The sequence below is a fragment of the Marmota monax genome, unplaced genomic scaffold, assembly GCF_021218885.2.
Source record: "Marmota monax isolate L192 unplaced genomic scaffold, Marmota_monax_Labrador192_F-V1.1 WCK01_AAM20220418_F8-fsc00292, whole genome shotgun sequence".
Classification (NCBI taxonomy): domain Eukaryota; kingdom Metazoa; phylum Chordata; class Mammalia; order Rodentia; family Sciuridae; genus Marmota; species Marmota monax.
The window spans coordinates 1,290,193-1,409,336 of record NW_026692864.1 but is presented as its reverse complement, the minus strand read 5'-3'; the positions used below and the strand labels follow the sequence as shown (position 1 = coordinate 1,409,336).

Sequence of the window (119,144 nt, the reverse complement as noted above, 5' to 3'; positions counted from 1 at the left end):
GAATCTCATTCTTCAAATCTGTGAGGCAAAGAACCTACCAATCGATCCTGCCTTCTCAGTGTCAGACTCATAAACTCAAGTGATTTTTCTTTCTTCAGCCTCCCCAGTAGCTGGGACTACAGGCATGTCCTGCCATAGCTGGTTTAAGATATGGAATTTTTTAAAATATTTATTTCTTTTAGTTACACACAATGCCTTTATTTTTATTTATTTATTTTAATGTGGTGCTGAGGATCGAACCCAGGGCCTCGCTCATGCCAGGCAAGTGCTCTACCGCTGAGCCACAACCCCAGCCCTAAGATATATGGAATTTTAAAACAACATTGTTTACAATAACATCAAAAAGGCTCAGATGGGCTGGGGCTGTCGCTCAGTGGCAGAGTGCTTTTAGCACTTGTGAGGCACTGGATTTGATCCTTAGCACCACATAAAAATAAACAAATAAAGCATGCTGGCCATCTACAATCATCCCCCTCCCCCAAAAAAAAGCCCAGACATCCAGGAATAAATCCAAGAAAAAATGTGCATGACTCTACACTGAAAACTATAAAACATCTTTGAGAAATTAAAAAACCCAAAGTACATGGAACTATATACAATGGTCATGAGCTGGATGATTCCTTACAATGAAAATATCACCTCTACCCAAATTCAACCATAGACTTAATGTGATCTTAATAGAAGCCCAACAAGTGTCTTGTAGAAATCAACAAGCTGGAGTGTGACCAAAGGCAGCCCTGACGGAGCCACCCGGTGGTGGGCCGCCTCGCAGGTGCCCCAGGATCAAGCAGGAGGGGGTCGACCCCTAGAGGCCCACCTGGGCGCTGGACCTCCAGCTCAGCAATGGGCACCGGCCTAGCGCGCACGACTTCTCCCTGGGGAGGCAGCTCCCCAGCAGGACTACCCGACCCTGGGTCCCCAGGGACTGCTGGGCAACCGGGACTGTCACCCTGCCTTCCCCCAGGATTCCATCCCCATGGGGACCCACGGCTCCACTACCGAGAGCTCCTGCCCCGTTCCGCCTGCCAGAGGGACCCAAGCCCAGGAGGGGAAAGGTCTGGGCCCCGGAAAGGGACCGCCACTCCCACTTGCCATCATGCCAGTTCTCACCTGAAGGCCCACCTGCGAACCCCAACAGGTGAGAAACCTTACCATGTGACTGGGATGGCTGCGAGTGTCCGCCCTGATGAACTGACCAGCACTACCGCCAACACACGGGCACCGCCCGTTCCAGGGCCAGAAGTGCGACCCGGCCTTTCCCAGGTCGGGCCACCTGGCCTTACACATGGAGAGGCACATCCAATAGTGGATACATCCCAAATAGTGGATACGACCCACACCGCCAGGGAGAATTCAGTTATTATTATTATTATTTTTAACCTTTCACACCGTCTTCCCACGGGGGAGGAGCCCAGCTGGCCAGCCCTAGAATCATGGTCAAGTTCCCAAGGGGTCAGCTTGTGAAGGGACGATCATCAGTAGAAAGGAGGAGTGAAAAAGACAAAGGACAGACGGCGTCTGTGACTGGATCTTCTGTCATTCCAATTCTCAGTCCAACTTGAACATGCCTACACTTACAAAATGCCAAGGGGTGACTGGACGTTTGGATATCAGGGTATAGATTAGGTCCCAGAGTTGTTGGGGGGTGGGGGGAGGGAAGATCAGAATTCCCTTGAACTGTGTTTCCATGCAATATTAAGCATAAAGATCACCTTGTATTCTCTTTGCCTTCTAAAAGCCATTATTATGATGTTGGTAGAAGGGAAGAAATTCAGGTACAGAAAATGTGTTTTTTAATAGCCTATGCATGGTGCTTGGTGAGTCTTGGTACTAAAGGTACCAAATGAGGAAGCCAAAGTTCTTAAACTGCTGCATACTTTGACAAGGAAAATCTATTTTTGTCTTCCGATCTATATGTTTGACCTAAGTCAGGTGAATACGCCTGGTTTACTTCTTTTACATTTTTTATGCAGACAGTCTGTTGTGCACTGTGGTTTCAGATGTGCAATAATTTGTACAATGGTTTATTCCCAAGTATGCCTTAAGCAGAACAAATGTGCTTTTTCCTATATAGTTTCTTGCCTTAATAAATATGTAATATAAATAAATAAAAAAATAGAAATCAACAAGCTGATTCTAAATGCATGTGAAAATACTAAAGGCCAAGCATACGGAGGCAGTGCTGGAGAAACACGGAAAGCTGGGGCCTCCACTGCCAGATGTTTCCATAGCTACAAGTTAAAGCACCAGGCTAGACTGGACAAAGGCACAGAGTCCAGCAAGATGAATAAAATGGAATGTCCTTAACAGAACCATCTAAAAGAATCACTGAAGAAAGTTTTCCAAACAGAAAGGACGTGGTAAAAGAAGGGAATGTGGGGCATCAGGAATGAAGAAGAACAATGGAGAGAGTCAAAATTTAAGTTTTGTAACTTACATTGATGGCTAAAGGGAAAATTGAAACATTGTTTGAAGTGGTTTTAAATTGACTTCAAGAAAACATTTAAGACAATTGTATTATGGAGGAAGGTCAAGGAACCTAAATAGAGCTAAAGTTTATATACTCACTCAGACTGGTAAAATGTGAGAAGCAGCGTGCTTTAACGGGTTCCAAATGTACAATGCAATATTCTTGAGGAAAATAATATCTAGAGCAACCTCCTAAAACGCTGTACAAGAGACCTTCTCAAGAACACTATAGATAAACCAAAAATGGAATGCTAAAAAAGAAAGCAACTTGCAGGAAGCTAAAGGTAAAGGGTAGTGAGAAAAAAACAGCAAGCCAGGCAAAAAGTGGGGTGGAAGAAGGGCTTCAGTGTGAAATCAACCTGTGCATGTGGGACCTCCCAGGAGGTAGGTGATGCTGTCAGAGAAAATATTACATGAGCAGTAAGCAAGGTCCAAATCATAGGTGGCCTTGAAGGAGAGACAGCAGAACTTGGACCTGTTCTCTAGGCCCTGAGGACAAAGTTCAGATTGTGAGTGCCCTCTGAGAATTTTACTTTTCAAAATTAGTAGTTACCAACCATTTTCCTCCTACTCTTCCCTTTTCCCCAAAGTCAACAACTTTCAAATCTTCCAACTGAGCCTTTTGGTATTTACTGAATCTTCTAAATCACATTACATACCATGCTTGCATTGGCTCTTTTTATGTTTAAGATTTAAGGCCCCAATAATGATGTTTCGCATAGAAGATGCAGATTTAGCTCCCTACCCTGCCTCTCACCCCACACACCCATGCACATTTCCTACCTCTGAACTTTCATATAATTTTGGTTGGTCTAGAATTCAGTGTTCGCATTATTATACTTCACTAAATGCCATCCACAACGGGACCCTGTAGTTAACTAAAATTGCTTTCCTTTTCTTGTGCCACTTTGCCCCCGCTGACATTGGAACTTGCTGTGTTTGGGGATTTGCTTTGTTTTCTATACAGTCATCAGTCATTCATCCCAGATTTTCTTTCAGTTGTCTAAATATCCACTCAAACAGCTCATTCACACCAAGGACTTTATGAGTTTCATTATTTTTCGGAAGAAATTTGTCCCTGAGCTTCTGACCTTATGCAGGAGTTGTCCTCGTTGCCTGGCCCATGTTTTCACTGTCACCCTGTGTTGAATCTCCTTTCTGTACCCACGTCCTGTCCTCTTCCTACTTTACATTCTCACTTTGTTTAAGCAAGTCCTCTGGCAACTTCCTTTTGAAAAGGAGTAGAGTGCAGAAAAGTTTTGGAGACGTTAATTCTGGAAACGCCTGCTCCGCTATTGCCTTGACAGTTTGGCTAGCTGTAGAATTCTAGGTTGGAACGATTTTTTCATGGTTTCCAAGCCTTTGCTCCATTGTTTTCTAACCTCCGAGTTGAAAACCCCAAAGTCGTTCTTGAACCTTTATCATGAATCCTAATAATTTCTCTCTGGGTAGCAGGGAACCCATTCACTCTAGACACTCATATCTTTCAATTCTACAAAAAAATTATTAAAGAATTAATCTTAGGGCCAAGCATGATGGCCCCCACCTGTAATCTCAATGACTCATTAGACTGAGGCAAGAGGATCACAGGTTTAGGCTAAAGCCAGGCATGGTTTTGCACGCCTGTAACCCCAGTGACTCTGGAGGTAGACGCAAGAGGATCACAAGTTTGAGAGTAGCCTCAGTAACATAACAAGGCCCAAAGCAACTTGGTGAGACCTTGTTTCAAAATAAAAACTAAAAAGCGTTGGGGTTATAGCTCAATGATAAAATACGCCTGGGTTCAAGCACAAGTATCATAAATTTTTTTTTTTTCTGGAACTTCTATTATTTGGGCATCAGGCCTCCTCTATGTATCCTTACAGATGTGCACCATCCAAATAGCTTATTCTTTTCTACTTTTCTCCATCCATTCATCATTTTTATCTTCCTTTCTGAAAACTTTGAGTAACCATATATTCCCTTAATATGTGCCACTCCATTAACATTCCACATCTTCAACTGGGCTAATTGTCCTCCAGATCAAGATCTAACTTTCCAGAGGAAAATACCTTTGGTCTTTTGCCAGATGCTACCGTTTGGATATGGTTTGTCCTCCTAAAGTTCATGGACTGGCGGCTTGGTCCCCTATTTAATGGTATTGAGAAGAGTGAATCTTTGAGAGTCAAGGCCTAGTGGTTGATGACTTGATCTTGGGGGCACCGCCCTTGGGAAGGGATTAATGTAGGTCTTGCTCCTGAGACAGTGGGTTATTATAACAGCAGCCTGGCACCTCCTCTCGGGTCCTTGCTTCCTGAATCACCATGAAATCTCTTCCTCTCATGCTCCCACCATTGTGATGCCATCTGCCATGAGGCCCTCACCTGAGCCAAAGCAGGCTCAGCAGCTTGCTCTTGAATCTCCAGAACCAGGAGCTAACCCTTTTTACTTTGAGTTATCAAGCCTCAGGTATTTTTATAGCAACACAGAACAGACTAAGACACAGGGTTGGGAGGGGCAATCTAGTGGGCAAATAGGGTACAAAAAGGAATCTTGTTAAATAGATTTCTCCCAATCTTCACCCCTTCATCCTGTTTCCAGAGGTGCAGGGTGTCAACTCCTGTTTGGAAGCTTCTATAGCATAACTTGGTGTGGTTTTGCTCTTCACTAATAGTTTAGTACTCAGCTAACTAGAGATGTTAAATCAGTTACCATTTACCCTTCTGTTTTAATTTCTAGAACCTGTTGTTGTGCTCCACAATCTTGTCTTCTTCAAGCTTCCCAGCTTATGCCTCCCTCACCCCTATACTGGGGATTGAACCCCAGGGTGTTTACCACATCCCTAGCTCTTATTATTTTTGAAACAGGGTCTTTCTAAGTTGTTGAGGCTGGCCTCAAACTTGCAATTCTCCTACCTCAGCCCCCTGACTAGCTCTTTACACCATCCAAAGAGCTTGGCTTGTGTTTTTAAAACTCTGTACATTATCATTTTAGTGGTATTTCAGGAGGGAACATAATTAAATACACGAATTTAACCTGTCCTTGTTACATAAAGACCTAAGAAGAATGTTTAGTCAGGTGTTTTATTTTCATATTCTTTTAAATGTTCAATATACGCCTTTTTTGTAGTAGTACATGTTAATTATATGGTGGGGTTCATTCTGGTGTATTCATGCATATATAAAAACATAATTTGAGCCAGGCATGGTGGCACACTCCTGTAATCCCAGCAGTTTGGGAGGCTGAGGCAGAAGGATCACAAGTTTGAGGCCAGCCTCAGCAATTATGAGGTACTAAGCAACTCAGTGAGACCCTGTCTCTAAAGATACAAAATAGAACAGGGAATGTGGCTCAGTAACGGTTGAGTACCCTTGAGTTTAATCCCCAGTATCAAAAAAAAAAAAAAAAAGAGAGAAAAAAATAAATTTTTTTTTGCCTTATGCCTTTGTGTTCAGTGTGGCTGGATTTTTTTATTTATTTTTAATTGCTTTTATTTTTTAAATACATGACAGCAGAATGCATCGCAATTCTTATTACACACAGAACACAATTTTTCATATCTGTTTGTATATAAAGTGTGTACACACCAATTCATGTCTTCATACATGTACTTTGGATAATGATGTCCATCACATTCCACCATCATTGCTAACGCCCTGCCCCCTTCCTTCCCGTCCCACCCCTCTGCCCTATCTAGAGCTCATCTATTCCTCCCATGCTCCCTCTCCCTACCCCACTATAAGTCAGCATCCTTATATCAGAGAAAACATTTGCCATTTGTTTTTTTGGGATTGGCTAACTTCACTTAGCATTGTCTTCTCCAATGTCAGCCATTGGAGAAGAGACGAACTCTTTAAAATGGGTCCACTGTGCTGAATCCCACATGCTTCCTCTTTTAAAAAGCAGTTAACTTGCAGCCCTGCCTAGCTTCAGTCGACAGACTATGTTACTACCTGTTATCTGCATGAGAAATGTAGGCCCCCAAATGCCAATAATAAGAAGAGGGGGGGGGGTCTTTTGTGACCTACCTTACACAGATCAGATACCAGAACTCAGGGAGATGGGGATAATCTGTAAGAACAGGTTCCAATTAGAACCAGTCAGCGTGGGTCAAAGTGACCTAGAGTTGTCATGCACAATGGGGACTTGAAAGTCTGATGTCATCCTGCTGTCAGTCAAAAGTTGAGAGGTAGGCCTGGGCTGGACTCCCTGGAAACTTCCCTAGAACCCAAATAAAACTGGAGGACAGGAGAGCATGTTCTCTTTCTCTTCTCTGAGAGGACCAACTCTGTCCTTTGAGAGTGTCCCCTTTTCCCCTTTCCCATCTCTTTTAATGAACTCATGCCTATTACTCTGAGCAACACATCTGAGGTATTCCTGACTTGATGGCAGGGATCAGGGTTTGAAGGAGGGTCTTGGCATTGTCCCCAGCACCGTAACAGTTTCATTTGTAGTTGGGGTTGCTAGCAGTCTTCCACACAGGAAAGCTCTTCACTGCTAACTCACCGAGTGTCTCAAACTCTCGGATGGGGCTTCTCCATGTATCTGTACTCAAGACTGAGAAACTGCCGTCAGTGGTTTGGCACACTGAACAAGAAGCCAAAGAGAGAGGCGGTCAGTTCTGCGTTTTGCATGAACCACACAGGTGGCCAGCTGAGTAAAAGGTGACTTTAGAAGGACAAGCTGGAAATCAGGGAGGTGAGTTAGAAGACAGCTGCCGTCCAAGTGGGCTCGAGGCTCTGGGAGTTGGGTGGAGAGATTAAGGTGACGTACGTATTCAACTTGGATTTCAAACTAATGAAAAAAATCACCGTGAGTAATTTTAATATAACTTCATAGATAGAAAAAGAATAAGTCAAAAAAGTATAAATTACTGATTTATTTGGAAACAGTGAATGAGTTATGATATAGGCAATGTTATAGCATCACAATTGAGATGAAAGAATAGTTTTGTTTCATACTTTTAACACTTTTGTTTCCTATTGTTATCAAGACCAATTATAATTATGCAAATTTTGACTATTTCTCTGTGCAAATACAAACAGGCAAATCAATTATCTATTGTCAAAGTAAATTTCCATTTACAGCAAAATAAATGGAAATTAAGTCGCCATTTTTAAGAAGTGTAGGGGGGAAATCTTCCCATTAATAGGTCTATAGAAAAAAACATATAAAAGGAACTTTTTAAATCCTGAAAGACATTAGGCTGTAATTGTGTGACTCACAAGTGCTAATCCACTTTCTGATTGATTCTGAACATCCTGGCTCATAGTCAAAAGGCGCCATCAACTGTACTTTGTTTTGGAAGCTCAGTTTCCACTCAACTTCAATGCAGGGCATAAATTTGCCTTGTTATAAATTCCTGACATACAACAGAAGCAATTTTCATCATCACTTTTTGTTCATAAAAATCATTAATCGTCTAAAAATGATTTTGATTGAAACGACAGAAGCTTCTGATGCACAATGAGAACTTGTAATAAATTTTGATTGGGGACTTGATTGAAATTCATGCCATTTCAGATACTGAGAAGTAATTTGATTTTAGTGAAACTGTGTTTGTGCAGAGCTGCTTCCACGTGATTGTTTCAGAACACAGAGTACTTGAAGTTTTGAACTTTCTGGGCTTTCTGTTTGTTTTTCGCTCTTATGGAAGCTGGGGCAGGGGGTGCCGGGAATTGAAGCTAGGTCCTCCAGTATGCCAGGCAAGTGCGCTACCCCGAGCTGCGTCTTCAGATTAATCTCTTGGTTTTGTAAAACCATAACCCATACTCCATCACAAGTGAAAACTGCTCAGGCTGGCCTCCAACCTGGGATCCTCCTGCCTTAGCCTCCTGATTAGCAGGGATTACAGGCTTGCACCCTGTGTCAGGCATCCATGTGTATTTCTAACAGATAAGAACTCTTTTAAAGAATAATTACAATGCTATTATCACACCTTCAAAAAAAAAGTTAACTCCTTAGATTCACTCCTATGGTTTGGATCTGAGGTGTCCTCCAAATTAACACAGGAATATTCAGAGTCGAGATGATTGGGACCTGATCAGCCCATCCTAGTTTGAATGTGCTAACTGGGTGGTAACTGCAGGCAGTGGGGCGGGGCTGGAGGAGGGAGTCACTGGGGGCTGCCCTGGGAGGGTGCATCTTCTCTGCAGCCCCTTCCCCGCTCTGCTTCCTGCTGCAGGGAGAGAAGCAGTTTCCCTCTGCCAACTCCTCCTTCCCCATGTTCTGCCTCACCTAGGCCCGGAGTAGTGGAGTCAGCTGACCATGGACTGAACCTCTGAAACTGTAAGCCAAAATAAACTGTTCCTCCTCTAAGTGGTTCTTGTTGTGTATTTTGGTCACAGTGATAGAAACCTGACTGACACAGTCCCCCCAAAGGCCCATGTTTGAAAGCTTATTCCTCACCCATGGCTCCATGGGAAGGCGGTGGGACCTTCAAGAGACAGAGTCTAGTGGGAGGTCTTCCAGTCATTGGGAGGTGTGGCTTAGAAGAGGAAATCGGACCCCCAGCCCCTTCCTCTTTCTCTGCTTTGAGCCCTGGCCATGAGGTGAGCCGCTTTGCTCCACCACATGCTTCTGCCATGGTGGGCTGCCAGGTCACAAAACCTAAAGCACTGGGGTCATGACTGAAGTCATGACCATGGACTGAAACCTCCAAGACTGTGGACCAAAATAAACTTTCCACTCTTTGTAAATTGGTCAACTCAGGTGTTTTGTTATAGGAATAGAAAGGTAACTAACACATTCACCAGATACCCAATTTATATGCAAAGTTCCCTTAAAATAGGATTTTAAGATGATAAATCATCAGTGAAACCAACATTAAATTGAAAACCATTGTAAGAGATTGACTTTCAGCCCAAGGAACTCACAGACCCACTCCCCAGTGAAACCAATGAACAGACAGCCATTTAAAGTATCAGAAAATGACCCTAGGGTACTCAGCAAACAAAGAAGTATCTGTGCAAGAAAATCTATTAAACTATGATAAGAGTCTGTGGTATGTGAACCAAACACCAACCTTGAACCGCCCTCTCTCTCCTTGCTCCCAGCTCTGTGCGATGAAAACTCTGCTCCAGATTGGTACAACCAAAGACAAGAGGCCTCCTCTCCCCTCTCCCCAGGTCCCAGTCAGAGGACTTTCTTCCTGGGAGAGGCAGGACTTCAGCATTTCTCATACTGCTCCCAGTTACCTGTTGCTGAGGCTAAGTCAAGGGCAAGGACTTAGAACTGGCCAAGAGGTAAGGACTCTCTTCTTCCGCCCAGCCCCTACTCACTGAATGGAGACTCTGGGGCATGAGATCACAGAGGATACCATTATAAGGTTCCATCCCAAGAGAGGACAGCTGAGAACTCCTGTTTCCTTTCCATCTAGCATCCCAATCCTAAAACAAGACTGTTGCTCAGAGAAAAGCACAAATCCTAGCTCAGAAATTTTGCCTGGGGAAAGAAGCAATCTACAAAACAGAAAGGCCCTAATCTCTTCCCAAAGGAACTGACGGAGACGGTAGAAGGCTTGGGAAGCCAAAGACAACAGAAGTGAGAACTTGAGGTGCATGGGCAGGAAGCTTTGGTCTGAGGGGGTACTGCTGTTGGGGGTTGAAGGTAGACCCCCAGTCATTAACACAGATGGGGGATCAACCGCACATGGAGGAAAGCACCACCTTCCTTAATGCAGGAAAAGTCTAGGTGGAGTTTGTGGGTTTGAAGATGGAAAGCTGAAGAAACAGTGATTCCTCTTTTCTCTATGAAGTAGGAGATAAGCCTCTTAATGAGAGGGAGGAGAAAGAGAGGTCTGAGTTCTTATTAAGCACAGAGGAAATGGGAGCATGCTGTGACTTAGAGATGAATAATATACGCAGGGATTTGGACACATAAAGACCATGGAAGTCGAAATGAAAGACTGGAATCCATGAATTCCAAGCAGTGCCCATCAGCAGGGTAGCGAGAAGCCCTCACTCTGCTCAGCAGCCTTAGGATAAGAGAAAAGCCTGGCTGTACGTAATCACCACCGGACCTACTGACCACCGACAGGGAGGGCTCTGCTTCCGGAGCTCAAGGTGCCCTTCCAGGTGGTGCTGGAGCCCAGCTGGACCTCTACGCCGCCAAGCTCTCCAGTTTGGTTTCCCTTTGTAAAAGGAACGCAGTGCGCTCAGGGGCCTGACTTATCTGGATAGTCACCAAATATGAGGATGACGGTTCCACCAACCCCACCCACCTCCACCATCGTGTATCCCTGCTCAGCGGGCTCCCTACCTCCCTCTCCACCTCCAACCCAGTCTAGCTGTGGGGGTTTCTTCTCCAATCCCCCCTCCCCTCTCCAGCTCCTTTGGTGAACTGGATCCTCCCTGTAGTTCTACAAGGACATGAGGCGCCAGGATCCAAATCCACGTGTCTGGTGGTCCTACCAAAGGGAGGCCAGAAGGTGCTTCCCGGCTGCCGTCCAATAGCCTCTGGCATCAAGAAGCCTGGAGCCAGAGCCAGGGTCTCCCAGCGCGCAGTGCGCAGCCAAACCACAGGGGGCGACGTGTCCCTTCACCCCAACTGCCCACGGCACAAGGCTCTCCAGCTCTTGCCCAGGAGGGGGAAGAGCCCTGTGTGACCCCGCTAGGTGGGTCCACGGTGAGGGGGGTGTCAGCTGTCCATGTCCCGGAGGCAGAGGGCAGCCCTGGAGGGGAGCGCGCGACTCAGCGCCCGTGGCGACATTCCAGCCTCCCGGGACCAGCACCATAGCCCAGTCCCCAAGAGTGCGGCGACCTCCTCCGGCGGCCTGGCCAGGAACAGGGGAGCTTCGGGGCGGGGAGGCGCGGCGGCCGCACCGGGTGGGCAGGGCGGGGAGAGGCGGAGCGGTCGCCTCCGCGAGTCCGGCCCGGCCCACCCCGGCCTCTCCGCTGGGCACGGGACAGCGGCAGGCCGGAGCGCGGAGGGCCGAGGACTCGGCGCCCACCAGGCGGGGCTGCATGAGGTCCCCGCGCGGCCAGCCCTTCTGGCTGCTGCTCCTGCTCGCAGCCGCCTGCGCGGGGATCCTCCTCGTCCTGTACTCCTCGCCGGTGGAGCGGTTCCCGGGGTCCCAGTCCCGAGCCAGGTAGGGCTGCCGGCTGACCCAGGGGAGCAGGGGGCGAGCAGGGAGCGGGAGGGCGCCCCGCACCGGGCTCTCCGGCCGCCCGCAGCCTTCAACCCGTCCTCGGCGTCTACCCCGCGGGGTGGCTCACGGCGGGGGCTCCGCCTCGTCCCTTTGTCCCCACAGCCTCCATCCAGAGCTAACCTCGCGCTGCCTCGACCCCGCGGCCTCTGCCGGGGTCTGAAAGTCACGGACGACCGTTCCTGCACTCTGGGTTGATTCCCTCTGTGCCCGATTTAAAACACTTTTTATTGTCTAAATTTGGCTGAACCACCCGAGTCTGAGAAAAAGAGTTTCTTGTGTGCAGGCAACTCTCCGAAACGTCACCCATTTTCAGACTACACTTTTGAGGCCGGAACCCAGGTCTCCTGGCTTCCACCCTTGCCGGGATCCTCAGGCAGGTCGACTGTTGGTTCTGGTCTCTGCTCTGCTGGCGCCGGGCTCCCCTCCCTCCCGGCCTGGCTGCGCGGCTGTTTATTTCTGGATAAGCGGCACCTGGACTCCCCCGGGAACAAGGGCCGCTTCTGGGTGCATCTGAATCCCCACCTGCGCCTCCTCCTGCGCTGGTCCCCCTCCTGCTTGCCCAGGCACCTTTCATTTCATTTGCGCCCCACGAGGAGAAACCTGAGAGTCTGCCATTAGCAGGACAGGGTTCCAGTTACTGGAGAAGTTTCAAAATGATTTAGTTTTACTTCTGGTGGGCAGACCAAGCCGCAGTGGAGTCTGGGTTTAGGAGGCCAAAGAGCACCGGAGCCTCACCTAGAGGCCTTGGCAGGCTTTCCATTCCAGTGCATCGGCACCCCTCAGCACACCTTGCTGCAGGCACAGTGAGATGGAAACAAAAATATCTGCTTCCAGGGGACAAGGTCAAAGGACAAGTCCAAGTTCCAAATAATATGAAGCACACTTGCAAATTATTAGGAGTCCACCCCTCTTAGATGGAAGGGTGCTCTAGTGGGACCTGAGGTCACTAACATCCTTTAAAAACACCCAGTATATCTTTAAATATGAGTTTTATTGTATCTTCATTATGCTTCAATAAAGCCCCTTTTAAATTTTTTTGTTTTAAGATCATTCTCCTTGCCAAGCACTGCGGTGCAGGCTTGTAATCCCAAGGCTCCAGAGGCTGAGGCAGGAGGATCACAAATTTGAGGCCAGCCTGGGCAACTTAGTGACACCCTGTCTCAAAATAAAAATAAAAAGGTTGGTGGCAAAGCTCCACTGAGTCCAACCCCCAGCACTGCCAGCGCGGGCGCGCGCACACACGTTCTGTTCTTCTTTTCAAAATTTAGTATGACTCAAAAACCTGCCCATTCTTTGCTTCTTGGTGATGGATGGGTTGTAACAAATCCCAGGGGACTGGTCAGGATTCATTCTCATGGAGGTGGTGGATATTTTAGCCCAAGGGGGAAGCAGGATGGGAGGGGGACAGCCAGTGAACTGTGTGACCTTCTGCAACTAGGACTGCGGGGGGGGGGGGGGGGGGGGGGGGGACTTTCCTGGCTACAGGAGACAGTCCAGGAAGATTGACTGGGACAGGGTCTCTGGAATGAAGGAGGGAGCTCTGAGTGCATCTTGAGAGAATGCAGCTGGGAAGAATCTAGTTCAATGGTTCCCAGGCATGAGGATTTCTAGGCCTGTTTATATATATATATATATATATATATATATATATATATATATATATATATATATATATATATATATTTTTATGAAGGAGGGGGTGAGGATCTACATAGGATTTTCAGTTACCATCTATTGACAACATTATTTTGCAAAATAAAGGACATTTTAGGGCCCCCGATTAGTAACAATATGATCTAAGTTGAGTAAATTTAGCTTTATGAAAAACGGGCTACAATGAGCCAGGTGCAGTGGCACATGCCTGTAATCCCAGCAGCTGAGAAGGCTGAGGCAGGAGGATTGCAAGTTCAAAGCCAGCCTCAGCAATTTAGCCAGACCTATCTCAAAAACAAAAAGGACTGGGGGTGTGGTTCAGTGGTTAAGCACCCCTGGGTTCAATCTCTAGTACAAAACAAAAAAACATTGACCTTATTCTCCTTCAGCTGGTAAAACTTCCCAGAGGGGCATGAGTGGCTCGTCCCCTTTCCCTTTCCCTTCCAGGCAGCCCAGGCAGGCAGCTGGAAGCACTTGGATTCCTGAGGGGGAGGAGTAGAACAGAGGCTGGGAGAGTTCAGGGCAGCAAAACTGAATGGGGTTGGGGGAATCCCCATGTTCACCAATACTCCCACCCTAGCACCTCTCTCCCACCTGTCTCAAGTCTGCCCTGTTCAGCAGTATCTCCATCTGGTTCTCAAAACTGGAGGCACATTGGAGTCGCCTGGAATGTGGGTGCAATCAGATCAGAATTTGGGGACTGGGCTCCCTAGGCAGCCCGGGTTGAGCACTGTATCCTGGCCCTTTCTCAAAGGGGTCACCCTGTTCCTGAACAGGGGACCAGTTCCAGGGGGGAAAGGGACAGTAGAGGGAGGAATCATCCCTGCCTTTTCTGAGCTGTCACTCGAGGGTCTTTCAAGAAACCTGGGAAACCAAAGGGAGGCAGATCCCAGATTCCGGAGTGGTTGGCTGTCTCAGCACCTACAAGAGGTTTTTCGATTTTCCCCTTGCACACTGCCAATCCCAAGTCCTCTGCCACCTGCTCTTTTCTGGATGCTGGGGGTGGGGTTAGCATGACCACCCTTTTGAATGGGCTTATGGTGGACCCCATCCCTTCCTTCCAGTTTTCCCTCTGCCCTGCTATTGGGGCCACCTCATGCCTGGGAATTGGGAGTAACATCAGCTCCTTTCCTCCCTCCAGAAGGGACACTAAGAGAGAGGCTGGCACAAGGTCCTTTAGGTAACAATGGCTGGTATTTAGAAGACATTTTTCATATGTGATAACCTAGACTTTCTTTGGACCCAACAATCAAATGAGCTCAACGTGATCATCCTTGTTGCACAGATATGAAGACAGGTTCCAAGGCGTTCAGTAACTGCCTGAGACTGCAAGTGGTAGAGCAGGATACAACCTGGGGGTCAGGCTTCTGGGTCGGGCACTTCACCAGGACAGTGCTACAGAAGGCTGAGGGGATCCCATCATCTTAGACCTATTGGCCGCCTCCCCGGCTTTGGCAGGGGACCCCTGAGATGGTCACAATTCCAGAGACTGTCAATCTTTCCTATTTTATATTTTCATACTTTAACCACCATCTCACTGTTCCTATAAACCCCACATTTTTGCCATTCTCTGAGGGACCTAATTTCTGGGTTTATGTAGCTAGGCAGAACACAATCAAGTGACAGTATTTTTGTGTGCCTAAAGAGGGAGATATGAGCAAGAATAAGAGCGTGGGAGAAGGGTGAAAAGAATATACTTTTTGGACCCTGACACTTTGTCAGGAATCCATCTGGAAGCTTTCAAGGGGTAGGTCAGATCTGATGCCACTGCTGACCTGGGCCTCTGCTTTACTTCTGCCCTCTCCCACAGGGACATCCAGCCTCACCAAGCATTCTTCCAATCCAAGGCAAGGCGTTCTGGGAACACAAAGGTACAGTGATCACCTCCCCGGGGCACTTTTAAGCATTCTCAGGTTCTCAGGGAGGAAGGGAAAGAAGAACAAACTAGAACATTCTCAGGAGATTCCTGGGCCTGGCTCTCTGGCTCTCCACGAGCACAAAGCTGAGCATCCACCCATTGGGGTGTCTGTAACCTAACCAGTAGGGTTTCCTGTACCCCAGCAACAGAAAAGCGTGAATAAATAAGCACATTTCGAGTGTATCCAGATGAAAAGTTCTTAGAAATCTTAAAATGTCACCATAAAACTTCAGGTGGATTTTACTCTGATCATGGAAATACCTACTGACTTTAAGTCACATTTAAACTACTCACCATGGAGTCAACTCCAAGCTCTGAGAAGATGTTCATGCTTGGTAGAGGATCTGAGAACTTAGAGGGCCCTGCTCCATAGTCCTAAGTAATGGCCACCATGGACCACAGGTCCCCAGGTGCTGCTTGGCACGTTACCTGCCTCCTCTGACTTAAACCTTTCAGCAACCCAGGAAGGTAACTCTCCCAGGTGAGCAAAATGTGGCACAGAGAAGTTAAGTGGCTTGCTCAGGATCCCTCAGGGGGCAAGAGGTGGTACTGGGACTGAGTCCAGATCTGACCCCAGAAGCTGGCCCTGTTCCACCCTGCCACCAGGGCTGGTTGTGGCAGTTGAGCTGGGAGGTTTCTATCTGTGAAGTTCTCAGTGGTAGAGTGCCCACCTAGCATGAGTGAGGCACTGTAAAGTTGTTTTCAGTGCCTGGGAGACTGATTGAGGCCACAGGGAAAGGGACTTCCCTGCATACACGAGGTAAGTGACAGCCAAGATGTTCAGAGACAGAGCAAGTGGTCCTGGGCAGCTGATTGGGAGGGGGGCATTAAGAACAGAGGCCAACGGCCATGTGACCATCAGGTGAAGAGAGATCCTACATATTGTATGAGTACTTGAACTAGGTTGTCTTTAAATTTTCCAAAGTCCTTTCTACCTGGAATTACATGATGCTAATTAACACATGTGCCCACCTGGTTTAAAACAAAGGATTTGAGGTGGTTTCTGAATACATATAACAAGGTGTTCCAGAAAAAAATGGGTCCTACTGTTTGAGGACCCCAAAGGGCCATGAAACCAAAAAGAGGCAGATAGATCCAGGATTCCACAGAATGCAATTTATCAGGGTGTGGTCCTGTGCAGCAGCAAGACCTGCATATGACTGAAATTTGGGTCCAGAAAGACAGGCATATTTCTGGGTTAGGCCAAAAGTGACTTTATCCAGCTGGAATGGATCTGGTTTATCTTGAGATAATTTCAAATAGTCAAGTGCATCCCTGGAGCCAGGGTCCAAGTTATAAAGCTCCACATACAATTCCAGTGTTATTATCTACTTAGGGTCTGCTGGGAAATTCTGCAGGAAAAACTAGGGTTATTCAGGGGCAATAATGGCAGTTCCATCCCAAGATGGCTGCAGTCATGGCAAGCTGAATCCATGCCTGAGACAAAAACAAAATAGAATAAAATGAGGAGAAGCCCAAAGGAAAGGTAAATGTAGAAAAATAAGGCAATGCTACAAGGTGGGAGAGACGGGCCATGTACCTGGCTCTGAGCTTTCTGGTGGCCAGAGCTAAGAAGACCTTGCCACCACGTTCGTGGGGTAAAAGCAAGCCAGCTACCCAAGGGGAACCCAGGCTTTGCTGAAGTAGAGACCTGAAAACTCTCCTTCTGGGGCTGTAAAGAGGGCCCCTATGAAACAAAGGGTGGTGGCACACCCCTGCAATCCCAGGAGCTTGGAAGGCTGAGGCAACGGGATTATAAATTTGAGTCCAAACTGGGCAACTTTGTGAAACCTTGTCTCAAAAAAGCAGAGATGTGGTGAGGCTGGTGTAGCTCATGGTAGAGCACCCCTGGGTTCAACCCCCAGTGCCACAAAAAAGAGAAGCCCCCCAAAAAACACCTTTATGACAAATTAAATTGTGAAATTATTATAGTTAGTTCTGCTATAATGCCTCTTTGAAAATGTGAAGTTGTGCCAACAAGATCGATATGTTAGCTATTGTGGTAGTGCACTCATAGAATCCCAGGGACTTGGGAGGCTGAAGTAGGAGGAATGCCGGTTCCAGGCCAGCCTCAGCAATTTAGCAAATCCCTAATGAGATCCTGTCTCCAAAAAAAAAAGATAGAAAGAAAGAGTGCTGAGGATGTGGTTCAATGGTAAAGTACTGCTGGGTTCAATACCTGGTGCAAAAAAAAAAAGAAAGAAAGGATTGGATGCATATAGACAACAACTTGAGCATCACACAAATTTTGCATTTGCTTATGAGTAATTTTGCCAGTGAGAACACTAAGTGAAGTAGAAAATCACATCCATCTGAACCAGGCCACACAAAAAGTGCACCCACACACACCCCTGAGCCATCTGTCAGCTTCCTGTCATGTGTTATGGGCTGACCCCACACACGGTATTACAACTTCCCTTCCAATTTCAGATAACCCTCCCTCCCTCCATTTCACACCCACAAGCTGCTACCCTTCGGACACCACTTCCACAAGCAAACCTCAAGTCTGTTTCAAGGAAAAGTGCCATTTTGGGTTCGTAGTTATGTGTCACTCAACAATGCAGGCTCCTGTCTTTCTCGGGTCCCTGTCTTTGGTTTCGTGTCACTGGCGTGTCCAAGTGTTGGGCTGCTCACTCCATCTCCCCAAGCTCTGTGGTTCAGTTGCACAGTTTCGTAAGACGTGGTTAAGCGTCTGTTGGTCAGGCGTTCACTGGGGTAGTGGTGGCGGTGACAGTGCAGCTACCTCCTGCTGCCCTCCCGTCAGGGAGCCCCATTCAGCCATAACGGCAGCCCAGCCCAGCCACAGCTCCTGGGATCCCAATGCTGTGGACAGGCGTCCCCACTCTCCCTTAGTCAGAGGTGCTGTGTTCATTTCCTGTCACTACTGGGGACAAATGACAATAGACTGGGTGGCTTCAAACAACAGAAATTGATTCTCCAAGAGTTCTGGAGGCCAGAAATCCAAAATCAAAGTCTTAGCATGGCCATGCTACCCTGAAGGCTCTAAGGCAAGCTCCCCAGGCTCTCCCACTCTGGTGGTCCAGGAGCTGCACCTTCCACCTGCCTGTCATGACATGTTGTTCACGTGTCTTCACAGGCCTCCTTATGAGGAGGCTCATTGTTGGATTCAGAGCCCAACAAATCACATATTGGCCTGAGTTTTTTTTTTTTTTTCTTTTTGCGGGGGAGGGGATGGTCCTGGGGATTGAACTCTGGGCCTAAAGCATGTTAGGCAAATGCTCTACCCCTGAACAACATCCCCAGCCCATAGATGGCCTCATATTTAATGACACCTTTGATTACCTAGTTCCAAATAAGGTCACCTATTAAGGTTCTAGATGGACATGAACTGCGGGGGGGGGGGGGGGGAAAAGAGTTGAACATAAACACCAATGGGAAGAAAGGTAATTACAAATCTTCCCTTTCACACAAGAGTCCTACAGGGAGTCCTGCCAGAGACAGGCTTTGGACCAGGCTGATGGATTCCAAAGCCGGGGCCCAACTCCTCCACTGAAGGGGCAGGTCATACTGTCAGGGCACTGGAAAGTGCCCAATGTTTGCCCAGGTCTGAGGCGAAGGAGTGGGAGGCCAGACCCGGCAGAGCATGGAGATGTGGCGTCTGGGAGAGGAAGGGGTGGCAGGCTAAATCCAGAATTTTCTCTGACCCTCACCAGGCGGCTGGACCAGAGGCCATTTCAATTAGCAGATCCGGGTGGCCCCAGTCTGGAGAGGAAGGACGCTCATCCCTGCAGCTCCCTGGAGGCCACCCACCCACCCAGGCCCCTTCCTAATGGGGCTCAGCCTTCTTATCTTCTCACCCACAGAGCCGGCCCTGCCCACACCCGCTTGACCTGGCCATTCTGAGGCACCAACGCTTCCGGAAACTGTTTGATCTCTCCACTCCAGTGCTGCTGTGGGGGGGACTCTTCACCCCAGAGCTCTGGGACAACCTGAGACAGCAGAAGGGCCCCTATGGCTGGCAGGGACTCTCACACCAAAGTACCTACTACCCCCTGCCTCTTCCCTGCCGCCCCTTCTTCCTCCTGCTGGCCCTGGGGTGGACCAGGCCCCACTCTCAGTGATCTGAGTTCTCCCCTGAGACCCCCAGCTGTGTGACACTGACCTCACCTCCTTCCTTCATCCAAGCACCCAGGGCTCAGCAGAGGGCTGAGTGCCCCTGCCTGGCAGTTCTCGCCACCCTGGGGTCTCCCTGGCATGAAGTATTCGGGTCCAACAGAGGTTGAGGACAGAGGCCAAAGGGGCCCCGTCAGCCCACTCATGGTTGCTGCTCAGAAACCACTTCCCTCAGGCCCGGAGCCCCTCCACATCAGAGCTGCCCTGAGTCCACTTCAGATTCTCTTGTTCGGACCACACACAGCCTCGAGAGGATGGGTTATTCACGTTCTTGAGGCCACTGAAGGCCCAGCAGAGCCCCCTTCCCTTCACCCTTCTCTTAGTTCTCTCCCTCACTGACCCCCCCATTCTCTGCCCACCCTTTGTGCCTCTGGGGAGGGGCTGGGGTCAGGCCTCTGGGGAGCAAGGCCAGGAGAGGCCCCCATGACTCCGTGGCTCCCCCTTGTCTTCATGCACAGCCATCGCCTCTACCCTGAGCCTTCTGAACAGCTCAGAGAATGAAAGACTGTTTGCCGCCTCGGGGGGGCCCTCCCCAGACTGTATTCGCTGTGCCGTGGTGGGTAATGGAGGCATTCTGAACGGGTCCCGTCAGGGTCTGCAAATTGATGCCCATGACTACGTGTTCAGGTATGAGGGCAGGGGCCTGGAAGGGCTGGGACAGCAGAGCTGGGTGGAGAGCCAAGGCAGTACCCCCCGAGACAGCTCAGCAGTGATGATGGGTAGACAGGCACAGACTCCACAGACCTCAAGACAGAGCGTGGGTACGCTGTACAGGAGGACCTGGGAGCAAGGGGCCACCAGGCCAGTGTGCCCTTCCCAGGACCCCTGCACACAGGTGTTGCCCTGGGCAAAGGGGGTGTCTACACAGAAGTATGGGGAGAGGATAGGCGAGGCAGAGCTGGAAGGAAAGCAGATAGCATGGTGTGACCACGATGACACTGATGTCCTCCATTCTGGCCAGGCTCAATGGAGCGGTGATCAAAGGCTTTGAGCAAGATGTGGGCACCAAGACCTCCTTCTATGGTTTCACTGTGAACACCATGAAGAACTCCCTCATCTCCTACCAGAATCTGGGCTTCACTTCTGTGCCACAAGGACAGGTGAGGCCTCTGATGGCCATGCCATGAGATGAACAGTGGGTTCCTGTGGAGGAACTGTGTTGACTACCTGCTGGACACCCACATGACCCTATTGGTCTCCCCATGTTCCTGGGCCCTGTTGGTGGGATGGGCCATAGGACTTTCAGACCCCAGTCCAGTGGCTGGAGAGGTAGTGCCAGGATCTTGGCTACCCAAGGTGTAGCCATTAAAGGTCAAGGCAGATCTGGTCAGAGACCCCTGTTCTTTTAGGTAGCTGGCTCAGGCTAATATTTACTGAAGGCTGATGATGTGCCAGGCAGTTGACAGATACCACATCAACTTTTACACTGCCTCACTTTACTGGTGAGAAAATTGAGACTTGGTTTCCTTTCATTCAGCAAGTGGGCAGTAGGCCAGAATTCAAATCCAGACTGCCCACCCCAGAACTCATATCCTCTGGGGGGGATCACCACGTCATGGCACGGTCCAGTAGAAGAGTATCTATTGAACACCTCTTTGGCGCCCAGGACATAGACACAGACATCATTGCAGCCTCAAGTGGGATCATCATACCTATTTCCAAATGGCAAAACTCAGACTCTGAGAGTTTCAGGAACATGTCCACTGTCATCCAGCTAGAATTATCAAAATATAGGCCTCTTGGACTATAGGAGTAGGGTTGTTTCCACGTCCCCATAGGGCCCACCAAAAGAATGACAATGTGACCTCTCAAATTCCCACAACAGCTCTGTGTAGGAAACTGAGGTTCAAAGAGACTAAGAAACATGCCCCAGGTCACAGGTCACAGCTAGTGACAGCATCCAGATTGTCTCAGCCACACTCAGGTGTCCTGACTTCATGCGTCCTGCCTCAGACAATCTGGGTGCCACATGCAGATCCCAGGACAGAGGTTCTGTATTGCAGAAGCCGGTCACTGGGTGAAGGGCAACAGGGAAATCCCAAGAACTCAACAATCCTCAGACATTGAATGTGATTCAGAGTTGAGGAACTGTGTTGACTACCTGCTGGACACCCACGTGACCCTATTGGTCTCCTACTGGCTCCAGGGGCAGTTTCTCTGAAACTGGTTTCCAGAACCTTCTCTGAGTAGAGCATTCAGGAGGGTCCTACCCATACTACATATGCACTGAATTCCCCTAATAGAACCTTTCATTGCTAATAATAGAAAAAATGGGGCAGATTTCTGGTATGGCCATAATACCTGCACCAGTTATTTATTGCCGTATAATGAATGACACTATCACCTTAAACAACATTTATTATCTCACTGTTTCAATGGGTGGGGAATTTGAGAGTGGCTTATTAGAGTGGTTCTGGTTCAGTCTTTCAGGCAATGGGTTGTTGTCATCTTATGGCTTGACTGGGGCTGGAGTCAGGATGGTTCTTCCCTCAAAGGTCCTTGAGACTTGCACCCCTCTATAAGCCACTCAAGAGTTCCCATGACCTGGCAGCTAATTTCACTGAGTGTCATCTAAAAGAGAGCAAGGAGCCCCAGCACCTTTATGACCTAGTCTTCAAAGTCACATATTATCATATTCCACTTTGCATTTAACAGAAAAATTCTGTGCACTAGTCCCTAAGTCCAGCCCATACTCCAGGGAGCTGGGTGCAGAGGTGCACACCCACAATCCCAGCTACTTGGGAGGCTGAGGCAGGAGGACAGCAAATTTGAGCCAGCCTGGGCAACTCAGACTGTCTCAAAATAAAATTTAACAAGAGCTGGGAGTATAGCTCAGTGGTATTGCAAAAAAAAAAAATAGTGTTTGGGGACAACAATTAGTCTTCACCCTTGTAGGGAAGGGTATCAAAGAATCTGAACATACATTGAAACAACCACAGTACCTCAGAGTAAGAAGAGAGGTATGTTAGGAAACTCCTCAGTCAGCTCTGGTGGCAAGACTGTGTGGAGGGCAGTTTGGAGGGCAGTTCACTCCAAGCAGAAGCTGAATGTGGCCTTATCCCTGTTGCCCTAATAGGACCTGCGTTATATCTTCATCCCCTCAAGCATCCGTGACTACCTGATGCTGAGATCAGCCATCCTGGGTGTGTCTGTCCCAGAGGGCCCTGACAAAGGGGACAGGTGAGCATCCACATGGTAGTGGTGTGAGGCTGTGGTGTAGGGGGCGGGTAATGCTGAGTGGTCACTCCATGTTTCTGGGGCCACAGTGGAGCCGGTCACTGGGTGAAGGGCAACAGGGAAATCCCAAGAACTCAACAATCCTCAGACATTGAATGTGATTCAGTGCTGAGGAACTGTGTTTACCTGCAGGACACCCAGGTGACCCTATTGGTCTCCTGCTGGCTCCAGGGGCAGGTTCTCTGAATGGAGAGAGCAGGCCTGGCTCCTTGCTTCAGGCCATGGTCTCCATCACCAGTCCAGCTGTCAGCTGCTCAAGGCCACAGGCCACAGTGGCAGAGGCCTTTCCTCAGCTGGGTCTGATGACCCCTTGAGAACATTGTTCTGAAGACTAGGTGGTGGGTGGGCACCCTCCCAAGAAGCCCAAAGCACAGGCTCCTCAGGCAGTGTCCTGACAGGTGACAAGCCGGGACACACTGTCTTCCCTCTCCCACCTTCCAAGGCAGTGGGCTGCGCCCAGCTCTTGCAGACCGTGTCCTGGCACTGCCCGGTGTCTTCTCCCTGAAATCAGTTGCTTAGAAACCTGTGCTACCACTGAGACATGAGCAGTCCCCTCTCACAGTGCCCTCTGGACATTTCACCCACTCCCAAAAGAGCACATTTTGAGGGGCCTTTATGGGTCAAATCACAAGGGCCTGACTGCCATCTGTGGGGGTCCTGTGTCCAGGCCCTCCCCCACCCCCTTGTGTTACCCAACAATTGCTCCCCCTGTTGCCATTGGCCACCAGGATGGGCTCTGTGACACCAACAGGACTGGGCTCTTTGGGGGGGCTGCCTCAGGGACATCAGGTGGACATAAGCCTCCCCAACACCAATGAGCTCCCCCTCCCACACCCCCAATCCATCCCCAACCCAATCCCCCTCCCAGTCCCGCTCCAACCACATTGTCCTCCCTTCCAGTCAGCAGCCCTACCCCAGCCCTGCAGGCTCACTCCCTCCTGCCTCCCCCACCCGGGGGTCTTCCTCCCGCCCACCCTCTCACCCTGCCACCCCAAACACCTCTCAGCCCTCTTCCTGGACTTCCTCCCTGACCCCGAGTCCTCACATCCAACATGTGGTCCGGACTCCACCGGCCTCCAAATCCCCCTCCCTGTCTGGCTTTAAGTCCCTCTCTAGAAACCCTTCCCTGACCCCCTCGGTGCCGCTGGGCAAGTCCCCCTACCAAAGCCCGGTCCCCTCGTCCTCCTACATCGGGCCCTCCGCCCCGAGCATCCCGTCCTGCATCGCTCCCTACGTGCCCCGCTTCCTGAACGAGGCCCCCTTCTTCCAGCCGCCGACATCACCGCTCCCCCAAAACCAGTGCTTCCCCTGCACCTTTCCCGGCACCGAGACCAGGGAGCCCCCGCCTATGCCCGACTCCTTCTACCTGCCGCTGCTGCCGCCGCCCCCGCTCCCGCCGCAGACCTCGTGCACCTACCCCACGCCGCCCTCGCTCTTCATCCCGCCCAGCTCGCTCTCCTACTCCCCGCCCACCGAGGTGCTGCTGAGAGGGAAGCCGCACGTGGTGCCCACGGTGCTGCCCGCCACCTTCTACACCCCCTTCTCGCGCTACTACTCGCAGCCCCGGCCCTACTACCGCACCTATCGCCGGAACCTCAGCTCCACCTTCTTCCCCTCGTTCTCCCCCTTGCCCTTCGACGGTTCCGGGCGCTCTGTCCACTTCTATCGTGGGTCCTAGGCCTCGCACCTATTTTGGACCGGAAGCCTCTGCCAGTAAATTCAAACTGCTGCACCCAGAATTCATCAGCTACCTGACAAAGAGGTACTGGGATGGGGTGACGGGCGGAACACCAGCTCCCTTTCCTCGCCCACACCTACCACGGGTGAGGGGTCCACGCAGTCGGTGCTCCCCAACTCCCCCGCAGAGCCAAGCACTTTGCCATGGCATTTACTCCTTTGCTTGCTACCTTGATGGAGCAGTCAGTCGACAGGCAATGGCAGAAAACTCAGGATAAGCCCAGGAAGTTTATTTCCCAGGGACCCTCACACAAAGGCACAAGCCCTGTACCAAGGAGCCAGCTGTGCAGAGGTAGGGGGTATTAGCAACAGCAAACCCAGCCAGCTGAAAGCCACCACTGGAGGAATCTGGGGAAGAAAGGGCCTGATCTCCTTCTCTCCCCCTCTCCTCCCAGTGGTTCTCAACAGAGGGTGGGGTAGGGTGGGTACTTGGTTCTGTCTGAAGACATTTTTGTCTGTCACAGGAGGGGGGTCAGGTGAGTGCCATTAGTGGGTAGAGGCCAGGGCTGCTGCTGAACAGGAAGTGCACAGAATGTCCCCTGCAATAAGAACTACCCAGCCAGGCAGGCTGGTGCACTGCCTGTGATCCCAGCGTTTCCCAAGGCTGAGGGAGGGTGAAGCAGGAGGATCGCAAGTTCAGTGAGCCTTAGCAACTTCTCAAAATACAATAAAAGGCTGGGTGCGGGTAGCTCAGTGATTAAGCACCCCTGGGTTCAATTCCCAGTACCCAGAGCAGGAGGTGGGGGGGACTATGCCATAAATGTCAATGGTGTCATAGTTGAGAAACCCTGAAGTAGCCCAGAGGCAAGCATCCCAGGACAGAGTGGAGAAGGGTAGCCAAGTGCATCTAGGGAGCCCCACAGAAACCACAGCAGTTATATGCCCATTCTGCAGGTCATATGAGTGTGGGCACCATCACACCAGTGAGTCCAGACACAGGATCTGAGCTCCCACCTCACTCATTCCTGAGTGATCAAGATGTGGGGTAGAGAAAGGGCTCAGGCTAAATGAATAGGCTGCTTATGTCCTAGGCTTTGTGGTTACCTAACAATAGGAGCGGAAATAAGGTGTTGCCAGTGGAGAAAGGTGGAAAGATCCTACCTGGGTTTCCTTTCTCATCTTCCCAACTCCTGCCATGAGATCCTTGAATTTTGGAATTTATTTGGCTTTTTCCCCAAAATGGGGAATTGATTGGGTAGAAGGACCATATGTTGTTTACTTGTTTGAATGGGTAGCTGTGCAGTATAGTTAGTGGTGCAATCTGAAGCTAACAGACAACAGTTGAATGTTTCTCGGGTTTTAATACCTTTTTGTTTGTAGGTTTTTGAAATCAAAATTGATTAACACAAACTTCGGAGACCTATATATGCCCAGTACTGGGGCCCTCATGCTGCTGACAGCTTTGCATACTTGTGACCAGGTAAGGAGCCTGAGGCCACGGAGCAGAGATTTGAGCAGAACTCAACTCAGTATGACTCCCAATAGTCCTTCCCTGAGACCTGGCCACCTAGATAGGGACTCCAGGCCACCATCCCACAGTGAAAGGATTCCCCAGTGCAGGAGTGGCACTATCAACCTGCTTGCACACCTGCTCCCCAGGGTCCTCCCCAGGAAGGGCCTGAGTCAGCTTTGCCTTGAACCGTGCAGCCACCTGCCCCAGCACTTCTTTCACACTAAATCATGCTGCTCTTCTGAAAGCAGAATCTTCTCAACCAGGAGGTCCTCTTGTGGGGACACGCTGGAACTGACATGGGACAGGTGAGCAGGTTCAGTGTCCCACACATAAAACATACTGAAGTGAACAGCAGAGGCTGAGAAGTTTTCGAGACCCTGGTAAAGCCAGTACAAAGGCTAGAGGCCAAACTCCACTCTGGTCCCACATATTTTCCCTATTTTAATATAGAAGTCTCTTGATTGCAGTCACTATTAATTCCTGAATCAGCCTGAACTTGAAGATCATGGCTTTAGTCACACCAAAGTTTCAAACCCAGCTTTGCCTTAAGTGAGTGGAGGGAGAGATGTCTCCACTTCCTTGCTTGTTCAGGGGGATAACTTATCTTGAGGTCTTAATGCTGGGGTGAGAATGTGTAGGAAAAAAGTGCCCCTGTGAGCTGTGTTTACCTGCATCTGCACCTATGCACCTGTGTGGGCATGCAGCAGACCTTTCTGAGTTCATACACCTCCAAGCATCAACAAATACTAACTCAATAATGGTTTTATCCAGGTCAGTGCCTATGGATTCATCACAAAGAACTACCAGAAATATTCTGACCACTATTTCGAACGAGTAAAGAAGCCACTGATATTCTATGCAAACCATGATCTGCCCCTGGAAGCCGTTCTGTGGAGAGACCTACATAAGGCTGGCATCCTTTGGCTGTACCAGCGCTGACCCCAAAGCACAAAGCCTTCTGCTTCTTGCAGGGCTGTGACCCTGGCCAAAAGCCCTCCCCCCTTTTTTTCAACCTTTGAGAAGGGGGTTCACTCCCCCTGACCCTCTACTTCCCAACAGAAGATACTGAGGTGAACTCGTGACTGTTACTAAAAGGAGGGCACCCTATCTTACCATCTAAAGGAAAACCCTCTGGGTCTTAGACATCCCACTTTGGTTAAAGGAAAGCAGACTGCTTTGCTGGATTTGTTTCAAAATTGAAGACAACATTCCCAACATCAGTGACCCTTACCAGCAAGAGGCAGGCACACCTTGGAGCTAAGCAACAGCCAACAGACTTAGATCAATGATGCCATTCAGGATCCATCAGTAACCAAGATCAAGCCAGACAAGCAGGCAAACACACAATCCCAGCCCCAACTCACCCCTAATGGCATGTCATCCCCAAACACCAAAGCCACTCAACTGAGGACATCTTAAGCACCTGAGACCATGATTTTTCTGCCCCCTGATAAAGTGTAAGAGCAAAAGGCAAAAGTAAAACTCAAGACTAGGTTAACTGCATAAATGAATGACCATTTTGTCTTGTGCTGGGGGTTGGTAGAGAAAGTACAGAAGATGCTGGTGTTCAGCACGAAGTTTACCAGAGTCCAAGAACAGGAGATACTGGTGTTTGATGGGGGTCAACTGCACAGAAGCCTGCCTGCCACCGCCACCAATGCTGAGGATCTTGTCACCAACAGGATGACACTACTGGTCATGAAACCTCATCCTCACATCATGGCTTCAATAAATTTGAACCTATCTAGCTCATAAGCAGTTTCATAATTTTATGGGCTTTTAAGTGATTTTAAGTCGCACCCAACAGCCCCTAACCAAGCCCTGATACTGGACACAAACTAGTGGCTTTAGATCACTTAGTAGGCTGCACTGCACATAAGCAAGAGCTGTTGCCAGCAAATGCTGGCAACTTCCCAAGGTAGCCACTGCCTACAATGGCCAATCCACCAAGGCCAGGTTTCTATGGTTTTGGGAGCTTGATTTTATTCTCTCAAGAGGGATGAAAAACTCGGTCACCACACACCACAGCATTCAGTAATCCAGACAATCCTGATCAACACAATTGACAGGTGGGCTTTAGTTACAAGGCAGCTACCACTGCTTGGAGCCCAGGACTAGAGGGAAACAACATTTCAGTTACTGGCATCAGGACAAAACCTCCTGGTTGGCCTTACCTCCAGGAGAGTGGTATTTGACAGAATACTTGGTTTGGAAGGAAGTCAAACAGGGGAATATATAAGATACCCTGACAGTCACAATCCATTCTGGTGTCTTACAGTGACCTAGTGATGATCACTACCACTAATCTGATTAGCTTGGTAACCGAGCACTGCCCTGACACCCAAGATTATAGCACTTTCCCCGTGCCCACCGACCCTCTAGATGCCAGTAGTACCTTTATCAGTGTTTTATTAGATTTAAGGTAAAAAAAAAAGCAATGTTTGTGGGTGGCAATACATGCAGTATATCATCACTTTAGCAGGTACAAATATAGAAAAAAAAAAAGATCAAATCCTGTGAAACTCCTAAGAATGTTCTCTTGAATCATAGAACAAATAATGTTCTTACTTTGTGTCTCAATCTGAAATCCACATTGCTAGTGAATAAAAAATACAACAAAACAGAACCTTTAATTGTGCTTCAAAATTTTAAACAATGACTTCACAGGAAATCCACTGAGAAATGCTTTTTGAGGACAAGCATTGTTTCCCCTTAGCTTCCTACAACAATGTATGCACATTAACAATTTCAATTTACAATCACCGAAGTCCCATCTATACATGAGATTATACTCAGACCACCTAAACTGAAGTCCAGATATTTTTAGTTATACCCCAACTTCACTAGCTGCTAAAAGTGGTGATGGTGATCTCAGTCACTCAAATTCCTTGGCTATTTTTGAGGATGAAATCCAAAAAAATTCTTATGATTCTATTTGGGTGGGATTAACTCATAGGCATTAGCAGAAGCAGGGCCGTGCAGATCCCGTCTGGCACCACCGGGAGATAACCTGTAAAACAGAACAATTTCCAGTAAACAGCCAACTAAGTGCATCACAACCAAACATTAAAAGCAAAAGGCAAACAGTCTAAGAGGATTTGTTCTAGCCATTATGTATTGGGCATATGTATACTGGGGGAGCACAAGAACTATCAAAAGTTTTAACGCAGGCTGGTGAGATTCTAAGAGGACTCATTTTAAGGAGCCAGTGTCTAAGGAGGGCGGCCAGAAAAGACTCCCACTAAATAGCAGGGATATTTGCATCCAACTCCCTCTGAATCTCAAGGTTTACCCAGGTTGGTTGAGCCCCCTGGAAGCACATGATAACAATGTGGATCTTCCCACCTGCTGACCCACTCCTTCACTTTGCTTTACTTGGAAGGCTGTAAGCAGCTGGGGCCAGTTTTCAAGCTTGTTAAATCTCACCCCAATCGAGACTGCCCTGGTAACTGAACAAAAATATGACCTTAAAGATCAGCTCTCCAGTTTCAACAGAAGAGAAAATCTGGGTCCACTTCAAGCCTGGCATTTAAAAAGGAAACAAAGGCAGAATTACCCCCACAGTACCACTTTGCTTTTTTCTTGCTCATGTGCCAACCTCTGCTGCCCAAGCAGTGGCCCAGTGCCAGCCATGCCATCCAGACAGAATCTCAGCTACAGGAAGAAGGGCTCCCTGGTGGTGTTAACAAAGCACAGGAAACCAACAGTTCTGCCAGGGCCATGGCACTTTTCTTTCCTAAATGTCAGGACACTGCTGCAGAGGCAAGGTCAGTAATTAAGCATTCTCACTGCCACAAGCTGGCATATATTTTACATTCCAGTTTCAGTTTCAAAGGGCACATTCATTTCCTTGAAATATGTGGTAGGCACTCTTCTCCTTCACAGTAAGTCCTTGCCCATTTCTGTAGTCTCACAGAGTCTGTGCCTTCAGAGCTATCACCGAAAGGGACAGACATTAACAGGGCAACTAGACCTTTAGTCTGAACATCTGATCTGTAGACTGGAGTCTCAGCAGGGCACACACAACTCCCTGCACTGTCCACTTGATTTGATCCTTGTAAAGCCTGAACTACTACTGGAACATGGAGCCACACCTTAAGCCTCAGAATAGATTATTTTCCCTCAATCGAGATTTTCAGACAGGGATAACTAACCATCATAGGCTTGTGAGGCTTCTTAGGAACACATGATAAAACAATTTACAAACAGGAGAGGAACTGTTTTACTTGCCTTCTGGTAAAGCAGTTTACAGTTAGTAACCTCGCTGAGTAGATACCTAGCAATGAAAACAAAAGTATGTTAAAGACTCCCTGCTACTTAGCACCTTCCCAAGTCCAGGGCAGGGGAGACAAAAAAAGAGCTAACCCTTCACCCAAGCATGTGCAGCAGGACTTCTCTGCTTACATGAGAGATTCCACTTGGGGTTCAGGTCCATGGTGCCTGCCACAATGTGGCTGCTAGAGGGTCCTTTTCCAACTGAAGCAGAGACTGCACCTGGTGAGGAAGAGAAATTGGAAAAAAAGAAAACTACTGAAGAATATGTAAACAGAGTACCTCTAAAGTAGTTCTCTTTAAAATCATGAACTTCTCATAAGGCAAACTTGCAAAGCTGAGTTTCAGATATCCACATTCCACACAGAAAGGCCTTTCCTTGCCTTCAGACAGGGATAACTTGACATCATCATGAACTCAGCTCACCAATCTGCTAGCCCACAGTACTGCCCACCAGAGCACACGTCAATGATTTCTTATTAAGTCGTGCTTTACTTCCCTCATGAGAACTATCCATCAATTTTGTCTACTTTATTAGAGTATGCTTTCCTTCCATGGCAAAAATTTTTAGTATTTGGTGTCTGGATGCAGCCAGTGTCCCAGACCTGGCTCAATGACAACTCCTGCCCTTATAAAAAGACTTAAGCAGAGTGCTTCACAGCTGAACAAGAGGCAACATTCAATTGTCTCTCTAGGACATCAGTAAAATGCCTAGTAGGTGCAGATCACTCATCCTTTCAACTAGCCTATTGAGGACCAGCTGCATAAACAGCTCCTACTGCCACGAGATGACAATACCACACAAGGTCATTTCTCCTTCATCCATCTGCATGTACAAAACTATCCTGCAGAGCAAGCATGTGGCTTTCAGTTTTTTAAGATAGAGGATTAGACATCTGCCCCACAAGCTACTTAAAAATAGCCATCACTATAATCTTGCTGTAATAAAATCCTTGAGCTCAAAGCAGATCAGAGCATCTAACTGTTCCTACACACCTGCTCTGGGACTGGCTACATGACTCTTGGGACACCCTCTAGAGTCATTCTCATCCATGGCTGGTGTGGGGCCCAGAAATGTGTACATTCTAACACTATGTAGGTGGTTTTGACATATAACTAGGTTTGAAAACCATTAACCCTGTTTTAAAAGAAGCGCCATGGTGCTTTTATTTGGTATCAAACCAAGACTGGAACCCAGACCTCTAGTTAATCTAACAGTTTCTCAATCTTAACTCTACTGACATTTCAGGTGGAAGTTCTTATATGGGCTGTCTATGCTTTGTAGGATAGTTAGCAGCATCCACCAGACACCAGGTGCACCCTCCATCCTCAGTTGAGAGTCAATGATACAACTAAGTCAAAAAATAGTTATGGGGCTGGGGTTTTAGCTCAGTGCTAGAGCGCTGGCTAGCACGTGTGAGACACTGGGTTCAATTCTCAGCACCACATATAAATAAATGAAATGGTTTTTCACTTTGGACAGAACTCCCTAAGCCTGTTTATTTACTCAGCAGCAGATTGTGTGTATGGAGGGGTCTACCTCACACAGGTTGTTAATACAAATACCAATTCTGAGACTTTTAGGCAAAAAATAATAATAATAATTATAATCAAGCAGAAAGAATTTCATACTATTTCCCTTGTCTGGGCAACTACAATCCTGCAGACTCCCACATCCCCAAATCCAAAAGACCAGTAAGTACTTAAAGGGGACCATAACCTGTGCAATTCTATCAGAGCTAAAATCTTACCATTTACAGAAATTTCATCACAAAAATTCTTAAGGTCAATATTTTAAGATGATGGGTTTCACAAGTCCACAGCCAATACCATGGATCTAAAAGAGAAATAAGGATGTCATAGTTCATTCTAACAGAAACTACCTTCAGGCATTTATTTTCAAAAAGCTGAGTCTCAGTTAAGTCAGAACTCTTCACAAAAGATGTCACTTCAGCCAGGGATAACTTATGTCCTCCTCAGCTCAACCAGTAACAGATTCCTAAATCCTAGCAACCAAAACTTATTTTCCAAGTCTGTTTCATCCCCATACACAATGCCATCCATGTTGACTTCAAACAGTGACACCTAGTGGCCTCATATTACAGTAGCACAGACCCTCCCCATTTCTACTGTAAAGGGACTTAGTCACCCTGTACTCACAGTTCAACTTAACTTCGAACAACTTATGAGGTGGATGTGCCGGGACATCACGCCATCTCTGCTTTCTGGTGACCACCCCCAGGTCCTGCTTGCATCCATCTCTTCTCATTTTGCGGTTCCGTTACTTTTAAACTGCAACCTGCAGCTCTGCTTCTCATCTCCCCAGAAGCTAGAGAAAGGCTTTCAAAAATGGAAACAAAGTTTCGTTATCAAAACTAGATTTCCAGCCAGGCGCGATGGCGCACAACGCTAATCCCAGCGAAGGAGGCGGGTGGGGCGGTGTTAAGGCAGTAGGATGGCAAATTCGGGTCAGTTTCTGCGAATTGGCAAGATCCCGTCTCAAAATTTTAAAACGAGTGAATAAAAAAAGCTAAAATAATGTAGCTCAATAGTAAATCCCTCTGGGTTCAATCCCTGGTACTGGTAAGAAAAAAATAGTATAACCAGATTTCCAAAGTCTACAATCCCTTTCACTACCATTAGTAAATAAAAACGACTGCCTGGGTGTTCTCAAGGCTCTCAGGGCAAGGGTGCATTCCCGCGCTCACACTCCCGAGGCCGAATGCTGCAGTGCCACGCGCCTAGCCTGCCCCCGGGCCTAACCTGTCCACAGGTGGACAGGGAGCCCGACAGGCCCAGGGCCGCCGGGCGCGCGTGCTCAGCACGAAGGTGGACGCACGGGGTCGCGCAAACTGCAAGGACCTCCCTCTCCCAGGAGGAACCCTGCGACGCCAAAAACGGGGTTCAGCTCTCGTCCTTCCCAATTTCTCGCCGTTTGGGAGGCATTTCCTCGTACAGAACCTCAACCCTACCACCACTCCGTGAGAGGGAGGCCGGGCTGATGGTCACCACTTCGCCTCTCAGTGCTACCCCGGTGTTGAAGAAAGCCCCGTTTTCCCACCTCCGCAACCTTATCATCACCCAAAGCCTAGAGGGCTGCTCAGCGGTGCTGCGCCCAACCGTGGCGCCACGCTTCCCAGACACGCGGCCGATCGCTGAAAGAACGCGAGACCGCGCCTGCGCGCAACTCTCCCCCGCGGCCTCGCCGGAGCTCTCGCGAGGTTAAGGGAGGCGGATGGGAAATGTCGTTCTCTCGTTGCCGACCGAGCCGCGGTAAGACGGAGGCCGCCACGAGGGGCAGCAGAGGGCGCGGGCTGGGAAGCCTGGTCCCTGGCGGGCCCCGCGGTCGGGTGGCAAAGGTAGAGGTTGCTGAGCTGCGCCGTGCGCTAGAGGTCCCGGGCCGAGGCTGGGGAGGCGCCGGAAGTTCGAGGGCAGGACCGAGAAGGACGTCGAGGCCCGGCCGCATTGCATTTCTCCTGGCGCCGCGGACTGTGTCGTGCGGCGGAGGGGGGTCGTTTAGGGTGGTCCGTGGGGCGAGGCCTGGCGCTGGGGATAGCCTGGACTCCGCGAGGGGAGACGGAAAGCCTCAGATTACTATGAAAAGAGCAGAAACGTCGTAACACCCTCTGGTCTGGTGTCCTTTTCAGTCAACCACCCTGGCTTTTTCTAAATTTTGGAACAGGGGCTTGCTAAGTTGTCCAGGCTGCCCTCGAGCTAGCGATTCTTCTGCCTCAGCCTCCTGAGTCGGGACCCTCTGCGCCTGGCACGCAGTTTCATGTTTGAGTAGGGCAGACCGAGCCCTGGAGTTAGGGCCAGAATTTATGCCTATTTGGAAATGAGTTTGAATTTGCAAGACCCCAGAAATCTTTATGCATATTCCTCTTCCCGTTCTTACAAACCTATTAGCAATCATCTCTGTAGCATTTAGCCTTGACTATTTTGTTCTGTAGGTGGTAATTTGTTGCAGGTGTTTATTTTCAAATTACAGTATGTATTTGTCTACCTCTGTTATTTGATTCTAAGTTCTTAAAGGGAGGGAGAAGTATCTTTTAATTTTTTTTTTTTTTCATTTTCTTTTTTTCTGGCGGTGGGGGTGGGCAGCAGTACTGGGAATTGAACCCAGGGGTGCTTTACCACTGAGCTACATCCCCAGTCACCATCTTCATCATCCTCTTTCTCCTCTTTCACATCCTCCTCCTCCTTCTAGTTGTTTGAGACAATGTCTAAGTTGCTGAGCCTCTCCTTAAATTGCTGAGGCTGGCCTGGAACTTGCAAACTTCCCGTCTCAGCCTCCCAAATTGCTGAAATTACAGGTGTGTGTTACCTCGCCTGGCTAATCTTTTTTTTTTTTTTTAAATTTCCTCATAATACTGGCTAATCTTTTTTTTTCTTTTTAATTTCCTCATAACACTGAATATAGTGTTCAGTTGCTCTTGCTCATACTAACAATGATTTTTAACTCATCCTGCAGAAATTTTGGCCTTTTGGTTTCTCCATCTTACCCTTGAAGACAAATTATTTTGTTTATTACTGAAAGGAAGAATGTGTTCTTTCCCTGCAAACTAAGTTCCTTTCATGTGAAACTTGCAGGGAGAATCGTTTTTGCCAAAAGCTGCTTGTGAAACTAGTGGTCAAGTGATCTGCCTCAGGCAATACTGGTAGTTGTTTTTTTTTTGTTGTTGTTGTTGTTTGTTTGTTTTTAAAGAGAGAATTTTTAATATTTATTGTTTAGTTTTCGGCAGACACAACATCTTTTATTTGTATGTGGTGCTGAGGATCAAACCCAGCCCCGCGCGCATGCCAGGCATGCATGCTACCTACCACTTGAGCCACATCCCTAGCCCCAATACTGGTAGTTTTGAAATTTCATAGTGTTTACTGGATGCATTCACTACATCAAGGTCTTTATGTATACTAACTCATTTAATCCTTACAGTTGCACTGTGAAATACTTCTCACTATCCTGTTGTACAGATGAGGAAACAGAAGCATGAGGTAACTTGCCCCAAATTCACACTACTAACTGGAAGAGTCAAGAGTCCCAGTTGTTCTGCACCATGAATGTGTTGATCTAACATATAAGAACTTTTCATTTGGGGAGCCAAAGGGAAGAGAAGAAAAATTTGTTTGTGTTTGCAGGAATGGTTGGGGACAAATCAAAATGTTGAAAAGAGGATGCTGGATGCCTGCTTTATTGTTTTGAGCCACTTGGTGGCACAAAATGTGAGAATGAGAATCCACAGGAACTAGTTTGTAAAGACTGTGAGGCTCTGGGCTCTGGCAGGGCTGTCTTTGTCCCCAGGCTAGTTGCCACTCAGTTTGCAGTGAGGACTGGTCTTGAAAGCACTTCACTCTGCCAAAGGTCAATGTGTAGCTTTCACACCTGAGGGGGCACAGCTTCTCCTGCAGAGCACGGTTGTGCTTAGTGGAACAGCAGCAGGCTCAAAACCAAATGGCACAGATAGTAACTAAGGGGCTGGAGCAAAATATAAGAGCCCTGGTGCCTGAGCATGTGTGAGGCACAACTTTATAGGCAGTGCGGGAATAACTGGGGAAACTTCAAAGACAGCATCAGAATCCCTGAATGAGCAGCCAAGGGCAGACCTGCTGAGACTGGAGTGTTAATGCTACTATGATCTCATTTGCACTCTTTGCTAGTGAGATCTCGTACATTTGAGTTTTACAGTCAGTAGAATTGTTATATAGCCATTATACGAGACTAGGGTAGATCTATATTTATTGGCATGGAAAGAGATGCAGTCTGGTGATAAGTGACAGAAGTAGATCAAGTAGACAAGCTGAACAGGGCAGGAGTCCCCAGTGCTGTTGAGGCTCTGAACGCAAAGGGAAAATCTAGTCAGCTGGCCTGCTGTGCTAGGGTGACAACTGATGGGATTTAAGATGAGGTATCTGAAACCCACAGTAATAAAAAACAGAGTCTTTACAACATCAAGATTGACTTCTTAATCAGGAAAGGAATCTTTAATTTTATGAATAAGAACATGAAGGAGGATAGGTGGAATCCCAAACAGATGGCTGCTTACACTTGGAGCAGTTGCACTGGTAATTTCATAGGAACTACACCTGGACACGGGCACTATCAGGAGCTGTCTGGAAGCTGTTCTTCCTCCATCAATTGCAGTGCAATTCTGGTCAAGTTGGGAAAATATTGCTTTTAAATAGGGTAGCTTCTCTTCTGGCTTTGGGACATAGTAAAGATGTGATGCTGAGTATTGCTGCAGACGTCTTGCATCCATGAGGCTTCTTCAAAGTAAGAGTCAAAGGCCTGTGAAGACAGAGTGGAAAGATGCCATTGAACTGCTGAAATAGACATTCCTTAAACCCCTGACCTTCAGATCTCCTGTTTTGATTCAGAGACACATTTTTACATTTTAATACTTCTGAATGTAGGATGTGTCTTCTGAGCAATTACATGTTAGATTTGGTGAAATTCAGAATGTGAGATTTTAAAAGGAAATTTTGTTTAAGTCATTTTAAGTTGGGTATCTGTTAGAGTCAAAATCATCCTAAATGATATTGATATTTCCCATATCTTCTTTATATATACAATGATAGTTCCCTGGAAGAGTGGATCATGACAAAATACATAAAACAATTTGACATGTGCAAGTTGCCGTCCTGAAGCAGCAATAGCTCACATACGTGAGGTGTTTACTCTGTGCCAGGGATGCGTGGCACCTTTCATATGCTGTCTTATTTGAGTCTCACACAGCCTGTCACTACCCCCTCACCACTTTGCAGCTGAGGAAGCCAAAGTGCAAAACGGTTAAAGGAATTTTTAAGTGAAAGCATTGAGAGGGCTGGGGATGTGGCTCAAGCAGTAGCATGCTCGACTTGGCATGCGTGCGGCCCAGGTTGGATTCTCAGCACCACATACGAACGGAGATGTTGTGTCCGCCGAAAACTAAAAAATAAATATTAAAAAAAAAAAAAAGAAAGCATTGAGATCTGAACACAGTCTGACCGAAAGCTGATGGTCTCAATCACTACTATGGTTTGAATGCTGAATATCCCCCAAAGGCCCATATGTTAAGGCTGGGTCCTGAGGTGGCTCTGTTGGGAGGTGATGGGACCTTAGGATGTGGGACCTTGTGGGAGGTCCTGAAGTCCCTGGGGGCCTGCTCATGAAAGCAATTGTGGGACCCAAGCCTCTTCCCCTTTCTCTTTGCTTCGTGGCTTATGCAGTTTGCTTCACCTTGCACCTCCATAAAGCGCTGCATTAATAAGTTTTGCCTGTCCTAGAATATCAAAGCAAAGGGTGCTCCTGATCTTGGACTAGATCTTCCAGAGCCACGAACCAAAATAAAATTGTGTGTGTGTGTGTGTGTGTGTGTCTGGGGTTTGAACCCAGGACCTTGCAAATGAGAGGTCAGTGCCCTACCACTGAACTACTTCCAGCTGCTTTTCTCTTATAAGTTAACTATCTCAAGTATTTTGTTATAGTAAAGCTGACTAACAACCACCACGCTGTGTTTCCTAAAAAAATTATGCTATGACAATGGAATGTTTTTGTCTAACTGCAGTGATTTCAATTTATCCACTTAGAAAGCCCATCATAAAAACAGAGGATTTTTTTCCCGAGAACCATGAAATATTGCCACAAATCCTGCTCAGCAAAAATCCTGTAACATTGAATGTAGCTTTAAGTTTCTGGAGGAAGAGAAATATAACAACATGTGCCCCATTTATTGAGAATAGACAACCTTAGATTTGTGGATTATTTCTTTGTGTTCATGAACAGTTCAGAAAGAAAAGTAGTTCATTTCACCTGCCTGCTCTGCACAGCCATTGCCTTTAATAAATGTGTTACTTTAAAAATGGATTTAAGGGCTGGGGATGTGGCTCAAGCGGTAGCGCGCTCGCCTGGCGTGCGTGCGGCCCGGGTTCGATCCTCAGCACCACATACAAACAAAGATGTTGTGTCCACCGAAAACTAAAAAAATAAATAGTAAAAATTCTCTCTCTGTCTCTCTCTCTCTCACCTCTCTCTTTAAAAAAAAAAAAAAAAAGAGACACAAATCCATTAAATTTTAAAAAATAAATAAATAAATAAAAAAAAATAAAAATGGATTTAAGGGCTGGGGATGTGGCTCAAGCGGCAGCGCGCTCGCCTGGCCTGCGTGCGGCCCGGGTTCGATCCTCAGCACCACATACAAACAAAGATGTTGTGTCCGCCAAAAACTAAAATATAAATATTAAAAAAAAAATGGATTTAAAAAATAAAAATAAATTTGAAGAGTCTGTAATATTCTCCGGATCTCATCTGCTGTTCTCTGAACATGTCTCTCCATTCCCGGAAACCTCTGCCCTTTCACAACTTTTGCATAACCTTTGCTGATGGTGAAGTTTGTTCCCTTCGCCTTGAAATTCCCTTCCCCTCATCCTCTTCTCTGTGTGGTAGATTCCAACTCAGACTTAAATTCCTCCTCTGCATAGTTGTGGCTGCGATGCTGCAGCAATCCCCAAGCTGCTTTCTCGTGGTGATACCTTTCTTGTCGCAGGTGGTTGAGTACAGACTCTGCAATCAGGCCAACCTGGAGGAAAGTCCCAGCTCGATAATTCTAGCTGAGTGGCCTTGGACACATTACTTTATCTGTCTCTAAGTCTCTTTTCTCCCATATAATGTGAGGGGGATGATCATCCGAACCTTAAGGCTGTTTTAAGACTGCATCCAGAGCACTGGCACAGGCCTGCACAAGGTGAGGCAGCTCACCTTGAACAGGGCAGTTCCTGTTGGGGTGTACTTCCTCTAACACTGACCCTGCCATTGATGATTGTTTGTTTTCATGTCTGGCATTTCTACTAGACCGTAGGCAAGACAAGGATCTGGTCTTCATTCTTGTTTTGTGTTTAACTAAGTCATCTTTATTGAGGCATAACGTACACATAATGAAATGCATCTGTTCAAAGTGTACGTTAAAGTCCAATAAGCATGCATCCATGTAACCACAGCTGCAATCAAGATTTAAAGCATATTTGCCACCCTTTTACAGCCCTGGCCTGAGTCAGCCAGTGCTCTGCATTCTGTCACTATCAATTAGTTCTGCCTGTCTTAGAATTCCATAAATACAATCATATGAGAGGCATTCTTCTGCGTCTGGCTTCTCAATTTACCCATGTTGTTGCTTACATCCGTCGTTCATTTCCTTATTATTGCTGAGTATTAGTCCATTCTATTAACATACCTCAATTTATCCTTTCCATATTGGAGGGTATTTGGGTTGTTTCCAGCCTGTAGCTACTATTAATAAACTTGATGTGAACATTTTTGTAAAATTTGTTTGTGGATGTGTTTTTTCATTCCTCTTGGGTTACTTTATAAGAAACCGCCACACTGTTTCCCCCAGGATATTATAAGATTACAGTTGCTCCGCATCTTGGCCTGTGGTCAGCCTTCAGTTGTGCTTTTGATTTGCATTCTCTTAATGATTTAGATGCTGATCTTATGTTTATTGATCTTGGTTTATTGGCCAATATTTTTTAATGTAGTGGCCATTAAAACCTTCCCCTTTCCCATTTAAAAAAATTGTGTCATTATTATCAAATTGTAAAAGTTCTTTATATATTCTGGATGCAAGTCTGTTTGCAAATATTTGTTTGGCATATATTTTCTCACAGTCTTTCCAAGAGCAGAAGTTTAATTTTGATAAAGTCCAACTAATTGGTTTTTATTTTATGGTTAGTGCTTTCTGTATCCTATTGAAAAGACCTTTCTTCTTTGGATCACCTTTCTTGCTTCTGTTTTTGGATTCCATTGATGTATGCATATGTCCTTATGAATATCACACATCTTGACCTCTGATCTAACCTGTCCCCTACTTGAGTTTCCTGTCCCAGAGCCATAGTCAGGAAATTCTCTGAGCAGGGACTAATGTGTGTGTGGGTTCACTGTCTGGTGCTGCCTGTTGTCACATGTCTGTTTCTTATATTTTGCCCAGTTTTCTGGCTGTTTGTGGCAGGAGGTCTTTTTTTTTTTTTTTTTTTTTTTTTTTTAGGAGGTCTTGATTCATCTTCTTATCTAAGGTTCCTGGCACACAGGCACTCCATATTTGTCACATAGGCAAGTCTGCACTTCCAGATGCTGTCCATTATTATTGCTCTTTATGGGGAGAATCTGTGGGGCCCCCATCAGCTGTTCCATCCCCTTCATTTCACTACATGGTTCCCTTCCTGAGGTGGCCATCAGTCCTCTGCCTCTCAGCACCAGCCCGCCTGGGTTCGACACAAGTCACATGAGCAGGAGGACTGAACTAGCAGAACAAGGCTACCTAGGCTGGGATGTCTCTGGTCCAAGTGGCAGAGCAGGGACTGCCTCTTTCATTCCTTTGACACTCCCATTTCATGACACACTGACCATGCTTTGTAAATAAGCTGTCAAATGGATACATTTAGTTTAATGATTAGTTCACATAGCTCCTCCTTCTGGATATTCTGATATTAAGTGTGTGGTTCACACAAGGGCAGGACTGGCACCTCCTGCCAGGCTCATAGGCTCAGAGTCTCAGGAAATCTTCTTTTGTTTTGTTTTGTAGTTTTCGTATCCACCCTCTAGTCTTAATCCCCACCAGAGGGAACATGTATCTCATAGAGGGTCTGTGGTCCTTAGGTACAAAGACTTGGTTTCAGTTTGTCTCTGGTGAGGACACCTCCTTTATCTCTGTGCCTCACACCCTTCTGCCACAAACACAAATCAAAACAACCTTCCTCCTCAAGCTCCCTCCTCTCCAGCTGGCCTGCTGGCTTCAGTACTGTCCTCTCCCCAGGTCCTGTCCCTGCTTGAAGGAGGCAACAGAGTGACAGTCACTGTGAGTGATGGTCTGGCTGGCTGTCATCCCTGCCAGGGGCCACTGCCTCCTCCTGGAAGGGCACCTGGAGGCCAGCTCTCTTCACTCCTCTCAGCTGGCAAGCAAGGCCTAGCTTTGCAGGACCCAGAGTCTGATCTGCCCTTGACTGCTGTGCCTCTGAAGAAGGCAGCACCAGCAAGCTTGCCCATGTGCGGCCAGGAAAGCCCACAGCTCCAACCCGTGTGCCCTTGTAGGTCAGACAGGAATTTCCTCACAGCCTGGCTCCAGACTCAGGTCCTCCTTGCCCCAAGCTTTGGCATCAGATTCCCCAGGCTTCAATGCTAGCTATAAGTGACCTTGAGCAAGTTCTGTGAACTTCATTTTCCTTTTTGGGTAAATGAGGATAGCAGCAGTTTCTGCCTCATAAATGAGACAGTGCTTGTAATCAAAGCACTCGGCACAGTGCCTAGTACATAATAAGTGTTTGAAACTTGTTAGCCATTATTAATAGTATTATTAGTGTTGTTACCATTATATTAATGTCAGCCTCAGTGTAAGCCACTTTGCCATTCTCCCTGTTTTGTGGCTCACAAAGAGGCATTACTTTCCTCTAATTCAGGGGTTTAAGCTTTTTCCTAACAGTGAGGCCCCTGCAGAGGCCCTGGGTCCCGGTGGGACCAATGGGGTTCACTGCTCTTATACCACCATGCCTGCGACAAATTGGGCACCAGGCCTTCCCCATCTGGTCCTGGGCCAGGACCCCTGCTGCATGCCCTTCTCAGGGCTGTTCTGCTCACACATACATCACCATTTGGGATGGGTGGGTAGTCCTCCAAAGCCACATGTGTACCCCAGGTGACACCAGGTAACAGCTGCTGCTGCAGCTGCCCTGCCTACTTCCTTGTTCCTCCATGCCACCTCATTAGTTCTCTGGTCATGTTCCAATCTCCAGAGAGACTGGCAGCAACTCTGAATGTCAGCCATAGAAGTAGCAGACAACAGCACCTCCCTGCTCCTGCTCTGGCTGCTGCCCTTGGCCACCCTGCAGCTCAGAGCAGCCTTTCCCTGTCACTCAGGCTCTCACCAGCAGAGAGATTAGCATTCAGATGAGCAAGGAGAAGCATCAGGGCAACCAGCTCCTGTCTTCCTCAGAATCTGAGATTTATTTGGGAAGCAGAGCCCCAGAGAGGTTGAGACAGTTCTGGATGCACAGAGGACATGGTGGTCCTCTCTGGTCCAGGCTTACTAGGAGCTCCACCCACGCCAACAGTCCCACCCTCTGTCCTCCTCTATTTCGTTTCGAACTTGCCCATTGCTCAGTACTGCGTATGTGGAGAGACAGGGAAGGAAGAGCCATGGGGTGAGGAGGGGAGGAACCCGGACTGCTCTGAATCTACCATGTGCAGTGGTTTACAGTTCACAACCACACTAGCTTACGTACATGGAACACAAGTGTGCTAAGCACTTCACACACATTGTCTAACTAACCCTCACAATAACTCTCAGAGGCAGGTACTACTATCTTTATCTTATAGATGAGGAAACTGAGGCACAGAGTCCTGCTGTAACCTTCCCGAGGCCACAGAGGGAGGAAGAGCATCAGAGTCAAGGTTCAGAACCAGGGGCTCAGATCTGGACTTCTTGCTCCCAGATCTTTTCTTATTACTTGGTCAGGGCCAGCACCTGGCTCTTCACCTCAGCTGTCTCTAGTTGCTTGGAGCTCCCTCTCTAAACATTCCTACTCCCACTTCCAAGCAGAGGTTCTTTTCAAGGGAATGGGACTTGGCCTCTGTGGGGACAGCATCATGGTCAGGATTTAAAAGGTCCAGCCTCAACCCAAGCTTCACACCCAGCCTAGGATGGGAGCCAGTTGTATGAGGAGCAGTGCCTGGTCCCGGGAGCCTCCTGTAGAGGAGTCCTAGGCTGAGGGAGGCAACTTTCTGCAGCAGGAGCTGCAAGTGTGCAGATTGTGCAGACAGCCAGGGGCGGGAGAGGCCCCGGGAATAAGAGGCGAGCGTAGGCTGGGTGTGCGGGGAAGGTGTAAACACAATCTGCTCCCACCAAAGCCAGCCTGCTCCCTGGGGGAGAGAGCCCCTCCTTCCCAGCCCACATGGCGCCCCAGCTGCCAGGGCCCAGGCAACCTCCAAGCCCAGGCATTCACCTCGCCCATTCTGCCAGCAGCCCCTTCCTCTCTTTCCCACCCTTAATCTGGAATGGATCCTTGGAGGAACCACCATCTACTCCACAGGCTCATAGACAGTACTGCAAAGGGGTACCGCCCTGTGGGAATGTGTCTGGGCCTGGAGCCAGCCCTGGTGCTACTCCATGACCTTGGCTTGACAATTCTTCAGACCACTGGAAAGAGGCAGGCAATGTGGAAATGGCAGAGCACAGGGAAGAACGAGGTGACAGGAACATGGCAGAAAGATTAGAGAATGAATGCAAAAGATGAGATCAGGGAACACAGACGGGTCCTGGGAACGGCGCCCTCTGGACCTCAGCCTGGCAGTCCTGTCACCAGGAAGACTCATGCCTCCCAGAAGAAAGACAGGCTGACAGGAGTTGAGACAGGTGGCCCAGAGCTCAAGGCCTGGGTCAGACGGGCACTCTGGCTCTGGCAGCCTCCTTCCCCTGGTGTGACCTTCCTCTGCCTCCTGCCTGCCCTACTTTGAGAGGCTCTCATGGAACCTCTTGCGCACACCCCAGCCAGGCTCCCTGCAGCATCAGCAGGCCCCCCCAACAGGCGGCAGCCTCCTCTTCCAGCACCTCAGAGTGGCTTCCCTCTCAGCAGCATCTCTCACCCTCTCCCTTTGCCTCAGATATGAAGCTGCTACTCCTCCACCTCCTCCTGAAAGCCAAGGGCAGGGCTCAGCCAGGCATGGCTTCTGGACCAGCAGTGGGGGGCTGGCTGGGGAGAAGATGCTTGCATTGGGTTGGGGGTGTGCTTTTGAAGATTAATGGCTGTGAGACAGTTGGGAGCAGCTGCCTGCAGGGTCTGCGCCTGGATCTGGGAGCAGAAGCGGAAATCTGCTTTTATCTCTGCTCCGGATCAGGCAGGGCTGTAAAGAGGGAGAAATGGCAGAGCAGCTGGGGGCAAAGGAGGCCGCACCATTACTGAGCAGTCAGCACATTGACGAAAACAAGCATCATGCTTTCTGCCTTCCCACATGCTACTGCCTATTTGGAACACATGCGCGCGCGCACACACACACACACAGAAGACACATTCAGAAGACAAGCTGGTAGCTGCCCCCATCCAGCTGCAGGCAGACATGCCACGGAGCCAACCAGCCTTGCTAATTGATCATTTCAGCAGAGCAGCCCATGACAGGGTGAACTCTGGGGACTGGGAAGAGGCAGATGCCATGGGAAGTAAGTGCCACCATGACAGACTGACACCAGCACAGCCCTAGACCACAAGTCTGTTAACAGAATAGCTCCTGAGCTGGCAAAGGCAGACAACCGGACCAAAAGAACCCTGCTTTGGCCAAGCAGCTATGAACTAATAGGTTCTGTGGCCTTGAGGTGATTCTTGAGTCCCCTGTTTTAACATCTAGGCAATGTTAGGCAAATTATTTAACCTGTGTGTTTCCTCATTTATAAAATATGGAAAGAGGGGCTGGGGTTGTGGCCCAGAGGTAGAGCACTGGCCTAGTATGCATGAGGCACTGGTTTCTATCCTCAGCAGCACATAAAAATAAAATAGAGATATTGTGTCCACCTATAACTAAAAAATAAATATTTTAAAAATATGGAAAGAAAGAAAACAGTATCCATGGGTTATGGTGAGGATTGAATTAGCAAATGAACGGAAGCCCTTGATGTGTGACTATAAGCTATCAGCCATCCCTTGATTCTAGAGTGATCTCCACTTGTCCCTGCCTCTTGCCTGGGCTGTTGGACTGCCCTAGAATTAACCTGGTAGACCCCAGCAAGCCTCCCTCTCTGGGGCTTTTCAGGCTCCACAGTTCTCAGAGGAGGCTCAGGAACTCAGCAGGAAGGGAAGCCAAGAGCAGGGAGCATCTCCATTCTTTCTGCCAGCCTCATCAGGCCTTGCTCAGGAGGCCCACAGCCAGGCCCCATCAGGGGCTCAAGGCAAGAACTTACCTTCTCCATCACTGCTTCTGCCATCTCTCCCTTGCTGCTGCTTCTGACCCCGAAGCATCCTTCATGGCTAGGGGCCGAACCAGGACTTGAGCTGCAACAAAAGCCAAAGCCAATCTGCACTTTCTGCCGTACTCAGAGACAGGACTTATATTTCAGTGTGGACATCCCAGAGCATGGTCTTTCCCTTAGAAAGCATGACCCCCCACCTCATCCCCAGGCCTAGAAAATGAGTCAGAACCATGGCCAGTTCTCTTCAACTTTTGCCCCATGTCTGGAAGGGAACAGGTTCAAGACGGGATTTGAATGAAGGAGCGACCCTCCTGCTCAGCCTCCTTCTGGGACCTCAGAGCTGGAAACGGCCTGCTGTGCTCCCACTCGGCCCACCCTTGCATATTTCTTCTTCCTTGTCCCCAGCCCTGCCCTCTGCCCTCCAGACCTCCAGACTCTGCCCTACCTGCCTGTGCCAGGTGATCCCAGTTCCGGGAGCAGAGCCCCAACTGATGAGGGGAGGGATTATTTCAGATGCTCCTTCTCCCTGAACAGAGGAAAGCACTAGAGTCAGAGTATCGAAAGGGATGAACTTCCTATGTTTCTGGTTCCCCTTTTCCTCCTACTCCCATGCCCAGCATTAAAGGACAGTAGCATCTGAAAAACAACTTGGGATTTATGATTGTGGAATTAGAAGATAGACTTCACCCCTGTGCCACTCCCAGCCAGCCCTTTGCGACAGCCATCATCAGCAAGTGGTTCCTCTATGTCAGTCTGACCTTCCCAGGTAACTAGGTCCCAACGAGTTAATAGGCAACTGCTTCCTTCTGCCTGAGTCACACATACACCAGGCTAGCCAGGCCAGATGGTCCTCAGATTTGGCCTTTCCTAGCCTGCCAGGAGGTCCAGGCCCATTTCATGTGGAAGAGACAGACTGCCTGGAAGTCAGGGGCCGGATGGTCCCCAATCAGTTACAAATTAGATAGACAATCTTGAGCAAGTTCTTCAGATTTTGCTCGGTTTCCTCAACCATTAACAAGAGATTTTTAAAACATGTCCTGCCAACCCTCTGACCAGTGTTGGGATTACTGAGACTTCTAAGTGAGGGACTATGTGAAACAAAAACTTCACAACCAGTGTTATTAACCCTAGTTTACAAGAAATAAAGTGATTATATAACTTGTCCAAAGTCTCTTAGGTAGTAAGAAGGGAGCCAGGACTTTAAATCCTGCTGCCCAAAACTCCATACTCTAAACTCAGCAAGAGGCTTAGTCAGCATCTGAGTGCCTCTTTCATGTGAGACCTGGTGATGCACTCAATGTGTATCAGCCCAGTTAACTAGCAGTATCGACCAGGCACCATTATGATCTCAGCTAGCTGTGGAGCCAGGAAGGGTGTTACAGAAATGGCTATTTCTCATATGTGTCAGGGCCTCCCATGGGCTTTCTGACTCCAAATATGGGAGAATCCTATGACTGAGATGACAGGAGATAACAGGTTCCCTGTCCAGACAGAGACATTGAGGACCACTGGCAGGCCACCTGATATACATGGAGGATCACTGGCAGATACCCTCCTACCAGTGGCTCTGGCACCCAAGTACTTGATAGGATCTTTTGTGCCCTTTGTTTTACTAGAAGTGAGAGTCACTCTTTAGAGAGGTCTCCCATGCTGGGCAGGGGTGGGGTGGGAATGGGGAGTGGCTCAAAGGCAGATAAAGAATCTCTTATGCATAGATACATTAAGTTACTAGTTGACCTTTTTTTTTTTTTTTTTTTTTTTTTTTTTAGTGTTTTCTTTATCACAGGAGCCCCTGTCATCAAAAGACACTGGTCATCCAGGGAAGGAAAAGTCTAGAAGTGCCCACAACCTTGCCCCCTAAAGGCCACAAGGATTCAGTCCAGGGAAGAGTTAACTTTCTGGCCACTGGAGACAGCGTCCTGCCCGCAGGGGCTGCCCAACCAATGGCACTCAATGCTGATGATGTCATGCTCCTTCTGCGCCTTCTATTGGGGACTGGACAGCGAATCCTGCTGGAGGTTCAGGCTGTGGAGCTACTGAGGCGGGTGGGCGGAGGCAGAGGGAGACAGAGGGGGAGGGAAGGGCAAGGCTAGGCTGCAAAGCTATACAGAACGGCTTTGGCCTCCTCCCTCTCCCCTTCCCTTGCGCCTTCCTTGAAGGTGCTCCTGGGCACTGCCCCGGTTAGCACTAACACTGGGAGAAGCAAAGCAGCAGTTTGGTCCAGAAGAGGGGGCTGGGGGCTCCCACTGCTACCTGGTGAAATAGGGAACAGGTGACCAAGGTGAAGGCCAGAATTACTAAAGTGTGAGCACCCACACACACTCACTCACAGCCGCAGGCACACACAGCAAAAGCTTCTTTGGGCAGCACCCTCCCTCCTCTACCCTTGACTCCCTTCAGCTTCACCTGCCCGAGGACTGGAGGTCTGTGTCCCTGCTGCTTCCCATAACAGTCCCATCCACTCTGCTGGAGTCTCTGTGGGAGGGAAGAGCAGACAGGATGAGCTGTGAGCTGTGCCCAGCTCCCTGCTCTGAGTGACTCTCAGATCCCCTGCCCAACCTGCTGGAGGTCACTTTCAGCCCCTGCCCACCTTCAGCTTGGCTGTGGCCCAGGCCAGCAACCACCACCACCACCACCACCCCTCCCCCTCGTCCCAAGGCACACCCCAACCCACAGCCCAATCAGTTTCTCACGGTTGGACCCGGTTGGCAAATCGGCGGCGCCAGAGCATAGCCAAGGTGCTGAGCAGGAAGAGAGTGGTGCACATGGTTCAGCTGCCCCATCCCCCCAGACGGAGGCTGCAGAAGAAGGCCACAGGCAAGGGACCACAGTGGCCCTGGCCAGTTCTCACAAACTGCTGCCCTCTGTCCTGAGGCTCCTGCTGGGGATGGATAAGAAGGATCAAGCTGATTAGTGGAGTCAGCAGCCCTGACCTTGTGAAGACTGATTAACCTCACTGGACCCAAGATCTCCCCTTCAGTGGTAGGGCAAGTCCACCTTCTTGGAAATGTGTACAGTGGCACTGAACACCTATCTGGAATGTAGATTCCATATACCTGGGCCTCACCCTCAGGGGCTGATGGTCTAGACAGATGTGCTGTCCAGTTAAGCAGCTGGCTGCAACACAGTGACTTAGGCACGATGAAATATGGCTACGGAGCACTCTGGGAGTTGCGGGTACCAGGAAAGCTTTAGAGAGGAGCCGGAGGATCTGAAGTCGCAGGTGCTCAGGAAGGACCTCAGAAGACTCTGCCCAGACTGCTGACAAGAAAGTAGCAGCATCTTCCAGGAGATGAAGTGGAGCACAGAGGAGGCACCAGGAGAAGAGAAGAATATTTAAATGACGCTAGAAAGACCAGGCAAAGCAGAGAGGAAAGGGCTGGCTCGGCCCCACCCTCCAGATAACCTTCTCTGAACTTTCCTGATTATACACCCTCCTCAGAAAAAGGCAGAATTTAAGATACAGATTATAAATTCTATCTTATATAACTACCTTATATAATTTAGATATAAAATTTAAACTTATAAATTACATACTACTGCACGAATACATTCCTACACCTTAAGACATATATAGAATTTGTGAAGGATGAAATGAAAATCAATAAGACTCCTCTTAACGTCTGTCCTCCTTGGGGAGCTGCTTGGGAAAGTCTCCACACCAGCTGTGGGTACAATCAAGGGAGTTTGGTGTGTGTCCTTCATGGAGCAAGTCATGGCAGGGCTGGGACATAGTATGAGAGTAAGGTGAGGACCTTACCACCCACCCCACTTCACCTCATCCAAGATGGCGGAAAGCATGAGATTTTTCTTCCCTTAACTGAGGTGGGGGTAGTGTCAGCCTACTCCTGCTGAGTCCCATCAAACACCTGAACCCTGGATCCCAAGGAGGAGTCAGGCTGGCCCTCTGCCTACCTAGGTTACTGCTTCCCTTAGTTCTGGACTTTGAAATTGGATTTTTAAAAATTAAGTCAGGAATCAAAAGTTGAAGAGGAGAGCTACCCCCGGTCATGCTTGGGCAATGAAACACCAATATCTGAACAGAGTAAGGATGACCAGGGAGTCTTAAGGAAAACTGGAGATATTCCACATGTAGTGTGACATTTGTAGACAATTGCAAGCCCTGTGTGGCCTCAGGCTTCCACTGGGAGTCAGAGGTGAGGCATGCTATCCCCAATACTGAGCAACTGCTGGACAGGGCTTTGGGTCTCAGGAGCACAGTGCCCACCTCTGGCCCAATCTCACACCTCCCTGAGCAGTCCAACAGGGTGAAGGGTTTGTCTCCCCAACCTCCAGAACTGGGACCTTGGTGATCCTGAGATACCTTCAGTGGCCTGGACCTTTCTCAAGACTTTTTTTTCTTTTTTTTTTTTTTGATAGTCGTAGATGGACAGCATGCCTTTATTTGTTTAGTTTTTATGCTGTGCTAAAGATCGAACCCAGTTAGCCCCAGCCCTCTCAAGACTTTTTGACCCCTATGTCCCTTCTGCCATACCTGGCTGCTTCTTCCTCAGACTTCACTCCGACACGGCCAGGGCTAGAACTCAAGGCAGCGCCTGGTTCTTTCCTACCAGTATCATTAATAAGCCAACCACCTACTTCTTTCAGCCACGTGCGCGCGTGCACCAAGGGAGATGGGGTTTCAACCAGAAGAAAGAGGGGCGCAGGCCTTTGGGACCCAAGACTGGAGGTGTGCTCAAGTTCCCGGAGGCGGCAGATCGGTGGGGCTTCGACCCTGTTCTAAACCTGCCAGAGCCTGGGAGTCCCAGGCTCTGCGAGTGGCGACTCGGGAGCCAACAGCGCCAGCGGGAGCGAGTCTGCCCGCGATAGGGCTCGCGTTCGCCCCCTCGGACCGGCGACTGGCAGACACGCCGCAAATCCCTGGGAGTGTTTGACTTTGAGACAGTTCCTCGCCACGTGAAAGGTGTCGGTACGCACTCGTCCCGTCATCGCGCGCAGTGGGAGCGGAGCACAGTGTACTCGGTCCGGCACCCGCCGGGGCGCACTCCTGTGCGGCCCGCGCAGCCCAGCGCCGCGTGACCGCCAGATCCTCCCGAGACCCCTCGGCACGTCGGCCACACCTACTTCTTGCCCCGCCCGGCGGGGACCGGCGGGGACCGCCGTGGCCTTGCGGGTGAGTGGGCGAACGGCGCTAGCCGCGTCGCCCGCACCCCGCCCAACCTTCACCTTGCCAGAATTGGCTCACCGACACAGGACTGGGGCTTCGGAGAAGATTTGTTTTTTTAAACATTTTTCCAGCAGACCACATCCCCGCCCCCCGCTCGCGGTCCCCCGCCCCCCGCACATATACCCTGCACACACACGCGCGCACACACACACACACACACACAGCGCACACAGGCACACACGCTCCCTCCCTCCGGCGCTCTACCCCTCGCTCGCCCGCCCGCCCGCCGCGCACGCAGCCGGCCCCGGCTCCCCGCGCCCCGCGCCCCGCGCCCTGCAGCCGCCGAGCAAAACCGGGCTGGGCTAGGAGCTGCTCATGGAGAAAGTGCCTGGCGAGATGGAGATTGAGCGCAGGGAGCGCAGCGAGGAGCTGTCCGAGGCGGAAAGGAAGGCGGTGCAGGCTACGTGGGCCCGGCTGTATGCCAACTGCGAGGACGTGGGGGTGGCCATCCTGGTGAGGTAGGTGTCGCCCCGGCCCGGCCGGGCCCTGGGCAGGGAGGGCGGCAGTGGCGCCGGCAGAGGCAGGCTCGACCGGGTCCAAGCTCGGGCGCCACCTCCCCAGCTGCGATGGGGGCCAGTGTGGGGCGGGCAGCGTGCAGCGCCCTGGGATGATCGAAACCGGGCTGAGCTCTTCCTGCAATTAGGAACCAGACGCAGGAGGGCACTTCAGTCCCCTTCCTCTCCCTGGCCTCAGCACTCCTCGCTCCACCGGTTTTCCTCCCCAGGGACCCCAGCCACCCAGACAACTATATGCACACACAAATGCCAGCCTCTCAAAGGGACAGCAGGGAAACTGAGGCTTAGCCAAGAGGGTTTCAGAGAGGAGAAGACCTCTCTCTGCAGCTCAGCCCCTCTGAGGAACCGAACCCAGAGCTGGAGAGTAGAGGTCAGAAGGAGTCCAGACAGTTTTCTCAGCTGCTTGCTTCCAGCCCCAAGGGGAAGGACCAGCAGAGAGCTAAAGTGAGGCTCAGGTGAGTGGGAAGTCACCAGTCCCCTAGAGTGCAGCCCCTGCTGAGTTTGGTACTTAAAAAAAGAAGCTGCAGGAGACAGGGCCCCGCCCTGGAATCCCACAGCTAGGGAGGACATGGAGTGTCTGTGGGCTCAGGGTTCATTCATTCAGGCACCATGTCCCTGAGGGACCCCTATACTCCCAGAGTGGCACTACATTCTCACACCCATACAGGGGTGCACACACACCATTCCTTTAGAGTTGATGTCCCCAAGCTCCACAAGCTGAACACTGACCATAGCTACAGATCTAGACTCTATCCGCACATGCTGGTCCCTGGGGTGCAGGCAGAGAGGCCCAGACCACTCTTCTCAGCCCCCTGTTCTTGGCAGAAGAAAAGCTGTCAAATCTAGGACAGAGCACACAGCCTTGTTACATGAAGATGGGGCCAAACCTCACTCTGGAAGGAGAGCGCTAATGCATGTCTCTCCCAGTCCTGGCCCTGTCTCGGGCTCCTCTTCTCCCTCCTCTCTCTCCCTTCTGCCTCCCTCAAGCGGGGGGACCTACCAAGCTCCATATTGTATATCCTGATTCCAACTTGGAAACAGATTTTGGAGGAAAAGAGCAAGAAACACTTTGGGGAAGTTGGAGATTCCTGAGGAAGGGGCTATTCCTCAGCTCCCAAGCCCAGGAGCCCAGCTGTGGTAGTGAGAAGTAAAGAGGAGGTTTGGGATCCTGAAGCCTCAGACACTCTGAGAGGAGCCACAGATTGGCATGTGCCAGCACCCACACAGCACACAGTGGGGAGCCGAGTCGCAGATGCGCCAGACTGTATCTCTCGGGAGGGCTGCTCTCAGCCATGTGTTGGCACACACAGCCCTCCGGGCCACTGATGCATCTGGATGTTCACATGGGTCACCCAGAGGAAACTAGGCAGGGCCCACAGGACTATGGAGGTTTTCTGTTCCAGGCTCTGCCATTGACCAGTGAGGGAACTCCCCAGGAATGGGGAGCAGGCGGAGAAAGGAACTGAGCCCAGAGGGCTCATGTTCTGGGTCATGTGAGCCCTTAGCATGGTAATTATTTCTCTCTGTACCCCCTCTGGGTGCCCATTCCTCACACTCAGGGGACTGGCCCAGCTGGGGGAGGTATTTATCAATATGTTCAGAGCCCAGACAGATGCCCCGACTGATTGGAGAAGGCCTGAGGTGGCCGTGAGGTTTGGCTTCCTGATGCCAGGGCCACACTCTGAGCCCACCCTGTGCTGTTGACTGGAGCTGGGCCTGGACAGCCAGCCATTTTCTGCCAGCTCCAAGTCCCATCAGCCTTCCTCTCCTTGTCTTCCTCCTGTTGCTGTTACCCCGGGTCTGGCCAGTGGGGAGGAGCAGAAAGAGAACAAGGACAAGTCCCATTCGCTTCTCAGGGTTCCCGGAGCCCCTGCTCAGATCCTGCCCGTGACCATCTTCACACACACAACACGTAAATCCACAGGAGTGGCTTCAGTGAGAGCCCTGGACGCTGACCCTCTGGCCAGCACTCTTACCTCCTCCCGTGCTGCCCATTGCCCATCTGCCTTGGGGGCAAGGCAGAGGCAAGGCACCTCCACACCCCCCTTGAGAAGGTGGCTGGAGGGTTGGTGATGGAGGAAGAGCTGACTTGGGGCCTGAGGCAGACACACTTCCACTCCCTGCAAGGGAAGGGACCAGAGGGAACACCCACCCTCCCTCCTGGTTGTAACGCTGACACCTTCCCCCTCACACTCCGAGGAGCCTATTTCAGGCTCTGGAAGCCCAGATGCCTCTGTAGCTGAGAAACTCCCCAAGGCTGGTTGTGAGGCTTCTCCCTGGCAGCGCAGGCCAGTCTGGGAGGGTCAGGAGGAAACACGGGGTCTGGAGAGTGAAGCTGGGAATCAGGAGCAGAGTTGGCATCCCCGGACTCTCCTGGCCCAGAGCCCTGCTTCTGGGGGACTGTTGTTCCCCAAAACCACAACACAGCCCCGTGTTAGACAGGAGATTCTTCTGGTCCCAGGCCAAGAGCCCCCCCACCCAGCAGTGTCCCCAGGCACTCTGCAGAAGCCAGAAAAATCTAGCTCCTTCCTGGTCCCACCACCCACCTTATTGGGCAGCCTTGGGCATCGATCCCTAGCCCATCAGACAGGGATAAAAATAGTGCCAACCTCAGGAGGGAACTGCAAGAATTTGAGCCCATATAGAAAGTGCTCAATGAATGTTCCCTGTTATTTTCTCAGCAGCAAAATGGATAAAACACCTGCTTAGTTGTGGCTGTTAAATACAATATGATAGGTGAAAGAACACAGGCAATACAAACATCATTATTTTTATTGCAGTTGTAGAAGTCCCACAGTCTGAGATGCTCACTGAAGTCCAGACAGGCTTTTCACGTTGTCACTCATTATAGTACTTCTCCAGAAAAACCCAGTGTATTTGCAGACCCATCACCTCATTTGCCTTACCCGTGTTATCTGCGAAGAAGCAAGCGGGAGGATGGCCCACAACTTCTGCAGAGTAGGAGGTCCTGAAGTGCTCTCCCAAGGTCACGCTCAGCCTCAAGAGAGGCCCTCCGGGGCTCCACATGGACTGTGCCCTGGTCACTGTCTGAACCTCCCCCACCAAAAGCAGATGCTTGCCCTGCCTCTGACCCAGCTCTCACATTGAGACTTGACCCCTAGCCAGACAGCAAATTGGCAGATTATTAGCTCTCCCTGATCATGAAGGGGGACATACCAAGGGGACAAACACCTGAAAAAACACTGTCCCACTCTCTGAGGATTCGTTAAGTCGTGCACCTTCTGCCCAGGTCCCAGCATGTGTCTCTCATGACGCCCAGCCCCTGTTGGGAGAGGAAGTACCAATGTCATTGTCCCGCTGCATGTTGCAGGGCCCTGGCCCAGATTGATGGATCAGAGGGTGTGTGAGATCCAGCTTCTGCCTGACTGTGACAGTGGCAAGGAAGGTCATTGGAGTGGCACTAATGGCTGTAAGAGAAAGTGGTAGCCGTGGCCAGCCCGGGAGCTCAGGGAGAGGCAGGTCAGATGTGGGCTGAGTTGAGGAGGCGATGCACTCTGTGGAAAGCAGGATTGGTCACCTGAGGAATTTCTTACCCTTGTAAGTACAGCTGTTGGACTGGACAGAGATGGCTCAAGGGGAGGGGAGAATGTGGATATTTGGAGATGTGGCAGTGGGACAGTTTGTAAGAAGCCTCAAGTGTCCAGTTAAGGAGTTTTGACTTTGTCTGGGAGGTAGATGGGAGCCGTTGAATGTTTCTGATCACGAGAGTGACTTAATGAAAGCACTATGAGCACTGTGTTGGGAAAAGTAGACAATTGTAGACAAACCGGAGAGGAAAAGGGCTAGAGCTAGGATCACCTGGGATCTGCTCCAAGAAGTTCAGAGGCTTGTTGGAAAGGTAAGATCTACACATTCATTTCAATAAATAAGTTCAGAACCACACCAGGTGGTAAAATCAATTGCCATTTTTAATTAAATCAATTAATCAATACTGCAGGCTGAGGAGGGAGGCAGGTAACCAGAAGGGAAGAGGCTGAGTTGGGAAGAGGTCTGAGGCTCCCAGTTTCTTCTCTTCACTGCTCAGTGGCCTTGGACCTTACTTGGTTCCTAAAGAGCTCTACCTTTACCGTAACAAAGGCCGGTATTTACTGAGCCCCTGTGTCCCTGACACTGTGGTGAGGAGAAGCCATTACTCATTTCATCCTTACGACAACCCGTGAGACAGAACAATAATGCCCATTTTATGGATGGGAATCTGAGGCTCAGGAAAGATGAACAACCATCTGGGTACAGAGGCTAGAGCCCGGGGTCCCAGGTACTTGGGGGGTTGAGATGGGAGGATCACTTGAATACAGGAATCGGAGGCCAGCCTGGAGGGCTCCCAGGGCAGCAGAGGTGACCACTGAGCAGCCCAGCCTCGTCCCTGGGTATTAGGGTGAGACCCCATCCGAGAAAAAATAAATAAATAAAACGTTGAATAACTAACCTGGATTCCAGAACCCAAGGTTTTGTCCTCTTAGCTGTGGCCAGAGCAGCCTTGAGGAAGGTGGGGGTCAGAAAGCAATGGGGAAGCCAGGAAGGTGGGGGCTGGGAGAGGAAGCTGCCTGCCAGAGGGAGCCGCTGCTGCTGCAGGGACCAGGGCTCCAGCCCCCACCTCCCTGGGCCCCGGGGACAGGAGGCAGCCCCTTGTTCCAGCACCACTTCCCCCCCCGCCTGCCAGGTTCTTCGTGAACTTTCCCTCGGCCAAGCAGTACTTCAGCCAGTTCAAACACATGGAGGAGCCCCTGGAAATGGAGCGGAGCCCCCAGCTGCGGAAGCACGCCTGCAGGGTCATGGGGGCCCTCAACACTGTGGTGGAGAACCTGCACGACCCCGACAAGGTGTCCTCTGTGCTGGCCCTCGTGGGCAAAGCCCACGCCCTGAAGCACAAGGTGGAGCCCGTGTACTTCAAGGTACGCCCTGGACGGTGCTGCCCCAGCAACCTGCTCTGCTCCAGAGCTCTCAGGCCCACGCACCACGGCCACCTGCAGCCCGCAGGCTCTGGGAGGGCTCCCGGGGCAGCAGAGGTGACCACTGGGCAGCCCAGCCTCGTCCCTGGTGACCTGGAGAGCAGAGTCTAGCAGCAGGATGGGCCACGGGGCAGTCCTGGTCTTGAGAGTGACCGGCTCCTACAGCGAGCAGGCCCTGGGGTTAGGAACGATCCCCGTGGCCAGCTTGGGACAGGAGGGTCCTGCGGGAGGCAAGGCATCAGATGCTCACTCCCCCTTCCTCCCTTTGCCCCCAGATCCTCTCTGGGGTCATTCTGGAGGTCATCGCTGAGGAGTTTGCCAATGACTTCCCACCTGAGACGCAGAGAGCCTGGGCCAAGCTGCGTGGCCTCATCTACAGCCACGTGACCGCTGCGTACAAGGAAGTGGGCTGGGTACAGCAGGTCCCCAACGCCACCACGTGAGGAGGGGGTGAGGGTGGGCTGGGCAGCCTCCCTGCTGTGTCCTCTCCAGTTTTCTAGGTCTTCCATCTCTCCTGTGGCCTGGGGCTGACCATGGGGCAGGAACCCTTTGGGCAGGCCAGCTCATTTAAGAGCAGGCACAGTAGAAAAGGGTCACAAGACAGGGCCCCTCTGATCGTGGGTTGGCTCCCACCCAGCACCTACCCTGCCCAGAGGCGTGAGCCTAGTAAACTTTCCTTGGGCAGAGCCGTCCTCTTCCCTAGAGCAAGGGAGCCCTTGGAGCACCCAAGGCCCAGAGACAGAAGGTCCCCAGTGAGGTTTGCTTCTCAGGCTCAGAGGCAGCCCCGCCAGCTCTGGCCACTTCCTCCCTGGGTACCAGTCACATGCTTTTTCATCCACCACTGACCAAGGCTCCCATCCACCCTCTGCCTCAACAGGGGCCAGAGCCAGGAGGATCACGAGGACGGGTGCGCACACACACATGCCCGGGGCCCATGTGGGACCTACATGGGTGTCGCTTGCATGCACGCTACCGGGGATGTTTACGTCCAGGCTGACCCTGAGGCTAGCTCCCAGTTCTGGGCTCTAGGAGAGTGGCCGGCCCCATGTGACGGCTGGGAACACTCTGGCCTCCCTGGGCCTCTAAGGGGCGGCTGACTCTGGGAGCTGAATGGAAGGGCGGACACAGGGCTCGAGTAGGAAGGAGAAAGAGGAGCGGAGGCGGGAACGGGAAGCAGGGGTCAGCCAGCGGCTCAGGACACGCGTTGTACAGGAACATTCCCAGCAGTTTCCCATGGAAAAGCCAGCGTCCCCTCCCGAAACTCCGTGCGGCCCCCAAGCCTGCCGGACCTCTTGCTCACAGTCCTCCTGGCCCAGCTCCACAAGGGACGTCCCCTGAGGGCAGTGGGGGAGGCCAGGCCTGCTGCCCTTCCTGCCGCTGACCAACAGCTTGTGTGGCTCCCCTCCCCCGTGTCGGCAGCACCCCAGGAGAAGGGAACTCTCAGGAACTGTAGGCTTCTCCAGGCCAACTCCAGATGTGTACAGCTGGGCCCTGGCCTGCCCAGACCCCAGGCAGCAGACTTCTACCTGCCAGAGCAGGGCATGAGCAGAGCTGGGGAGCTGGGGTTCCCTCCTTCCCCTCCCTCCCCACCCAATGTAACCCTGAGGAGCCAGGGAGGAGCCAGTGGGAAGGCAGTCACTGGAGGGGCTCACCTCCCTCCCACTTGTGTCCCCAGGCAGGCTCTGCCGCCCAAGATGAGTTTGTTTACAGCCAGGAGACAAGACTTCCTGCTTTTCCAGAAAAGCGCTTTTTTACAGGGGCCTGGAGGGACTGCAGAGCTGGCAGTTGAGCCCCAGTGAATCAAAAACACAGGGCCGGCACCCTACTTCCCCTGCCCAGCTGGGCCCCAGGGACTCAGATCTCGCCAAACCCCAAGCATTAAGAAACTATCGCAGTTGCCTCATCTGCCCCGTCTCTGCTCCCTGTGGACTGAATGGAGATGGGCTGTACTTGGGACTGGCCAGGGCCCAACCGCCTCCCACCTGGGATGAGGAACCCACAGTCAGATTCCCCTCAGCTGTCACATCACAGGATTGTTCCCACATCCCTTTACAGCCTCCACCCCTGCCCCAGTCTCCTGGGTGCATGGGTGTGGACCCCCAAGAAGACATGTCATGTTGTCCTGGTCCCCAGCCTGCAGGCCCACCCTACTGCCAGGTCCAGCTGGGGTGGAGTTAGAGCTGACTTCTAGAAGGCCTCTGTCCAACTTCTCTTATCAGGGCAGCAGTGGTGGGCCAGACGCCACTGTTTATTGAACTGTCTCTGCTTCAGGGTGTGTGTGCCTCTGTGTGCGTGGAGGGGCGGTGGGGGGTGTGGCAGTCGGAGACCGCAGGGACTGCAGTACAGGGAACAGGGCTGGCTGGCTGGGGAGGTCCGAGGCAGGCCAGACAGAGGGCACCCTGTCGCAGAATGAGCAGAGGAAGAGCTCATGGGTGGTGCTTTGCAGTTTACAAAACACTGTTTTACACAGTCAATGTAACCCAATTCCCATACAGGCAGGCAAAGCAGGCATTCACATTTTAGGGGAAAAGATCTGGGTTGCTCTTGGGGCACTTGACGTGCCCAAGGTCACCCAGCAGGATCATGGCAGAAGGGGAACTAAGACTCGGGTCTGAAGATTGCTTTCAACTGCACTGTGCCAGGTCTGTCAGCAGGAAGTACCATGCCTTGCCACCTCCAGCCACCCCCAGGTTCCCTGTCTCCCTCCCTGACCCTGATAACCTATTACCTCCGTCTCCTATCTCATCCACAGCCCACCCACCACGCTGCCCTCTTCGGGGCCATAGGACCCCTCCCAGCTCCCCCCTCCCTGGCAGCACCTTGAGCAGAAGGCCGAGTTCTGAAGATGCTCCTTGACCCTCCATTTCTGGGTGCCAAGGAAGCTGGAGGAACCCCCGACTGTCTTCCCGAAGGAGGCCTCCACCGTGGCCGCAGTCCCCCGAGCTGCCGGGAGGCAGCGCTGGCTGCCTGGATGCTGACTCCAGCGCAGCGGCAGGCGGGGACCCCTCCGCCTTGCAGATCGGGGCCCACTCTTCTTAGCTTTTCTACTCACTGTTAAAGAGGGACCTAGCTGAGCGGCTGGCGGGAAGCAGGGACAGGTTTGAGTCACTCTGAGAATGAAGCAGCCCTGTTTGGTTCTGCCGACCAGCATGCGGGTCTCCACCTCACCATCTAGAGTACTGCGCACACACGTCTACCGTATACACAGATATATTCTCTCTACAGTCTCTCTATAAATATATATACATATATACACACCTACATATCTACCATGTTACCTGAGAGCCCAGAGACCTCGGTCCTGCCCACCGGTGGGTGGGACCAGGAGGGTCCTGGTGGCACAGGCCTCTGGGCAGACAGCAGCGTGCCCTGGCCCTGGTATCCCACAGCAGCTCAGAGAATGGGGCCTGGATGGGTAGGGCTGGGGGGGCCCAGCTTGGTGACAAAGCCCAGCCCACTCTCTCTGACCAGCTCCCCACATTCTTGCTTCCCACTTCCAGGCAAAAAGGACCTGGCTCCCTCCCCCTCCTCCACAGAGGGTCAGTTCACTGATGTGCCCTGGAACCGGCTGGGGCAAGGGCAGACTCAGGGGCCCAGACAGGATGACAGCTAGGGGCGGGGCCTCAGTGAAGAGCCCCACCTGGCGGCCGCTGAGCCAGCCCTGGGAATCCAGGCTGCTGGGAGCAGGACAGGCACCTCAGGCTCACCCCTCAGGCTCTGAGGGCTGAGGGCCCTGCCCCTCCCTGCCTCGCTCCTGGCTGCCAGTCGGTCCATCCCCCCTCTGTGTCAGCCTCGCTGGGGCCCCCCACGTGTGTCCCTTAGTCTCGTGTATCATCCTGAAGGATGGTCTGCTGCCGTGGCTACTGTGCCTGTGTCCCCCCTCGTGCGGTCATCCTGTAACTGCCTGTCCTCCTTTTGTAGTTTCTGATGTTTGTAACCAGACCCAGCTGTGGCATTAAACAGACCCGCTCTTCCTGTATCCGCATTTGCTCATCTGTTCCGCCTCCTGCCTGCCTCTGTCTCCCCTCCCTAGTTCTAGGTCCAGGAGTGGGGGCACCCTGATCTGTGCCTCAGCCTCAGCTGCCTGTGTGACCCTCTCTAAGTTGGGCCTTAAGACTGCTGTGGGCCCCTCGCCTGTTTCACCAGGAACATGGGTTGGGGGGACTAGAAGCTGGGCTTTGTGGGAACCAGGAGTGTGTCTGTCCTGATCAAAAAATCAGGGGCTTTTAGGATTTTGTTCTGGAAATCTCCTCCTGGCAAGAGTGGGATGACCGAGGGGAAGTCATGGGAGAGATGTCCAGCAGAAGGGCCCTGTTAGTCTGAGCGCTCCGGGGATAGAGGCAAGGATTGACCCTGACCTTCTAGGCCAAACCCAGCTCCACATAGAGAGCTGAGTGCAGGGCTGGATTAGCCCCGGGTGTCTGAGAAAGGAAGCCTGCTGGGATCAGCCCGAACCCCCTTCCCTGAGCTCTCAGCTCTAGACCCTTCCCAAGCCCTGCTGCACCAGGCCTGCCCAGCCCCCACTCCCCAAGGAGGCAACAGCCAGCAGCATCAACTCCCCCAGGAGGGAGAAGGAGGTCACCACACTGGTCGGGGGGGGGGGGGGGCAGGAGAAGCAGGAAACAGCCTCTGCCCCTTGGGAGGGCTTGGGGCTGTCTGGGAGGACTCAGCTGACATACAGGAAAAATCTTGTCTCCCAGACCATGAACTTGAACACGGGCTGCGCCTTCATCTCCCGGGCCTGGCATAGTGGAGTACTCCACGGAAATCCAAAGAATAAATAAATATCACTCTTAGAAAGCAAGACGAGCACATGGGCCAAGAGTGAGCTATGTGAGCTGAAAGAGGGTGCAGGGTGGCCGGAGGAGGCCAGGCCAGGCCAGGCCTTTCCAGAAGGCAGCAGACAAGATGAGGCATGGCTCCAGGTTCAGACCTAGTCTCTTAGTGCTGTGTGATGTGAGAAAATCCCTCAACCTTTCTGAGCCACAGTCACCTCTAATCTAAAAGAGGAGGGAACAAGTAGCCTGCCTTGTGAAGCAGGGACCAGGAGGAAAAGGATGTACACAATGCTTCACACAGGCTGGGGACAGGGGATTTGTCCTGGACACTGATGTCCACCCAACCGGAACCCTAGATCCGAGGGAGGTGGGCAGATGGACTGGGCCCTGACAGGAATCCTGAAAGAGCAGGGACAGAGACAAAAGGGAGGAAGGAGGTGGACGGACCAGGGCGACACCAAGAGGCTAAGGGCCCAGAAGAGAGGTAGAAGCAGCCCTTGAGACCTTCCAACTCCTGGGCCTCGTGGCCGCTGGGGTGCTCACCCAAGCCAGAGCCGAGCCTTTGGTGGCCAAGCAACCCCAGGGGAGGAGGCATTTGAGATGGGAGTGGGGTGACCCTCCCCATTTCACCTCACTTCACTTCAGTTGGCTTGAGAAAAGTGAAGAGGCTTCTAAAGCTGTTGAAACTGGGAGCATCCTGGAATGTGGCCCTAGAGAAAGAATATCCCTCTCTCCACCCACCAAGAGGACCCTGGCCCTCTCCCCAGACCAGGGATAGGTGTCCCAGGGCTGCAGTTTAGGCACCTGGGCAGTGCCTGGGGTGTCATTCCGTGCTCTACCCTCAGAGCTGCAGCCGAAGAGCTGAGCAACTGTATCAGCTCCCCCCGGTGGGCTGCCCCATGGGGCGTCAGAAATGGGGGTGCAAGGAGGCTGCAGAGGACCCAGCGGCACAACTCCATGGTGACCCCTTCTGGCCTCAGAGGGAACTTCACTTAGGAAGCGATTTGCAACCTTCCCAATCTGGGAGTCCCACTTTGTTCACCTCAAAGGAGCCACAGCCCTCTAGGAGCCTGGGACAAAAGGAAAAGTGCCCAGCCTACGCACGTGGGTGGGAACATACTTCCACAGTTTGAAACAAGTGGAAAAAGTAAACACTTGAATTTTTTTTTTTTTTTGGACCAGGGGCTGAACCCAGGGGTGCTTAGCTGTTGCGCCTCATCCCCAGCCACATCCCCAGCCCTATTTATTTTTTATTTTGAGACAGGGTCTCATTACGTTGATTAGGGCCTCACTAAGTTGCTGAGGCTGGCTTTGAACTTGCAATCCTCCTTCCTCAGCCTCCTGAGCCACTGGGATGACAGGTGTAAGGAGGTGCATACCTGAAATCCCAGCTACTCAAGAGTCCGAGGCAGGGGGACTGAGCTCAGGAGCGCAAGACCAGCCTGGGCAGCACAGAGACTCCACCTCAAAACAACAATAAAAGCCTATCTTTGTTTAAAATTTTGAGTTTTTCTTCCTCATTGATGTTTTTGTTCTAATATCGATTTTTAAAAATAGCGTAAGCAGATATTGTTTTTCTGGATTACCATCCCCCTTAAATGTTGGGTCCCATTTCCTGGCCCTTCTCAGTGCATTGTTTGAGGGAGCCTGGCTGAAGAGCTCCCCTTTTTTACCTCAAGCAGGCCTCCCCTCTACCCACAGGTACTCACTAGACCCCTTTGGTAAGAGAATTTATCTCAGCAAGGTAAGACGCCCGGCTTTGGCACTTCCTTAGGGCCAGAGACTCTGAGTCAGGAGTTTCGGCAGCCGGAAGAGAGGTCTCCCCAGGCTCTCAAAGTGAGGAAGGCTGTCCTTAAGGACAGTCTTGGAAAAAGGGAATCAGATTTCTGGGGATTGGGGAAAAACCACATGATCCAACCTTTCTGGAAAGAGGAAACCCAACAGCTGCCCAGGAAAATGAACAGGACTGAGAGAGTGGAGCTCTGGGCCTGGGCTGCCCGCCACGTAACCTGAAGTCTCTGGGTCTCCACTGCCCTCAGGTGGGCTCCTGGACTTCCTTTCCTCTCACCATTGAGAAACCAGCTGTCAGTCTCCACAGCAGAAAGGTGCTGTTCCATACGACCTTTCTTGTCATCCGTGGGTGGACCAAATCCAGCTCCAGCCGTGTGCGGCACAACCTGGCTACTGCTACGGTCCCAGCACCAAGGGCTCACCTGGCAAAGGACAGAGACACCATCCCAGATGATGGCCTCCTGTTGATTTCTTTTCTTTTCTTTTTTTTTTTTTTTGGTACTGGGGATTGAACTCAGGGTCACTCAGTCACTGAGCCACATCCCCAGCCTTATTTTCGGTGGACACAACATCTTTGTATGTGGTGCTGAGGATCGAACCCCGGGCCGCACGCATGCCAGGCGAGCGCGCTACTGCTTGAGCCACATCCCCAGCCCCTTATTTTGTATTTTGTTTAGGGTCTCACAGAGTTGTTTAGCGCCTCGCTTTTGCTGAGGCTGGCTTTGAACTTGCAATTCTCTTGTCTCAGCCTCCCGAGACGCTGGGATTATAGGCGTGCACCGCTGCACCCAGCTTCCTGTTGGTTTTAACTTCTGGGTCACAGGTGTTTTCTGTCCCCTGGCCCACAGCATCCAGCCATCAGGCCCGGTGGCCCCCTCCCATGCCTGACGGTCTGCCCTTCCCTTCGCGGCCCTTGCTATTTCAGGCCTAACCCAGGTGAGCCTCCTTACCTTCTGCCACACAGCTGCCAGCTGCATCTGACGCTGTTCCTGTTCAGAGTCTCCAGTGGCTCTAACACCGTCCGAGCACCTCAGCCATTGAAGGCCCACAGCCTGGCACCAGCCTGCTTCCCTGGCCTGAGCTGGCAGAGCCAACTCGGCCCTTCTCCTTCACACGTTGGACTTCATCCAGCTGTGGGTCCTTCTCACTCACCTCCCCCAGCAGGAAAATGATCAGGAAGGGGAGTGGAGATCTGGGCCTCGGCTGCCCCCCACATGACCTGAAGGTCTCTCCACCCACGGCAGTGGTGCCTGTCCTTGCCAGAACCTTCCCTGACGACCCTCCTGGGAGGGCCCCTCTTTGGTGCTGTGAGTACCTCCCTGTGAGCACTGCGGTGTCCCTGCCTGTGTGGCCTCTGCCCCTTGGGGAGGTCTGAGAGCAGGTCAGTCTGGCGTGATCCACTGTGGATGGGACATGGGGGGGAGGGAGGCAGGACAGCTGGGGATGGCTCCAGGTTTGGGGATGTGGTACACAGAGTCACCCTTGTCTGAGGGGGGCACCCTGTGGGTGGGAGTTCTGCCCTGTGCACAGGAAACATGGGGTGTCTGGGAGGCAGAGGGCCACTCCAGCTGGACGCATGGCGGAGTAGTCAGGGCTGGGATTCAGATCTGGGATTGATGAGATCACCGAGGAGAGAGTGTGGGAAGAGAAGAGGCCTGGCCCTGAGGTCGGGTAAAGGGAGGGACAGTGAGGGGAAGCAGCGGGCAGGAAGCTGGCCCTGGCCAGTTGGTGATGCTGCTGAGGGATCCAGAGCCTCGGGACAGATGGCAAGGCAGTGCCTGGGGACCTGATGAGGTCCAGGGCAGCTGGGAGGCAGGGAAGGCCTCCTGGAGGGGGGTGGAGACGGGGGCCAGGCAGGGACAGAAGGGCAGGAGCTCACAGTCAGGAGAGGAGGCTCCAGCCTGCACGGGCTGACCCCTGACGACAGAGGGAGAGACAGAGGCCACGGTGAGTGGGGGTCCAGAGGGGGACCCTCAAGACCGAACAGGCGGCGTCTTCATCCATCTGGAAAGCTGGAAGGATTTACCAGAGGCTGGTGGCTGATGAACCGTAAAACTCCTCTCTCACGGTTTGGGAGAGGGGAAGTCTAGGCTCAGTGTCTGGAGGGCCTGCTTCCTCGTTCATAGATGGCGCCTTCCCACTGTGTCCTCAAGGAGTGGAAGGGGAGGGGAGGGGTCTCTCTGGCGTCTTTTATAAGGACACGGATCCCATTCACAGGAGCCCCAGCTCCTGACGCCAGGACCTTGGGGGTTAGATGCAGCATGTGGACTTGGGTGGGATGAGCATTCAGACCATAGCAGGGCGTGCCTGGGAAGGGGGAGTTGGGCTCTGTCCAGGCTGAGGACCCACGGGAGGCCTGGTTAATGCTCCTCAGTGACGTGTGCGTCCAGCTCACTTCCTGAGCCGCTGCGGATGTGGGCTGGCCAGGGAATTTGAGGAGAAAACAAATTCACTATGGAAAGCGGCAGACCATCTAGGTCACTGCTGATGGCCACCAAGAGGCGTGCCACGAATTTGAGGCAGGAACAGCCAATACTGGGACACTTTCCTCCTGGGCAGCAGCAAGTTTCTGAGGGTCAGGGACACCCTGAAGAGCCGAGCCTCACAGGTTGGGGGAATGAATGGGTTACGTGGATGGGACGAGGGCTGGTCTGAGTCACCATCTCCTTGTCTGTCTTATGGTGCTGGGATGGAACCCAGGGCCTCAGACACGCTAGGCAAGCGGTTCTGTCCCGAGCTACCCTACGCTGGGGGAAAATAGACCCAAATCCCAACCAGGGACTCGAGGAACCCATCCACCCAGCTCTGCCGCCCCCTTTCCGCCCAGGTGGAGGGGACATGCTCTCCAGGGTGTGTGTGTGTGCGTGTGTGTGGAGGGTCTTTGACCTAGTTCAAGTCCAGAGACAGGACATTCATTGTTCATTGTTAAAAGGAAAAATCGGGCTGGGGATATAGCTCAGTTGGTACAGTGCTTTCCTCACATAGGCCCTGGGTTCAACCCCTAGCACCACAAAAAAAAAAAAAAGAATGAGGCTAGGAATGTTCTTCTGTGGCGGAGCCTAACGGAGCTCCAGCTGTCCCTGTGAAGTTACAACCTAGTTATATGCAACAACTAACTTTTTTTCTTTTCTTTTTTTCTACCCAAGTGCAGTGATGCGTTCTGTAATCCCAGCTACTCAGAAGGCTGTGGGAGGCTTTGCAAGTTCAAGACTCAGGGGCTTTGCAAGTTCAAGACCAGCCTGGGCCACTTAGTTATTTTATTTCAAAATAAAAAAGGGCTGGAGGTGGAGCTCTTGCTGAGTATCCATGAGGGCCTGGGTTTCAGCACCCCAACTTGCTTGTCTTTCCAATTCCTTTTCTACACAATGTATGTGCACACACACACACACACGCACACACACACCCCATCTCTCTCTTTTTTAAATGGACCATTTTTCAAGCATAGGTTTTATCTTCAAATCCGCGTTGGAGAGCTTTCCTTGTCAGAGGGTGCAGGTTTGACACATTTTCTCCCGCCCGCACCCTGCTGTGTCACCTAGGCTGGGCCATGACCCCTGGGCTCAAGAACACTCCTGCTCAGCCCCCTGAGTAGCTGGGACTACAGGTACCTGGCTCACCACATTCTTCAATACCTGGTAGTTGGGTACTCTGCCCCATGCACATGAGTGTTTTTATTTAAACTGTCCCTGTTAATAGACATTCGCATTCCTGATGTTTCACTCTTAAGAACGCAGCAGTGGGACTGGGGCTCGGGCTCAGCGGTAGAGCGCTCGCCTAGCACGCATGAGGCTCTGGGTTCGATTCTCAGATAAATGTCCATTGAAAACTAGAAAACAATATTAAAAAAAAAAAAAAAGCGGAGTTGGGGTTGTGGCTAGTGGCAAAGCCCTCGCCCAGTACGTGTGAGTCATTGGGTTTGATTCTCAGCACCACATAAAGAAAAAAAAAATGAACAAAATAAAGGCCCATGAATGTCTAAAAAATATTTTAAAAAGAAAAAGAACTACCAAGGAGTGGTATAGCTGGGTCATAGGGTGGTTCTATGCCTAGTCTTTTGAGAAACCTCCATATTGATTTCCATAGTAGTTGTGGTGATATACAATCCCACCAACAGTGTGAAAGTGTTCCTTTTCCTCCACATCTTCTCCAGCATTTATTATTATTTGTGTTCTTGATGCCATTCTGACTGGTATGAGATGAAATCTCAGTGTGGTTTTGATTTGTATATCCCTAATTGCTAATGATGTTGAATATTTTTTCATATATTTGTTGTCCATTTGTGTTTCTTCTTTTGAAAAGTACTGGTTTAATTTATTTACCCATTTATTAATTGTGTTATTTGATTAGCTGTCACAATTTTTTTTGGGGGGGATGATGCTGGGGATTGAACCCAGGGCCTTGTGCATGCTAGATAAGCATTCTACCAATTGGGCTATATCCCCAGCCCTCAATTTTTTTGATTTCTTCACATATTCTGGATATTAATCCTCTGTCAAAAGAGTAGCTAGCAAAGATTTCTCTCTCATTCTGTAGGGTTTTTTTTTCACATTCCTACTTGTTTCCTTTGCTGTGCAGAAACTTTTTACTTTGATACCATCCCATTTGTTAGCTCTTGACATTATTTTCTGAGTCCTAATGAGAAGGACATTTCCTATGTCTCTATGCTGGAGTGTTGACCCTCTGTTTTCCTCTAAGAGATGTATAGTTTCTGGCCTAATTCCTAGGTCTTCAATCCATTTTGTAAAATATGTTTTAAATTTAAAAAATTATGAAGATCTTATTGGTAAGCAAAACATCCAGGTAGAAATAAATGTCTCATCATTTCAAAAAAAAAAAAAAAGAAAAGAAAAGAAAAAGAAGGTGGCAATGAGCATTTTTGTGTCCCTAAGTCCTACACAGTCCCCAAGTGAATTGTGTAGCTGAAATGCAAGGAAATTTTTAGTTTTGACAGAAACTGCCCAGGTGCCTTGAAGACAACCTTAGCTGCTCACTCTCACCATAGGGCAGGAGAATGTCTCCCCATGTCCTCAGTGGCACAGAATATTACCCTCTGTTTAATTTTTACTAATTATGCAGTGTGCTGGGTATGGTGGTGCATGACTATAACCCCAGCGGCTTGGGAGGATGAGGTAAAACTTTGGAAGTTCAAAGCCAGCCTCAGCAAAAGCAAGGTGCTGAGCAACTCAGTGAGACTCTGTCTCTAAATAAAATACAAAATAGGGATGGGGATGTGGCTCGAGTGTGGTTGAGTGTCCCTGAATTCAATCCCTGGCAACAACAACAACAAAACATACAGTGTAAAAGTATGACATTATAGGTTTTTAAAACAATTAAGGACCCAGGCTCAATGGCACATGCATATGATCCCAGCAGCTTGGGAGGCTGAGGAAGGAGGATTGCAAGTTCAAAGCCAGCCTCAGCAACTTAGTGAGGCCCTGTCGCAAAATAAAATACAAAAAGGGCTAGCATGTGGCTCAGTGATTGAGTGCCCCTGGGCTCAATCATTGGTACCAAAAAACAAACAACAATCAAGGGACTTTTTAGTACCATTTTGGATTTATAAAATACATATGAAGCACTTATGATCCCCATGGTTTCCCTTCTGTTAACATCTTGCAGTAGGTCACTTATCTGTCACCATTTGTGACATGAGATTCATGGCTCATCATTAACCTCAAGCTCAGCTTGTGATAGAATTCATTGTCTGTCGTATCTGTCTCTGGCTTTGCTTTGTTTTGCTGTGGTGCTAGGAATGGAACTCAGGGGTGCTCTACCAATGAGCCACATCCACAGCCCTTTTTATTTTATTTTTATCCTGAGATGGGGCCTTCCTACATTGCTGAGGCTGGCCTCAAATTTGTGATCCTCTTGCCTCAGCCTCCCGATTAGCTGGGATTACAAGTATGTGCCACCACACTTGGCTCCTTCCATGGGTTTTTTTTTTTTTCCTCTATGGGTTTAGATAAATGCTGAATGTTACGTATCTGTTGTGACAGGGCTGTATACAGTAGTTTCACAATCCCCAAAATGCCCAACAATCCATCTATTCATCCATCCCCCTTCTCCCCTCTCCAGACCCTGGCAAACCTGATTTTTTTTTTTTACTGTCTGCATAATCTTGCCTTTTCCAGAATGTCCCATAGTTGGAATCATACGGAATTTAGCCTTTTCAGACTGTCTTTTTTCACTAGTAATATTCATTTAAATTTTCTCCATGTCTTTTGATGCCTTGATAACTGCTTTCTTTTTATTGCTAAAAAAAATTTCATTGTCCAGATAAACCATATTCTCCTATTAAAGGCTTATCCCAATTTTTAATAATTTTAGTGTATCTTTTAAAAGATGCAATTATTTTTCTACATGGTTCAAGTAACATGTTCACAGTTATTAAAATAAATAGCATCCCTTGGTGTCACCTCGCATCCCTTTTAACATTTGTGAAAATGTGTTGCTGGAATCCCACGGCTGGGTCCACTTGCTTGTTTAGTCTGGGTCTTTTGGGTCTTATTCCTCTATCCCTGGGATCTCCTGTAAACTGGAGGCTAGAACTCAAGTCTGAGTCCATTCAAACAGCATTGGCCAGAAGTCAGCAAAAGGGAAGCCATGTGCCTCCTACTGCCACCCAGCAGGGGACACAAAGGACCTGGTGTTCTGCCATGAGAAATACTATGGTTGACCCCTGGAACAGGCTGATGACAGCCTGATCCTCCCACCCAGACCCAGAAAGGCATCTTTGTGGCTTTGCTTTGTCATCAAATAAACGTCTACTTCCCAATCCATGTGATGATGTTGATGCATATGATACTCGTTGCCTGACTCTGATGCAAAATGACAGTTTTCTATGCACACTACTCCTCCTACAGGTACTGATTGGTGCCGCAGGCAGCTGATAAGGTGACCCCGCTGACTCCCACCTCCTGGAATCCAGGCCTGTATCACTTAGCTAAGAGTACTGCCACCGTCTAATGTCATGAGTAGCTAAAAAAAAAAAAAAAAAAGAGTACTGCCACCAAATGCCACAAACCCTGTGACTTAAGCCACAGAAATTCCTGGCCTCAGTCTGGAGGCCATGGGTCTCAGATCAAGGTGTCCATGGGCTGTGTTCCCTCTGAAGACACAGGGGAGGGCTCTGTCTGGTTGTTCCTCAGCTGTGGCTGCAGAACCCCCATCTTCACTGCGGGCATCTGTCTCTGCCTCCAAATTTCCCCAAGGACTTCAGTCATCGGATCAGGGGCCACCCTACTCCAGGATGACTTCTCCTTAACTGATGACATCTGCAACAACCCTATTTCCAAACAAAACCTCACTTGCTGTTCAGGGGCTAGGACTTCAACATATGAATTTGGGGAACACAACTCAACCCACACACCAACCTAGTGATTTTTCTTCTAGTGAGTTAAGTTGACAAAATGTAGCATTAGCCATCTTAAAACAAATAATTCAGGGATGTGTGGCAGACTCACAGTGGTTCACAACACCCGGACACTGAGAGTCTAATTCAGGGCCTCACACATGCCCGGCGAGTGCACTACCACTACACACTACGTCCCCAGCCTGATAAGTTAACATTTCATTTGAAAATAAATGATATTTATAAATGATATTAGGTAGAAAGTAGAAAACACCGTAAGTCGAACGGGACCCCAGAAGAAAGGAAAAGAGATTACAAATGTAAGAACTCATGCGTAGAATCAGCAAAATTACTCAGTTTGAATTTAGTAGCTTGTACATTGCAATGTATACTGTTCTTATCAGCCAGGTTTGGTGGCACACACCCGTAATCCCAGCAGCTCAGGAGTCTGAGGCGAAGGATTGCAAGTTTCAGGTCAACCTTGGCAACTTAATGAGACCCTCAGCAACTTCGTAAAACATTATCTCAAAATAAAAAATGAAAAGATCTGGGGATGTGGCTCAGTGGTTAAGCGCCCCTGGGTTCAATCCCTAGTACTGCAAAACACACACACACACACATGCACATACTCACGGAACAATGAAACACTACACAAAACCAACTCAACTGGTTTTATTTCACCTTATTTATTTATTCTTTTTTGGTACTGCAGATGGAACCCAGGGGCTCTGTGCATGGTAGCTAAACATTCCACCAATGAACTATAACTCCAGCCCTTTTTCAAATTTAATTTTTTAAATTAAATTTTTTTGGTACTGGGGATTGAACCTGGAGGTACATTGCGACTGAATTACATCTCCAGTCCTTAAAAATAAAATTCTTTTTTGAGACAGGGTCTTGCCGAATTGCTCAGGGTCTCCCTAAATTGCACTGGCTGGCCTTGGACTTAGGATCCTCCTGCCTCAGCCTCCTGGTAGCTGGATCACAGGTGCATCCTGCTGGGCCTGTTTCACCTGTTGATTCTGCAACATTCTAGAGAAGCAGTGGCTTCCTGAACCCACCCACCTTGGACGCGACTCGGCCCGAATCCTGCTGGAGTCCCACGTGACGTGGATCTACCAGACTACTGCGCTCCTGGGCCACCTCGAAGGCTTTCTGAGGACGGGTGGCCAGGAGTGTGGGGGACATTATGGCATGTGTCTCCTTTGTTCACAGTGTCCTGCTGGATGACATTCACAAAACATGAGTTCAAAGAGGAAACTAAACTCAAGACAGAGAATGAAAGGCAGGGAATGGAACCAGCATAGAGCCCTTCTGAGCACAGGGCCCTGTGCCACTGCCCAGGTGACACACCCACAAAGCAGGGCCAGTCTCTGGAAAAGAGCTGGTGGGAAACTGAATTCTGCCATCATGTCTGTGAGCCTGGAAGTGGACTGTCCCCAGCTGAGCCTTGAGATGATCGCAGGCTCAGGCAACACTTCTATCACAGCCCATGAGAGACCCTGAGCCACAGGACGCCCAGAGATAGTCATCAATTCTCGAAGGATGACACCGATTTAATAAATGCCTAAAATGTACAATCACTATATGTCAATTAGAAATAAAAAACAAATGAGAACAACATTGAAAATGTGGATAAAATTAAAATCCAGCTTTAAAAATGCCTCAATGGTCCCAGTGGCTCCAGAGACGCTGAGGTAGGAGGATCACGAGTTCAAAGCCAGCCTCAGCAAGAGCGAGGCGCTAAGCAACTCAGTGAAACCCTGTCGCTAAATACAAAATTGGGCTGGGGAGGTAGTTCAATGGTTGAGTGCCCCTGAGTTCAATCCCCAGCACCAAAAAATTTAAAAAAAAAATTAAAATTAAAAGCCTCAGTGGGGTCCCAAGAATTCCTTTGGAGTTCTCCAGTTTGAGTTCCTCAGGAATGCTTACATGAATCGTCATCAGTCCAAGGTATCTCAGCCACCTACCATCAGTTTTCTTTTTGATGTGCAAATTGTTACAAGTTGGCCAGTGGAGCTCCTTCCAGCAAATTCCTGTGTCCTTGTGGCCTGACCCCATTAATCTTTGAAAGCTTCCTTGCTTTTTGCTACAAGCTTGCTGTCCCAAGCTCCCCTTGTGTGCCCCACCCCACAAGGAGTGGTGCTAGTTCCTGCAGGGACATCTGCTCTTTCTGACTCAGAGATTTAGATTTGGATGCAAGGGGTCATCACAGTTCTAACTGGCATTTCTCTCATGACTAGGGAGGCTGGGCATCTTCTCATATGTTCATTGACCTTTTTATCCTTTCTAGAAATTTCTACTAGATTACTTTGTAATTTTTTCTTTAGCTCCCCCCCAGCCCCCCCCCCTCCCCAAATAGCTGGGATTAAAGGCATGCACCAGTGCATTCTGCTTACTTTGTAATTTTTAAATGGTGGAGCCTATTTTTAATTTCTGGATGTTGGCCCTTGATCACTTACTACTCTCTCACCCTTGATTGGCAGTTCTTTTTTTTTTTTTTTAATTTTTATTGTTGGTTGTTCAAAACATTACATAGTTCTTAACATATCATATTTCACACTTTGATTCAAGTGGGTTATGAACTCCCATTTTTACCCCGTATACAGATTGCAGCATCACATCGGTTACACATCCACTGTTTTACATATTGCCATACTATGATTGGCAGGTCTTTTTGTTTGCTTGTTTTAAACTGGGGTTTGAACCCAAGGGTATTCTACCCACAGAGGTACAGCCTCGGCTACCCTGTTTGTTTGTTTGTTTATTTATAGAGAGGATTCTGTTAGGCTGGGCTCAAATTTATAATCCGCCTGCCTCAGCCTCCTGAGTTACTGGGATTACAGGCTGTGCCACCATGCCCAGCTTGCTTGGCTTTTAACTTGCTTTACCATGCCTTTTGTGGCATAGAAGTTTCAAGTTTTCACATGGTCATGTCTATGGATTTTCATTTATTCTATTTTTGTACCAGGAATTGAGCCCAGGGGTGCTTACCCGCTGAGCACAACTCCAGGCCCCCACCGCTTTTTTTTTGGTGCTGGGTATTGAACCCACGGCCTTGTGCATGGGTTCAAAGCACTCTACCAACTGAGCTATATCCCCAGCCCCCCAGCCCTTTTAAAATTTTATTTAGAGACAGTGTCTTGCTGAGTTGCTTAGGGCCTTGCTCAGTTGCTGAGGCTGGTCTCAAACTTGTGATCCTCCTGCTTCAGCCTCCCAAGCCGCTGGGATTACAGGCACGCTCCACCATGCCTGATACATCTGTCAATCTTTTGCCTTGTGGTTTCTGGCTGGCATGTCCTTCTGGAAAGGCCTGGCCACTCCAAGGTAAGGCAACTTGCCTAACATCACATGCTAGTCAGTGGAGAGCTGGGTATACCTGAGCATTTGAGTGCCCTTTCCCCCAGGCCACACTGCCCTCCTGGGTGACGGCTGCCTTCAAGTTGGGGGCAGGGAGGGAGATGCAGCTCTGATCTGGGGTCTGAAGGTGAGTGCCACTGGGATGCAGGCTCTGGAATAGCGTCCAAGGTGCATTCCCAAAGGCTGTCCAAATGGCATGAAAGTAGGGGGCCTATGGAGGGTTGGTAAGGGGCGGGGCAGCCCAGTTGAGGAGCAGGCTGCTGAGAAGGTGCGAAGACAGACTTCAAGGCTGCCTTATGGGAGAGGACGGCACCAGGACAAGGGGATGAAAAGTTTCCCAGGGCCTGGAACTGACCACATCAGCCTCCTCCCCTGCCCCTGGGACCCTGGGCACCTGCTTTTCCCTTGGGTGGCAGACAGCTCTCAGGGTGCCCAGGGTCTTGAAGTACACGAAGCACCATGTCCTGAAAGGCAGGCAGGTGGCTAAGAGAGGATATGTAGGGCTTGGCCTTTACTGATCACCAAGAAGGCTTCTTAAGGGAAAGCCCCTACGACCTTAGCTTTGAGACCAGATTGCCCTGTTTTCTGGTGAGAAAACTGGGAGGTTCGCTAACAGGTGGGGTTCCTCCGTGTAGTACCCATTTACTGCCACTAGATGGCGACGCTGCACCATCAATGTATGAATGCTGGCTGCTGGTTCTCGGAGGTTCCTCAGCTCCCTGAGGCCGGATTTCTCTGTGACTTTGCCTCCACGAGGAGGCCCATGAGGGCAAGGGCAAGACCTTGTCTCAAAATAAAAAATGAAAAGGGCTGGAGACGTAGCTCAGTGATAGAGCAGTCCTGGGTTCGATCCCTAGTACTGCACCAAAGATTTTACAAGGTGAAATAGTATCTGTGAATGCACTCTTCAGAGGGCCACCGGAGTATAAGATACTGGGCTGCGATTTCCTACTCCCAAGGCTTATGCTTGGGAGGAAGCGAGAACCCTTATCCAGATCACAGCCTCACTTCCCATCATCCTCTAGTGCATCCTGCAGAGCAGGAAACCGGGGCACAAGGATTTACCTTGCTGTGTCTTCCTTCTCCTTCCTCCTCATCCCACTCTGTCAAGGTCTCCCACACCCTCAGGTCCATAAAACATAAAAAGTTTACACTGCTTCCTTCTTTCTTTCTTTCCTTCCTTCTTTCTTTCCTTTTCTTTTCTTTCCCCTTTTTTTTTTTGTACCAGGAATTGAACCCAGGGGCACTCGACCACTCAGTGCCCTATTTTGTATTTTATTTAGAGACAGGGTCTCACTGAGTTGCTTAATGCCTCGCTGTTGCTGAGGCTGACTTTGAACTTGCGATCCTCCTGCCTCAGCCTCCCGAGCCACTGAGATTATAGGCATGTGCCAGCGTGCCTGGCCCTGCTTTTCTTGAAGTTATAAAATATAAGCTATGGAATGAAAATCAAGTTTCTCCTCTTTATAGTCTTCCCTCCCACTACACAAATATATGCCCAGAAAATATTTGTGAATCTACCCATATCTACACGTATGTTTGATTTAAATGTACATAAGTGGCACTATACTAAACATTACTAAATGCGCAGATTTATTTTTTATTTTTTGGTACTGGGGATTGAACCTAATTGTGCCCACATCCCCAGCCCTTTTCATTTTTTATTTTTAGACAGGGTCTTGCTAAGTCCCTTAGGGCCTTGCTAAATTGCTGAGGCTGGCCTCAAACTTGTGATCCTCTTGCCCGAGCCTCCTGAGCCCCTGAGATGACAGGTGTGGCTGCCACGCCCACCTGCACCTTGCTTTTTCTCCTTTAACACATCTTGGAGATAATTCCTTATCAGCACACAGAGAGCTGCCTCGTTCCTTTTAACAGCTGTGTGACATTACCACAAATTACAGTCCAGCTCTATTTAACACCTTCCCGCCTAGCCCGACAGGTGCTTTTGTTACAGCCAACGCAGTGGCCAGCATTCCTGCACCCACAGCACTGGGCACATGGCATGTGTCAAGGCACAAATCCCTGGCATCAGCTTAATAATTGCCATAAGTACCTCCCCTTCTGGGGGCTCCAGTGGAACTTTCCCTGGAGCCACCAGGGTGCGGATGCAGCCCAGGTATGGTAGCAGCGTCTTGTTGGTGTCTGAAGTCAGACTGTGCCTGGGCGCGACCCTGTGGATGCACCTGCTTCTCCCTCCGCCTCCGGTTCCTCGCCCACAATGGGGATGGTGATCACGGTACTCACTTCGTGGAATGGTGACCAGGTTTCAGTGAGATGACAGATTAGAGGGCTAGGATGGAAGGACCAAAGAGGCTAGCTGCCCTTCCCCTTCCTGTGACGGCGGACACTGTGTCCTTCCCTCCACAGTGCCGGCTTTGCTCCCCTCACAGAATCCCAGTATGTGCTGGGTGCACAGGAAAGAGCCCCTGCATTTGTTATGGCCCAGCAAGCCCCCAGCTGTGGCCCACACCTCCTCCCAGAAAGGGCCCTTCCAAGGTGGGGTGCGGTGGGGAGAGTGGGGATGAGTCACTCTGGATAATGCCCAGGAGCCCCGTCCCCTCTTTTCTTAGCTCCCCACCCCACTAGCACCAGTGGTGAACACCAGGGTGCTGGGTAGGTGAGAAGGGGAGCTCCAGAGCCCTCTGAGGGGCCAGGGTCTTGGCTTGAGACCAGCATCACAGCATCCCTCCAGGCCTGAGTCTTTCTTCTAAGCCTGCTCCTCTTGGCTGAGCCAGATCTACAGAGGGAAAAGGGTGGGACCTTGGAGTATGGGTCCCAGCTTCCCTTTCAACCTGCCCCCACCAAGTTGTGTTCATCTAGCCTAAAGGAAGAGACTAGGCCTTGCAGTCTGGTGAAGGGATAAGGAGCCACCAGGCCAGACAGGCCTGGGCCAAGGGGCTGAATGTGGCTGGTGGCACTCCTCCCACTTTCTCCTGCCTGCGTAGGAGCTGGTGGGTCCTTGATAGAGGGGAGGAGGTGCCACTAAAGTTGGCCCTAGCACCAGGCACATGGGGGTAGATCCCTAAAGGATGGGCATCGGAGGCAGACAGGAGCAATGCAGTGCCCCAACCCCAAGGGTACAGCAGAGCTAGGGGCTTCAGGATCCAAGGGGCAGACAAGGTATCAGAGTGCAGCGTCTCTGGGCCCAGTGCACCTAAAGATAAGGGTGTGTGGCAAAGGACTTTGGTTCACCATGGAGGGGAGGTTGACTCTTCCAGGGAGAAGACTAACAATAATAATAATTACAGCTGATAGTTATGAGCCCATGCCACATGCCCCTCCAGAGGCTTCTTACAAAAGCCAACCGGGAGCTGGGCAGGATGGCAGAGGCCTGTAATCTCAGGTCCTTGGATGCTGAGGCAGGATCTCAGACTTGAGGCGAGCCTGGACAACTTGGCGATACCCTGTCTCAAAATAAAAAATGAAAAAGCGTTGGCGATACAGCTCAGTGATAGAGCACTCCTGGCTTCAATCCCCAGCACTTAGGGTTAGGATGGGATGGGGTGAGGTGGAGTCGAGTGGCATAGGGAGGGCCATGAGTAAGACGAAGAAAAAAAGCCTAAAGATAGAGCCTATTAGTACCATCACCACCACATTACGGAGGAGAGAGGAGGAAGCCTAGGGAGGTGGAGGGATTTGTCCAAGGCCACACAGGTGGTAATTGGTAGGGCTGGAATTTGACCCCCCACTGCCTGATGATACTCCCTAAGCCCACACGGTTAGGGCATTAACACATCAACCACGTGAGAAAGCTGGGCCGGTATTATTACTTGGAAAATTAAGAACAGGCCAGAGAGAGTAGGGTTTGGGCTGAGGCCACTCACTGCGGGGAAGGGGGAAGGTGGACTCTGCAGCACAGCCTCCGCACCAGCCTGTAGCTGTAGGTTGCCTGAGGTCAAGAAGGTTCTGTGTCCTGGGGCCACAGGCAAAGTGTTTTTTTTTTTTTTTAACCCCCCCCCCCCCGTGGTGGTGCTGGGGATCGAACCCAGGGCCTTGTGTATGCAAGGCAAGCGCTCTACCAACTGAGCTACATCCCCAGCCCTCAAAGTGGGTTTTGATTTTACTCGGTCTGCCCTATGGAACATGGCTAGGAAGCCCCCAGTGACTCCACACTCATCATTGGGCTCCTCCCAGTAGCAAACCCTCCGCACGTTGTCATCAGGCTGCCTGCTGCAGTCCTAGTGCCAAGAGAGAGAGAGAATGCGAGCAAGACCCAGCCTCAGCCGAGGAAGGAGCCCGAGGGGGACCCCCGCTGCCATAGAGCAGAGCAACGGTGGCCCGGGATCAGAGAGGGAGCTGCAGGATTTGGAGGAGCTGTTCTAAATGTGTTTCAAGGTGCAGGCGGACAGAGGCTCCTGAACCCAAAGGTCGAGGGAACAGGCTCACTTGGCCCGAGGACGAGGGCGCTGGAGGGAGAGGAAGGAAGATGGCATGGCTGTTCTTGAGGAGGGGGCTTGAGTGATGATGGCAGTTCAGACCTAAGTTACGCGCTTGGTCCGGGGAGAGGCGAGGATGGCGCAGTGAAGAGAAGCCCTCCCGGGAGAGCTAGGCTCTGGCCGGGTTGGGCAGAGCTGTAAGACCTGGGAGCCGGAGGGGGCGGGCGCTGCGCGTGAGGCCCCGCCCCTCCGGAGCCCCGCCCCGCAGCCCGGCCCCGCCCCCGGCCGCAGGTAGGGAAGAGGCGGAGCGCCGACGCCCCGCCCCGAAGGGCCACCGCCCAGCCGCTCGCCGGCTCGTATCGGAGCTGCGTCCCGGGACGTGGGGCCGCGGGAGGTGAGCGCGGGGTGAGTGGCGGGGCGGGACGCAGGCGCCCGAGGGGTGGCGGGGTCGGGCCGGATCCGCCTTGGGCGGCGGTGCGCGGCCGCGCGGCGGGGTGTCTGTCCTGCAGGGCGCCGGAGGCCACGTGGGCCTCCCGGAGGCTGGGGCTGCACTCGGAGGAGGAGCCGGCGGGGCCGCTAGACCCTGGGCTCCGGACGCCTAAGGACGGGGTCCTGGGTCCCCCTCACCGGGTGTGGGGCACGTCGATTGGTCAGAAGTTTAAGTGCCCCGGGAGGAAGGGGACTGCCCGCGACGGGACCGCGCAGCCCCGCCTACGACCCAGAAGTGCCTGCGATTCAGACTCTCCTCTCCTCTCCCCTGTTTCGCGGGTGAGCATCGATCCCGAGGCCCGGGGTCCATGTTTGTGCTTAGGACCCGCGCTTAGGTGGAAACAGGTGGGGAACGGGCCGGGCTCCCACCGCCAGGCTGGATCTGGACTGAGGGGCTTGGGAAGGTAGGCCCTCGGCTTGCCTTTTACTTGTTGAGCCCCATCTGATGTTTCTGCCGGGCATTGGGTTAGAGGTTAGGGAGGAAATCCAGGTCTCAATCCCTGCCCAACTCTATGAAGAACTAAAGGAGAAAGCTCTCCCATTGGGGCTATGAGAGAAGGAGGCGGTGAGGTGTGTCTGAGGAATTGGCCCCCACGTGTGGAGTGGCTGCTGTTTCCCAAATGGCTAGATAGGACCCCTGTGTGTGTGACATTTGCTAGTAACATTTGCTAGAACCCAGCGTCCTTGTTAAATTTTTGAGCCTCCCTGTGGGTCGGGAGTGGGAGTGAAGCTTGTTTTAGAGCAATTACTTCTCAGCTGAAGGGGGCACTTTGCCTTCCAGGGGATATTTGGCAGTGTCTGGAGATACTCTGGTTGTCACACACTCTGGAGGGGAGTGAGTGACATTATCCCTGGCATGCAGTGGGTAAGGGCTAGGGATTCTGCTAAACATCCTAGGATGCATAGGAAGGACAGCCCCATAACAAAGACTTGTCCCGCCCAAGGAGTCAGCCCTGTGCTGAGGCTGGGAAACTCAGCTGTAGCACCTGGTCCATCCAGATACTATGGATTTCTTCTCCCTACCTCAATTTCCCCAGTGGTTAGGGAAGGAACTTGGGCTTAGTGTAAATGAGAAGTAAGGGGCAGGAGGGCATTTATTCCTCTAAGAAGTGTCCTGCTTTGGTGCCAGAGTCTGCCTTTTCCCTGCTCATCAGGGGACCCACAGGGAACAGTTCTGGGTGTTGTGGAGGAGGGCTGAAAACAGGGGCCCTCTCAGAGCCTGGGCCTGGAGTGCTTCACCCCAGGGCAGCCTCCCACATAGGGTGAGCCAGGGCAGCTCTTGAGCTCAAATGTCTCTGGGGATGGAGGAGGGGCAGAGTGAGCTCTGTTCCCATAGATCTTCCCAAAACTACATAATGGTTGCGATGCGAGGTGACCTGCTGGAATTTTCTCTTTGAACACACACCTAACTCCTCCAGCAATTCACATCAGGAGAGTAACGTTCAAGGAATGTCAGGGCTCCTAATTTTTGTTGTCTCCCCAGACTTCCCTCCTGCAGTAGCCAGGTACAGTGGTGCACACCAGGAATCCCAGCTACTCAGGAAGCTGAGACAGGAGAATCACGAATTCGAGAACTACCTGAGTCACTTAGCAAGACTCTGTCTCAAGAAAATAAAAATTCAGGGCTGGGGATGTGGCTCAAGCGGTAGCGCGCTTGCCTGACATGCGTGCGGCCCGGGTTTGATCCTCAGCACCACATACAAACAAAGATGTTGTGTCCGCCGAAAACTAAAAAATAAACATTAAAAAAAAAACAGAAAAATTCCCCTGTGGTGGGAACCCTAGGTTGGATGAGGGGCCAGGCAGACTCAGCTGCTGGTGGAGGAGGCACCCTGCCCACAGCATCGACTGAGCAGTGGTGAGAGATGGAGGACATCAGAACTATGGCCCACCTGGCCCCAACTCCAATCTGTTAAGTTGGACTCGTGATGTATTCCCAGCTTCCTGGGAAAGAGGAGGAGTGAAACAGGATCAGATGAGGCAGCCATATCCCTGTGCAGGAGCTCAGGCCAGCCCACAATCCTTCCCTTTTCCTAACTGTTCCCATTGCCCCCATCCTGCCAACTTCTGCACCAGCCGACTTGCCTGGGGACCCTGGTGGAACAAGAGAGTGGAGGTTTCTGGTTGGTTTTGGTCTCCTTACTGTAAGAGACTGGACTCCCACTTTTTCAGATGAACAGAAAGCAGTGAGAGCGGCCCCCACTGCATGTGCCTCCGAGCACCCAGACCTGTACAAAGTCGTTGACCCCAGGCCTTCCCCCAGAGCCTGGGGAATAGACCACCCAGGAACTGCCACCTGGCTGGCTCATTCCTGAGCCACTGCTGCACCTGGTGTCTGTCTGTCTCTCAAAGACACACACACCCTCTCTTTCTCGAGCCCAGAAAGGAGACTTTTGTTCCTGTAAGAGGAGGAATAAGTCACACTACGAAGGCATGGATGGCCCTGGGGTCCCAGTTCTGCTCTGAGCTCTGTGATAGTGTTTTTCCTGTGGCCTCTGCCAGGATTCTGTCGTACTTGTATCAACTCTGCCCCAGACAGATACCAGATGAGAGCAGGAAGAGGTCAGGGCATTGGTTCCAGCAACTGCACGAGCCACCTGGGCTTCCCTTTGGGCCTGCCCTTCCCGACCCCTGTGTGGTGTAGGTATGTGCTTGTCTCCCCCTGCCCATCCCCTAGGGTCTCTGTGCCACACACTCTGGAGCAGGCGAGGTGTTGCCCCACTGCCCCAGGGGATTTCCAGAGTGAGCTCATGCCCTCCTCTGTGTCGGAAGTGACTCCCGGTTTCCTTTCCTATCCAGTCTGGCCAGGCTGGGGGAGGAGGGGCGGGACATCAGTGCCTGCTGAGCACAGCTGACCTTGAGTAGCTCCGGCTGGTAAGGGGACACTGCCAGGCCGGGACAGGTGTCCTCACAGGAGGAGCTGTTGCCTGCCCCACCGCTGGGAAGAGCAAGAACAGGGGCTTCCCCGACAGCCCCTCAAGTCACCCTGGCCTGGCTGGGAGTAGGGGGGTAGAGAAGGCTCAGTTTTCCTTCTCACCTCCTGGGAGGTTCAGGGAGCCACCTTCAGTAGATTTACCCAGAGTCCCATACATAAGTGTTCTGTGGTTCAGAAGTCTCTGGGTGGCAGTTTCAGCCACGGTGCTGCCCTGGGCCCTCTAGGAGAGTGGTCTGAGCCAGGTGGGTAGTGCAGAAGGCCCCCACAGGGCCGCTGGCCTGGGGTGAGGGGCAAACGTGGTGATCAGTCATGGAGTGAGTGATGACAAGCCCGGGGGCCCAAGAGGGAAGGTCTGGGGACTTCCAGGCTCAGTGGTCTACTGGAGTGTGCTCGGGAGGGTGGGAGTCACTTGACCAGTCGGCCTGGGTTTCTCTCGCTGTGCAGTGGGACCCACGGAGAGCCTTCAGCCAGCGTGTGGCCATGTGGGGATGGTCTTGGCCTCTATTGCATGGCGGCCAAACACGGCAGACCTAGCATGGCAAAGGCCAGCACTCACCCAGAGTGGCCATACCGTTAGCGTTCTGTAGAAATAGCTGGGTCTGGGGCAGGGGACTTTGGTGCCTTTGAGGGCATGGGAAATGAGGGATGGGTTTCCATCTGGGCCTGACCTGCCATCCCCTTGCCCCCACCAGAGGTCTTCCTATCTGCCAGTCTGTGTGCCCCTGATGGCCTGGGGGGTCACAGAGGCGATGCCCTCAGCTGGGCTCCCCCTGGCGGAGGCTCCTGGGCAGGAGTGGGGTACACTGCCAGGCCTCTGCCTCCCAAAGATGGTGCGTACCTGTACCCGCAGCATCACACAGGTGATGCAGGGCGGGCTTCTTGCCCCTGGTCCCTAGCAAGGGGTACCTTTTTCTCCCTTGGTGGGCCTCCCTGAGTCCTTGCCTCTGTGTGGCAACCAGGAGGCCTGGAAGAGAAGGGTGGGGAACTCAGCCCCAGCCCCTGGGACCTTATCAGTCAGGGAGCATAATGAGGGCTCAGCCTCAATTAAATGATAATGTTTGTAAAGGCCCTTTGATAACTGAGAAGTGCTGCCCAAGCTCAGATGTTGTCACTTTTGCCTGGAGGGCTGCAGGGGCTCCTGAGCCAACAGCCTTTGCACCCACACTACTCTGCACTGCCCTCAGGTGTGTCCTTGTGTCCCTTGGCCTCCCCAGGTGCAGGCGCCACAGGATGTGGGGGTCAATACAGGACCCTCGCTAGGCTGCAGCCTGCCACTCCCTGACTGTAGGACTTTGACCAGCTGACTGCGCCCCTCTGAGCCTCAGCTTCCCCATCTGTCAGGTAGAGTCCTTTACCTCTGAGGCCCTGGCTCAGAGTCAGAGGCCGTGTCAACAGTGGTGGCAGAGCCCCGCAGGAAGGACAGAAGCCAGCAGTTGGCCACCGATTGTGTGCCAGGTACTGTACACTCAGGTCTGTCACCTTTGCTGGCTCCCTCCATGGTGGGGCAGGCTCAGCAGTGGATATGTGTCCAACATCTCCCTACAGTGAGGTGGCCAGGCCGGGTTTGAGTCCTGTCTCTGGACCCAGGTCCCCCTCATTCCTCAACAAGAGAACCCTACATTGCCCCACAGTAGTGTGTGTGTGGGGTGATGGGCAGGTGTTTCTAGAAGCCCACCTGGTGTGGGCACAGCCTAGTGCATCCAGGTGCCCCCAAGCCCTGATAGCCACTGGGGCTGGGGCCAGCTTCTTCCAGGGAAGTGGGGCGCCCGGGGGCAGGGTTCTGGGTAATCAGGTTTATTAGCTCCTTAATGACTGTTCACAAGCCGAAAAGTGTCTGCCTGGCATATTCCCTCTCTGCCGAGGGGCTCCACATGGACAGGAGTATAACTGGGCCTCCAGAGTGAGGCTGCCCGGCGTCCTGTCCTGTCCAGGGGAGGGGCCTGGGGAGCCTGCAGCTCCTTGGAGTTCTGGGTGCTCACACCCAGCCAGCAGGGTCAGTTTCTGGTTGAGCGATACTTGGCAGGGTGCTTTACCTCTCTGTAAGACAGGGTGAGACTTTGTCCCTCAGCTAAGCATGCTCCTGGGGTGAACTGTGGTTAATGGTGATAAAGCCACCCAGATCTCAGACCACTGGCAGGCTACTTAGCATCATATGCATAAAAAACAGGCTCAGAGTCCTTAAGTGGCTTAAAATCACACAGTGGTTAGGGCTGGGCCCTATCTCCTCAGCCACTGTCAAGAGCCAGACCCAGGAGGAGGCAGGTGGAAGCTGGGTGGACTCTGAATTTGTTAGTACACGACAGAGCCCAGCTGTGTGGGGGGTGATGAGGACCTGTGCTGCTTCTGAGGATCCGTGGAAACCTAACTCCCATGGCCCCTGTTCCAAGAGAAGCAAACCTTCAAGACTGTAGCAAAACACAGCTCATGCCAACCTGTGTGGCACCCAGTAGGCTCTGTGCCTGGAGCTCTTCCATGTCCTGGTGTCTGGGCCCCCAAGGAGGGGCAGCAGAACTGAGGCCTCCCCAGAGGAGGCCAGGCTGCGGGGTGAGCATCCCAGGCCACACACTCAGTCGCTTTCCATTGCCCTCCAAAACTTCAGTCAACCCCCCAGACTCTGGAACTGCTGCTGTTTGCCTGGTGTATGGAAGGGCACTGTCACAGATTCTGTCCAGGGCATCTACATTCCTGCTCAGCTGCCATCTACTTGGCCCACCTCCACCAGCAACATCTAGAGTCCAGAGATTTCCAGAAGGACCTCTGGGGGTGCCAAGTGGGGAGGCCTGGCCACATTCCTACTTCCTCTGGCACCTGCCCCAGATATCACCAGCAACTGCTATAGTTTTGGGCTTTGAGGATGCAAGGCTCAGGCACCCCCAGCTCAGCCCACTTCCTGGATGGGGACTCAGTGGAGGAGGAAGGCATCTCCGTCTCTGCCAGACCTGCTGGTGAGTGGTCCTGAGAAGGGCCAGGTGGATGGAGCATCGGGCTGTCTGATGAGGACAGGGCTTTCTCCCAGCCCCTGCACTGCACACACAGGCTCACCCCTCACACCCTGCACTGGTGGCTCCCTGGAGCCTAGCACCCACTTCCCGGGTGTGTGGTGTGGTAGGCAGCGAGGCCCAGGCCAATCTAACTGGATCAAGGGGAGCCCAGGCCCTGTACCTGGTGTGGAAGAGCCCAGAGAAGCCCGCAGCTCGCCAGCCCCTGCACCTGCCCCTCCAGTTCTTCTGAACTGCGTTGAGGTCGAGTCCTGGAAGAGGGAAGGAAGAAGGAACCGGGGGCTTTCTGGGGAAGCTTTGTGTAGGCTCTCTGGAGGGTGTCAACCCACAGGCCGTTTCAGGTTCTTTCGGTGGGTGGCTGCGGGGTGAAGCTCACCTACCCGCGGCTTGCGCTGAGTTTGTGTCTGGGCTGCCAGCCCCCGGCTTTCCCGCCCCCGCCCCCGCCCTTCACAGCCTCCCTCCGTGGCCTGTGTGCCTGTGTGCCACTCTGCCTCTTTGCATCTCTGTGGCCAAGTCCTGGCCCCAGACCCCGGGCCAGTCTTTTTACTCTCCTGCCCTTTACTCCATTCTGCTGTTGCTGGGACCAGGAGGCCAGCCTGGGGGAGACACCACTATGCAGGGTCAGCTGGGGGACAAGTGCAAGGAGACAGGGGTGACAGTTCTCACATGAGCTGTCCCTTGGCCTTTGGAGGGGAGGGGCCCGACAACTCCCTGAGGTCAGCAGAACCTGGGACTTTGCTGGGGGTTGCACAGCCGTGGTGGCCCAGCTTCCTCTCTGCAGCTTTCTAAAAATGCCCCAGTTCCCAGTAGGGCCATGGGAGGGGAGGTGGGGTTTTGGTTTCTGTGGTCAGGGAAGCTGGGGAGACCAGAGCATCCTCAGCCCCAGCCCTGGGGGCATCCTGTGATTCAGCCTCTGCCGCCCCCTCCCTCCGAGCCTCCTGATCTTTGGGACCCAGTGGACTCACCCATGGCTCCAGAGCTGGAAGTGGCTTCTGGGCCAGGTTGTAGTTTCTTCACTTCCTTTGTTCAGGTGACTCGTGCCCCATCCCCACAGGAGGGCCCCTGTGCTTCCTGGTCGTGTCCAGTGGAGGGGTCAGAGCAGCTCACTCCTTGTCTAAGTGCCTCCCCCTCCCTTCTGTCCCCATTCCTGGCCATACAAGGTTCAGCCCTTGCATCAGGCTGGTGTCTGTCTAACTGGGGCTGCGGCTGCTACTCCCTGCCCTGGCTGAGGAAGGAGCTGGGCTCCTAGCCCACTCACTTCTGTGCAAGTTGGGGGCAAGTGGTCTTGGGCAGGCCTTCTGCTGCATGGTGGAGAGGCCCTGGGTGGTGCAGGAAACAGTGCAGAGCCCAGGGTGTGGGGAATCCATCCACCACCGGGAAACACATGAGCCTCCAAAACCTGCCAGTGTTGGGGGTGTAGGTGGCCAGCAGGTGGAGAAAGGGAGGGGGACTCTTGGATACAGGTGACACTGTACCCGGGGTGAGCTGGGAAGGGACAGGGGGCCAGCACTCATGGAGTTGGGACTCATGCCACCTGTGCAACAGGAAGCAGGTCCCTCTAGCCCACTGCCTGGGCGGGCCACCAAGTAGTGTTTTCTGGGGCCTTCCTGGGGATGGCCTAGCTGACATTGGCCAGGGCTTGGTTGGGAGTGCCCAGCCCCACCCTTGTGGGGAAACCGGATTCTCCGGGCGGCAGTGGCAGAGGTTTCTGAGTCTGCATTTCTGTGTGTGCCTGATCCCTGCTGCTGCTGGCTGGGCAGTGCTATCTGGAAGGCTCCCTGGAGAGCGGTGCTACCCCTGGCCACAGAGGCCTCCACCTGTGGGGACCCCAGGGGTCTGAACGCCACACTTCACTTTTCCTCTGGATCTGGCCCACCTGCCCCTGCTCTCCCCACACTGGCCACCATCCTGAGGGAAGAGGAAATTGAGTCTGACCAACCCTCAGCCCTGGTCTCTCTACCCAGGCCACTTGGTGTTTCCCAGCTCTTCGGAAGCTCAGGCTAAAGGCCCTTCCCAGAAACCAGGCCAAGATCCAGCTTGGGCAGGTGGCCATGGCTAGTGCTTTCAGACCCCCCAGCCAGAGGCCAGCTGTGAGGCTGACCCGGGGGTCTTGGAGAGAGCAGCGGATGCAACTGCAGGCAGGAGGAAGCCTGGTCCCAGGATGTCACAATTTCCTCTGCAGTGAGCAAGCACTTTTGGGGGCGGGAGATAAGTGGCAGGCGCGACGGCTCCAGGGCTCTTGTGCCTGGCCTCTGCCGTCTGCCCTGTAAGTGAGTCACGCAGGAGCCCAGAGTGGGTCTGACAAGGCCCACCCCTGCCCCGGGCATCTGCCTTCCCTCCCAGGTCCCTGAGGAAGGAGCTGGGCTCCTAGCCCACTCACTTCTGTGCAAGTTGGGGGCAAGTGGTCTTGGGCAGGCCTTCTGCTGCGTGGTGGAGAGGCCCTGGGTGGTGCAGGAAACAGAGTATGGGCTTCCTGCAGGCAGTCAAGCTGGCCATGACCTTGTCCATCCAACCCCGCCCCCCCCCCCACACACACACACACACTGTTAACAGAAGGAGGCACAGGATGGAGCTGCTAATGGACCATCACCCAGGACCTTGTGCTGCCCTGTGCTGGTATGAAAGGAGGGTGTCACCATGCCCTTCACCCACCTGCCCCTCCTGGGGGCAGATTGCTTCTCTTTGGTGCCCCCAGGATTATCCTGGAGCTGGTCCAGGCTCCCCCTGTCCACAATCTTAGGTTATGTCTGCCCTTCCCACCAGGAGGTCAGCACATAGGCCAGTAGCACAGAGGGTGTCGTGGGTGGGGGGTCCCAGCTGGCTGATCAGTTCCTCAGAGCCAAAAGGAGGGCCTGCAGTCAGCCATGGAGCAGGAGGTGGGGTCCACTGCAGACCTCCATTCAGACCCTGCAGTGAGCAGAGGGGCAGGGGCTTGTGGATGTCACTCAGAGGAGCTCTCTAGAGGCGGCTGCTTCCTGAGCTGGCTGCAAGATGGGGAGATGGTTTCTCAGGGCCTGTGTGGACTGACCACCCACAGCCATGCAAGCTCCCACCAGACCCCCATCTCCATTGATGGTGGCCAGCTGGGTGCAGGGCGCTATGCTGCCCAGACTTGGGTGGGGAATACTGACACCTGAGCAGGTCTGTGGGATGCTGTGAGAGGGGGGTGACAGGGCAGGCTTCCTGGAGGAGGTGGCTTTCCTTAAAGGAGCAGTGTGAGATGGCCAGGCCGACAGGTGGGTCCTGGTGTGTCCAGTACAGGGCCTCAGGTGAGTGGAAGCTGGTGCCTAGGGAGCCGCGGGGGGCCAGGATCTGTCTGGTGGCTGTGGGCAGGCCTGAACTCTGACTCTGGGAGGGGTGATCAGCTCCAGGTTCCAGAAGGCTCCTGCCTGCCTGGAGACGGCAGCTGAGCTGGACTCTGGTGGCCTTCTCCCATCCCCACCATCCTCTGTCTGCCCCCCTCCCTTGGTGCCAGTTTCCCCGGGCAGTGTCTGCCCGATGCCTGCTCTTTGCACCCCGGTCCCACAGGATGCCAAGCAGGATCTTTCCTAGCGGAGGCCCCAGGTGAGACTGTTGCCTTGGAGCTGTCCCCAAGCAGCTTCCTCCTGTGGCTGCCCAGCCTCCTCAGCGGCCAGGCCCAGCCCCTTGGGTCATCTGCCTCTGCTCTCAGATGGGTGTGAGGTCAAGACTTCTGCTCAGCAGAGGCTAGTGGCCGTGCCTTAGAGAAGTGGAGACGCACTGGACCTCCAGCTCTGCTCAGGTGCCCAGGAGGACACCCTCCTCGCCGGTGACTGGGGGCTCTGGCGACCAAGGGCTGACACCATATGCAAAGCACAAAGAGGCGGTGCCAATAGACTCGGAGGGGTGTGGCTCTACCCCAGCACAGTCACTCCTCGGACTCTGCTGGGCCGTCCCAGGCCAATGCTTTGAAAAACACCAGAATGCTTTGTCTCCTTCAGAGGGGTCTTGCAGCCCCAAGTGTACCCCAACTATAGGGAAGAAGGGTCCCTGTCCCTTAAGGAGACCTCCGTCCTGGAGCCCAATGTCTTGAGTTCCAGCTGCACCCTTTCCTGGCTGTGTGAGATTGGGCAAGTTAGTGAACCTCTCTGAACCTCCATTCCCTAACTACAAAATGGAAGCAGTGATAATGTGTATCTCAAAGGGTGTTTTAAGAACAAAGAGGAACAATGCCGGCAAAGGGCTGAGCAAGGCCTGGCACATGTGGGACCTAATCCTGCCCAGCTGCCATGGCACTTTGCAGCATCTGCCACCCTAAGCAGGGCCTGCCCATGCCATGGAACAACATGGCATAAGCCCTGTGCAGGACTTCCTAGAAGCCACAGGAATGCCACCATGCTGTTCCCTTTAAAATGGTTAATTTTATTTTATGTGGATTTTATCTCAATTATTAATAAAAACAACACAACACCTCCCTGTGGTTTCTGTGCTGCCTTAAATATCTGGCTGACTCTAATGGAAGAGAACGCCTAATCAGGAGGCAGCCACCACTCCCTGGACTTGAGTTAAATGTTTCTCTTAATACGGAAACAATAAACAGGGACCATCTGACTGCAGCGTCGGGTTCCAGCCAGCGCCCTCTGTAGGTGGTAGGAGGTACACTCGCTGAGCCCCAGCTCAGCCCCCAGGGCCCTTCCTGCACATCTCCGTCCATCCTTCTCTGGGGAGCAGGTGGGATCAGCCCCATTTTATGAGTGGGGAGACTGGGGTCAGGAAGATGAAGGACCCTGAGGATGGCGTGACCCTCGAACCTCCTGCCTTTCTTTCAGGCCGAGAGTACAGAGAAAGCTGCGCTGCTTCACCTGGGCCGTCTGTCCGCCTGTCCACAGAGCTGAGGCTTCACCCCTGTGCATCTGTACAGCGAGGAGCGGGCAGGAACATGTTCTAGGAACCTTCCAGTGAGCTGCAGAAAGCCGAGGGCCCAGCCCAGATCTGAAGGTAGAAGCCGGGTGGTCAGGTGGGCCGGGCCAGGTGGTGGCCGCCTTGCTCATTCGGTTGTTTTTTAACAAATACGTTCTGTGGGGCCTGCAGGCTTCTGGCAGTACAGGTGGAAAGGGCAGGAGGCCGTAGTGGACTGGGGTCAGTTCACAGAGCTGTGGACACTCACAGGGGCAGAGGGGGGAGAGGCTGCGGGGCAGCCAGGGGCTGCGGGTGGTCAAGGGGATACTGGGCAGCCAGCCAGGGCCCCTCTCAGCATGTGGTGGCCAAGGGGGCAGAACTGTCCGTCAGCTTACGAGGAGCACCAGCACCCTTTGTGGTGCACCTGCCCGAGGTGGCGTCACCGTGGCTTTGCTGAGGTATAGTTCATGTAGCATCCAATTCGCCACCTCAGGCAGGCCATTCGGTGGCCTTGGGTGCAATCAGAGTTGTGTGACCATCACCACAGTCTGAGTAGGACAAGAACTAAGTATGTTAGTGGTTATTCCCACCTGATCAGTGAGGCCAACCCACCATCCACATAGCCTGCTTCTGAAGGTTTCCATTCAAACAGCAGCGTGAAGAATCCTGATGATAGCTGTCATTATCTGTTTTACAAACTCAAGACAATGCACTTAAGCCAGTATTTCTAATCAACTCTCAACCCTCCTACTGAGGCTCGCTCTTTACAATGGTTGATTTTATGATATGTGGAATTCACCTCAATAAATTATTAATGAAAACGTCAAAACACAAACATCAATAAAAATAGGACTCGCCCGTTTCACTTCTGAGTCCCTGAAGTCACTCAAGTTATTCCACTTACATCTTGTTATATTCTTTTAACACAACAGAAGATTGCACCAATCTCAGTCATGTTTCAAATAGCACCATCAATTCATCTCTCACTAACAATAACAGTAGCATTTGTATTGATTATGTTTGGAGGCTGAGGAGCCCTGAATCAAACTCAGCTATGAAAAACCCTAGCCTGCGTGCCGATTGCCCCTGTTTTAGTTAGGTTGTCACTGCTGTGACTGTATGACCCAACAAGAACAACTGTAGAGGAGGAAGAGTTTATTTGGGGGCTCATGGTTTCAGAGGTCTCAGTCCATAGACAGCAGCCCATCTCAGTCCATAGACCCATTCTTCAGGGTTCGAGGCAGAACATCATGGCAGAAGAGCGTGACAGAGGGAAGCGGCTCACATGATGATCAGGAAGCCCCAAGACGGTACATATCAGATACAGAATGTATACCTCAATGTAACTTCAACTAAAGAAACCCCTACCACACTGTCATATCTAACATATGAAATAAAACCCCACTGTTAATTTCTTTCTTGTTTTCTTTTTTTAAAGAGAGAGTGAGAGAGGGGCGGGGGAGAGAGAGAGAGAGAATTTTTAATATTTTATTTTTTTAGTTATCGGCGGACACAACATCTTTGTTGGTATGTGGTGCTGAGGATCGAACCCGGGCCACACGCATGCCAGGCGAGCGCGCTACTGCTTGAGCCACATCCCCAGCCCCGTTAATTTCTTTTTAAAAACAATTTATTCCCAGTGTTAATTTCAACAGTACTTATGACACTTTTGTCCCTAGGAGGTCTTCCCCCAACTAACTAGATTTGTCCCCAAGTGAATGATTATCAGAGAACGAGTTATAAACAACAGCATTATTACTCCAACATCCATAGCCATTATAGCAGGATTAAGCTTGTATTTCTCTATGTGACTTGTTTACTCAATATCACTAATACTATTCCCAACATCCAACAACACAAAGATGAAATGACAATTTGAAAAAACAAAACTAGCTCCTCTTTTACCAATCTTAATAACTTTATCATCCACTCTTTCCCTACTATTAACACTGACACTATCAACTTTAAACTAGGAATTTGGGTTAAATAGACCATAACCTTCAAAGCCCTAAGCAAATAACACCAATATTTAATTCCTTACACTCTGTCCTGCATCAATTGAATGCAAATCAACCACTTCAATTAAGCTAAAGCCTTACAAATAATTTATATCCTAGATTGATGGGATTTAAACCCACAAAAATTTAGTTAACAGATATTCATGCAAGGTGACACACACCTGTAATCCCAGCAGCTCAGGAGGCTGAGGCATGAGGATTATGAGTTCAAAGCCAGCCTCAGTAACTTAGCTAGTCCCTGAAGAACTTAGCAAGACCCTGTCTCTAAATAAAATATTTTTTAAAAAGGGCTGGGATGCAGCTTAGTTGTTGAGCACCCCAGGGTGTAAAAAAAAAAAAAAAAAAAGTTATCAGCTAAATTCCCTAATCAACTAATCAACTGGCTTCAATCTACTTCTGCCTCCATGTAGGGAAAAAAGGCAGGAGAAGGCCTAGCAGGGTTGAAGCGGCTACTTTGAATTTGTAATTCAGTCTGATAATTCATCTCAGGACTTGGTAGAAAGAGGGTTCCACCTCTGCCTTTAGATTTTGTGGGGGAACCAGTGATTGAGCTTGGGTACTGGATCACTGAGCCACACGCCCCACCCTGTTTTGTATTTTATTTAGAGACAGGGTCTCACTGAGTTGCTTAGCACCTCACTTTTGCTGAGGCCGGCTTTGAACTCATGATTCTCCTGCCTCAGCCTCCTGAGCTGCTGGGATTACAGGCGTGGGCTGCTGTGCCCATCTTTGTCTTCAGATTTACAGTCTAATGCTTGCTCAGCCATCTTACCACCTCCTTCCATCCACCAACTGCTGATCATTCTCAACAAATCACAAAGACATGGGGACATTATATCTCCTGTTCCCTGCCTGAGCCCATATTCAAGCTGAGTGAGGCCGATAGTCGATCCATAATGTCATTATTACTGCCATACACTGGTGATAATTCTCCTTATAGTTACAGCAACCATATGTGGAGGATTTGGAAACTGTCTACTCCCTCTAATAATTGGAGCCCTTGGTATGGAACTCCCTCAAATAAATAACATAAGCTTTGGCCTAATGCCTCCATCATTTCTACGATGACTTTCCTCATTTGTAATTGAGGCAGGAGCTGACTAGTTTATCCTCTGTTGGCTGGAAACCTAACACCAGCTGGAGCTTCCGTAGACCTAACTACTTTTTCACTGCGTTTAACAGGTGTGTCTGTTCTGGGAGCCATTAATCTCACTATGATTAACGTAGAGCCCCTGCTCTATCTCAGGGTCAGGCACCAGGGTTGTCTCATCAGTGCCTCGTGACAGCAGTGTCATTACGGCTCTGACTTCTGGGCTCGCAGCGAGTATGACCACACTCCTCGCCTGCCGAAGCCTCGGCACAACTGTCTTAGACCCAGCTGGAGGTGGAGATCCAATCCTCTATCAACATTTTTTTTACCGGTTCATTACACACCCAGAAGTATATATTCTTATTTTACCTGGATTTGGCATTATTTCACACACTGTTACTTATTATTCAGGTAAAAAAAGAACCCTTTCGGGACTGGGGATGGGGCTCAAGTGGTAGCGTGCTCACCTAGCATGCGTGAGGCACTGGGTTCGATTCTAAGCACCACATAAAAATAAAATAAAGATTGTGTCCACCTAAAACTAAAAAATAAATATTATTATTTTTTTTTTTTGAAAAAAGAACGCTTTGGTTATACAGGAATAGTATGAGCTTTGATATCCATCGGTTGCTTAGGGCTTATGGTCTGAGCCCACCACATCTTGATGCAGGAATAGATGTTGATAGTCAAGCCCATTTCACATCAGCAGCTGTGAGTACTGCAATTCCAATACAAGTCTTCAGCTGCCTGGCCACTCTATGTGGAGGGAGCCTCAAATGATCCCCTGCGATACTGTGAGCTGAGCCCTAGGATTTATTTTTCTATTTACCTTTGGAGGTCTAACAGGAACCGTCTTAGCCAACTCATCATTGGATGTGTTTTTACGTGTCACTTCTTATGTAGCCCACCACCGTCATCCCCAGATCCAGCCATAAGCAGGCCCTAGTCTACTTCTGTCTATAGAGACCCTGTTTTTTTGCCTTTGCATGGATGAGGTCCCACAGCAGGTGGATGACATCAAGGTCATAGGCTGCTTCGGAACTTCAGGCCTTCCTGTGGCTGAGTTATATTCAGGATCAGGGATGGCACGATCTGCCCCAGCTTGCTTATCCATCTGTCCATCGACGGGTATTTGAGTGGCTGCCACCTTTGGGCTCTGTGGACAGCCCAGCTGGAGCATCCCCGCCTCCCTGGTGTGGTGGGGACATGGGGCCACAGTGCTTGTCATGCACTGTCCTGTGGATCTATGAGTGCTTCTCTGAAGGAGGACCTGTAGTCTCCCTGGGGTACGGGTGAGGACTTGGGTGACAAGTGGCTCCGGTGACTCTCCCCAGCAGCAAGTGTAAGGCAGCAAGGACCTTGGGGTGGCAGGGTCAGGAAAGGCAGAGAATGGGGGGAGCTGAGCCAGTGAGAAGCTCGGGCTGGCAGTGAGAACAGGAAACCCTGGACGGTGAGGAGTGGCGTGGCTTCAGCAGGTGCTAGTGTTGAGGCAGGAGGGACACAAGGATGGGGCCACCCTTGGCTGCTGTGTTGCCCTGCTGCGCCCCCACTTTGACCCACAGATGCCCCTGGCTGATGGGCTCCCATGTGAGCCTCTCCAGGCTGTGAATGTAGTCAGCACCCACATCAGAGGGTGGGTGTGGGGCCCCCCAGAGGGGGGGGAAACACTAAGCTCAACCCAAGCATCTTGGGAGTAGAGGAGAGAAAACAGCTGGAAGTTTAGCTGGAGAAAGACCCAAGACAGAGCAGAAGCTGCAAGGAAGGGAAGAAACCAGCCCAGGGTGTGAAGTCTGGTGGGTCCCCTGCAGTCGGGGTTGGTGGCACAAGCAGAGAAGGGTCCCAGGATGGGGCGAGTTGCTACTTCCGTGTCGGGGGCAGAGCATCAGTAAGGTCCACTGAAATTCGAGGTGCACTTGCCATTGTCCAGCTGCCCGCTTCTAGAACTTTGCCTTGCGGTGCTTGAGCAAGCGCATGGCAGAGGGCAGGGTGTTCGTGACAACAGACACAAAACACCCTAAGTGACCGCCCACTGGGATGTAAGTCAACCATAGCACGTTCTACTCCATGGGCTCGTGGCTGTCGTCAAAGCAGGTCAGGTGGGTCCACTGTATGAACTGATGGGGACAGACGTCCACGCTAGGGATCAGGAGGTGTGAGGTTTCTAACTCCGTGCTGCTTCCAGCAGAGGGAGGAGGCCTGGAAAACGGGGCTTCAGAGTTCTGCGTCTTATTTCTTAGCGAGCAAGTATCACTTTTATTAAAATATCTCACCATTGTGAAAAGAAAAAAATCCAAACAGGTGGTAGTTTCAGTTATCTTTTTTTTTTTTAAGAGACAGGGTTTCCCTATGTCACCCAGGCTGGCCTCAAACTGCTGGGCTCAAGTGATCCTCCTGCCTCGGCCTCCAGGTAGCTGGGATTGGAGGCATGAACCACTACTTCGGCTTTCAGTTCTCTTTGAAAAAGGAGCTGGACAGCCCTGGGGGACAGGGTGCCCAGCATGGTGGGTTTCTCTTCCCTCTGGGGTCTATGCTAACCACCACTTCCTGCAGTGCCTCGCAGGGACCCTTCCTCCCAGAAGCACCTGTGCCCTCCACATCCCCCCACTTGCCACCGCAGTCTCCTGCCCAGCACAGCTGTGGGCACCCTATTGGTGGCTCAGTGCACCAGATGGTCCTGGAGCCTTCTCTGTGTCCTCCCCTGAGCCCTGTCCCAGAGACAAAGGCAGAGCCCTCTGGCCAGGAAGCTGCCCCGTGGCCCCCTGGCCTGCCCGGACCAGGCTACCAAGGTCACTGCAGCTTGCAATGCTTTCTTTTTTTTTTTTAAAGATAGAGTGAGAGAGGGAGGGAGGGAGGGAGAGAGAGAGAGAATTTTTAATATTTATTTTTTAGTTTTCGGCGGACACAACATCTTTGTTGGTATGTGGTGCTGAGGATCGAACCCGGGCCGCACGCATGCCAGGCGAGCGCGCTACCGCTTGAGCCACGTCCCCAGCCCCTGCAATGATTTCTTGTCATGCTCCTTTCCTGGTTTGGTTTTGCTGAAAGCTGAGAGACCAGAAATAGAATGAGGTAGAAAGTTGGGGACCTCCTGACCCCCACCCAGGTAGAATGCAAATGAAGGTCAGAAATAGACCTTCTCACCATACCACACCCAGCCTAGGTGCAGTCTGGCTGGGGTCCAGGCTTAGGTACAGCTAACGTGGGGCAGGTTGGTTCTGGACCTGGGCTGCCTCCCTGATGCCAGGGTCCTAACACCTCTGGGGTTCTGCTGCCTGTGTCCACGTGCCCACACCCTCTCTCTGTCTCTGTTCTAGCCACCTGCCCACCATGGCCTCCGCTGACAAGAATGGAGGGGATCTCTCCTCTGCGTCTGGTAGCCGCCTGCAGAGCCGGAAGCCACCCAACCTGTCCATTACCATCCCACCGCCTGAGGCCCAGGCCCCCAGCGAGCAGGACAGCATGCTGCCTGAGGTGAGGGGACGACCTGGGGTTCGCTGCCCTGCCCTGGGCAACAGGTGTGCCTATATGACACCTTTTGGACTGTTGCACGAGGACCCCAGAGGGTCCTCCTTCCTGAGCCACAGCCTCCCCCAGCCTTGCCCTCCTTCCTGGATCATAAAATATCTAAAACGTCTAGGGAGCGGGGCCCTGAGATTGGCAGTGCCATCTCCTGAGGGCACTGGGGAACGGGGAGCCTTGTTGGCAAGCCGGCACACTGAGTACTCCCGCCCAGGCTCTCAGTGCCTCTTCTGAGGGCGGTGAAGGGCTGAGCGAGCCTGGTCCTGCGGCTCCGGCAGCCCACCTCTGCAGCCCTGGATCCTGCGGAGGGTGGACATGGATCAACACTGCATGTGGACTCTTGCCACATAAAGAGCTCATTGAGCGATGGCCCCAAACAGCGTGGGCTCCCACACAGCCTGGAACATAAAGGGGAGCTATGTTAACTCTGCCTGCTCACCCCAAGAGCTCTGTAGAACACATGAAAGGGGGAAAGACCATCCTGGGTATGGGAAGGCTCTGGACCGGGAGTGCATGCTCTGGTTCCCTGGAAAACATTAGAAAATGATGATTTTAAATCTGGAATGAAAGGTTGGGGCTGTGGTAGAGTTCTTGCCTAGTATGTGTGAAGCCCTGGGTGCTTGATCCCCAGCACTGCAAGAAAAGAAAAGAAAAAAAAAAAAGTTAAATCTGGAATGAAGCGTTGGAGTTGTGGTAGAGCCCTTGTCCAGCATGCATGAGATCCCGGTTCAGTCGAGAGTGCTGCAAAAGATAAATAAGTAAATGAATAAACTTAGCACAAAAGCAGCCAGGCTGTGGAGGGGGCTGGGCTTGCACAGAAGCCAGCCTGTAGTTGAGGCCACACATGTCACCACCTGTCCTCCCTTCCATCCCACAGAGGCCCAAGAACCCAGCCTACTTGAAGAGCGTCAGCCTTCAGGAGCCCCGGGGACGATGGCAGGACAGCACGGAGAAGCGCCCTGGCTTCCGCCGCCAGGCCTCCCTGTCCCAGAGCATCCGCAAGTGAGCACCCCTGCCCCCCGTGGCCACCTCAGCCAGCTGTAGGTTCTGGGCACCCGAGTTGGCTGGGCCTGGCTCTTGCAGCCCCTCTCCAGAAGGAGTGGGCAGGCTCCCTGCAGAGGTGGGACGTGAGAATCTAATGTCATGGTCTAGATGGCAAAGCTGAGAGCCAGAGATATGTGCCTCAGAAAAAGTCACTGAGGCTGAGATGATTCCAGGAGCTGGGGGGACCTCTGCCCTGTTCCTCATGTCCCAGCCTTTGCTCCACCCCTGGGGGCAGATTTCAGCCAGGGGCTCAGGGAGGGCTGACCCCCCTCCCGTGAAGCACAAGGATACAAGTCTGCAGTAGCCTCCCGTCAGGCCCACGGGTGCACACATGCTGTCGGCCCCTCCCCGTCACCTCCCTGTACCAACGTGCACTGTCACCCTCACCTCTGCACACACGCTCCCGTGCTCGACGTGTGTGTGCACCAACCACGCCCTGCTGCTCCTGCAGGGGCACAGCCCAGTGGTTCGGGGTCAGTGGCGACTGGGAGGGCAAGCGGCAGCACTGGCAGCGCCGCAGCCTGCACCACTGCAGCGTGCGCTACGGCCGGCTCAAGGCCTCATGCCAGAGGGACCTGGAGCTCCCCAGCCAGGAGGTGCCGTCCTTCCAGGGCACCGAGTCACCAAAACCCTGCAAGATGCCCAAGGTGAGCTGATGGCCGAGGGGCAGCTGGACGGCTTTCCCCAGTAGCTGGGTCAGCTCTGCTCACCTTCCATCCCTTCCAGATTGTGGACCCGCTGGCCCGGGGCCGGGCCTTCCGCCACCCAGATGAGGTGGACCGGCCCCACGCGCCCCACCCACCACTGACCCCGGGAGTCCTGTCCCTCACCTCCTTCACCAGCGTGCGCTCTGGCCACTCCCACCTGCCCCGCCGCAAGAGGGTGTCTGTGGCCCACATGGGCTTCCAGGCTGCTGCGGCCCTCCTCAAGGTGAGGCCTCCTGCACGCTACGTCTCTCCAGTGTCCCTCTCCCCACCCAGAGATGTCTAGAGCTCACCAGGTGTGTGTCTCCTCTGCAAGGGCAGTGGGTGTACTGGGCCTCTTGGGCGGAGGAGGACCCCGAAGCCCAGAGCAAGCTGGGTCCTTCAGGCCCCACTTCCATGCGAGCCCCTCTCTGCTCCCCTAGATTTGGGAGGGGGATTCTGTGCCCGCTTGTAGAGTGAGGTAGGAGAAAGTGTACGCACCACCCACCCTCCTGTGTTGACTGAGCCCCTGAGATGTGCTGGGCATTGGGGGGTGCCGGGTGAGGGAGATGTCACCATCAGGTGGTAGACTCAGGAAGGGATGGTGTGAAGAAAGGCCTTGGGCTGGTCCCAGAACAGTAGAACATCAGGGAAGGGAGGGAGGGAGCAGCCTTCTCAGCCAGAGAGTGGCCTTGCCAAGGCCCGGAGGCAGGAGGGAGACCACGGGTACTTTGGGGCGCAGCAGTCTGATGCAGGAGTGAGGGTATAGAATGGTTGCTTTGAGTAGTAGGGTGCTGAGGGCAGGATTGCCAGAGAGGAGCTAAGTCCGCACCGGGGAGAGAGTGGTGTGTTCAGGGCTGGAGGCGGCTGGTGCCCGGTCCTGCCTTCCACTCTCGAAGCCACTTTGGCCTGTGCACTATCAGATGCTTTGGGCAAGATCCCCCTCCCAAGGGGCTGTGCCCAGGAGTATAACTTGGCAATCCCTTGGGGGCTGAAGATCCAGGTTACTGGGCTCTGGTCCTGATGCCCAGGCCTCTGCTACATGCCCAGGGGCGCTCCGTGCTGGATGCCACTGGACAGCGGTGCCGTGTGATCAAACGCAGCTTTGCCTACCCCAGCTTCATGGAGGAAGACGCAGTCGATGGGGCAGACACCTTCGACTCCTCCTTTTTTAGTAAGGCAAGCATGGGGTCCGGGCCCTCAGGGACAGGGGGTGGGACAGCCTGGGAGCTGGGAGAAGTGACCTTGGCCTTGACATGTCCTGCCTGGAGCCCCTGAAAGAGTCAGAGGCCCCTTGGGCCATTGGTGTAATGGAGCGGGCCCTGCATGGAGCTTGCTGTTGGGCCAAGCAGGGATCTGGGGTGGTGACGGGCCCACTGGGAAAGTCCCTGTTAGGACTGACAAGCATGTGGCTTCCTCTGCCATCCTGAAGAGCCTGTCTGTCCAGCCTTGTTCTGCCCTTGAATTGGCAGGTGGGGGGATGGTAGTAGGGACAGTAACTACTTACACTGTCTTTTTGTGTCACCCACCCCAGGAAGAAATGAGCTCCATGCCTGATGATGTGTTTGAGTCTCCCCCACTCTCTGCCAGCTACTTCCGAGGAATCCCACAGTCGGCCTCCCCCGTCACCCCCGATGGGGTGCAGATCCCTCTGTGAGTCCCTCCCCCATCCAGCTTGGGGCACTACCGTGCCCTGCCCTGGCCCCTTGGAAGCCCCTAGTGGGGAATGGGGGTGTGGGGATTCAGGCTGAGAGCCACCATCCTCACCAGGAAGGAGTGTGGCCGAGCCCCAGTCCCGGCCACCAGGCGCGGTAAGCGCATCGCCTCCACAGTGAAGCACTTTGCCTTTGACCGGAAGAAGCGGCACTACGGCCTGGGCGTGGTGGGCACCTGGCTCAACCGCAGCTATCGCCGCAGTATCAGCAGCACCGTGCAGCGGCAGCTGGAGAGCTTCGACAGCCACCGGTGAGACCCCACCTGCAGCGAGAGTGGGGTGTGGGCAACGGGCAAGGGGAGAGGGATGGAGGTTCCCCTTCCCCAAGCACAGCCCTATTCATTCAGCAAGTGCTTTGTGGCATCCTGGGGCCGGGAGTGTGACCAGCGTGGAGATGCACTGTGCTCAGGGAGCATGCGTGCAGCCAGGGAGGCCCTCGGCGCTTGCTGCCTCTTCTCCATCTCCTGCTTCCTGGGCCTGCATCCTTAGCCCAGCTCCAGATGGCTGTCCATCAACAAGTGTTCATTGAGGCCCCAGAACAGAACCCCCAAGAGGAGGGTGCAGGGGGGGAAGGATGGGTCGGGGAACTGTTGGAAGCTGGAGCCGAGCTAAGCATGGTGGTGCATACCTTTAATCCCAGCAGCTTGGAGGCCAAGGCAGGAGGATGGCGAGTTCAAAGCCAGCCTCAGCAACTTAGCAAAGCCCTAAGCAACTTAGTGAGACCCTGTCTCAAAATAAAACCAAAAAGGGCTGGAGTGTGGCTTGGTGGTGGAGGACCCCTGGGGTCAATCTAGGGGGCTAGAAGCAACTGGAGCTGAAAGTGAGGCGGCCAGAGGAGGCCAGGCACAGAGATCCTGAGGGAAGCCAGAGTCTGGGGAAGGCGATTCTCTTAGTGTGTGATTGACAGTGTGACCTGATAGACATTGGGCTCCAAGTTACAAAAACCAAGCCATGACAGGTATGTGAGTGTCCTGGAGAAAGACAGAGTCGAGGTGGACAGCTGGTGGGGAGGAGTGCTGTCAGCACGAAGACAGTAAAGACAAATGGGAAGATCCTCCCAGGTAGCATAAAGGTCATGTGCAAAGGCCCTGGGAGTGCTGAGACCAGGGCGTGTTCCTGGAGCTGTAAGAGGGGTGTAGAAAGGAGAGGTGGGCCTGCAGGACAGGGCGTCATAGTCAGCAGTGGGCTGATTTGGCTGTCATCCCAAAGGCAGTGGGACGCCATCAAAAGTTTTAAGGTGGAAATGCATCTTACAAGCTGCTTTGGGAAGGGTGACTAGGTGAACTGGTGAATCAAGTGGAGAGCCCAGTGGTGGCCCTGCCCAGGGCAGAGTGTGGGCTGGCTGGGTTGACCTGGCCTCTGCCTACAGGCCCTACTTCACCTACTGGCTGACCTTCGTCCACATCATCATCACGCTGCTGGTGATTTGCACCTACGGCATTGCGCCCGTGGGCTTTGCCCAACACGTCACCACCCAGCTGGTGAGTCGGGCTCCTCCCTGGGGTCCCAGCTTTCCTGAGGCTTCAGCGCAGCGGGCACCAAATCTGTCCTTCCAGAAGATCCCGGCCCAGGCAGGAAGTGCTCAGGCTCACCAGAGCTTGGCCCCTTCCCAGAGGCTGGACCCCGGGGACACTGGCCCACTCCTCACCCTTCCTGCCAGCCCAGGGCTCTTGCTCTTCTGACGACCCCCTCACCCTGCGCTTCTACGACAGGTGCTGAGGAACAAGGGTGTGTACGAGAGCGTGAAATACATCCAGCAGGAGAACTTCTGGGTCGGGCCCAGCTCGGTGAGAGTCCAGGCTGGGGTGGGGCCATCTGAGTAGGAAGCCCTATGTCCTGCCAGCCCCAGGTGCTCACCCACCTCGTGGCCCCCTCATCAGGGGAGACTCTGAATGGAGTGGTGGTGCAGTGACAGGCCCCTCCTCTGGGGCCCATGTCACCAGCCGCCCTTCTCCACCTGCAGATTGACCTGATTCACCTGGGAGCCAAGTTCTCGCCCTGCATCCGGAAGGACCGGCAGATCGAGCAGCTGGTGCTGCGGGAGCGAGACCTGGAGCGGGACTCGGGCTGCTGTGTCCAGAACGACCATTCGGGCTGCATCCAGACCCAGAGGAAGGACTGCTCGGTGGGGCAGCCCTCTGACCCCTGCCAGCCCCACTGTGGTTCTGTACCACTCTGCTCACCCTGGCCTGGGGCAGGGGCCCTTTAAGGGCAGTGACCGCATTCCCTCCTTCCTCTCCTCCACCCTCACCAGTCCTGTACCCCGCAAGCACTCTGCCAGCACAGAGGCACCCCAGCCTGAGAGGCGAAGCCAGATCTCAGGAAGGCTGGCAGGGGTGGGGTCTGGGAGGTGTGCCTGAGCCCTGGGGAAATGGAAAAGCCCCTGTTCTGGAAGGTTCCCCGGGCACACGAATGAGGTGACCTTTGCAGCACCATGACCAGAGCTCCACCCTCCAGGAGACTTTGGCCACTTTTGTCAAGTGGCAGGATGATACTGGGCCCCCCATGGACAAGTCTGATCTGGGCCAGAAACGGACGTCAGGAGCCGTATGCCACCAGGACCCCAGGTACAGCCTGGAACCACCCACGGGTCCAGAGTGGCCCACAGCTAGGCTGTCTGAGCTTCCTGCTGGGACGCTGGTTAGTGGACCTGGCTGGTTCCCAGCCCCTCATCCTGCCCAATCTGGCCTCTGCTTCCAGGACCTGTGAGGAGCCAGCCTCCAGTGGTGCCCACATCTGGCCTGATGACATCACCTTGTGGCCAGTGAGCATCGCTGGGCAGCAGGGGGTCTGGGAAGGGCTGGGGTAGGCGCCCGTCGCTCAGCCCGCACCCTGTTGGTCCTGCTTTGCAGATCTGCACTGAGCAGGCCAGGAGCAACCACACGGGCTTCCTGCACATCGACTGCCAGATCAAGGGCCGCCCCTGCTGCATCGGCACCAAGGGCAGGTGAGCCGCCTGCCTGGAGCTGCTCTGGGGCCACCCGCGTGCAAGCAGGAGGAAGGGGAGATGCTCGAGGGCTGAGTCCTCACTCCCTGCCTGCTGTGGCCAGCGCTGGGGTTCTGCAGGAACCCCAGATATCCTGATATCTTGCTCTTTTCTTCCGGTCCCCGCAGCTGTGAGATCACCACTCGCGAGTACTGTGAGTTCATGCACGGCTATTTTCACGAAGAGGCAACACTCTGTTCCCAGGTGGAGTGAGGCCTTGCAGGGAGGCCCTGGACTGGGAACAAGGGCTGGGCTCACGTGCTCTTTCCTGCACGGGGGCCTCAGACTCAGCCTGACCCCCATGCGCCCCCACCCCAGGTGCACTGCTTGGACAAGGTGTGTGGGCTGCTGCCCTTCCTCAACCCTGAGGTCCCAGATCAGTTCTACAGGCTCTGGCTGTCTCTGTTCCTACACGCTGGGTAAGAGGTTCCTGCCCGCTCCCCACCACGACCTCTGTGAGGGCCGCCCGCCTGCCCCCCAGGGAAAGGGCTCGGGAGCCAGGGCACAGCCAGCCCAGCCTGTCGGAGCCGCTGCTCCTGATGCGTACGGCAGCTGTGGCCGACGTGGAATGCTGATGCCTGGTGTGTCCCCGCCCTCCAGGGTGGTGCACTGCCTTGTGTCTGTGATCTTCCAAATGACCATCCTGCGGGACCTGGAGAAGCTGGCTGGCTGGCACCGCATCTCCATCATCTTCATCCTCAGCGGCATCACGGGCAACCTCGCCAGCGCCATCTTCCTCCCATACCGGGCAGAGGTGGGGACTTGGAGGACAAGGACAGGGAGGGTGGGATAAGGTCCCTTTCTAGAGCCCAAAACTTGTGACATGTGGCAGCCAGCCCTGCTGCTCTGTGCCCCACCCACCTGGGATCTGCTGGAGGACACAGGGTTCCTCCTGTGCCAGGCTCAACAGCAGATGGACAGCTAAGCTGGGGGCTTATTGACAGTCTTTTAATCCAGGAGAGGGAACTGTGATACCCTTGAGTCACCAGGTACCCCAGCCCCTCCCTGCTCAGCTGTCGCCTCCAGAAAGGCCTTCCTGAGCCGCCATCCTCCACCCGCTCCCTCTTCTCTGATTCATTTCCCCTCTACCTTGACCCTGCTGGCTGGTGTTCGAAGGACCCCCAGACCGAGCCATTGGAGATCTCCACAGTGGCTGCTCTTGGCCTGCAGACCTGGCAGCCTCATGATCTCTCAGGCCTGACTGTTCACTCTTCTATCACCTCCCCATTGCCTGTCCCTCCCCACTGTGTGCAGGCTTGTCGGGCTCACTGCACAGGTCCACACCTGGCAGGAACACAGTAGGCGCCCAGTGTTTGCTAAAAGGTGAAAGTGGTCCATCAGCTCTAGCCGTGTCCCTGCCTGGGAGGTGGGTCCCAGGGCTGCGCTCCCTGCCTGGCACCAGGGTGAGCCGTCCTGCTCCCTGCCCCAGGTGGGCCCGGCTGGGTCACAGTTCGGCCTCCTCGCCTGCCTCTTCGTGGAGCTCTTCCAGAGCTGGCAGCTGCTGGAGCGGCCCTGGAAGGCCTTCCTCAACCTGTCGGCCATCGTGCTCTTCCTGTTCATCTGCGGCCTCCTGCCCTGGATCGACAACATCGCCCACATCTTCGGCTTCCTCAGCGGCATGCTGCTGGCCTTTGCCTTCCTGCCCTACATCACCTTCGGCACCAGCGACAAGTACCGCAAGCGGGCGCTCATCCTGGTCTCGCTGCTGGTCTTCGCCGGCCTCTTCGCCTCCCTGGTGCTCTGGCTCTACATCTACCCCATCAATTGGCCCTGGATCGAGCACCTCACCTGCTTCCCCTTCACCAGCCGCTTCTGTGAGAAGTACGAGCTGGACCAGGTGCTGCACTGACCCCATCCCAGCCCGGGTGCACCTGCCACCCTCTGGGCACTGACAGCAAGGGGCTATGCCCGCGGAGCATTGGGGTCACAAGGGGCTGGGCCCCTGCCTGCGGAGCATTGGGGTCACTGGGCCCGGGGCCCACTCCACCTGTCAAGGTGACTCTGTGACATTCGGCAAGGGTGAGCTCCCCGGGAGGGAGACCCTCATTTCTCAGGCCTGTGTTCTTGGTCGGGGGTTAGGGATGCCCGGGACACCTGTATCTCTGAGGCACGGGCCCTGGCCTCCTCCCCACTCCCTGCTGTAGGGACCATCTACGTGCTTCCCCCCGGGGCCCGGGGCCTTCTCCCCATAGTCAGTGTGAGGGCGCCCTCCCTGGACACATGGCTGCTCCCTGTTGTCCCCAGGATGGGGACCCCACCACAGCCCCCCTTCCTGTTTCTCCTCCCCTCTGTGCCCTGAGCCCACCTGAGCCTGTCATAGGCTCCCGGGGAGGGAGGGTCGGTCTGTTGTGTGGGGCAGAGAACCAGAAGCAGACACAAGCAGAGGGCCCGGAGCCTTGGCTTGTCCTCAGCCACAGGCTGGATGCCCAGCCACCCCCACTCCAGCATCCTGCCCTGCAGTTGGCTCTGCTGCCTCTGCCTCACTCCTGGTGGGGGGGACTGAGACGCCACAAAGTCTTCCTCCCGGGGAGGGTGGGGACGCCTGGGCTTGCTCAGGCCTGTTTTTTGTTTGTTTGTTTTGTTTTGTTTTTTACCAGTTTTATTATGGTCCTAATTTTAAAAAGTAACGCTAACTTTGTATGGATGATGTCTCAGATGTATTAGATGAAACTCTTTATGGAAGTATTTTCTTAACTGAGACCTCAGGGAGAATGAAATCTGGGACTTGGGGGTGAGAGCATCAGCCATGAGCTATGCAGAGCAGTGGCTTGACCCAAGGGACATAGGAAACTCGTGGGACATCTCGGGATTTAGTTTCCAAAATCCAGATCAGGGTCACACAGAAGGCCTTAGTGGGGCCCCCGTGAGGACTGGATTGCATCCTTAGACCCCAGGGGTCCCCACACCAGCCTGCTCTGCCTCTGATCCACGGTCGTGAGGGACTTTCTGTGCTGAGGGTGGCTTGCTCCGGCAGAAGCAGCTCTGGGAGATGGCCAGGCACTTGTTCATCACTCCAAGCAGGAGACAGGTCCATTCACTGTGCCTATTCCACAGCCACAGCCTGCACACCTCACCAAAAAGCCACCAGGGAGGCAGGGGACATAATTGCTTTATTACTTGGAGCAGAGGAGCCAGTGCAGGGGCTGGTGGGTGGCTAAGGAGAGGAGAGAAGCCTGGGGAAGAAGTTGGGGCACAGGATGCCCAAGGACTGGGTGGGCAGTGGCCCCTGTGGGCTTTACTTCTAGCTACCCCCACTCCAGGGGTGGAGGGCAAGAAGGGGTATCTACGAGGCTGGGGAGAATAAGGACCCCAAGCATCAGAGTGCCTCACCGAGACAGGAAACGTGGCTGGGACCCGAGAACACCTCCCAGCATTCTCATTTACCAGCCCACTCTCATCTTGAGTCTTGGGCACAGGTTTGGAATGCAAAAGTTCTGGAGGGTCTCATGAGGACACAGCATTCCCTGCTCCCCTGGCCTCTCCCCTGCACGCTGAGTTTGGGAATCACAGTCTCCCTTTATACTCGGTCAGCCTGGGGTGGGCCCCGGGCAGAGAAGGGGACCCGGGGACTGAGCAAGCGCCCCCAACCTGCTCCCACACCTCCTGCAGCCAGGGGGCAGCCCACTCAGCAGCCGCTGTTCCTGCGCAGGAAGGCCTGGCCCCGCAGGGAGCACTGCAGCTCCGTGAAAGTGAGGGAGCCCACGGTGATGGCGCACGGGCCTACAGCCTGGAAGCCAAACTTCTCGTAGAAGGGCACCAGGGCCTCCTCGCACATGAGCACGGCCCTGCGCACTGCCCGTTGACCGCCCAGGTGGTGCAGGTAGCGCCACAGCAGGATGGAGCCCTTGCCCTGCTGCCGGAAGGTGTGGTGCACGGCCAGCACGTGCAGGTGGGCTACATGACCCCCAGGCCTGTGCAGCCTCAGCGACTCCTGGGGGTGAGCAGGGGCCAGGAGTCCACATCACCTCTGCAGCCAGCTCCTCCCAAAAAAACCAACATAGGCCAAGAGCAGGTGTCCCCTGAATGCCTCTGGTCAGGGTTTCCTTCCCACCCAGGAAGGCCCCCAAGTTGGGAGCTACACCCCAGGCCCCATAGAGGACAATTCAGAGGTCCTTTGGGGCCCCAAAGAGCTGGGCTGGGTGCTCTTCTCTCCGGAGAGGTCTGTGGCTTGTACTCCTCTCTGGTTCTGGAAGGAGAAAGTCCCACCCTGGCCAACCTCTATTCCAGAACCTTCTGGAAGCTGGACATCACAGCTTGTCCCATCCTCACCTGAGTGAGTCTCTCCTCGTCCCAAAGTGAGCCGATGATGAAGGCCACAAGGCGGCCCTCTTCAAACCAGCCCAGGGACAGCTCTGGACACAGGGTCAGGAAGTGCCGGATCTCTTCCAGGTATAGGGGGCAGATGCCCGAGACAGAGATAAAGGCTGCGGCAGGAGGCACAGGTGGGTGACTTGGTGTTCACTATACCACTTGCCCACTGTCCGCCACACCCCAGTGGTCACTGTGCACCCCAAGAAAGCAGGCGACTGAGGACTGTGTTTCCCCCACTCTCTGGAGTGTACACACACACATAGTCTGATCCTCTGGGCTGCAGCCCACAAGGGCAGAGATGCGGGAGAAGACAGCCGGGCAGCTTAGCATGCCCACCCAGACCCCACGCTGGACTGCTCACCTTCGCGCTCAATCTCAAACACACTGACTGCGTCCTCCAGCGTGAGGCAGCGGAACTCGCTCGCCGGGAGTGTGTGTCGCCGCTGGCAGCTTGGTGACTCTGAGGCCCCAGGTGGCAGGCTCAGGGCCTCAGGTTTCAGGTGGCAGATGCGCTGCATGGACATCCTGGCTGCTGGCATGTCCCTGGATTGTCCCAGCTTCAGAAGTGGCCACCACAGCTGAGAAGGGTCTCCTGGTATCAGGAAAGAGCGAGGGTTGGGGGTCTGGTCCTCATCTCCAAGGAGCAGCTCAGAGAGTCCGTGCCTCTGGCCTCTTTTGTAGCTGGACTCAGGTGGAGCCAGTCCCACAAATGACTGGCTCCTTCCTCAGGTGCCTGGCCCTGGAGCCGATTCCAGGAACTGCAAACATTTCTCTCTACATCCTCTCGCAACCAGAGTGCACTCCTCACAGTCCCTCCGAACCTCTGGACTCTGGTCTCACTGCCCTCCGGGTGCATCTGAGCCTCAGGAGACCATGGGAGGAATGGGCAGGGCTCAAAGGAGTCCCCAACATTGCTGGCCATGGGAGTGGGGGTGGGGAGGCACATGATCTCCTGGGACTACTTCTGCAACTGTGGGCTGTGTGGGTGTCCCCTTCTCCCATGCTGCAATTCGCTAAGCTTGTCTTACCTGCCCAGATGGAGATCGCTGGTCCGTGGGGGTGAGATCGTGATACTAGTTTTTAGGCAGCCTCAGCCTTCAGTCCTGGAAGAAGACCCCTTCATCAAAACAGGCCCTTAGGGAGCCCCACATTTACCCAGATGGCCTTAGACTTGACCAGCCCACAAAGAAATGGGGAATATGGCTGGTTAGAGGGAGACAGGGGCTGCAGAGGGGCAAGGGGGGATGAGCAGGCATGGATGGTGCACAGGATGCCTCCTGCCCCACCCCCTGCTCACTGAACATGCTCATGTGGGACCTTGACTTCCTCCCATGACACCCAGCAGATTTGCAGTTTGTAGCAGAACCCATCTTTTCCCTGCAATGACGCTTAAAAAGCCCATGGCTGAGAGACAGCGGCAGGAGGCCCACTTACCAAGACTGGGCAGGGGCCCCAGCATCCCCTCCACAGAGCCGGTCACCTGGGGCCCATCCACAGGCACAGGCACCAGGAGAATCCAGGACTCCTGGTGGCAAGACAGTGGCGGCAGGTGTCCTCCGGGCAGCATGTGATGTTCTCAGAGGTTTCTAATCCCCCCAACCCCGCCTCCCACATTACACCAGGCAGGAGATGCCTGAAGGGCCCGGCTGCTTCAGGTTGGCCCTGCTGAGGGCAAGCGTCAGCACTGGCGTGGGGGATACAGAGGATTACCAGCAGCCAACTGCGCCCTGGGGTTTGGGAAGAGCATGGGGCTGAGCTCCGGGGTCCAACTCTAATCCCTACTCTGACCCCACTAGCTAGACACGGCATTCACCCTCCGCTGGCCTCCGCCTCCGAGGATCCTTCCTGGTCTGGCAGCTTGTGGGCTGTGCTACCATTTATAGTACCACTTGGGGCTGGGCCCTGGGTAAACAGCTCCTGCAAAACACATGCAGCCCCGCCAGGTGAGCGTCAACCCCATCTTCTAGAGAGGGAAACCGAGGCCCAGTCCCACTCCTTCGTGGGCCAGACTGAAGCCTGAAAGCAGGAAGGTTCCCAGAGGCACTTTGCATAAAGCTTCCCAACTGGAAACAACCTAAATACCCGTCAGTTGAAGAAAACACTACAAACAGGCAACATGTACAGATGTCCCACCCTGTGCCACCAAGGACACCAGCACATGGAGAGGAGCCACAGGGGTGATGCCAGGATGGAGACCCACCCGCACATTAGGACCAGGATGGCGGCCGCACAGGGGGATCCTGGTAAAGCTACTTAAATAGTCTGGGGATTGCTCTATCCCACATCTTGACTCCAAAACTCTCTGACAGCCCTTGACCTTGGCTCTGCCTGCTCAGCCAGCACCTGGGGCTAGCTTCCCTCTGGAATCCAGGCCCCTCTCTTTGCCCCTCACACCCCATCCTGCCTCCCTTCTCTGCCAGTGGCTGCCCCTGTCCCTCCTGCCATCAGCACCCCTGCCCACCCCAGGCTCCCTAGGGCCCAGACCTCCGGCTACCCACCACAGAGGGCACCCCTTCTTTACCCAGGATCCTGGGGAGGGACTGAGGTGCCAACCCTGCTTGGCACAGACTCAGACACCCCTTCCCACCCACCAGGTGCACTTTTTCTGTCTGAGGGGCCTCTTCTCCCTGGGCCACTCCCGTCAGTCCCACCAGAAGCACCCCCACCTCACCGGCCCCAGGCACTGCTGGAGCTCCTCATGCGGTCCACAGCCTGCTACCTGGTCACTTCCAGCTTTCCCCTGCGGGGAATCCTCAGACTTCTTAGGTTGACCAGAGACCTCCTCAGACTTGGCCTTTGGGCCTGGCAGGGCAAACACTCAGGACCTCAATTGGGCACCCCAACTCTAACCCCAGGGTCCCCCAAAAGGCCTTTGTCCCTTGTTAGTCTCCAGCTCCATCGCGCCCCCTGGTGGCTAATTGCAACCAGTTGGAGATGCCTCGGGTCCCCGCATCCCTTCCCACAGACCACCCCGCGGCCCATTCTCTCTGGTAAACACCTCCAAACACGTGGAACCTCAGAGAACAAGATTAGGCATGATCTTTTCTTTTTTTTGCGGGGGAGGTATCAGGGATTGAACTCAGGGTACTCAACCACTGAGCCACATCCCCAGCCCTATTTTGTATTTTACTTAGAGACAGCGTCTCAGTGCTTAGGGCCTCGCCATTGCTGGTTTTGAACTCACCATCCTCCTGCCTCAACCTCCCCAGCTGCTGGGACTATAGGCGTGCGCCACTGAGCCTGGCGAGGCAGGATTTTAAACGTGGTTAAGCTGGGAAATCCAAGCTCACAAGGGGCGGGAGAGGGGAGGAGAGGGCAGGGGACGGGGCCTCCTGGTCAACAGGAAGACAATGAGGAGGAAGTGAGCGTGGCCACGGGTGATGAATACAAAGATCAGGGTGCTGTGAAGCATGGGATCTAAGAAATCTCCTTATCAAGATGACGGCGGTCACCTCTAGCCACTTTAGCCACCCAACCATGTCCCAACGCTGGGGGGCCCTCCCCACGAGGGATTGTGACCGGAATCATTGGACCCACGGAGATACTCTCTGAGCAGAACTGCTGGATTCAGAAAATAAAAGTGCAGATGCCCAGTGAAATGTGAATTCCAAATAAGCAATGAACAATCCTTTTAAGTAGAAGCCTGTCCATGCGATGTTGGGAGCATGATTGAAACGATGGAATTACCGTTTATCTAAAGGACAAGTTCCGCAGGGTTCCTGTATTCAATCTGGCAACTCCATTTGTGAGGTCTGGGAAAGGGACCGGGCAGCAGAGAACGGGTTGAGGGAGCCAGGAGAAGTTGGAGGCACGTCGTGGCTGTGGGAAAAGGCGTGCTGAGCCTGGGTGGGATGGAGCCTCCCGCCCCAAAGGTACCTGCTGCTGCAGGTCATCATGATCTGAGGCACTGCCACTCTCCCTACTCCACACCAGTGGTTCTCACTGCTGACTGCACGTTGGAATCACCTGAGAGCTTCAAAAAGTTCCAACACATGGGTCACCCCCAAGAGATTCTGCTTTTCAAGTTCCAGGATGGAGCTGGGGAGCTCCCCAGTGACCAGCAGCTCGGCCGGGCTGAGAGCAGCCTCTGGCTGTGACTGCACCCTGTTTGTCTTCCTTGTGGGGAGACAGAGTCTCGGCCACCACAGGGGCCCCAGCCCACCGTCACGCAGAGCTGGGGATCCAGACCTCCTTAGTCCGGGCAACTCTCTTCTAGTGGAGTCTTGGGTAGAGGTCTAGTATGTGAAACAAACCAAGAGCCACCTGACTGAAACTGAGCAAGTCATGTGGGGATCCCCAGAGTGCCCTGCCGGGGCGAGAGGGGAGACAGTGTGGATGCCAAAAGGGACCCCTGGAAAACAGTAGGATTCCACAGAGGGGCAGACCCCCTCCAGCACCTATACCTGCATCCCCCGGGACCCACCCTTTGCTAGCCAGGGATCTGACTCTTGAACCTTCTCTTCCTGCCTGGGGCTGCCTAGAGGGGGGGTTCCAAGGCTCTGCCCAGGCTCAGGGGGCCAGAGAAAAGTGACATTCCTATAGTGAAACCCAATAGGCTAGGATACCCAGGGTTTCTGCTCTTCATGCCTCACCCCCGCACCCGACTTCAACCTGTGACTGGCAGGCTTCCCTCCTGATATGGTCTGGATAGGGTTTGGGTATGCCACCCAAAAGATTCATCTGTTGGAACTTGGTCCTCACTGCAGTAGTGTTGGGAGGCAGTGGGACCTTTAAAAGGTGGGTCCTAGTGGGAAGTAATTAAGTCACTGAAGGCACTGCCCTCAGAAGGAATTGATGTAGTTCTCCTAGGACCCTGTTTGTTCTCCTCAGAGAGTTGCAACAGAAGCTCATGCCTGGCCCCTCCCTAGTCTCTTTCTGGCTTGCTTTCTCACCGTAGCATCTCTCATCTCACATATGCCCCCAACATGATGTTATGCTGTCCACCATGTCCTCAACAGAGGACACCCAATCTTGGACTTTCAATCTCCAAAACTGTGAGCCAAATAAACCTCTTTATACAGTAATTAACCTCAGGCATTTTGTTACAGCAATGGGACATGAACTAATAATACACCCACCACCTGCTCTAAACCACTCTTGCGAGAGTCTCCAGTGGAAAAATCCAGTGGACAAATCATGATGCTCCACTTCACTAGGGAGAAATGCCATGGGGAACAATTCAGTGACTCCCTCCAACTGGGAGTGAAAGAGGAAGCTGTTAATGACTACACAGAGGTGCTTGTAAAAACGGAACTGTCCTGTACAAGCACCCCATTCTGTAGGGCTTTGGGCACTGCTGACCATTCCTCCCTCTTGTAACTCCCTTCTTTCCTGATTCTCCTTATCCAGCTTCTTCCGGATTCCTCTTCTGTCTATCTGTTTAAAGTTAGTGTCCCCAGCCAGGCTTGGTAGTGCACGTCTGGAATACCAGAGACTCACAAGCTTGAGGGGGGAGGATCACAAGTACAAGGCCACCCTGGGCAACTTAGTGAGATCCTGCTTCAAAAAAAAAAAGGCCTGGAGATGTAGCTCAGTGGTAAAACATCTGTGAGCTCAATCCTCAGTACTCCCCAACAAAGTTAATGTCCCCAGAGTACAGAGGACCCTTAGGGCATGAAAACACTACGTATGATACTATAATGGTGGACACGTGTCATTATGTTTTGTCCCACTCAGTGGAAAGAACAACACCAAGAGTGAAGGCTGATATAAGCTGTTCCCTTTGGGTGGTGCTGTGGCACTGTTCATAGATGGTAATAAATAAACCACTCTGGTGGGGCTGTTGATAGTGGGGTGGTCTACAAGGGAGCAGGTAGTATTCAGGAAATCTATGGACCTTCCTTTCAAATTGCTAGGAACCTAAAACTGACTTAAATAATAGAATCCATTTTTTTAAAAAGTCAACATCTCTGGGTGTGGTGGCGTACGCTTGTAATCCCAGCAACTTGGTAAGTTGAGGCAGGAGGATCCCAAGTTCAAGGCCAGCCTGGGAAACTAGATGAGACCCTGCCTCAAAATAAAAAAATAAAGAAGGGCTGAGGATGTAGCTCAATGGTAGAGCATCCCAGGGGTCAGTCATCAGTACTAAATAAATAAGTAAATATTAAAAAGTCAGGGGGCTGGGGATGTGGCTCAAGCGGTAGCGCGCTCGCCTGGCATGCGTGCGGCCCGGGTTCGATCCTCAGCACCACATACAACCAAAGATGTTGTGTCCGCCGAAAACTAAAATAAATAAATAAACATTAAAAAATTCTAAAAAAAAAAAAAAAAAAAAGTCAGTGTCCCTTTCAGGGATGTGTGGCTAAGCCAGCCATGGTAGATGCAGCCAGTGGGCTGTCACTCAGCCATTAGGGGGAGTGAAGTCTGATATAAGCTACAACTTGGATGAGCCTGGGAAATAAAAGGCAGCCGTGTGTGGCACAGGAAAGCCGAGGTCCTGCCTGAAAAAAAAAAAACCTTTCGGATGCCATGATTGGAGAGAGGAGCAGTTAACAGGAAGAAAGGTGAAAGGGAATGATCAGAACATGTCCCAAAATCCAAGGGACAATGTCCCAGGGACAGGATGGTCAGCAGCATCAAATGTGGCCAAGAATGGGGGAAAGAGCTCAGATTCTGAGAACAAGGACTTAGTGACCATTAAGACCTAGTTATTCTGAGAACCTAGTGACCTTTAAGAGTTCTTCCAGGCGAGAGGGATGGGTGGGGAGGTCAGATGCAGGGCAGTAGCCTGTGGTGACAAAGCAGAGATGGCAGGCAGAGGCGGTTTGTTGGGGCCATGCTGACCAGCCACCTGGCTGGGGGCTGGGGAGGAGGCCTGCAGCCCCGCCTTCTCCTGGGCACAGATCCTGCAGCAGCTGCCGTGGGAGCCTGTGCGGTGGGACAGTGAGCATCCCCGGGCCAGTGAGGTAGGCCTGTCCCAGGGCCGGGGTGCTTCCTGCATGAGGCCACACCTGCATGTGTCAGCTGCCCGGTTCCCACTCTGGGCCAAGCAGAGTCCACCTGGGGGAGACCAAGAGGCGAGGTCTGTGAAAAAACAGGCCCCAGAGATGTCTTGACGATGCCTTGGAGACCCACGTTTTCCATGCCCAGCAGCTGAAAGCCCCCTGGATGGGGAAGACAGCCCTCTATCCAGGCACTTGTGCAGAACTTGCATTTTCTAGTGTTTTGATGGTGGCTTCTTTCAACTCCTCCTCTGCACCTGAAGACTGCCTCACAGAGCTGTACCTGCCACTAGTGCCAGGTCCTTGTTAGCCAGTGGATGATCCAGCTCTGAAACTCCATCTAGAGTTCTTATTCTCTTATTCTTCTTGCTGGCACACGTAGGTTCACAGGGGAACAGCACTGAGCCTGGAAATGCAGGTAGCAGGTGTCCAGGAAGATCCCTGCAGCGGTCGCTGCCTGGGAGCAGGAGGAAGAGGGCAGTACTGGCCTCCATCTGTCTCTAGGGGGCGCTCCAGAGCTGGGGAGCCTTGGAGATCAAGAACAGGTTTTGTTGTTGGTGGTGGGGGTGGTGATTGCTTTTGTTTTGTTTTGGTACCAGGGATTGAACCCAAGGGTGCTTAACCACTGAGGCACATCCCCAACCCTTTTTTATATTTTATTTAGAAGCAGGGTCTCGCTGAGTTGCTCAGGGCCTTGCTAAGTTGCTGAGGCTGGCTTTGAACTTGCAATCCTCCTGCTTCGGCCTAGCCGCTGGGATTATAGGCATGTGCCCCCATACCCAGCAAGAACAGATGCTTTTGTCCTGCACCGATCCTGGGTGAGGCAACTTCTTCCAGCTGAGGATAATTCCTGGAGAATGCAGCTGGGAGTCTTCAGCGTGGGGTCAGCTGGTGAGAGTGATCTGGATCACTTTCTCCAGGTGTTCAAGAGCCAAGTTAGGCCGGACGGGGTGGCACTTGCCTGTAATCCCAGAGGCTCAGAGACTGAGGCAGGAGGAGCGCAAGTTCAAAAACAGCCTTAGCCATTTAGCAAGATCCTGTCACCGAATAAAAGTTTTTAAAAAATGGGCTGGGGATGTGGCTTTGTGATTCAAGCGTTCCTGGGTTTAATCCCCGGTACAAAAGAGAAAAAAAAAAAAAGAGCCAAGTTAGCAGTGTATTTGCACCCATGGGCCATTGCTGGGGTGATAAACCATGTAATGCTGGAAGGTGCTCCTATACCAACCCATTATCCCCATCTAGCAACCTCCAATCCAGGCCCACACTCCCATTCCTGCCTGGGGCCTACCTGAGCTCCTTCAGGGAACAGCGTCCTGCAGACTGTGCTGTGATTGAACCCTAGTTGTTGATCTGTACAAGGAGGGGAGGTGGAATAGATATCCTGGGAGGGGGCAGCATATGTCTCCTTAGGAAGATTCCTTGTCGCCAAGCAAGGAAGTGGCCACACCTGGGAGGGTCCAGAAAGTTCAAGAAGACCCTAGCACTTCAAGACTTTTGAGTGTGGTCACCCAGCTACCCCTAGGTGTCTTGGAGTCTCACTTTTCCCAACAAGGTCCTCCTTGGCACCATAGCCTCCCTAAGATTGAGAATGTATTAATAATTGATTCTTATGGAGACTGGAACACGATCCTCTTTCCCCTAATGTCAGGAGGCCGGTTTCTTTATGTGCTTCTGAGAAGGCCCTGTGGCTTCTATACTTTGCTTTCAACTGGCAGTTGGTCATCCACAGTCTGTCACTGTCTTTCTCTGATGCCCAAACAACAGCCATGGATTCCACAGTCCCTCCAATCACTGTGTCACCCTTAGCTTCCCAGCCCTGGATTCTGCACCCTTCACACTCTTTCCTTCTACCCATCCCCACTCACTGCTGGTGACAGTCTTAGCACTTACACTGCTACAATGTGCCAGAATGATCCCTATTGTACCTGCCACTAGTGCCAGGTCCTTGTTAGCCAGTGGATGATCCAGCTCTGAAACTCCATCTCGAGTGGCTCCTAGGCCCACCTGGCACCAACTGTTATATAGGTCAGATTCCCCAGGAGGCGACTGTAAGGCTCTGAGACCCGCCTAGAGGAGTGGATTGGAGACAGCTCTCCAATCCTTACCGGTGAGGGAGTGAAGGGGGTACAGGGAGAAGCGGAACTGAGATGCGGTGTTTAAACTGCAGCAGAGGCCTTGCTGACCCAGGAGCTGCTCTGAAGCCCAGATGGCCCTCCACAGTGTTCCCCTTGCAGTCTTTGGGTAGGTGAGACATCTGCTTTGAGCCCAGGGCAGTCCTTGGGGAGAGGTGCAGCTGGGAGCCATCGCTGGGAACCCATGTTGGCTGGCAAATGCGGCAGCAGTTCCTTATATCTGAAGGGGTGGGGGGCTTGTGCCGGGCACCACAGGGTCTACTACATTCCTGTCCCCCCAACAGGCTTGTAACTCCCGCCAGAGACCATGTTGCTATTATGGAAGCATGGCCTCTGCTGGCTGTAGGGGTCTATCAACTGGTGCTGATTCTTCTGTTGAGGTAAACAGCACCTAGGGCTATGTGGGGACCCTCCCTTACCTGCCACATCAGGCAGATTCATCAGGAACCCTTCCAGAACCTCCTGCAAGGGAAGTGTCCAAGGCAGGCAGGGGTTGCTACCTTCTGGAGGACAAAGGGACCTAAAACTCCCTGAGCCTGTGTGGCTTCTTTGGAAGATCACACAAGTTTCATCCACAATCTTGATTTTTCTAGTAGCTTCTCAAGAGAAGCCAAAAAAGGGCTGGGGATGTAGCTCAGTGTAGTGCTTACCTAGCAAGCACAAGGCTCTGGGTTCAATCTCTCCAGTACTGCAAAATGAAACAAAATAGAACCAGATGAACTTGATTTTCATTAATTTATTTAATCGTGTGTATATAATATTGCCATTTCAATAAGTAATCAATATGAAAATGAATTGAATATTTTATGTACACATATAGAGATATATATGTTTTGTATTCATTTTTCAAAATCTGGTGTGTATTTTATGTTTACACACGTGTCAATTCAGACTGGTCTCTTTGCGAGTGCTCTGGGGCCACGGGTGGTCAGAGCAGCAGTACTGAGGGACGCAGCTCTAGAGGCTGACGACAAAGGAGAGAGCAACAGGACATGCCTGTTTGTGCACATGTGTCTATACAAGCGTGTGGCTGAGGACTAGGAGGAGAAACCTGAGGTGCCTGTGGTTGGTCACCCAGAGACAGGAGGCAGTGCTGAGGAGAGGGCCCTGGCTTGGTGCCTTAGGAGTTGGTAGCAGACTGGGTGGCATAGTAAGCAGCCCTAGTGCTCTCCAAGCAGGTTCAGCAGATCTTCAGGAAGGAGCCTGCCAATCCTGGGCTTTTTCTACTGCTCTACCTTTTTGCTGTTGCCCCTTGGTCTGGGTTCTGATCCTGAATGGGCTGCAGAGTGACTTTGGGTGAGACTAATGCTTCTCCCAGGGCATCAGAATAAGGAGGGATGAGACCCCGGGAGCAAGAAGGGTCCTTTTAACTCCAAAAGCCCATGAATATCCAGTGCCCCCTGGCTGGACCCTCAGGCGAGGCATTTCTCCAGCCAGCCACAGGGAGGAGTGGGAGGCTCTCCTAGGCCTCTCTCCTCCCACCCCACCTCCCCAGCAGAAGTCCCAGGTGCCTCCTAGAGCACCAGACACCTGCTCCTGGGTGGGAGGAACTCTTTGGGCCAACCTGGACTCATCGACACAGAGAGGTATGGAGCAGCCAGGCAGGCTGTGGCTCCTCCAGGGGGCAGTGTGGTACCCTCTGGAAAGGTGCCCCACGGCTAGTTAAGATAGAGACTTGACAGTGCCTGTTTCCCCCATGGCTAGCTAAACTGCTGGCCCTGCTGCCTCCTGCACTGGGCCTACCCCACTCTATCCTCTCCACACCTGCACAGCTAGGGCAATGGCGAGGATGGCTTTTGTTTCTGGCAGGAAAATATGTAAATAAGTGATATTCTCCCTTCTATGGGCTGGGTTTTGGGGGTCCTGAGAGGAAAGGGTCTGTTCATTAGGGAATGAAGCTTTTCTTTTCTCCTTCCTACACCTCAACAATGATGAACATAAAAACTAAGCAGGGGCTGGGATTGTGGCTCAGCGGTAGAGCGCTCGCCTAGCATGCGCGGGACCCGGGTTCTATCCTCAGCACCGCATAAAAATAAAGGCATTGTGTTGTGTCCATCCAAAAAATAAATGTTAAAAAAAAAAACAACTAAGCAGCTGCTTCAATCCACTCTCACCCCACTAGCCAGCCAGAGTGCACAGGGCTGGGGCTGGGGTTCAGGGTCTAAGAAGGAGAGAAGTCTCAAGCTTTGTCCCAAGCATCTCAGGTCTGAATGAAGTCCCTGAAAGATACCATGCATAGCCCCCCCCCCGCCATTTTGGTTGGGGATTGAACCCAGGGGCACTTTATCACTAAGCTACACCCCCAGTTCTTTTTTGTTTTTATGTTGAGACAGGGTCTGGCTAAGTTGCTGAGGGTCTTGCTAAGTTGCTGGCCTTGAACTTGTAATCCTCTTGCCTAAGGCTCCTGAGTTGCTGGGATTTCAGGCATGTGCCACCTGTCTCAGTGAGGCTCTGTCTCTAAAGTGGCTCAGATGCAGCTCAGACTGGGAGCAAATTAAAGGATTTGTGATTGCACAGTTGGAGAGGGCCAAAGAGTGCTCTTCTCCCAGCTTCAACTCACTGGGGGGATGGGAAACTGACTGAAGAGAGGTACAGGAATCTCAGGCCTTTGACATCCACCAATATGACACATTATCAAGCTTTAATGCTTTGTCAGGCACTGTAATAGGCACCAGGGTCTTATATACACAAATACGACATGATTCAAATGCTCCCATTTAGTCTAATGAGGGAGAGATCAGCATCTGAAATCAAGGACTCTCACCTCCCACCTGGTGGGTTCCTGATGATCTATATAAAGCACTTAGTATAGTCCCTGGCATGAAGTTACAGCTCAATAAGTGGCAGCTATTATTAGCCATTATTACCAGAAGCCACAGAATAAACATAGCAAGTCTTCCTGGAGTGCCAGCTTTGCCCAATGATTAGGGAGGAAAGAACTTTATATATATATATATATATATATATATATATATATATATATATATATATAACCAACACAGGCAAAACTCACTTACGTTTTTGGTTTTTGACATCAAACACAGATTTGGGGTCTGCCCTGCCCTACCCCATCTACCTATCTGCTTACTCCACCCCCAGGGTCATGAGGACACATGGACTTCCCCTGCATTTGGGAGGTTCTCAGAGGGAAGTCTGAAGGAACACAGCATCTAGGCACTGGATGCCTTGGGTCCTGTGTTGGTAAGACGGTGCTAACAATGCCAGTATGCACAATGGTGATAACAACTAAAGTCTTGTGTGTGACAGAGCCTGGCACAATGGCTGGTCAGTAATGTGTGCTTAATAAATGTTAGGTGATCAGAGACCAATGATACAGGGCTAAGGGACACAGGAGGTGGACATGAGCTACTGTGAGAGCTTAAATCTTCCAGGTTTTCGTGAGGTAGGAATGAGGAGCTGGGTCCTTCTAGCAGGGGTTTCTTGTGGCCATTCTGCATTGCAGTCGTGTTATCAGAACCAAGGTTCCACAGCTCTAGCTCTGCTAAAATTCAGGAGATAACAGTAGGTGAAGAAAGGCAGGTTTATTCAAAGCTGGCCTGAGGAAGAGAGAAGAGACCCTTTTCTGTCTCAAATCTTCATCTTCAAGGGGGTATAGGAGCATGGAAGCTTTTATAAAAGGAGAGGGGTGCGGTGCAAAAAAAGCAGAGAACGCACATGTGCAGATTTAGCTAGGCTGTGCCAGTCAGAAACACAACATAGCCTCAGTTTTCCTGGTGTCTGCTGGGGCAGAGGCAGCCTCTCAGCCTCCATCAGCAGGAGGAAACCCCAGGCACAGAAAAGCAGTTATTAGAAGTCGCTTTTAATTTCAAAGGAGCTCTGTTTCAGTCTGGGATGGAAAGGCCATTATTTGAGAACCCAGCTTTCCTCTAAATCATATTCAAGCCCCCCCTTCAGATTTTAGCCTTAGTTTTCTTCTACACTTAGTATACGAATTTTCTAAGATTTGGGTTCATTGACAACCTGCCTAAGCCCAATATTACGTCAATGCTCTGTAAGTACTTGGTCTAGGGCTCCTCATGTACCCGGCCTGCCATCTGTGCTTTACGCATGTGCTTTTAACTTTCCTATGAATGTAGTTCTATATTTCCAGCAGCTTCTAAATTACCCAAAGAGCAGGGTTCTGCCTTTTTTTGAAGAACTTAAGTACTGTAATAT

General features: G+C 52.2%; 5 protein-coding genes, 2 long non-coding RNA genes and 4 other non-coding genes across 23 annotated transcripts; 3 read left to right on the top strand and 8 right to left on the bottom strand.

Moving 5' to 3' along the window:
* Positions 1–11,326: 11,326 nt before the first annotated feature.
* On the top strand, positions 11,327–27,483 carry St6galnac2 (ST6 N-acetylgalactosaminide alpha-2,6-sialyltransferase 2). Of its 3 annotated transcripts, none has more exons than XM_058581008.1 (9): positions 11,329–11,536; positions 15,060–15,120; positions 18,992–19,166; positions 19,760–19,928; positions 20,263–20,401; positions 22,378–22,481; positions 24,100–24,300; positions 25,596–25,695; positions 26,500–27,483. In XM_058581008.1, exons 1-9 carry the CDS (start codon positions 11,412–11,414, stop codon positions 26,665–26,667), a joined length of 1,242 nt encoding a protein of 413 aa, XP_058436991.1. In that variant the 5' UTR covers positions 11,329–11,411; the 3' UTR covers positions 26,668–27,483. The 3 variants fall into 3 exon arrangements, with proteins under 3 accessions (XP_046305463.1, XP_058436991.1, XP_046305461.1); XM_046449505.1 differs by having other exon boundaries at positions 11,331–11,536; positions 24,217–24,300; XM_046449507.2 differs by lacking the exons at positions 24,100–24,300; positions 25,596–25,695; positions 26,500–27,483 and adding an exon at positions 23,809–24,047 and having other exon boundaries at positions 11,327–11,536.
* An 856-nt stretch (positions 27,484–28,339) lies between these two features.
* LOC124096029 (uncharacterized) lies at positions 28,340–29,256 on the bottom strand. The gene is made up of 2 exons (XR_006852765.1): positions 29,195–29,256; positions 28,340–28,738 (listed from the first exon to the last, which is right to left on the bottom strand). It is a non-coding gene; the product is annotated as an uncharacterized LOC124096029 (long non-coding RNA).
* A 567-nt stretch (positions 29,257–29,823) lies between these two features.
* Positions 29,824–29,896, bottom strand: LOC124096107 (small nucleolar RNA R38). The gene has a single exon (XR_006852783.1). It is a non-coding gene; the product is annotated as a small nucleolar RNA R38 (small nucleolar RNA).
* Positions 29,897–29,952: 56 nt separating this feature from the next.
* LOC124096028 (uncharacterized) lies at positions 29,953–33,182 on the bottom strand. Of its 5 annotated transcripts, none has more exons than XR_006852762.2 (5): positions 33,071–33,182; positions 32,161–32,340; positions 31,752–31,837; positions 30,133–30,222; positions 29,954–30,004 (listed from the first exon to the last, which is right to left on the bottom strand). It is a non-coding gene; the product is annotated as an uncharacterized LOC124096028 (long non-coding RNA). The 5 variants fall into 5 exon arrangements; XR_006852760.2 differs by having other exon boundaries at positions 33,062–33,170; XR_006852761.2 differs by having other exon boundaries at positions 32,973–33,168.
* On the bottom strand, positions 30,338–30,421 carry LOC124096106 (small nucleolar RNA R38). Its single transcript, XR_006852782.1, has one exon. It is a non-coding gene; the product is annotated as a small nucleolar RNA R38 (small nucleolar RNA).
* Positions 31,908–31,985, bottom strand: LOC124096102 (small nucleolar RNA R38). Its single transcript, XR_006852780.1, has one exon. It is a non-coding gene; the product is annotated as a small nucleolar RNA R38 (small nucleolar RNA).
* Positions 33,183–35,955: 2,773 nt separating the features above from the next.
* On the bottom strand, positions 35,956–50,202 carry Prcd (photoreceptor disc component). Of its 5 annotated transcripts, none has more exons than XM_058581012.1 (6): positions 47,978–50,202; positions 47,615–47,802; positions 47,328–47,396; positions 45,367–45,443; positions 44,913–45,003; positions 35,956–36,286 (listed from the first exon to the last, which is right to left on the bottom strand). In XM_058581012.1, exons 2-4 carry the CDS (start codon positions 47,686–47,688, stop codon positions 45,431–45,433), a joined length of 156 nt encoding a protein of 51 aa, XP_058436995.1. In that variant the 5' UTR covers positions 47,689–47,802; positions 47,978–50,202; the 3' UTR covers positions 35,956–36,286; positions 44,913–45,003; positions 45,367–45,430. The 5 variants fall into 5 exon arrangements, with proteins under 5 accessions (XP_058436995.1, XP_046305459.1, XP_058436993.1 ...); XM_046449503.2 differs by having other exon boundaries at positions 45,367–45,447; positions 47,978–50,194; XM_058581010.1 differs by having other exon boundaries at positions 45,367–45,447; positions 47,615–47,799; positions 47,978–50,194.
* A 56-nt stretch (positions 50,203–50,258) lies between these two features.
* Cygb (cytoglobin) lies at positions 50,259–59,573 on the top strand. Its single transcript, XM_046449502.2, has 4 exons — positions 50,259–50,567; positions 55,306–55,537; positions 55,870–56,033; positions 58,347–59,573. The coding sequence occupies exons 1-4, from the start codon at positions 50,425–50,427 to the stop codon at positions 58,378–58,380; spliced, it is 573 nt and encodes a 190-aa protein (XP_046305458.1). The 5' UTR covers positions 50,259–50,424; the 3' UTR covers positions 58,381–59,573.
* Positions 59,574–76,838: 17,265 nt separating this feature from the next.
* On the bottom strand, positions 76,839–76,911 carry Trnaa-ugc (transfer RNA alanine (anticodon UGC)). Its single transcript has one exon. It is a non-coding gene; the product is annotated as a tRNA-Ala (tRNA).
* Positions 76,912–77,536: 625 nt separating this feature from the next.
* On the top strand, positions 77,537–104,266 carry Rhbdf2 (rhomboid 5 homolog 2). Of its 3 annotated transcripts, none has more exons than XM_046449591.1 (19): positions 77,537–77,644; positions 88,461–88,629; positions 94,953–95,109; positions 96,035–96,159; positions 96,653–96,848; positions 96,928–97,131; positions 97,935–98,063; positions 98,419–98,537; positions 98,655–98,849; positions 99,968–100,079; positions 100,311–100,385; positions 100,562–100,723; positions 101,056–101,165; positions 101,299–101,362; positions 101,451–101,545; positions 101,713–101,788; positions 101,903–102,003; positions 102,185–102,338; positions 103,014–104,266. In XM_046449591.1, the coding sequence occupies exons 3-19, from the start codon at positions 94,966–94,968 to the stop codon at positions 103,431–103,433; spliced, it is 2,481 nt and encodes an 826-aa protein (XP_046305547.1). In that variant the 5' UTR covers positions 77,537–77,644; positions 88,461–88,629; positions 94,953–94,965; the 3' UTR covers positions 103,434–104,266. The 3 variants fall into 3 exon arrangements, with proteins under 3 accessions (XP_046305547.1, XP_046305548.1, XP_046305550.1); XM_046449592.2 differs by having other exon boundaries at positions 77,582–77,655; XM_046449594.2 differs by lacking the exon at positions 77,537–77,644 and adding an exon at positions 77,765–78,018.
* Positions 104,267–104,687: 421 nt separating this feature from the next.
* On the bottom strand, positions 104,688–108,303 carry Aanat (aralkylamine N-acetyltransferase). Its single transcript, XM_046449597.2, has 5 exons — positions 107,330–108,303; positions 106,924–106,998; positions 106,257–106,487; positions 105,854–106,008; positions 104,688–105,515 (listed from the first exon to the last, which is right to left on the bottom strand). Exons 3-5 carry the CDS (start codon positions 106,432–106,434, stop codon positions 105,210–105,212), a joined length of 639 nt encoding a protein of 212 aa, XP_046305553.1. The 5' UTR covers positions 106,435–106,487; positions 106,924–106,998; positions 107,330–108,303; the 3' UTR covers positions 104,688–105,209.
* Positions 108,304–119,144: the final 10,841 nt, after the last annotated feature.

Coding starts and splice junctions, on each gene's coding strand:
- Rhbdf2 (XM_046449591.1), top strand. CDS start 94,966: ATGGCCTCCGCTGACAAGAATGGAGGGGATCTCTCCTCTGCGTCTGGT. Junction 98,850..99,967: donor GAGAGCTTCGACAGCCACCG/GTGAGACCCCAC, acceptor CTCTGCCTACAG/GCCCTACTTCACCTACTGGC. Junction 100,386..100,561: donor TCTGGGTCGGGCCCAGCTCG/GTGAGAGTCCAG, acceptor CTCCACCTGCAG/ATTGACCTGATTCACCTGGG.
- St6galnac2 (XM_058581008.1), top strand. CDS start 11,412: ATGAGGTCCCCGCGCGGCCAGCCCTTCTGGCTGCTGCTCCTGCTCGCA. Junction 11,537..15,059: donor GGGTCCCAGTCCCGAGCCAG/GTAGGGCTGCCG, acceptor CCTCTCCCACAG/GGACATCCAGCCTCACCAAG. Junction 19,167..19,759: donor GCAGGGACTCTCACACCAAA/GTACCTACTACC, acceptor CTTCATGCACAG/CCATCGCCTCTACCCTGAGC.
- Prcd (XM_046449503.2), bottom strand. CDS start 47,688: ATGTGCACCACTCTCTTCCTGCTCAGCACCTTGGCTATGCTCTGGCGC. Junction 47,397..47,614: donor TTTGCCAACCGGGTCCAACC/GTGAGAAACTGA, acceptor TCCCTCCCACAG/AGACTCCAGCAGAGTGGATG. Junction 45,448..47,327: donor GACCTCCAGTCCTCGGGCAG/GTGAAGCTGAAG, acceptor TCCTCTGTTCAG/GGAGAAGGAGCATCTGAAAT.
- Cygb (XM_046449502.2), top strand. CDS start 50,425: ATGGAGAAAGTGCCTGGCGAGATGGAGATTGAGCGCAGGGAGCGCAGC. Junction 55,538..55,869: donor TGGAGCCCGTGTACTTCAAG/GTACGCCCTGGA, acceptor CTTTGCCCCCAG/ATCCTCTCTGGGGTCATTCT. Junction 56,034..58,346: donor CAGGTCCCCAACGCCACCAC/GTGAGGAGGGGG, acceptor TCTCATCCACAG/CCCACCCACCACGCTGCCCT.
- Aanat (XM_046449597.2), bottom strand. CDS start 106,434: ATGCCAGCAGCCAGGATGTCCATGCAGCGCATCTGCCACCTGAAACCT. Junction 106,009..106,256: donor GTTTGAGATTGAGCGCGAAG/GTGAGCAGTCCA, acceptor CTCCTGCCGCAG/CCTTTATCTCTGTCTCGGGC. Junction 105,516..105,853: donor ACGAGGAGAGACTCACTCAG/GTGAGGATGGGA, acceptor GCTCACCCCCAG/GAGTCGCTGAGGCTGCACAG.